The following is a 120,070-nucleotide window of genomic DNA, read 5'->3' on the forward strand; positions in this document are numbered from 1 at the left end:
AAAAACAAGAGAACAAGCCTGGGAATGTTTAGACATCAATTTAGACCAAGCAACTTGTGTCTATGCGGATTACATTTGTGAACAAGAAGCTCTTTACACACAGAAGCACAAAACGTTCACATACACACTTTGTCTCCAGACGATGTTACAGCACCCTCTTTTTTCAGCTGTGAGTAGAAAACCACATTGACAGCAGCCTTGTTCGCTCTTGTCCAGTCGTCACGGTGAAATGTTTACCTTAACATACAAATGGCCCAGGGACATGTTGTGTCACATAATGTTTCATGGGCAAATAATGTGTCCTATTTCTCAAGCCGCCCTGCAGCCCTTAAGCCCCTCGCAGCCTCCATGGGGGCAACAGCACCCAGGCAGCAACAGAAAGGGAAAAAAAGGACAACCTTGTGTTGCCACTGTGAAGTGCCTCTCTGAATCAAATCCTGTGGATATAGAAGTTAAGCCCAACTAGCTCTGAGTGTTTGCAGGAAGGCAAAAGCACAAGCGGAGACAAGTTTTTATCTAAGAGGTTGTTGAAGTTTCTCTAAGCATGAAGAAATCTGATGTGGAATAGGATGAGAGGTGAACTAAAGCCAGTGGAGTATTGTTGTACAATGACATGCTTCATGTTACATATATTAAAACCTTGAGCTAAATCTCAGGGGGAGTAGGTCAGAAATTTAGACTTTTTTTGTGTATCACTTTTTAAGATTGAAGAATTGCTTATTTTGAATGCTCTATAGTACAGAGAATGGGACAAAAAGGATTTCAAAAGTTTCCAATCAGGCATTAATTAAAGGATTTATAAATCCTTTATAAATAATCACTAAGCAGTTGCAGGAAACTTTTCATACAATGATGTAGAGTCACTATTCAAACAGAAACTACTTTTTTTAAACTTTAATGAATGTACTTTTGTCTGTTATTTGTTAGTAGTGTAACTTAATAAATTTCGAATTAATATTATTATTTATTGACTATTCATTAAACATTTGTGAGAACAAGCATGTGATGAGGTGGAGCCAAAATATTTATTTAGAGAATATGCAAGATCCCACATTTTATATAAACTATTTCCAAAATTGTTTCTGACAGAGGTTTTCTTTGAAGATGGAATTGCTGTAAAGCCAATCACTTGATGAAATTGTGAAAGTCATCATAAAACCACAATTGAAATTATATGATTGGGTGACATTAATTTAGGATTCAATTTTACATTGCATTTTATTCTAACTAGAAGAATTTTGACAGAATTTGGCTTCTATATAATTGCATAAGAAGAGGGTGTGTCTGTAATGTGTCTTCAGGTAATTTTTTTGTAACAAATAGATCAAATTTGAGATCTGAACTGAATTAAAGACAAAAAACTCAAGCATTGGAGAAAAGCTTTTCTGACTAAATATATCGCCCAGAATATTTGTAGAAATTGTGCTGAATGCAGACACAGGATAATAATTTACTATTAAGATTACTACAAAATGAACATATGAACATTTTTATAATTTTAGTAAAATTCTCAGCAGAAGAAACTGTAAAATAACTTTTCTTAAAGCTTTTTTTTTTATGATTTTTTTGATGCCTTATTCCTCTTTTCTGACACTTTCTGCAGGGTTACAGGGCTTTGCAGATCCATTATTTACTGTGAATGTGTTCAGCAAAAGTTGTACTGTTTACAGATAAAACTCTGCCTTGATTTAATTTGAGCCATAGAACTGAACATTAGCCAACAAAATAATTTGAAATACACAATACAAAAATATTATTCTGCAAACTGATTAGACACATTAATCTACTCAGCCCTGAGTTAAAGTAGTCTAGTTATGTGTCGTTCGTTATCCTTCCAAAGTTTAAAATGTAATTCTTCACAGACAAACTAAACCCCCAGTATCATTAAAACCCCTGCAGGCCTGTATTTTCTTTGTGGTTTACAGTGAACAGTAACGGTCTGAAAGCCAGAAGTCCCAGAGAGCAGGCAACCTTTCCTCCTGTGTTTACGTGTTTACTTATTGTTCTAATCGTCCCCTTCACTTCTTGTGTCTCGCGAGTTAATGCGATTCTTTCCGGTTCCGCTCGGTCAGAGCTCGGGTCACCGATCCAACCGCTCCTTTCTCATATTAATTAGCCTAATTAGCACGGGGAGGTGGAAAACAAACAAGTGGTGATTAATATCTAAACTATGGTGAGTCCTTTCGAGGGAATCTGCGGGCAGGCCGAAATGTGGAGAGGAACATGAGAGGAGAGAGGAAAGAAGAAAGTGTTCAACAAAGAAAAAAAATAAATAAAAAAATAAAAACAGGTCAGGTAAAAATGAAGGACACTTCAGTAGGCCTATTCGGTTTCTCAAAAAGACATGTTTCAGCTGGCCTACACCCGGATAAACAAAAAAATAAATATATGCTTTTAGCAATAATAATAATAATAATAATAATAATAATAATAATAATAATAATAATAATAATAATAATAATAATAATAATAATAATAATAATAATAATAATAATAAGTAGTGGTGATGAAGAAGACGGATGAAATGGTTAGTTATTATTATTACTATTATTATTATTATTATTATTATTAATAATAATAATAATAATAATAATAATAATAATAATAATAATAACAATAATAATAATAATAATAATAATAATAATAATAAATATTGAATTTTACCAAAAATAATAATAATGATTTAACCAGTAAATTACATGAATGTTTCTTAACTACAAGTTCATGATGTGACTATTGATTTCTTACTGAATAGGCCTTAGTCTCTTTACAATGAGAAATATGTCAAACTAAACATTTCAGTGTGACAACAGAAAAAATAAAAAAATTACACAAAAAATAATCTTTTTATTTTATTGAATGCCTAACTCCCTCACACAAAAATAAAAAAAAAACACGCAAAAATAAAAAACAAACAAAAAAAGAACAACATAAAAACACGATTATAACGGAACCTCTTCCCAGCATTTCACAACACCTTGATGAACTGCTGGAAATAATCCGGATCCTTAAGATGCAAATACCGCTCTGGGTTCCAAAAGGAGAAGGAGGTTGCAAATCTATAGAGAATTTGAAATCTTTTTACCTGCAGACCACAAGCTGGATCCTGTATTTGGGCCTAATTTTAACCAACCAGCTAAATTGCGATGTCAGGCTGGAAATGCAAACAAATATTTCACCTGCTCGCCTCATGCTAAAGCAGAGTCTGTTCTGTTTCTCTTCCTTTCTGTCTTTAGGTCGCGTCTTCTTTCGGAAACCTCGCGTGTTTATGTTTAGATGTTGTTGGCGCGAGCCGAAGGTCAGGGTCGGAGTGTAGCAGCGCGAGGCGACAAGGAGAGCAAAATGGGTCGCTGTCTCGCGCTTTGTTCTGCACTCAATTGTCTCGCGGCTAAGCGTGAACCCTGAGACCCACAGCTGTCTGGTGGACAGGGACGGATCTCAGCGGGGGAAGAAAAATGAAAACTGTTTTGTCAATTTAAAATATTTTTTCCACATTATAATTCCTGGTTCTGCTTTTAGAACCACTTTTACACTTAATGATTTAAATTATTTACTCTTTTTTTTGCTTTCCTTTCAAATACATTAAAGGCATTAGCTCATGTTAGGCTTAACCTATGAACTTTCACCTTTCTCATGTTCATATTCTGTTTTTATTTCCCTTTGCCTTTAATTTTTATAAATTAGATTCTCCACAACAGAAAAACAAGAGGTATTTGGTTATCTGGCAAATACACTCCACACTTCCGGCTCAGGCTTCAGGCCATTTGTTTGATATCTGACTTTTACACATTCATTGCAAACAATTAATATTTTTTCCCCTAAAGATAAACTAATCTTCAGCTTTGGTCTTCGAAGCATACGCAAAAACTAACATGGGGTGAGTTTTAATTATCTTGAAATTTGTAAATTAATGACTGGGCTTAAATTGAAAATATGGAGGGGTTTTATTATGTTTTGCTTCTTTTTTTTTTTTTTTTTGCTTTCAGATCTGTTGGTGCTCACACAAAAAGACTCGTGGGCTGAGGACTAAGCATAATGTTGCAATTCTGTCTCTAGGTCCAAACAAAACTTGACTCTCATGAAAGAATAACCTAAAAAAGAAAAGTTACACACGTTCTAGAAATTTTCTTCCTCCGATGGAGAAGGAAAACAAAATTCCGCGTACGAGCAGTAGTGGAGATTTTCAGTTGGCAAATGAATTTTTAAATGAAATGTGCGCTCACAGGTGCGTGTCGGCAAACAATCAGAGCTGAGGACCGGCACTATCCCTTTGGTAACTAATTCTTCACACATGCACCAAGAGAAGACTGCACGCATTTCTGTCTCTGTAGAGAGGTCGGTGAAGCTCAACATGGTACACCGCTCCGTGCGTTTCCACTCCAACGTAATGCGTAAAGCGCGCGGTGCGTAACAGGTGTGCGCAGGCACATGGGCCAGCAGGATAAATTTGTGTGAGTGCTCCGTCAGAGGAGGTTGAGTGCGCACAAAGCAAAATTTCACTCCAGGACTAACTTTCTTTAAATTATATGTGATGGAAAAAGACCGAGTACTGGTTTTACGCATGTTCCCCTCTATGCCTCCCTTGCTACAAACGGGATGTGCACCAGAGGAAATGAATCTAACATAAAAAGAGGGAATGGCGGAGAGAGAAGGAGAGCTGGTCGGGGGCGGGAAAGTTTAGTAAAGTGGAACTTGGTAACAGATGCGAAAGAGGGGGCGCGGCCCTGCTGGGAAGGGTGCGGGTTGCGCGATACTGAGCAAGTTTGCGTGGTCTGGGTGCGCGCGCTGGTTAACACATGCAAGCGCAATTTCATTCGTGTGTGCGTGCTCGGAAAGAAAAAAGGGGAAAGGACATGAGCGCACATTGAGAGTGGCTCTTTTTTTTTTTTTTTACTCGGCGTGATCATTTCACGCTTCCCCCCGAAGCCTTTTTTCCACCTAAAGCGTTTAGTTGCAGCTGACTGAGCACTTGCTGGAAGTGCAATAGGGAGCGGAAGGGTCGAATTATTTCAGCCTACAAGTCGCCCCCAAAAAAAGTACTGTAGGACGAAAGAAGAAAAAAAAGGAAAGAAGGGGAGAAAGGAGAATCAGAGAAAGAGAGAGAGAGAGAGAAAGAGACAGAGAGAGAGGGAGGGAGGACGGGAGAGGGAGAGGAAGAAAGGGAAACACTGGAAAAAAAGTTTTTGTTCTTTTCCTTTTTTTTCTTCCTCCATCCCCTTCCCCCTTTTCTAACTGGGTAACATGGACCAGGGGCCCAAGAGTCCTGCGCTACGGCTCGGGAGAGCAGGTAGGGTCACACCGACTCAATCTATTACTCTTTCATATTCTGAAACATGTTTTATTGTTGTTGATATGATTATTAATTGCTCGGTTTTGTCAATCTGACGCAGAGCATTGAATTGATGTATTTTTTGGTAACAAATGTTTTGCTTTAGTTTAAGTTTGTTCAACTTTGTGAGTTGGCGCTCACAAAGTTTGCAAAACTTTTTCCTGCATTTCATCAATATGAAAAACTACATTTGTTGCAAAACTTTTATACGCCATTGCAAGTTCTGTCTTTAGTTTTGTATAGTTTTGTTTGGATTGTCGTCACGTTTGTTTAGAACTAAAATGATCGTCCATGGAACTAATTTTCAATGTTATGATCTTTTTTTTTCTTTTTTTTTTAAAGAAAAACTAAACAAAAAAACTGCAAATATTTTCGACGTTTTCGGTTTAGCGGTACTACTTTAAAATACTTTATGATGCACAACTTTTCAATTTTTTTGAATGAGAGCAGAGAAGTTAAGCGGGTTGATGTTGAGAAGTTTGTGTTTCAGCTCCACGTGTTAATCATCTCACGGAAACCAAACTTGCTCTTTTTGGATAACAACTTTCATTTCATGCCACGAACATATCGACTATTTCTGTGCACTCCTGAGAAAGTGGGCTTTTATTTTAGCTTTTAAATGATGGTTTAATTCGCGGACCACATGTTTCTGAATGTGGGCTACAGCTCTTTTATTCAACAGGTTAATGCTCCATAAAACAGCGGGGTCTGAAACAGCGATGGATGAAGCCATCGACCTCGTTATGGCACCCAATGGATCTCACATCATTTCATATCGGTGCCCGCTGCGTCCACATTGATAAAACGTCGTTTGTCATTAAGAAACCGCGGGCAGGTGATTGGCCACTTTAAACGCGGGCTGAGCGTCATGCAGCTTTTTTTCCTCCTGCAAAGCAATGAAATCTGACTTAATGATGCGTTCATGTTTGCTTAATACTGGTTATAGTGAGCCATGCATGATACACGTTTAAGACAGAAACAGTTTATTATGTTACGTACATCTCTGACGTGCGAGTAAAATCCCTTGTCTTCTAGAAATAAATAATTTTCGGCCTTTTAATAGAAAAATGCCCCTAAATGTGCCCTAACCCGGCACTAGCCGCTGATAAACGCTGAAAGCGGAGGGATTTGTGGCAATTGGTTAATAACCTTTTTAACCACTGAGGAAATCAGAATTTAATAGAGGCCCTCCTCTGTTGATGTGTAGAGTATTGAGGGCCCAGGGCCTTTACCTAAAGCCTCTCGATTCACCTCTCACTTTGATACGTGCTTGGATTACAAAGGAGGATCAATAAGAGCGTATAGCCTGTCGGACCCCATCCCACCGTCCAGAAGGGTGGGGCCGCGCGTAAAAACGCTCAGATAGATTACATTTTCAACACTATCTGGATGCTGATTCAGTCACTGTGGGGTCCGTTATACTTAAGTTACATTCCTGACAGAAAAGAGAGTTCATTCGCGTCTCTGTTTTTGGTAAAAATGCTTGGTGACAGGAGCGTTTCCGGTTTAGTAAGGGGCGGCCAGATGGGCACCACAAACAATCTTTGAGAGGAAGCAAAAGTAAAAGCAACGACAGATTTTCAAGTTTTGTTATGTTTCTCTTCAGAATTTAAAATAAGATTCAGTGTTTTGTACAAATGGTTATGTCAGAAATGAAGCTTTCAAGATCCTGCAAAAGTTAATAACCGCCATTTCAAAATACAGCCACTCTCCCAAATTTTGATCCATTTTTTTGTCCTGCAATTATGTTAGGAGGAAAGGAGAGAGATAGAGGTACATTATATTGGTAGTGGTATATGAACTGGATTCTAATAGAGAGGAATTAGAGCTGTTTGTCTTGTAAAATTCCTTGAGGTGTGGTAGTGTGGCTCATACTTATGTACAACTGGTATAAATGTGGCCTGTGTGCATTTAATCCCTCTTGGGAAAGTTTGAACCCATGGGCAGTTGCAAGGTTTGCTCCTTCCTTGAGTCGGCTCTGACTGCGCGTAAATGGGCTGCGAGGATGATCTCATGTTGGAATTCTGGCTTCAGTTTTTACTTTACGCGCATCACAGGACGTCTCGTAGACACGTTTTCTGGCAGATGGAATGCCAAAACTTATAAATATTTGCAAACATGTAGGTATGATGGGGCACACTGCTGGAGCAGCGGGTGTTTTACCTGTATGGTGCCTCACTCTCCAGTCCATATACCGTGTTTTTTATTTATTAGTGAGGACTTTTATATATTTCATAAGCTAGTGAAAACCTAAGGAGAGATACGGAAGCTTTTCTCATTATGTTTACAGTCAGCAGGCGTGTAATAAACGAGCTGGCGGAGTTAACATGCGCTATTAATTTTTCATTGCTTTTTTTCCCTTTCGTGGCTGCGATGGAAGTAAAAAGCAAAACGCTTTCATGGTGGATGGAAGAAAAAGAAGGAGGGGATCGGCGCGGGAGGGTGAGGGGGGCATTTTAGCAACAACAACAATTGCCTTCAATTTGCATCCAACTGATTATCACAAGTCAACATTCTTACTAATGTCTAAAGAAAGTATCCAAAACAGCTGCAACCCCCCTCCATCCATCCGAACTCCCGTCTGTAGCTCTGCAGAGGTAATGAAATATGGTAATGGCTTTGGATTAAAACCGTCCTACCCTGATGGAAGTTTTTCCTCCAAATTTACAACCCTAAAGCAACAACAATTTGTATACATGATTGATTGTGTTTGGATGGTTTTTTTTTAATTGCTTGTATATTTAATTTGCAATTCGGAGAGACAGCAGCGATTGCTGCCGTTTATACACGTGTGGGGAACGGGTGCGTAAGTTTTGGCAAATAAAATAAACAGAGGGGGGGAAAAAAAAGAAAGACGGAAACGACACGTTGTGTTTTAGAATTTTCTGCTCCAACAGTGCAGTTGCCTCTGCTTTTGATCACTTATGAGAAAATAAAAAGGAATCAGTGCAAAAGAAAAAAAAGAAAGAAAGAAACAAAACTCTTGCCTATTGTGAGTAATAGAGGTTTTGTACATTTCTCATACCACTGCCATTTTTCTTCCTGCTTTGGTACACCGGAGGCCTGTCAGAAGGCATTCCATCTAAATAGTAAGGCTTAGGCATCTCGATTGATTTTGTCTTGTATATGTTAACCAAAATATGTATATAGAAGCTGGCTTGATGATGATTCAGGTTTGCAGGAAACCCAGTCCACTGATAGATCCTCAGAGAAATGATGTAAAATATGGAAAATATGAAGGAGGATCCGTTAAAAATGTTGCAAATATTTACTCAGCAGACACGTAAAAATCAACGAGGATTCAAAAATCATATATCAAGATCCCAATCAAAAAGTAGCGATGCTGCATGATGAAGTTTATTGTGATTGCTAATTATGTTTTCACTCCTCTGTCTTAGTCCAGCCTCCAACTGGACACACTGAAGGATTTTAAAGTAACGTTGAGTCTAACTCTTTTCATTTTAATTATCTGTAAATAAATGACTGTGTGCGCGCGCCTGTGTGCACGTAGGCCTGTTAGTCCAAGGCTGAACGCCCCCTCGTGGCTGACACTTACATTCTTCAAGAAATATTTTTAAGCTCACAAGAAATGCGAAGCTTCCAGCTTAGCGGGGAGGTTAGAAACAGAATAGAGAGAGGGTTTTTTTTCCATTTCTTCTGCATTTTCCAAGATGAACACATCTAAGTACGTGGTGATTTGTTCGAATTAGTTTTCTTAGTTCGGTTCTTAGAAGACTGGGAATTCAAAGAAACATTTTAATTATGTGCAACAGACTATATAAATATTAGATACTAAGAAAGTCTAGTGCCATCATAAATTACCCATATGTACATCAGATCAGTTGGAGAATAAACTCAATAAATAAATAAATAAATAAATAAATAAATAAATAAATAAATAAATAAATAAATAAATAAATAAATAAATAAATAAATAAATAAATAAATAAATAAGCTGCATTCTCTTATTTGGAGTCCTTAAAATGCCACATGTATAATTATGATAAAGTAAGTAAGATTCGTTTATTGATACCTTCATGAATAGTATGGGAAAGTGCGTAATTATGTGTCTTGGGCTCCTCTGAAATACACCCGACCTGCTCCGAAATGATTAAAGAGGAAAGGAATAAACTCTCCTGCTTTAGGCTATTTGAGTATTTTGACATCACAGATGCTTTGTGTAGGCCTCTGCGAATCTTCTGGGACGAACATCGAACCTGACAGTTTGGAGTGTGTGTTTGCTCTTCATTAAAAGCATACATACGTCTGGATCAATTAGGTAATGAGACGGGATGCATGTTTCATATGTTTTTCATTAGATCCCACCCCTTGAGATGGAGGAGGATGACGAAAGAAAATAAGAAAGAGGAATTATTCAGGAGTAAGTGTTTGCTCTTGGTCGTTCTCACCCCTGTAGGCCCAAATATGACAAAAAAAAGATTTTTGCATCCTACACTGTGCTAAATATACATATAACATTTTAAAATACAAGTCTCTCATTCGATTCACTTTGTTTTTATTCCTTCCTCCAACACGGCATGCCTTCATTAAAGCGCCTCTGCTTTAATACTCACTTAATTAGCAGTTACACAATACACCCAATAAACTGAAAAGCAAATAGCTATAAAGGCAATGCGTTTTTATATAATTCGTTAATTGAAATTAAAAATATCATTTACTGCGTTCCCTCACCGAGTGACTTGACGATTGGTCAAAGGAGAAAGCATGCGGGGTGCCATTGGCGCACGGGATTCGCTGTAGCCAATCACCGAGCCCCACCCCCCTCGCTGCCCACGGCGAGCTGAACCGGGGTTGGTGTTGACGTCAAGATAGCGCTCGAACAGTGATTGGCTGGTTTCGCGGTGAGTGACGGGCAGCGCGCAGGTTAGGGTTCCAGGGGGCTGGGAGCGCGGGCGCTGTCCGCAAGAGAGCAGGTCCTGAAACGCGCCGTGCGCCGCCGCCGGATGCTGCGCGCAGGCAGGCTGGTCATTTCGAGATCAACAACAAAGCTCGCTTATGTGCAGTTCGGTGTTGTTGGGGGTTTTTGTCTCCTAAACATGAGCGCGGAGTGAAACATTTTTTGAATTCCGATTTGACTTGAAGAGGTTCGCCTCTAAAACTCACTCAGTCACCGGGAGCCGGTTTGTGCAGCGCGTCCCGGTCCACTCAGGAGGTGACAGAACGAAGATACATCTGAAGTCTAAGGCTTTTTACTTGAACCACAAAGTGCTTTTTTTCCTTTTTGTTTTTGACTGAATTTGCATATTTATTTATTTTTACATTTTATTCTTAATTTTTTTTTGGCACGTGACATTTTTTGTTGGATATGACACCGCATGATGTGATCGCTTGTCCGCACTCAGACGCTGAACTGAAGGGGGATCTTCACGTGAGAACGGCTGCCGAGGACGATTTATAAAGAAAAGAAGAAATGTGCATATGACAACCTGGAAACACTGGATCTGTAAAGAATTGTTCTACCTTTTGCGCCTAATTGTTAAATTTTATTTATTGATTCATTATTTTCTAAAAGACTGACGGGAGAGTTGTGCCTCCATCAGTGAAAGTACGGGGGGTGGGGGGGCTGTTCACGGTCAGCAGACCGACAAGAAAAAAGAGCAAAATAGTCATACTTTCCTAGCTTTACGTATTTTGTTTATTTTTCGTGTTTTGGATTAATAATTATTAAAAACTTAGACATATTTTTGCCGACCTGGGACTGGCGCTACTTGACCCACAGCAGAAGAAAGGAAGACAGAAGCTCCTCTGGTTCAGGAGACACCACAACTAATCCGCTGCTGTGATTCCAATTGTTCCTTCCTTCTATTTTATTTATTTTTTATTTTTTTAGTTTTTTGATGTTTGAACGCCTCATTTTAACTTTTCGATCAAACGTGTTGCTTTTACCTTTAAACAGTCTTTTTTTTTAACAAGAAAAAAAAACAATCTTTTTGAAGGAAAGCCTTTTTAGTCATTGGAGGTCCCATCTGTCATCATAGCCCGCAAAGTGGAAGACCTAAGCGGGTGTTGTTTTTAAGATCCTCTCGTTGCTTAAAGGGCCCTGGAGCCCCCTCTCTGCACCGATGGAGATTCATTGTAAGCACGACCCGTTCGCGGCGATGCACAGTAAGTTCTTTTGGTTATAATTCCCTTCATCTGCATGATCCCAACTGGCCCTCAAAAGCCACTCACACCACCAGCTCTGCATGCGTCCACAGAAAAACCACACTGCTTTATTTGTGTCGTTTTAACTGAAGTTAAGAACATAACTGAGATGAAGTTGCTTCATGATTTATTGCATACTGAAGATGTTGATGTACCCGTCTGAAATCAGACAATTTACCGCTTAAGTCTAAATGTCCAAATTTCGCAGAACATCTTAATCACGAAACTACCTCTTTTATTTTGGAAGGTATCCAATGTTTTGCATATGGGCAACTCAAAATCATTTAAATAATAATAATAAAACATAACAGTTTATTGAATACTCTTCCCAGTGTTGTTTCTTGGTGTTGTATTAATCAGTCACACATTGTTGCATTGTTTAAAGTATGATGGGTTCTCAGTCCTGCGCTCTGCGAATACGATGCATGAGAATAATTTGGCATGAGTTTGGCGATGCTGTGAATAGAGAGATGAAGTGCGGTCTCTGCAGGCCCGCTTTGTGTTGTTTTCGTCGCCGTTTCTGCTTTGTAGGAGACGGTTTGTTGTGTTTCTACGGTTTGAAGAGAAGAGGAGGTGCGGAGGTCAAAAGGGGAGGGAGTGAAAGAGGGGTGATGGAGGAAAAGTGAAAGAGAATGAGAGAGACAGGAGGCGGAGAGAGAGAGAGAGAGAGAGAGAGAGAGAGAGAGAGAGAGAGAGAGAGAGAGAGAGAGAGAGAGAGAGAGAGAGAGAGAGAGAGAGAGAGAATCAAAGCTTGACTAAAAGCTGAACTTGATCCACAAACAGTACCAGAACAGTAGAGCTCTGGTTAGGTTCTGATTAAACGCTCTGTTTCAGTTTCACCAGGGGAAGCGGTGTAACAATTTGCATTTGTTTAATTTAGGCAGACTATAATCAGTATTTCTGAGTAAAAACGTATACAAGTTTAACAGTTAAAATTTGCTTAAAGAAATGTGTGAAACTCTCGACCTTTCTTTAAATTTACTACTCCAACTCAATGTGTTAATTTCTAACTGAGAAAGATGTCCAATATAACCAAAAAAATGTCTCATAATTATGACATATTAAATTACAGAAATAGTGAGAACCTTTGTAGGTCTGTTCTTAAAATGTTGGAATGTGAATATTTTAATTTTAGTACCTTAGTCTAGATGTGCCGTTTCGTGGCGATGACTCTCTTGGGGTTATTGAGAAGCTCCTCTTGTTACACTTCAGCAGGAATGTTGCCAAAGTTAACTTTGCTTAAATTTTATAGATTTTTTCAGTTCCAACCCAAATGCATTAACTTTTACTGAGTGAATACATACGTATCATATGCGACACAGAAGAGTCTAAGCCCTACTTTTTATGCTGGACTTTGAATACCAATATCTTTGACCCATAACGAAATAAAATAATTTATTGATAAATAATTTATTTACATTACATTCACAAACTAATGTGCTTGATTCAAATGTAAATATTCTTAATGGCTAACATTCAATTCTTTCCAAAAGTCCTTTTTGCAGTGCAGTCAGAGCCACAGGTTAAGGCACGTGCAGCTTCTGCTCACAGGTCACAGTCTGGCTCCAGAAGACTTGAGGGAAACAGCTGCTGCACGCAGGGGGAACCTCATGTAGTGGGGGGAGCAACTTGGGCATTCAGTGATGGCGGACACTGCTTTGTGTGTTAGGCTCACTTTGAATCAGTTAGCCTTAGCAATAGCACATCATTCATTTTTATTTGCAGAACTTTTATTTTTTTTTAAGGCAAACTTAGAGCTATTATTTTAAAAAATGTAAGAGATCACTTTTAGGTACAAATAGCTTTAAATGCATATTTTTCTTTTCTCCCCTTTTTGTTCCTTCCTCAAGATGTAATTTTCTATGCGGGGCTGCACTATAAAAACGAATTTTGGTGGTTGGTTATTATTAGCCTTAGAAGTTGTTGAATTTCTATTTAAGCATATTAATTTCTTAATATAATGTGCTGAATATTTGTAAAACAAAAATTGTACTTCAACATTTGATTAGAAAGAAACGAACGCTACATTAGTTCAGTTAGTCCGTTCTCATTGGTTATGTGCGTGACCAGCAGAGAACATTATGGCTAATATGTGTATTATTAATTAATAAAGTGAAAATTGAGTACTACCATTTCACTGGATAGAAAGGTTTAAAGTTTAAAATTGTATCTGCCACTAAATTGCTTAGCGACAATGCTAATGCTAATGTCAGACTTGCTAGCAAGTTAAGCATCTTATACCTGAGATGCTTGATTCAGGTATAAGATGACAAGTGGCCAATGAATGTTAGCTTCAGGAAAAGATTTACATACAACTTAGAGCAGATTTAAAAATAATTACCAATACTTTATGGCTCATTGACAAACCAATTGTGTGTTTGTTTGTTTTTTTTTACATAGATGACAAATCAAATGAAAGTCTTTGTAATTTGTCTGAATTAAACTATTTTATACTTTTACCTGTAAAATCTTTTCTACTGATAAATGTGGATGTAAACTTGCCAAAATAAAATATTTGCGTATTGTTAGGCCAGTTCATTAGTTCACCTTTAACACTGTTTTATCAGTGTTGCGCAGGAGAGAACATACTTTTTATTTCATACTTTTTGTTTGTGTTTATACTCAAAATAGTGGGCATTTTTATGATATTGTCTTATCGGATAACTGAATTATATATATATATATAAAAAAAAAACAATTGTAATATTTTATATATCTTCACTCATAATCAGGGAACAGAAATTGATCCTTTTTATTTTTTCACACCAATACGAATAAATGCACAGTTTCATTTTTGAGTTAATTTTTATTTTATTTTTTTTAATTTCAAATGTTTATCTTTTTTTATTTTATCATTGGATTTTCCTTTCTGTCTTTTGTTAGTTCTCTCAAAACTGCATGAGCGCATCCTTCACACCTTTCGCATTTTATGTTTGGTTGTTCCTCGGTTCTCTGCTGCTGCTGCAGGTTATTTTCGGATAGAATGTGTGACTGATATAGAGGGCTTCCCACGGTGTGTTATCCCGCCGGATTAAAAAGAAAAAAAGAAAAGAGATTTAAAAAAAAAAAAGAAAAGAAAAAAAATACACACACGCACCTCAGCGCTAGAACGAATCATGTTTCCTCTTCCGCGCCATTTCACCAGAAGCCAATGATCCGCAGGGCTGACGGCGAACCAGCGGAGCTAAAGTTATATATGTCAGAGCGCGGAGACGGTTTAAAACGATTACACCTTAAAAAATGTCAAAGGTAGGGAGAGAAAGAGGTCGTGGGGAATCGAGTGTGACGCGTGGAAATGTTGCGCGACTCTGGATGTGCGCCTGTCTCCCCTCTGTGTGTGTGCTGCTGCTGCTGCTTGTGCGTAAAAAGGCCCAAAGTTCAGCTCAGCAGGGAATATGCTGCACATTGTTTGTGTCTCTCCGTCAAATAACAGTTTCCCTTAAACATTCAACCATGTTAAGATATTTATTTATTCATTTTTACTAAAAAGGTTGCTCTTAATGTTTTGGAGTTTAAAAAATATATATTATGAGGTTTTATGTTGTTTTTTGTGTGTTTTTTTTCTTGCGTAGTTCAGGTGAATAAGCTCCCGATTCTAGAGTTGGGGGGGGGGGGGGGGGGGTATTGTCTGCAGCGAGTAACATATATGTAAAGAAAAAAATCTATTCCAGGTAATTGTGATGATAATGAGCTGAATTTCATAATCATGCATTGTAATGGTAATGAAGGTATGGTGAATATTAAACGCGCAAGGCTGTGGCCTTTACGTTGGTGAGCAGATGTATAAATCTACTTTGTACAAACTCGTAAAAAAAGGACAGATTTTAATCAGGCTGAGTCAAACTTTACAATCTGATGAAAAATAATTGTAATCACTTGACATTTTAAACTGGTAATTGCTGCTGCTTCTTTATCCCTGGCCCCATAGTCACATTTATTTATTTATTTATTTATTTATTTATTTATTTATTTATTTATTTATTTATTTATTTATTTATTTATTTATTTATTTATTTATCTATTTATTTATTCATGCCTGTTAATACATGTAAAGTTTCACAGTATCACAAAATAGTCTTAAATGGCTTTTGGAGCACCACTCTAATATTATGAGCAGTCCTTTTCTTGTTAATCTTTCTGGAGATGCTCTGTGCTTCTACACCATTATTATAGCAGTTTATTATCCTGTTTCTCTCCCAAACATAATTATTTTTCCAAAATCGGGTTGGAAAAAAAAAAGGAAATGCAGAATAACATCACAGGCCACCTTTAACATGGCAGCCACATCTATCTAGCCACTGTTTGTTCAAGTAAATTTGCTTCATCAGTATTCTTGGAGGCAACTATACCAAGCAGCTTTCAGTCAAAAGTAATTTACAGATCCACCCTTTTTATTTTCTTTCTGGCCTTTTTTTCTCTTTCACGATAGAAAATATTGAGAAAAGGCGAGAATCTGTGGTGTTTTGTTTGCCATTTCTCTGTGGCTGTATTTTTAAGTCGTCAGGCCGTGACGAGACAGATGAGAGATGAGAGAAGGACACTGAGGAATGTAGCAGGAAGAAAGAGACAGAGAGCCCTAATGGAGCTTATTTTCTGGATGGGGGAGTTCCAATATATTCTGCTTTATCTTAGTAATTTTTTTTTTCTTCTCCGTTTTCAGAAACAGTGAATCAATCAAACATTTAAGGAGGTGGTGGGTTCCTATAAGTCAGCGCCCATAAAGGGTAAATAAATAAAATACAACAGGGATGCATAATGACCCCCTGGGTCTCTCCTGGCTGGCTCTGCCTCTCTCTGATTCAGACGGATGAAAATGAAGCTGCTTCCTCTGCCAACACCTTCCTCTCTCCAGAGACAGCTTTGAGAGAAAGACTCCTAAAAACCCAAACCCCTAATTTGGCAAGATTTTGGTGTCTAATTTGCAACAATACCCACTGAGCAGGACACTGTTGATTGAATTCCTGCAAGACAGTACCGTAATGTATTTGTTGGACTTGGACATAAACTCACTCGAAAAAGTATAACAGGACATAGAGTAGAATAGAAATACTATAACAATTTACAAAGTGTTCTTAGGTGATGATTTATCTGTTGAGCGTTTAGCACCTTTATTTTCAGAAAGCCAATAACTGAACAGAGGATGTTACAAAATGTTTTTGGTTTGACGTCACAATACATATTGTGCACTGTTGATGACATAAGTAAATACAGCATCTTTCAGCATCTTTATTTTTTACTTTTAATCAAATTGCAGTCACAAACTTCGAAGGTTTTGTGGGAGGTTTTTAGTGATCGACCAACTCAAAGAAATTCATAATTACAAAGTGAAAGGAAACTTATGATTTGTAGTTTTTTTTAGAAATGCAAAATAACACTAGGCCTTGCAAAGAGTAAAGGGAATATTAAACTCCCTTTACTCTGATAAATAAGGTCTTACTAGGTATACAGCTAACAGTTTGTTTAAATCACAAATAAATTTAAATGTTAGAGTTTCTCATGAAAAAATGCTATTTAAGAGTCTTTGAAATGTGCTTCAAACAAGTTTGCAAACAAATTTGATGTTTTGAAGGTGGGGGATATTATTTGTATTATGTAACTATGTTACCGTCAGTTGGTATAAAAATGCCGAACATGTCAATCAAAATTTAAGAGAATTAATTTGACTTTGCAATTTGGGCCTCTGTCTCTGTAAGAAAAGAGATAGAGGCTCTTTCTGATACTGTGCCTCACAACAGTGCTTCTCATTATGCCGTTTCCAACCTTTCTTATATGGAAGTTGGATCGAGACGTAGTTTGTCTGATAATCTTAGTAGACACACAGTTCCACTAAGTATTTGCTAATTGCTGCTGCTAGTCTGGAGGAGCTGAGAGGGAGGTTGTTCTGTGAGGCAGAAGCTCGACTTGAGATTGCAGCTCTCCTTTGAGTAAATAGGCAGTGCTATGTGAGAACTAACGTTTAGGCATTCCCAATGGTTGCCATGGGAGACTCAAGGATTTCTCAAACATGCATGAAAAAAATGAAAGCAACACTCCAAGTATGTTTTTGATGAGGGAGTAACATTCTAATATGATATGAAGTAAAAAAAAAGTTTATTTTGCATAATGTCTCCCTTCCTTTAAGGTCTGTGTCTTGTATGAGAAGTCATGTGTTCTTGGGCTCCCCCTGTTGGCCTGAGAGCTATAAGCAGCTTATTAGTTTGCTTATTCCTTAGGCCGGCAGTGATCATACAGCTCCTGATAAACAAATGCCTTTATAGGACGCGAATGCCTCTGCGTTAGCCCCTATCAGTATTTATAGGTTTGGAAAATAAATTTTAAACATATAATCCCCAATACCTTAACCCTCTAAAAAATGTGAGAGTCTGAACGCCTAATACCAACAGTCAATACACAGATAAGTGAATAAATAGGTATCTAGAGGTTTTTTGTGGGTCACAAGTCATTCCTCTCCATCTCCTCACAAAGCAAGGCGTATTTTTCATGCCCTGGCCCAGATAGAAGGGGTGAAAGGAACCATTTCATTTACTCTTATCTGAGAAAGAAGGAGAATGGTTGGGTAAGGGGGGGGAGAGACTTCAGTGCAGATACCTGTGGTGAGGAGGACTTAGCACAGCAGGCTTCTATAAACGACCTGCAGAAAATCTGCTTTTATTCGCTGAGAGGTTTCGGGAAATAATAATGAGGGCAGGAGGGAAAAGGAATAATGTCCTTATACAGCCATAAAGGATTCACTCAGAGTGTTTGAGAGTGTAAAAAGATTTGTCCATGTAGGTCAGCAGACTCTTTACAGCACACTCTCTATGCTGAATGGGACTGGCAGAGATTTTGTGATCATTTCCTTTAAACTCCCAGAAATCAGTCACAGTAAATAAGTGGATTTCTCCTTTATAATGAAACAGTTGGTCCAGAGGCGCCCTGTTGGCTCAACGGTCAGAGCATTGGCTGGGGAGCTTTGTTGCATGATATTTTTACTCCCTCCTAATTATCACCTATTAAAGGCATAACATCAGTTGTGGTTTTTGCATGAATGTTCCCAAAACTAGATCTTATGCTTCATAAAAACGATGATGTTTTGTGAAAAAGACTCAAACTAAGTATGTCCACAAACAGCTCAATGAGGTGAGCCCTGTTGTCCGTATCACTGCCTCTGAACAAAATGCAGCTGTTTTGGAAGAGGTAAATGCTCATTTTCATAAAAACAGACTCATATGTTTGAATATTGTTTGTAAGTTTTTATATAAAAATTGATACTGATAAAACCCCAAAAGGCTTTGGAGAAATTTTAGTGGACAAAAGACAGAGCATTATTGGATGCTTACTGAAAACATTATTTATGTATGATGGTGACAATGCCTGCATCCTTTATTAAAATTAAACATCTGATAGTTAAACATTATAGTCTGCTCAGACTGTATGACAACAAGGATATTTAATTAATGCCATATGTCTACAGGCATTATTATCAATTGCAATGAATGTTTTGCAAGAATATTCTAAACAAAGATGTGAGAATTAAGATACATCTTGTTGTTTTTGATGCACAGAAATGCTTTTATACACTTTGCCTGATAATCTTGAACAGTTTCTGTCTGTCATCTGTATGTCAATATGAGAATATCTTAACAGAGCAAACTTGATCAAGGTTATTTTCTACAGCTGAAAAAAGGTCAAGTTCTGAGTCTAGTTCCCCTATATTTGAGTTTATGAAAGATTTTCACTACATGTCTTATCTTGGTTTAAAGGCTTGATTGTAAAACTGTCTCAAAGGATGCAGTTACATTTATTCAAAACAGAAAAGCTACAATTATCTTTACTGCTTCTAACATAGCATGTATACTGTTACAATTATTTTAATTGCTAGTTTAATTTTGATTCACTTTCTATTTCTCTGCTCTACATAGATTAAAACAGTCATAACGAGTTAATATCAGCTGATTAAATAGTCAGGCTGTCTGCTGTAGTCAGCTGCTTTTCAGGCATCTCACCCACACCGTAGTGCTGAAACAGAGTTATTAATAAATCCTTTTTATCCAGGTAACTAATGTCTCATTGGATTAAAATCTGTTTTCCAAAAGAGACATTGCCACAAAGGCAACACGTGAAACAAATAAAAGAAATAACCATTACAAAGTAAACGCAGCTAAGCAGTAAACAGTCAGACCATGATAATAAGAATAAGAGTGGTTGGCGAGTCCATGACTGTCCTTGTTTCTCATGATTGGAAAACATTTCCACATAACACAGTTTGTAAAGGAAAATATTAGGGCCTTATTTCAGCCATCTTACTGGCAGTGCATAGCAGTGGGTGCAGGAAGAGCAGCGATGCGTTACTCCATGCTTTGTACAAAGTGAGAAAACTCGGTTCCTTAAAGCATTTTGTCTGAAATCTCAAAGACGGAGTTTAACTGTAGAGGAAGTAGGAATGGAAACTTCAGCAGTTTTGCAACAAGAACTAGGTAAAACTGTGGTATATCTTAATTAACCATCTCATGCTCACTGTATTTAATTACTATGTTTACCAAACTATTTATTTTTGATGAGAAAAATGCCTTTCTTTTGCCACATCGTCTCATATTTTCTTGAAAAATAACATTTGTTGTAGATAATAACATTTCATCACTGAGCTTTGGTTGAGAGGAGCTCCGAGAGGACTGGCATAAACAGATACCTCTCACTTTCTGCAGATACATCACTGCCTTTTGTCGAGAGTGATTGCTTTTCAAATTGTGCTGGTGTCTGCTTAATGAGCCCTCTTACATCTAAAATGACGAAGCGGTAAGGTTAGAGCCAGACCGTCCTTATTAGAAGTGTTTGTAGAGTTCTGTTTCATATATTGACTCATTTATGTTAGAGCTGGAGAGAAACGATGTAGCTTTACTTTTGTTTTTCCTCGTACTGATGATGAGAAGACGAAGGCAAGGCGGCTGGTTCACGGGACAGCCTGCTGTTTCAGACGCTACCCCTGCTGGGGTTATGTGTTTAAAATCTATTACCCCCACAGCTAGGATTAGTGTCTGTATGTAAAGAAGAGAGTGCGTGTGTGTTTCCCCTAAAGACGTAATCACTATGGTAATACAAAAGCTAGTGGATTAAACGGTGGGGAAAGTTGATTTACACTTTGCCTTTGGTGGGATTCATGTATATGTACAGTACAAACACAAACTCAGTGGTTGTGGAGAGAGGGAATGTGTTCCCCCCACAGGACTGGCAGAACAAAGTTAAATCTCAGATCATTATTTTTAAATCTAGTTCTGAGTAAAGAGCCTTTATATGTTTGCTGTGAAGTTTGGAAATGTATTCATGGGCAACACGTGCTTCAGAGTTCACTCTGATTTTTTGCTGAACTGTTTAGAAAGTAAGCTTTTTAAAAACTTAATACAAAAATATTTATAAGTATGATAGAAATTTATCTAATAAGCACATGTGATTGTTTTTGATTGTTTTTGTTTTATTTAACCAATAGCTATAGTACATAAAATAAATCCTGCTTCCTGGAGCTTTTTCAATTACCTTAAGCTGCAGCTTGTCTTTTCTTCTACTCTAGTGTATTTCAGTCCTGCTCTTTGTTTTTTATCTATTTCCTGCTTTACTTTCATCCCTGCCTCCCTAGAGGGGAATATTACCAGCATCTTTTACTGTGGGGCCGAGCCGAGGCCTTGGTCAATAATTAATTGAAATCCCTTCGCCTAATTGCCATCTTTGCTTAGCTTGCCCCTTGGTGAAATTGGAAAAAGTTGCTTTTGTAGTGCAGAGCAACTAATATTATTTTGCTTCACAGGATAAATGAGAGACATAGTGCAGATCAGATGCACTAAAAAATGACTCCAGTTTGCAGGGCAATACTTGTGTTGTTCCCATCCAGAATTGATTAAGTTTTTCTTCTTGGATCAAATTTGAACTATTGCTTTGGGTCTTAATACACACATGCTAATAAAGTGAAGGTTACAAAAAATATTACATTTAATTTATACATTAGGATGATTTGCAATAAAAAGTTAGGAAAACAAAAAAGACAGTTTATCAAAGACAAACCCAAAGTGACCAGGCAGGTTTAAGTTGCTACAGGATCATTTATGACCCATAATCTCAATATCACAGTAACTGTTTTTTTTTTTTTCATTTTTAAAACATGTTAACAGAAATAATAATTTATCTGATGATGCTACAAATGTTACAGGGGTGGGTGTTAAAATAAATTCATACTTCTAGCCTCTCCTTTGAACGTGTAAAAATACTTTACTCTTCCTTTTTGTTCTGAGTGCTTTTGTTTAAAATTTATTTTGTTTGTACATAACTTTGTTTATGCTTCTATTACACTATTTTCTATTACACTATTCACATGTGAAAACATGTGATTTTTTGGTGGATTATGTGATCACATGTGGAAATGTGTGAATCACATGTGAATCACATGTGATTTTACCACGAAACGTTCCAAAATCACACGTATTCATGTGCTTTCACATGTGATTCACATGATTCACATGTAAAATTTGTGTGAACCACATGTGATCACATGTGAAAGTCACATGTGATTTTCATGGGATTTTTTGTAAGGGCAGATAATTAACGAAATTAACAAAACTTCAGTCAGTGCTTTACATTTTGTGTTTAAATTCTAATTACTTTAAATATAATTATATTCAAGTCATTTATTTAATCACTTACACATCTAGCGGTGAACTTTGGATGCAGTTTTTTGTCGTTCATAAGGTTCATAAACAACAAAACAAGAGAATATATTTAGATTTTCTCAAAAGTCATCGGCTCTTCCTTACAGTTGATTTGTCTTCCGTATTAAAAAGAACAAAAATCAAAATAATTGGTTGCTTATTAACACATGAAACTTTACTGAAACAGTAATAAATGTTTTAAAGCTATCCTCATCTTTCATTCAGCAACCACAACCATGGTGTGACGTTCATGTCCAAAGTTTATGATGCTCTGTATTGTAACAAGTTGGACTTCAACAATAGATAAAGAATAAAATGTTCCCAAAATCGCAACACGTTTTTCAAATCTGTTCTAGCAAGGTGCTTTTGTAGTCCAGTGGTTAAGTTTGGACATAAACCACTTTATTTTTGTAACTATCTAAACATTTTGACTATAACTGAACTGAAGCTACTGATTCAGTCAAGTCTCTGACTTTCCTCTGTCACTCGTCTTGCTGTTAACACTCTCAGACTCTTGCGGTCTCTTTTCCAGGACACGGCGGCGTGAACCAGCTCGGAGGCGTGTTTGTAAACGGCAGACCCCTTCCAGACGTGGTCCGACAGCGAATAGTGGAGCTCGCCCATCAAGGGGTTCGACCCTGCGACATCTCGAGGCAGCTACGGGTCAGCCATGGATGCGTCAGCAAGATACTGGGCAGGTAAAAGACAAACATGCCAGCACAATACTGACGACATTCACTGCTGCCCTTTTTGTGACTAGAAACTGGGAGAAAATGTTTGCTTTCATGGAAGAGGAACAAAAAGTGTCTGCATTTAAGAATTGTCTCTTTACAGTACAAAGTGAACATGAACATGGCTGGTTATTATTTGCGCTGTAGTTATATCCTTTGTTGGCATCGTAGAGTTTGAGAAATCAACTTACAGACACAAAACTTTAAATTGAATTCATTTTTTATTCCAGTACTGCAAAAGTTTAACAAAATCTGAAACTTGTTAGTGCTCTAAACAATTTTAAATAAATTAAAATGAAGCATTTCTACATTACAGTTTACTCTTGCAAGTAGTTGGCAGTGTTGTTAAGCTACCGATAAATAACAACCGACTCTGAAAAACACTCTGCAGGTCCGGGGCTTTTAAAGACTTTTAAAGACTTAAGCCACACCATAATTTTTGCAAAAGGGACCAGAAATTCTCCAACATCTAAAGGATCATCTTGGGTGAAACTGTTAGATCTTACACAAATGTAGTTTGTAACTACTGCTTTACATTTGGGTTGATGTGAGCTTGTTGGTGGAGAAACTGACTGGTCACTTTTCTAAAACTTCTTACTTCTTCAGCACACATAAGCTGCATTTTCAGCCATGTTGGCCTTCAGTTTCACTTTCCTCTGCCTTTTTACCTTCCCCCTCTCGCCTCTGTGTCCCGTAAGTCTTCCCTGACGCTTCTCACTTTTTGTGAATCTTCTCACCTCCCTTTTCTCTCCTTCTTCTGTGAGTCTGTCTGGCTTTTCAAAGCTAAATTCAAGAGCAGATCCCTGCTCGTTCCATCCCCCAGAAGAGAAAAAAAAGGCAGACAATGGCAAAAAGATTCATCACTTTTTTCCTTTTTTTTTTTTTGAATTAGCATCAAAATGAAAGTGGTACAATATTTCTGAACCTCCACTAACCAAAAAAGTGAGTAAGGTGAAGAATGGAATAAATGGAAGAACAATCAGAAAGGAAAAAGGCGTGTTAAGAGAGTGGAGTGCAGCAAGAGGAAAAATGAATGAGAGACATAGAGACCATTTGTGGGGACAGAGGGGAAGGATTAGCAACAGCGACCCTCAGCTATATCAAAAAATGTGTTGCTCATTGTTCTCTCATGCCTCCCTTTCCCTTTTTCTGTCTTTCCCTCTCTATCTTTTTCTTTCTTCCCCTCTCCTGGCCATTCAACTCACTGAAGCGTTACTGTGAGGGGGAGGAGAAGGGACCGAGGGATGGATGGAAGGAGGGAGGGCTGTTTTATCCTCTCCTCTCTGTCTCTCTGGTGCCAGCAGAACAAAAACACCAACTCTACCACCCTGTGCATGTCTCTGTGTGTGTGTGTGTGTGTAGGGGTGCGCGTGAGGGCGTGCGTGTGCACGCGTGTGTGAGCAAGTGAGTGAGTGCGTCGGCTCATCGTTGAGCAGGATATTAATAACCAAGCTCGTTTATTCACCGATGATTCAGCTGTGAATAATTTAAATCGTTTTCCATTTGAAAATAGATTGTTTTTTTCTCCTTTAGCTGTGTTTATGCTCCAGCTGTGAGGAGTCAAAAAGTGCAACACACACAGGGGGAGAAAGACAAGGAGGCACACATTTACAGCAACTCGCATCTTCGCGGAAAGGATTACTCCACCGTACAGTGGAGGGAGAGCAGCAGGTTTAAGACTGACTGACAGCTTGCAGCCACGCAAAGCACCCCTCACCCCTCCACACACACGTAAACACACACAAGCAGTTTTTTTTTTTTCTGCAAGCTGAGCGGCACACTAGCTGTGCTTCCATCTCCTGCCCTCCTGCCCTTTCTGCATGCAAATACATTCATGAAATAGCCATGGTGGACACTAAATGGTTCAATTTTTTTTCTATGAGGGAAAACAGCAGCCGTTCAGCAGATCGAGTCAGGCATCAGAAACATTGTGTCACGGCTGTTTGAGAGGGATGCAGTCGCATTAAACAATTTAGCTGACATAGATATCTCAATGTAAATCAGACAGATGCAGCATTATGTAACAAGCTGGAAGTGTTTGATGTAATTCACAGAATACAACTGAAGAAAGGCTAAATATTAGTTAAAACTTTACTCAATGTGCCAAATTAATTTCAAAACAATAAACATGATGATTTGATCATGATAGTGCTGCAGAGCCTCACAAAAGTGTTCATGCTTCTTCAACTTTTTCACTTTTCATCTACTAATTTCAATTTGGAACCCTTTTTACGAACTGGCTGACTCCTAGATGTAGTCGCTTGTTTTGCATAAAGGAGTTGAATACGAATGCATTCCACACTTTTCTGATTTTTGTCTTTACAAAATATCTATCCTTCCATTTCACTATTTCCACTTAAAGTATGTTGAAGCTTCCTGAAAAATAACTGGAGTCAATGAGTGCACATTTGAGAAATGACAACAGGCGTTTTTTAATAGATAAAAATATTTTTTATATAATTAAAGATAGCTGATTAAAATGCATTGTTTCTATCTTTATTTTCGATAAGGTCTTCATAATATCTGACGATGAAATATTTTTCGTCCATTTATCTAGTTCTGGTTGTTTTGTTTAAAAATGACCAGTTTTAATCACATAGACAGATTCCATGCATATTCAGATTATTTAGCCAGTTGGTAAAAAGTTTCTGTCTAATGAAATCCAATCAACTGAATTGAGTTACTGACTTTGCAAATTGAGCAAACATTTGGTGACAGTGGAAACAAATAATGTAGCAATGTGTCTGCTTTAATGGGGAAGGCAGCTAGTGGCAAGATGTAGCATCTCCAGCAGTCATGCCATATTCCATTTACAATCACAAGTCTGTATTTCCTAGTTCAAAATGGTAAAACATCATTTGGTAAAACCGTTGAAGTCTTTAATTTTGACTGGGGAAATCAGAAGGTTTTCCATAACCCTGACCGAAAGATTCAATATGGCTGCAGCACCTGCAAAAGGCAATAATAGCTCATTTAATAAATAAATACGGCCTGTTTGTGAAAGTTTAGCTGTACTGTTTAATCTTATAATATCCTAAATGATGTTGATGATGAAACAATTAGCCTCGACACTGACCACATCTGAAACAGGGTTAAATTAAATATGACTAATGACTATGTAACTCTACTATGTTTAGGATAAACCTCAAAATGAACTCTGTCTTTGCTAAAATGGGTGCTGATTCAGAGCAAGTCTGAAAATATAAGACAAAATTATAATTTTTTTTTTATTGTTTGGCAACCTGAATGTTGTATGCTCCCCTAATTGTTGTTCCATCATCAGCTGGTTGTTTGGTAAGTTTGTCTACTAACCAGCTATGACACAGAGTGAATATGTGTAAGACAGAAGACAGTTTTTAAAATCAACGATTTAAAAAAACTCCAACCATCCATCCATCCATCCATCCATCCATTGCGGAGGTAGCAGCTTCAGAGGGAAGTCTGGGCCTCCCTTCTGAAGCTGCTACCCCCACGATTTTAAAAAACTATTTCTTAAAATCTGGTATGTGCGGTGCCTTGTAGAAGTACCTTTACCTCTTGAACTTTTCCACATTTTTACCCTTTAGAAGCACAAAGTTCACTGTGCACCATCCTCAACATAGTCCACATCCTAAAACATGGTGATGGAGCCAAGCAAACTGGGGTGTCTGATAGGAAAGCTGATCAGCACTAAAGAGAAGATGAATAGAGTTAAACGAAGGGAAAACCTTGAAGAAAACCTATTAGAGGCTGCAAAGACTTTCAGTTGTACAACAAAAGGCGGTTCAACAAAGTAATGACTTGAGGGGCTGAATTATAATTTATGTGTAACATCTTCTTCTACTTCACAATCATGCAGCGTTTTCTGTCAATATATAAAATTAACTAAGGGGTTTTGCAAAGCAGTGGAGCTCTTCACATAAATTCTGCCAGCACGTTTTATGTTCCTGTCTGTGCTTCAGGCAAACCTGTGCTTTTCCTTACAGGTACTATGAAACAGGCAGCATCCGCCCTGGGGTAATCGGAGGATCCAAACCAAAGGTTGCTACACCCAAAGTGGTCGACAAGATCGCAGATTACAAACGCCAAAATCCCACCATGTTTGCCTGGGAGATCCGGGACAGGCTCCTGGCCGAGAGAGTTTGCGACAACGACAGCGTTCCCAGCGTCAGCTCCATCAACAGGTGCCACAGTCTGTGCGACGTGTCGGTTTGGGTATCAAACTGTAACAGCAGATTGTAGACGAAGCTCGGAACAACATAAATGTGTGTGTTTTATCTGTGTATCCTTTTCGGTGTGGGAGTGGAAGAGGGGAATTGCAAAGAGGCCCCCGGCTTCCATATGTATGAAGTGGCCGCAGCTCAGTGGTTCTACACGATGCTACAATGACAACCCCTTTCCCCTGAGTGCACAGAGGGAACGACAGAGGGAGGGATGGGGAAATAAGAGAAAGAACGAGTGAGCCAAAAAGGCAGACAAAGAGAAAAGGAAGGTGAAACAAATACAAAAGGAAAGAAAAAGGAAAATGGAGGAAAGGAAATGAGAGGAGAGGAAAAGGGGAGGAAAGGATGAAAAAGGAAAGAGGAAGAAAAGGCTTGCATGATCAACCAAGCAGGAAGTGTGAGGCCCCTCTGCCATGTCAGCCTGCCTAAGCCACTTCACACACATACACACACACACACACACCAACACACACACACAGCGTTGCTCCCACGATGGTCATGTTCTCTCTGTCACTCAGGATCTCTCAAACAAGCCACTTCATACACACTAATGTCTCCTCTCTTCTTCTGCAGGATCATACGGACCAAGGTTCAGCAGCAGCCGGGTCAAGCGGGCTCAGTGTCGGCTCACAGCTTAGGTACGTTCCTCCAGCAGATTCTGGTTCCTTTAGCAGTGAGATGTCGGCTGTAGACGCTCCAAATATATCAGTTTAGCAAAATGTCACTATTATTAGGGACATAAAAAAATGTTTTTTTTAATGACAGTAGGAATGGGTTTAAATTATTTTGGTGTTGTTAAGAGACATCTGAGCAGGTCAAGATATTTTCCTCAGCAAAAAAGTCAACTGAGTCTTACTGGAGGAGTAAAGACAAAAGTAAGTCATGCTGTTAACACCTTTGTCACCTTGTTTACGATACTACTATAATCATACTCTCAGCATGAAATAGAACAGAAATATCCTTTATTGTAAGGGAAGATGTCTCTAAAAAGAGTTTGTTGTGGTGTTAGTCATAAGAAATAAATGAAATTTCAGACACCTTTTCATGAACTGCAGTGAAATTTCCCAATTCTTGGATTTGCTTCCAACTTGCCTATTTTATTAAGATATTTTCTGATAAACATAAAGGATGATAATTAAGGAACACAAACCTGAAATTAGTGCATACCTTTGTATTCAGCTTCCCAGAGTTGATACCCTGTGGACTTCATCTTTGACAGAAAGCTCAGACTCACTCAGATTGGACGGATGCCATCCATGAATATCAATTTGGAAGAAGTGCTGCAGTAGATTCTCAATTGGATTTATTTGCTCTGGCTGCAAGTATGAAGTTGTTGCCCATCTCAGGCTCAAGTCTTCTGCAGCCTCTAATCGGTTTTCCTGGTTCTATCCACAGACAAAGCGTCCGTGCAACCACTATGTCTCACATTGCAGATGGTGTAATTATTGTGTTTATTTTCCCCCAGAGCATTTTGCATGTCGGCCAGTGAATTTAACTATAGGACCTACTTACACATGTTTGCATAGTGGATTAATATATCTTGGTAGCTTTGTGCTTGTGTATTTCTGGAGGATGAATTGAACAGATCTCCACGAGATGTTCAAAGTGTAGAAAGTTTTATAGACTAATATGAAAGATTTTGGTTATTATGTAAGAAAATGTGGGAAAAACTCAAGAGGCATTTACTTGTGCAAGGTTCTGCATGTTCGAGTGTGTCACAATAACAAGTAAGAAACAATTAGAATAACGTATATAAACAAGATGTTGAAGTTTACTGCTTCTACCCTGAGTCTGTCACTTAGAGTCTACAATAGAATAAAATAGACTAAAACAGAATTGACTTTATTGTGCCACAATGGGAAAATTTATGTGCAACTGCAATCAAACCATGTAGATTCACACACAAATTAAATACATAACAGAATAAGGAATAAAAATACTGTGCAGAGAAACTTTCAACATAAATAATGTGCATTTATTAAAAAATAGCTACTCTGGTCCAAAGAAATGAAGAAGTGGGTAGGTTAATTTAAAAAATGTAAAACCTGTGCAGATTTATTTGAGCATTAAAAGACAGATTTTTAAAATGTTTTTGAACGTGATTAAAGACAGTGCAGGTAGGAGCATTTCTAGGAACATTAATGAGTTTGTTTTGAGCAGTGATGGTTATAGAGTCTAACAGCTGCTGGGAGGAAGGATCTACAATAGCACTCCTTTGTGCACCGAGGATGCAGCAGTTTGCCAGTGGAGGAGTTCTCCATTCAGCAGCAGCTTCATGCATGGGGTGGGAGAGATTGTCCATCAGGGATGCTATTCTAACTAGAGTCTTTCTGTCTCCCACCACCTGCACTGGGTCGACCAGGGAGGGAAAAATATCATGAAAAAAAAACATTTATTCAGTAAGTTTCTTATTTGAGGATCCACATTACTTCTTATATTTAAATAATCGTTTATTTGTTAACCAAAGCCTTTTACTCCCACATAGGAAATATACTATAACTCCCTTTTACTCCATGAATATCTCAGAGGACAAATACTGTCCCTCACTTTTCCCTGCAGTGGATTGCACCTCGCTGTCTTTTTGTATCTTCATGATCACACATTGTCTAGTAATCTAAATTAATTTTCGCACACTGCTCCCTGACTCCCGCCTTATACTCGCATTTATCAGATCTGCCCTCATACACACACACACTCACACACACACACCTAGATACAACGCAGTGCGCGCTCTCTTTTGCACACACACGCTTACAGATTACACAGATAAATGGCTCCCAGTCCCAGGCGGAAAATTGAACATTTGGATTTGCAAAATAAGAGCGTTACGTTCTGATAAAAAAAAAGAAGAGTGAAAAGAAAGAGAAAGGAAAATCAGATAATTGAAGTGCTAAATCAAGTGATGGGAAAAGAGGGGATATGCATTCATTATACTCTCCTTGTCGTTAGCAAAAAGAGTAACGGCTTGAGAGGACTCTGATCCCGTGGTTCGTCTTGTTTTTTTTCCCTCTTACTCTCTTTTTGGTCTCGTCTGTCTGTGATTTGGGGGGTGAAGGAGTCTATTGGGAGAGAGGATTAGGATGTCTGTTGCCACACCTTCCTGTCCCTCCTGGGATACCATACTGTCACTCAGCCCGACATCCGCCCACAGATAAGGGACCTGAGAGTGACTAACTGCATGTTGCAGTTTGTGGATGTGTGTCAGGAGGTTACACAGTGAGTGTGTCACCAAAACGCCGACAACTGTGTCGCCCATCAAGAAACTTGTCTCCTCCAGGGAGAAGCTCAGAGGAGAAGACAACAAGGAGCAAGACTCCAGTGCAGACATTTTGTTGCACATTTTTCTTCTTGGTGAAGTTTAGTTAATTTGTTTAACTCCAGGAGAACCGAGGAGCATTTGACTGTCCAAAGAGAACAAATCTAACACGTGTACACAAAGTTTGGGCTCAGTGTAACATACAGTGTTAATATTGAGACTGTTGAATAAAATTTAAATCAGTGGAAGAAATTCAGTCCAACTTTAGTTTGAGAATTTTTCTTCTATGGAGAAAAATGTCCACAAAAAGACAATTTTTCTGATTTATGACGCATCCTTTAACCCGCCATGCTATCTGTCTGCAGCGACGTCTGTGGCCGCCACGCAGGTTTCAGCGGTCACCAGCGACTCTGCTGGCTCGTCATACTCAATCAGTGGCATCCTGGGAATCAGCTCTGCTGCTGATGTGGGCAAGAGGAAGAGGGATGAAGGTACGTAGTTATCCTGCATGTTTCTAAATCTTTGTATTTTTCCAATCGAATTGACATCAGAAATATCAGATAAAGTGCTGGTGGAGTATGAAAGATCTCCTCCACTGAAAACTGTAAATATCAATGACAAATATGTATGCGAGTGTGTGCATATATGAAGTCTGGGAGCTGTAAACCAAACATCTTGAATGAGAATCCCGTGTTTGTTTACCAACTGCGCTCCACTGGAGGCCCACCTGAGAAGTAATATTAATGCATGCTCTATTGATCATATGTGCTGTCATACTGGATCAATGTTGCATGCTAATGTGAGTGTAAACCTTTGTGTGTGTGTGTGTGTGTGTGTGTGTGTGTGTGTGTGGGCGTGTAGAGGATGTGTGTGTGACTATGAGTGTGTATGTGGTAGAATCTGTGGCATTAAAAAGCCATCACACAGACAGTCTCCTGCGGTAAATGAGACAGCACCAGATGTTGGAGTGAAGTAGGGTGACAGAATGCCACCAGGGGCTATTTCTCTCTCTCTCTCTTACTCGTTTGGTGTCTCTTTCTCCTTACAAGCACAAACACACACACACACATGCACACGCACACACACACTTCGCATGGGTGCATTTTCCCATCCCTGATGAATTTTGAAATCGTTTCAGCCGGATCCACGTGAATCCCAGATGAACCATGATGTGCTTGATATTGCCTGCTTACCCATCAGTGGATTACAAAGTCCTAAACTCCAACACACACAGACCCACCATGTGTGTTGGAGTATTTCCCCCAAATCTGAGCTTTTAATCCAAACACAAATCAGATTGAGAATTAAGCTACATTTTTGTTATCAAGTTTATCCACTTTCTACCAATTTAACATCCATCCATTTTCTGTTTACCCTTTGTCCCTAATGGGGTCAGGAGGGTTGCTGGTGCCTATCTCCAGCTGCGTTTCGGGCGAGAGGCGGGGTCACCCTGGACAGGTCGCCAGTCTGTCGCAGACCAACTTAACAGATACATGCAAACACCTCAACGTCTTACAAACTGAAACAGATAAGTCATGAGAGGATTCATGGTTCTAAATACTGGTTAGCTCAAACGTTTCTGATACATTTTTGGAAAAGATAAAACAACTAGAAATTCTAAGTTTGGCACTACGATACTCAAATTATTGTCCAACTTTGTGGATGTCTTTTCTCAGCTTTCATTAAACAATTTGGGGGCTTGTCCAGGATGTTCCAGTAAAAACAAAACCGTCAATTTTGCAGCTGCACTCACATCATTTTATGGAACCAACATCAGTTTGATATTTTTTTTATCCAAAACGTTTCCAAATAGCACAGCAAGCAACAAATCTAAACAAACTCAAGAACAGAATAGAACCTAAATAATGGGCATCCGTCAGCCTGGAAAGGCTACAAAACTGTTTGGTCTCACAAGAATCGTAGTGGGAGCCACTATCTACGGAAATTACTCCAGGACACATTGCCAGTTCTCCCAGTAAAAACCCAAACAGGACATCTAAAGCATTATTGCCTTAAGGTCAATATTCATGATCCAGGAACAAAAGAGAGACAGAGATAAAAATGGCAGAGGAGACAAAAGTGAAAGATTTGAAACATATTCATCCTGTTACATTTGACGTAAAATTAACAGCATTTTAGATGAAGAACAATCAAACATGGTGTTGGTGCTGTAATGACCTGGGACTGCTTTGCTGCTGTAGGACGTTGAAAACTTGCAGTAACGAATGAAATGTTTGACAGAAAAGAATGCCGTGTAGGACCACAAATTTTTTGAACAAAAAGTTTCCTTTTATAATAATTTTTTGGCTACTTTTGACTAAATAACTCATTAACTTTTAACCAACTTGCGCTGACCCAATTTTTTTTCAGCATCACCATATTTAATAAATTAAAACAAAACATTGCATTATTTTATATTTCATTGAGGTGGTCAGAAAGCCTCATGTAGGCCTGATTTTGGCTGCTGTCACGTTTTGGGGGAGCTTTTTATCTGCAGCGTTTCTATGGCAGAGGTCTGCGGGGTTGGCTCTGTGGTCTAATTAACAGCATTGCTAATCACAGCTTCCATTAGAGCAGCCCCCGCTGGATAATGACACACACACACAGCAAGGGGCGACAGCAGGAACAGCATGCGCTGACATGGACAGACAAACACGTACACACTGACAAACAATACAGCACGCTTCTCACATACACGCACGCCCATATGTTTGTCGGAGTTGACATTCGCGCACATATACTACAGGTCATGTAGACACGGAGCCAACAATCTCATTGTTCCTTTGTCGACTTTGTTAAAATGACTGTTTAATTAAAAAACGTGAATATTTTACACAGTGCCATAGGAGTTAAAGTGGAGAACAGTGACGTTTGTTGAAGTCAGAGAGAAAGGATGATAGAAATATATGAAGATGGGTGGCACAATTTTTGAGGAAATATAATTTGTGATGTGGAGCTATTAAAGTTATGAAAATACATTTAACTATAGTATTGCACATTTATCTGAAACTAATTTATAACTGTTTACACATATTTTTAGACATTGGTTTCTATGGTTTTGCTTAGCTCAATTTAAATGGCATGTCATAAATGTATACAATACAAATATGTCTAATTTATTTTCCAAGACACATTTTGTACAGGAGCTTTACCTAAAAAGTGTAAACCTTTTCTTGTTGCCAAAATGATTTCCAACTTTTATGTAAGAGAGTTTTATTCTTTAAGAGGGAATAAAACTTTGTAAAATTTTGTTCTCAAAATCTTGTCTTACTAAAACAATAGATTTGGGAAAACTGAAAAAAGAAGCATTAAATAGCATTCATTAACAAATGTTTTTGTCTATCATCCAACAGTTTGACAATCCAGTTAGACTTCAAATGTATGTGAAATTTGTCAGTTTTCTTCATCTCTCATTTTTTCAATAGCTTTTTTGGCCAATAATGTCACTTTGACAACTCAAAATACTGCTAAAGGTAGTGACAAACATCCCAACCACAGGATCGGATACATACTGTTTGGTTTGGTTTCACCCCTCAGTTCAGATGACATATTTTCATTAAAGAATAGCAAATATAGAAACCAATTTAGAGGTGAAGAGTCATATAAGCCTGCATTCATTACTATGACACTAATGGGAGGAACTGACATCATACCGCAGCATAAGGACTATTTTCATTTCCAGAACAGTAACATTAGCATTCAAACAGCAGCTGTGCAAGTGGTGGGAACACATGAAGGTGGAATCAGCAGCATGTATTTGTGTATGTGTGTGTGTGTGTGTGTGTGTGTGTGTGTTTGTGTTTTGGTGGGAGGAGTGTGTGGGGGTAAAACCCTGTGGTGACCTGTGCCCTCTAGCCAAAGCGAGGGGAAGTAGAGGGTGACTGAGAGCAGAATGGATTTGAATGGGAGTGAATGGAGGAACTTGACTTGCGGGGCCAAAAGGGGACCATTGTACCTTAACCTATTCTTGTTGCACGTTAAGGCTGCTGGCGTGCACACACGCGTGTGAATGTGTGTGAGTGTGTCTCTGTGGATTCAACATGGACATGAGCTCCAGAACAGGTGGATCGATTACTGCAGGGTGGATGTTTTATTTTTACTCCAACCTATTTTTGTCCTATTTGAAGGAAAGTCATACGACATACAGCAGTAGCTCCAAAGGTTGTCCTTTTTTTTTTCTTTTTTTTTTTTTTTGTGAAGCAGAACTTGATTCATTGGCACTTACCCAGAATGCCACATTGACCTCTTACCCCCTTGTGCATCCACTGTGACATGCAGCAGCTTACCGAATAAAAGAAACTTGGAGTGAGAAAAAGATATGGAGGATGGCGGAAAGCAGGGAGGCGGGAGATCCGTACCCTTCAACCGTGGCACTGCTCAGCGCCTCCCAAAACTTTGATCTTTTGACACACACACACACACACACACACGCACACAACCCTATATACACAACCACACACAAGTTTAGCTACAAGCTTCAGTTGTGAGGTCAGACACTTCTCCTGCCGAGATCATCTACAGTGTGACAACTTTAATAAGATTCACACAGGTAATATCCCACCCTCAGTAGGCACACACTGGCACACTGAATAGCTGACAACTTCAATTCTTCCATGTTTTAGGATTTAATCATCCAATCTGCTTGTGGGGTTGCTTTAAAAAACAAAGTCAAAGGCAGGCTGAGCCGTTGTCGGAGAGGAAGACAGAAGAGGCGGAGGGGAGAGGGAAAAGGCAGAAAGAAGGGAACAATGAAGGTTCATTGTTTGTTTTGTTCTGCTCTGAAAAAGAGGGAAGAGAAACGCTTCCCTTCTGAGACCGAATCACAGAGATAGAGGCAGCTGTGGGTGGGTGTGTGTGTGTGTGCGCGCGAGCATGTGTGTGTGTGTGTGTGTGTGTCTGACAGTGAATAGGATTTAACCCGTCACGGCAATGAGTTTCTTTACCCATCCATGGATACAATGAGGGCCGGATATCAAGCTACCCACCCACAAACACACCTACATCAACGCCAAGAAGCATCCATACACATTCACACACATGAATGGACAATATTGATTATGACAAGTGAAAGCTTTGTTCTTTCTGCTCAACTACAGTAACTCCTCTTCATTCTGTCGTTCTGCGGTCGTTTGAGGGTGTGCTACAGTGGCGAGCTTAGGTCCGCTCAGTCGGAGTTTACTTGTGTGTGTGTGTGTGTGTGTGTGTGTGTTAGAGAGAAAGCAGAAAGCAATAAGCTGGCTGAAATGGTGCCATCAGAGCTACATGATTGATCAATTGAATTCCATCACAGCGACTGGCCAGTGGGATTAAATGGGTTGCTGTGGGTTACCAGGCTAAAGCATCATACCGCCTTTATCTGTCTCCTGATTGGTCTGCCATCGGAGACCTGGACCATGCAGTCGCCGTGCTCCCAGCACCTGTGTATGAGTGCGAGTGTGACGAGACTACAAGAGTAAAAGAGAGATTAGGATCGAGGTGTTTGTTGGCATTGAAAGAGGGTTTGTGTGCTGAAAAAAGTGTTTGTCAACTCTGTGAGTGTGACATATAGATGCTGTCTGAAAATATGAGGTGTAGACGAAGTTTTTAAAATAAACCCAAAGCAGTGGTCGTGCCAGGACTACTACACAATTTTAACAAGGTTGAACGTTAGTCTACAAAGACAGATTGAACGTTTATTAATGTGGCTGTTGCCCTTATGCTGTGTTCTGTCTGTTTTTCCAAAGCTGGATTTTTTATGTTCTGAGTTAGGAATACAACAACAAGTCAGAACTCCAGTGTGGAAAGTTGTTGTTCTCCAAGTTACACCTGTAGAAAAATTACATTTTTCATAATTTTGATCGTAAACTAAACTGAATTGCGAGTATGAACGTTAGCAGGGTAAAAAAAAAAAATGGCTACAGGCTAAATGGCTCATGACAGCTTTACCACACAATATTAGTATGGAGAGAAAAGTTCTTGATGTAATTCTCATGGGTTCTATAGACCTTTCCTGTTTCGTAATTTTTAAGGTTTGTTTGTACAGAAATAATATGGCATGAATTATACGCAGTTTGACAAATGATGATTTTAACGCATTCATAATTTACTCATAGTTTATCATCAGGAAATGTGACTTGTTATTTCAATAAATAATATTCTCCTGAGTTACTTCAATCAAGTGGCAGATCTGAGGGGAAAGTTGTACTTTTCTCAACCTCAAAACTTGACATGGCTGCATTTCACATTAAAAGCAGTGATAGTGACAAAAATTAACCATTTATCTGCTCCTACTTTTCTGTCTCGGTAATGCTGCTGTATGAACAGTTCTGGCTCTGACATCCAAACAAGTGCAGAAAATATCATCTTGTGAAAGTCAAAAGGTCAGAAATCATCTGGATTTGAATTTTTTAGAACAAAACCTGAATAGATTATGTTCAGTTTATTAGAAAAATATATTTCCTTTTGATTTTGAGTCTGTTTAGCAATCAAACAGCATTTCAGCATGAGCTCTTTAGCTTTCTCTCTACTTTATTTGTCCATTTTTCTTTCTTTGGTTTTTTATCTCTACATCTCTCTCTTCTTCTTTAAAACCAAAGCCTTTCCCCAAATGAATCCGTATTTTCTGTCCAAATGAAAAAAGAAAAAAAATAGAAATTTGAAGTCCCGAACCTCTTTTCAACCTGTCTGTCATATCACTACCCAGGACACACATACACACTCTCTGATACACATCAAACACACTATGACCCCCAGGACTAAAATAGGCTCTCAGGAGCAGTTTGGAGCAATGAATTGGCTCTATAGCAGGGGATTTTCACCCTCATCCCCTTTTTCTCTTTATCTTTTTCTCTCGTTCTCTCTTTTCTAATCATTTGTGGGCTGCGACTCCTCAGAGTTCTTATAATTGTCTCGTCCAGTCCCTCAGCCGAGCAATAACTGCAGGATACAAGAGCTCACAGTCTAATACTGATACTGAAGCCATATATATTTGTGTGTACGTGTGTGTATGGGCGATACGACGAGCGGGAGGGAGGATTGTGTTTATACGAGAGGAGAGGGTGTACTTCTGAGAGATCAAGAAGGGGAGATAGCGTATGCCAAGTAATGGATTGCATTTGTATGCGATTTTCTCTGAGTCTCCACAATCTATGAAGTCTTTCAATCCTGAATCAGTTCATTGGACTTTCTTTTGAGACAGCTAACTTTTTTCCCCATATCCATTTTAGAAATATACCCAGTAAGCCATTCCTTCTAGTCTCCTTTTTCATTTTACCACCTTCTTTATCACACTTTTATTTCTGCATCCTCTTAACATTTTCCTGCTGCAACCTTTCTAATGTCACTCCTACCTGGTGTCCCCTCTGTGCAGTTTTACAGGAGTCACCGCTGGCTAACGGGCATGGCCACAGTGGGCGGGACTTCCTCAGGAAGCAGATGAGAGGGGAGCTGTTCTCGCCGCAGCAGATTGAGGTATTGGACCGCCTCTTTGACAGACAGCCATCTTGTCCAGTCCAAACCACCACTGAGCTCTATGTGAGCTCTGACTCTGGCAAGGTAAGGGCAAGGCATTGTGCAGGCTCTGGCTAAGGCCAAAAGGTGCAGGGGTTATATGTCATAGATTAACAGTCATCACTTATAATGCAGAAAGTTTGACACATTTATGTTTGGTTAATTATTTCTTTGTTGTAACAAATCTTATACTGTGGAAAAGGATGTTTATTTCTCCTTAAAAGGTGCCACAACTGTAAGGAAAAAAAACATCTGTGAGTTGAGCAGCAGAGTTAAAAGGGTGAATGACTGATTGCAGTCCTCTGGACTTGAGAAGGCAAAATACACACAATTACACAATTACAGCCCATTTACCATTTCACACATCACACCTTATAGAACTTTATTGTAAAAAATGAAATGTGCATAAAGTTCCTTCTACTTCACAATTATGCCCTATTTAATGTAAATTTAAATAGCCCAAAAATATATTGATGTTTGTGATAATAACATGACAAAATGGAACAAGGATATGATTCGTCTTGCAAGGAGTCGTTGATATTAGAGATGTCCATCTTGAATTTCTGATGCTGTCGCACTGAAACATGCTGACTAACATTTGAAGCTGCTGATGCAAACCTTGCAAGCTAACAGGGGGATCTCTGCTTACAGCTAGTAAAGCCTGCCTGCTCTGCCTTGCCATGCCATGCCAATGTTGACCAAATTGTCGCCTAGCAAAATTGCTCAATCTCCGCATATGCTTTTAATTTCTCAAAGCTCAGTCACTGGGTGTTTGTACAATGTGTAAATGAACTTTTGTTTTCTGTTTGTGTGTGGATTCCTGTGGTCTGATAGACACTGCCGAGACGCAGAGAGGGTAGTTTATCGACATTCAGTTAATCTAGACACACTGCAGGGGCTAATGAGCATATCGACCCAGCTCTCATTATGACCTCACTTCCTGCTGCTTCCAGGACGGTGATGGAAATGGGGCATCCGGCATGCTGATGCACGCGGGGGATGAACTGCATATCCGCGTGCATGGGAGAGACAAGAGACGAGAAAGGGTGTGTCTGTGTCTCTTAATGCTGCATCTAAATTGACCTCCCACCCTTTTCCGGCAGTGAATTAATGTAAATCTGAGGGGAATAGACAGGTGTAAGTAGTACTTTGCATAACAAAATGTGAGCACACTAGCATTTGTATTCCGTCTGCCTTTTTCAGATGTCTTCTAATGTGCAGCCCTGCTCTCAGCATTAGGGAAATGTTTTGGACCTTGTCTCGAAATGACAATTTTCCTCTACTGTTTTTATTTTTTCTTTTTTCAGGAAAACACTTTTCAAGTTTATTTGTGCAGCCAGTGTCAAGTACATGAACCCAGACAGACCCCAGGGAAGTTTTAGTAAAACAGGTTATAGCCTTAGACCTGCAGGGCAGAGTTGGACTTTTTAACCCATTCACTTCCATTTGACCAACATGAGGAGGGTGGCGGGTCGGGGCAAGAGGTCGACAGGTATTGGTTGGAGTAGCTCTATAGACTGAGATCTGACATCATAAATACCCATGATTCCTGGGTCAGTGTCCTCTCTGAGCCCAGCAGAGCCACTGAGGTCAGGGTTTGGAATGAGTCCCTTTAAAATCTGTGTCACACTGGGGTCAAACTGGCTTTAGGTTGCACATCACAAAGAAATTCAGGCATCTGCTCATGCCCATCCCCCATTTTTCCTGGAGAGGGTGATTGACAGTCACACCCACTGACACACTGACGGCTACAGCTTAGCCTCTCTGGTATGTGAGCTAAGGTGTGTGTGTATTAATAAATATGTGTGTGTGAATCAGTGGCGGTGGGGTTTCGGTCAAGTAGGGTCAGACTGCATTGAGGCTGACAGCTCTAAATGCACTTTCCCCTAACGGTGATGACGTGTGCAGGGGAGTCAGTGGATGTGAATGTGAGGAAGAAAGGAAACAGAAAAGAACCACTTTTACAACATGGACATTTTTATTTCAGTTAATTTTTCTTTCAATATTTCTGGCTCAAAAGAAGTAATTTGTCCACAGCTTAAGAGCCAAAAAGTATGTCAAATATAATTCGAACCATCAGCCTCAGGTACTCTTCTAACTTGTTTATTTTTTTTTACTTTTACTCCATTGTTTTATCTCATCTCCCTGTGCTGCTCTTGTTCCCCGCTGCCTGTAGTCTATTAAGCTGCGCTGATAATTTATGTGTGCATGTTTGTATGTGTGTCTGTCTGCGCCTGTCAGGGAGAGTTCATTTGAATTTCCCTTCAATCACTTCTTATTACTCAGCTGATAAATCAGGGGGGCTGACTGTGCTCTCACCCGTTTTGGCAACCCCGGGTCCAAATGCCCTCCTCTGCACTGACCAGCACAGTCTGATCATTTTACAGCCTGAAAATCAATGAAAGATAGAAAAGGTTTACACTTCTAATCTACATTTGGAAATAAACCAAAACCTGCTGCAATGTGAAAGAATAAACCAAGATAGTGTCACGTATAGTGATCATCTTTTGGTATGCATCTAGTTTATGAAGTGTATTGGTTGATTCTGGTGGAGTTAACTGAATGTTGAGAATGTGAGTTTTTTTTATGTTTTTGAAGCATCTTTAAAAATGTACATCCACTTGAAAACAGGATTCCTTGTTTGAAAGTTGCATTGTTCACTTGCTTCCAAATATGCTACGTTCTCCCTTCAAACTATGCTTGCGATGCTAACTTTGTTCTTCTGTAATTGTTTCCTCCAAAGGTTGAAAATTGCTCAAAATTGCTAAAGCCAGAGAATCGAGAATACATTTTCATAGAAGTTGAAACTATTTTAACAGGAAAGTGAATCTTTTTGTAAATCTTTTTTCAGTTTGAAAAAACCCATGAAAAAGGGAGTTAATTCATTTTTCCTTCCAATGTTGTTCTGACACCAAATGTGACAATAATACTTGACTAAACAGGCTGCAAATAGCAAATCATGTTGATAGGTAAGAAAAGTAAGCCAGATGTTGTATTTGAAGCATTATATCTGGACCGCCTCCCCCTGGAGTTCAGGTCTGTGTGGGTTATCTGTCTGAAAATGAATATCCTCCCCACTGCTGCCACGCTCAGTTTGAGTTCAGATAAATTCTTTCCACGACAATCCCTGTCTCTGTTTGTGGGCCACTCAGGGAATTGTGTTTGTTTATAGCCAAGCCTTTTCCATCAGGGGTGCACAAGACAATGTGGCGAGGGAAAAGGGCGTCAGGAGGGAGAGGGGCGCTGGGGGAGAGAAATCAGGATCTATTTGGAGAATGGAGAAAAAGAGAAATACTATTATGCAAATGGTTCAAGCCAGCACGGCTGGCGTCTGTGTGTGTTGTATGAGACTGTGTGTGTGTGTGTGTGTTTCAGAGGGGCGATTAGGGCTCATCTGTCACCTGATTTGGACTCTGAAACTCCACCTTACCACATCTGAGGCAATCTGGTGTATAAAAGGAAGATGGCAAGAAACTCCCTGAGAATTCAGCTGATTTTCTAAGAGCCTCAGAGTAAAAGTCACCCAGATTTTTTAATCAAAGATTTGTTTTTAATGCACATTTTATTTTACGTAATCTGTTTGTGCTGTAGAAGCAAGATCAGGGAAACTTTGAAAGAAAATTAAACTTTCGCACTTGCTCTTTATATTAGGAGATAATTACATTAAATGCAGCTTTATTTTCTGTCCTGTAATAAATTCAGTACCTCTACATACAGTACATAATAATTAGGCTGTCATCTTACAGAACTAAACTTACAAACAAAGACATGTAGTTTTAAACCTAATAGAATACTGTACTTCAAGGGGTAACAAATGTATGCATGGTTTTATTTCTAAATAAATGTAAATAAATCTTTTGTTGAGATTTAGAAGGACAGACTGTTTATAGTTCTGATCAACCTATCCCAGAATCAAAAAACTAATGAAGGACATTTTATTTCAAAACCCATCACACCATTTTGTCTGCTTTGCACTTGAATGTCATAGGAAGACATGCTGCGTTCATTAAAAAAATGCATCTGCATCACCTTCCCCTTCATTTTATATTTTGTGTATTAGTTTATAGAAGTACTTAGCTTACATTCAACTACAACAGATATCACCTGATGTCTCATATAAGATATTATTTATTCTCTATATTTCCATTTTTATTTGTTTCAGTTTCCAGGGAGAAAAATTTCCAATCTATAGAAAATAAAAGGAGCATCAGTCCAATTCAATGTCTATATGCATACTGCATAGCATTTAAAGACTCAAACTAAAGAATTTATTCAGAGAATGTGCTCTATTAAAAATTACTAAATTAATTAGTTAATCATAAATAATTTCAAAAGAGTATAAAGTTTTAAACTAGTTGCATAACCTCATTTAAATTTTAACAACGTGTTGGCAGCTTCAAACAAACAGCTTCAGTCTGATAGACTTTACAGTCGTAGGAAACTTATGTGGATGACAGAATATTATTCATTTAAAGTCATGATGACTCCTAATGTCTGTAAAAGGTCTGATTTCTGAGGCCCATCATAGTTACTACATGTGGCATGAACAGACTGATTGCCTTCTGAGCAACAGCAAATTTTTTGATCATGTCAAAAAATTTGGTACTGCTATAAAATGTACCAAAGTGGTACTTAAATGTAGCAGAAATTAGCTAACAATAGAGTTTCATCTCATTCTAAACTATGCAAAGGCTCTGTCTGGGCTGATGAAACTTACCTACGCATGCAGAACAGCTGAAGCAGCGCCAACAGCAGCTGATCGGATAAGGTCTTATATAATACAGCCAATAATAACTGATCAATTGGATCTGATGTTCCACAAAATGCACGTTATTTTTTCATGTTTAAAGCAATGTAAAACACTTTCTTAAATCACTGTTTTTAGTGCGTTTTACTTTTTCACATCATGATACCGTTCTGTCCAACATCCATTTCCAAACTCTGCAATTCTGACTATGAAGAATGAACAAGAATAAAGGGAGATTCTTACGAGTGGATTTCCCTACAAGACTTTATATGTAATCACCCATTAATGTTGAACCAAGTCCAAATTTTCCTGCCATCCTCCCCTTCATCCTGCCTAGTTGTCCAATTCCTCCCCATCAGCATTACCAAGTTCAGCCCCCTCCTCGGCCCCCGCAGCTGCGTCCCTTTTGCTTTGATGAGAGCTGATGGCGCTGTATGAGCGGTGGAATTGACAACATTTACGGGTGCGAATGAGAATGATCCATCTTGCTTAGCGGGCCTGTCACCCCACTGGCCAAACTTCATCATGACCAATTACCACAGCAGACCCTTTCTTCTCGGCTGGTGCTGCTGCTGGCTGGCTCTACACATGGCTACATGGACACATTAGATGCTATTATAATGAGACCTAGCAGCCAAGATTTGGTTGTGTTGGTGCGTGGGGGGTACGCAGGGATAGCATCTTTGATTGGTTTAGAAAAAAAACTACTGGACCTCTTTCTGAAAGGGAAAAAAATGGGGGGCTTAAAATGTGCCGGAAGTGTAAAAAGGACCAGAAAGAGAGAGGTGTGTAAGTGTACAGGGTAAGCTCTTATTTGGTAGGTCACAGTCCAGTGGTTGTGTTGTGTGTTGACGAGCACAGGGGTGTTTAAGAGGTCAGTGAGCACAAACAAGCGCCTACACTTACACACAGATGCAGACGTATTAAAAGGGTCAGTGTGACTCTCTCACCTTATCACCCACCGCACCCTCCTTCCCAATACCCCTCACACACACACACAAACACACACACACACACGGAAAAGAGGAATGGAAGACATTTGATGAGTCACAGCAAAATATTTGATAAATAATTGTTTAGTAGTGGCGAGTTTTGCTCCAAGCTTAACTCAGGGAACAACACAAGCGGTGGTAACTTTCTTATTGATGCGCTCTACATTCTGATGTTGACATCAGAGGCAAGTCATTTTGGACAAAATGTGTGTTAACTTGAGAGTTATTCAGCGTTATTTCTCAAAGCTGGACTAGATTTGGGTGCAGGAATGATCTAATGACAATTTTGATGTCTGATATCTGGAACTTTGTGTTTTCTAGCCAATTTCAACAATTAGTCAAATGGTGATACAACCATCATCTGGAAACATTTGAGCTGTATTACCAACATCCATATTTATTTATACTTTGGTGACCTCATGCATGGAATTTGCAAACAAAATATTGCTAAAAAGGATACCTTTCAATAATAACTTCATTTCATATTATATTTTTTGCAGTTCTGCTTTAGATCCTGTCTCCCTCTAAAAGTCCACATCATTTCATCACACTACAGAGCATCAAATAAAAGCAAGCATCAAACATAATATTTTGCATAAATGTCAAGGTTGCCTTAGACTTTCTCTGTCATAAACAGCAGAGTCATCTCTCCTTCAGTGCGCTTGAAAAGTAGGATTATACAGTGGACTAAATCCAAATGTTTCTATTGTCCCCCCCCCACTGAAAAAGCTCATTATTCAAAATGTAGTTCTAGACCACATGATGACCTCGCTTGGAAGACTAAATTAATTTAATAGCCACTGATAACACTGCATAAAAACACAGCAACACCATCTACTCTCCCAAAAATGTTGAAATTAGTCACTGCTGTCTAAAAATTACCTTCCCATTATTCTATTTTCTGTCATCTTAGTAGGTACGTTCATAATTTTATTTTTTCACCTGAAGTCTTTTAAAATGTAGTTGTTTGCAAAGACAAAACTTTACAATTTTCATCCTCATCTTGTTGTAGCGGTGGAAGATAAATCACTCTTTAAACAAAGTTAACCTTTCACCTTAAATCTGGAGCTGCAGCACATCAATGAATTCAAAAAACACCCATTCATCCATTTTTAAAAAAAAATTTAAGTTTGACAGATTTTATGATCGAAAGCTGAAAATGCATTTCATTGTTTGAGGGAAAGTCTCAACCTCCATGCATGCATGTCTTTTTTTCTAATGTATGTGCTGATTCAAGATGGCAGCACCCAAATTTATGAATCCATATTAAGTGAAGTTTTTTTCTCCTAAGAAAAGAGAAACCAGAGATGAGATGTACGTGAATAATTAATGACATAGTTGTTGAGCTATTGTTTAATACTGACGCTATTCTCCACCACATTTTGTGATTTAGAGACTCTAAACTTTCCCAAGTATCTAAGGTATAACTCTGAAACCATTCAAATACCTTGTGGAAAGGTTTCATGGATTTGGGCCCCTGTTTCACTCACTGATTCAATTCTGTGACGCAGCTTGAATTTCTTTGTGGTACCGCAGCGACATAAAGCTTCTCCTACTGCCTCACATTTCACAGCATCTCTCACATTCAGATCCACAGTGATGGATTCCAAAATCAGAAAAGATGGGAAAATGACCATAAACCCAATTTTGCACAGTTTGTACTGTTGATAAATGAAGACCACTGTCTTCTCCTTATTATGTGAAAATGGACGATTCTACAACAAAATATACTCAAGAGAGTCAAATGTTCATACACTCACACCTAAACCCAATAGGAGACAGGGTCATCGGCCCGCCAGGACTGTTCCTGTCCAGACAGTCTCTGGTGTTTAATCTATATATTCTCGGCCATCGGCGTCGCCATCATCTCTCTAAATTACCAGAACCACCCACATATACTCACACACAATGAGAGACCTCTCAGAGAGACGAGGATGAATGGGTCAGGGCTGAAAGCCGGGGTCAAACACAGGTGAGTGGACAGGCTGCAGTCTGGCCTTTGGGTGGAGCTGGAATGCTGGTTTCTCTGGAAAAATACAGTTTGTCGCCATCCTAACTATGTGGTTATAATGATCCATCATCAAAAATTTGACATAAGTTTGACATAAGTTTATGTTTGTTCCGGTTTGCTATAAAATTTACAGCTACATTAGTGGCTACAACCATAAAGGTCTTTGCACTTTAATAGAATTTTCTGTGATAGACCAAAACAATGTAGCGCTAAATCTGGGGTGCCCAATTCCAGCCCCGTCCTGCAACTTCTAGATGCACTCCTGCACCTGCACACCTGAATTAAATGAACCATTCATTACCAAGCCTCTGCAGAGCTGAATGACTTGGCGCTGATGAGAGAATTAAGCTAAACTTTCATTTGATAAATTGATAAACAGTTTCAAAATTGTATTTAAATAAAAAGTGCATAATATGTCATTTTGATCCTCTTAATAGACTTTAGTGAAATCTATTGCCTTTAGGAGTCATCTTAACAACAGATAAAAATCTACCTGTACCAAAAAGCCTGTAGTAACTCTATAGGAGTTGTAGAAAAGCAGATGTTACATGGTTGACAGAACAAATCACTGATTGTTAACTCTACAAATCTGGTTATTAAGGAAGAGTGGTCAGAAAACTGTCAACTTTCCACAAGCCAAGAAAAGGACACAGAGGAAAAAGGTGCTCTGGTGAAACGAGACCAAAATTGGACTTTTGACCTCAATGCATTATAGTAATATCCTGCAGATGTGATGAGGCAGCATCATATTTTCTTTATGCTTGTGTGTTGATTTGAAGAGTCTAAGAACATGAGGATTTTTTAGATTAGAAAACTAGAGGTTTTAAAGAATTTAAACTGTAGAAGAGCTTTATTTTCCAGCAGAATATCAACCCCAAACACACAGCTGGAATTATAGGGAATGGTTTAGATCAAAGGATATTAGAATGGCCCAGTCAAAGTCAAACTTAAATCCAACTGAGAACCTGTAATAAGAGTTAAAACTTGAATTCAAACACAGATTTATTAGTAAAAAATCTTGAAAACTGCTCTTCTTACTTTAACATTACAATCATTCCCCACTTTTTTGTGAACTATAACAGTAAAATACACTGAAGTTGATAATTATAATGTGACAAAACATGAAAAAAGCTCAAGAAGCATAAACACAGACTTATTAACTTAGCAATGTTATAATTCGAATTTAGAATTAAAAGATTTAAATCTTTTTCACCTATTTCTGAAAATAATTGAGAGTTTTGTGCTGGAAATATTTCCACTGCTACAACAAGCACATATTTTTTTGCCACTTAGATCTTTTCCTCCGTGTGTGGTTTTGGGTTTTGTATCTTCCTGTAATGTTCAGAGCATTGGGAGTGTGTGTGTGTGTGTGTGTGTATTGAGAAGATCACCATTCTTAGGTTGGTATCTGGGGAGACAAGAGGCTTTGTCTTATAGCCACAGTCTGTGTGTGTGTGGGTGTGTGTGTGCGTGTGTGTGTGTGTGTAAATATATGTTTGTTGTGTATGTACCGTGTGAGCGCTGGGATGAGAGGGATGAAGAGAAAGTGCGAGCTGATCCTGCGGTTACAGACTGTTGGACTTGGTTGTACAGTAAATCCCTGCCTTTGTAAACAGATCAATAAACTCTCAGCTGTAGGTGTGTTTCTGTACATCAGTGTGTGTGGGTGTGTGTGCTCATAGGAAAAGCTGCTTTGCTCATCGCTGAGAGGAAGGTGTAACATGCAGGATATACTGTGGACATAATCAACAGATTGCTCACAGCTGTACTCCTCACAGGCCACAATCGTGCCATGATATTATTTTCAACACAGAGTATCATGATTTGGATTTGCTGTCTAATAAATCTATTTTTCCTTTTCCTTTCTGCTTCCTTCCAGACATCGGACTACTCGGCCATGGCCTCTCTAGCAGGCGGACTGGACGAGATGAAGAACAGTTTGGCCAATCCGGGCACAGGGACGGAGTTAGGATCCAATGTGTCCGGCCCACAATCCTACTCGCTAGTTCCAGGTGAAAATAAACACAGAAAATTAATTCCTTCAGTGTTCATAAATCTGAATATCAATAATCAAATTAGTCTTATTGCGGATTTATTTTGATCAGAAACAGAAACCACACATTTCCATAGATTTAACAACTGCACACATGCAGAAGAAGGTAAAGTAAGTCTAACTCTGAAGTTTATTACAGAGCGCTGAGGAAAAATCCCATGAAACACTCAATCAACTCATTTACAAGACAGACAGTTCTTCTTTTAAACTACATGATGCTTACTGACAGAGTTAGACAGTGACAAGAGCTTTTTTATATTTACTAAATAAAGCTAGACGTTACCAAGTATCTACTTTATTAACATACATCAAAACGGAAAACTGTTTAAAGTTGAGGCTTTGATGAAATTCAAAGTTTCAGAAGCCAATGGACATCCAACGAATTGGGCCAGAACTTGAAGGATAAGAACAGAAAATAATGATTGTGTGGGATAAGCCTGCTAGTTTTCATGTATCAACCTGCTCTGTGATTTTGTTCCTCTCTAAGCTGAAAGGTTTGTCACTGAAATAGCCTCTCCTGGTAACGGTTTGTTGGGAAGCTCCTCACAGTGGATTCAGATCCAGCGTCATCCACTCTTTGCAGAAACCTTTCATAAAATTAGAAAAAACTGACTGTGCAGGGATACTTTAGTATAATGAGTAAACACAGCAACATGGTGCTTTAAGCAGTGCTATGAGTACTGAGTTTAAACTCAAGAAACTAAAAACTAATTTGTAAAAATAAAAATTTTCTTCTGAATCTACTGAAAATATTTTAAATATAAATCCTTTTAATGTGTTTTTTTTACAACAGCTTTTATTCTTGAGTTTCACAAGAACGTTCCTCTCATTCTCCAAACTAAGATCATTCTGACCCTTTCCTACTGCATGTGAAATACTGAATAAATAATTTCTTCTAAAGGAAGTAGTGCTTAACCAACCTCTGGCTGCACATTCATCCAATTCACAGGATAAACCAAAAACTTACCTTGAAACTTTGAAATAATGGAAAGTCATAATTATAAACAAAAACACACTGGAGCTAATGCTTTTCTTCTTAGCAGTAGTTTAAACTGCATAATCTAAGTGCTCAAAGCACTGCTTAAAGAGCTCAGTGCTTTGAATGTCAATTAAGTGGAGGGAAGGGATTTAAGGAAAGGTGGAGGAAAAGTGAACACCTCGCTCCCTGCTCTTTCTCCATTTAGGGGCACAGGGAGAGGCGCGATTAATTAAGAGCAGACCAGGGAGCACTTGGACAAGCCTTTAACACTCCCATCTGTAATGAAGGGAATCATTGATCTGGGAATTTGGGATATCTGGGAATAGGTTCTTTCTTTTACTCTCTATCTCTTTCACTCTCTCTCTCTCTCTCTCTCTAACCACAGAGGGATATTACCTGCACACACCAGAGCAGGGGAAAAAGACAGAGTGTGAGAAAAAGAGAGAGAGATGAAAAATTTCCATTTCTGCTTATGCATGCAAACACACACATTCATATTCACATGCGCACACACCTTCTGAATATTATGCATGCATTTTCTTGGCTGTCTTTTCCCTCAGAACAGAGCTCCCTCTAGGGGATCAGACGTCCGTGTGTTTGACGCAGTGTTTTTTGCATCCTTGAAGTGTTGATACTCTGGACATCTGCTGGAGAGCAGCATCTACATGCTCGACACTTCTTCGAAACCCCGCACCACACTTTCCTTTACTCCGAACGTCCGCCAGTACACCAGGGTTCGAAGATGCCAAGGGGGACACTTTGCATGTCGTTGATCCTCCTGGGCTTGACAGGGTTGCTCTGATGGCTCTTTGATGTGGTGAATGAGACAGGCAGACCAGTAGGACAGAAAACGCGTGCTCATCTGTAGCTGCAAGTGAGCGCGGAGGAGACTTGTACTTGTTTGTTGACCTCTAAAGAAAAGCTGTGGAGAACAGATACATCAATACAACTGCCATACATATGCACAAATACAGTGCATGAGAACGTACACACACACACACCAACACGCGAACACACATCTCTGAGGATCTGGCCCTGTCTGCCCCCTCTAACTTGGCTGTAGAGAGTCCATCTCTCCCCTCTTCCACCCTCTTCTCCCTCTCCTCCATGCCCTGTGCACTGACCCTGAGCGGATGAGCAGCCCGTCTGCGCTAATGCCTCGCTGTCGCGTCAAACACCAAGAAAAACTTTACTACACGAGACAGGAGAGAGGAGGCTTAGAGGGACAGAGGGATGCTGAAAAAGGGAGAAAATGAAAGAGGGAGGGAAAATTGCATTCAGAGAAGGAGCAGAGGAGGCTAACCTAAGTGGACAGAAATTTTGAAGCAAGAAAATTGGATTATTTATATCTCATGATAGTTGTTCTCATTGTGAGAAAATGATTATGCATGATAAACCACCACTGAGGACCAGAGGCAAGAGTAGGTGAGTGTCTCTTGTTTTGAGTGTCCAACAGGTATTGGGTAGCGTTACTTAGTTATTAGGAGAAAGAAAAAAAATTTTTTTTACTAAGAGCCCAAGTGTGATGTGAATTTGTGTGCAGCCATCCTGAGTCGACACTCAGGATGAGAGTAGCAGGTCTTTTCAATTTTGTGTGTACAGAGTTTGAAGGTTTAGATGCAGAAGTGTCTGTGAACATCACTTTTTAAAGTTCGCTGCAAATTTAGGTCTAGATTTGACTGAGCCATCCTAACACATGAACATGTGTTTCCTGTAAATGAAGCTTGAGACTGTGACCCAGTCTCAAGCTATTTGCAACTTCTCAGGTTTCTTCTGGTTGACCTGAGTTTAGCTCTGTCCATCCTAACATCAGCTCTGACCAGCTTCCCTGCGACTGCTGAGAAAAATCATCTGCTCAGCATGACGCTGCCACAACCAGGTTTCATCTTGAGGGTGGAGTGTTCTGGGTGATGTCCCATTAGTGTTTACTGCAATAAGAAGCACTTTGTACAGAGATCAAAGAGATATGTCTTGGGTTTTTTCTAGCGATGTCATTTTATTTCTTGCCACCCAAATGCTTTTGACAAGTGCTGCAGCTAAATTTTACCATCTGAGCTGTGGATCTCTGCAGCTCTTTCAGAGTTAATATGAGCCTCTTGGCTACTTTGATGATAAATGTTTTTTGATGGGACGTCCAAAGCTCATTACCTAAAATAGCCTGGATTATTTTTTACGCTTTTCTAAGTTAACCTTTTAAAAAAGTTAACTTATGTTAAACATGTAGCATTCTTCTTCCAGTTACATCTCAAGTCATCATCTTCTTTGTCTCTCACACAAAATCTCCCAAAATACACAATAAAGATTGAGGTTGGGATAATGTTTCCTTTAAACCCTTAATTGTAATATTTTTTTTTCATACCATTCTCTCTTTATAAAAGATTTTACAGCCGTTTTTGCTTATTTCTCTTTTCCCTCCTCCTGCTTCCTCTCAGTTAGTGCTGGTTAAGTGGAGGGAAAGTGAATGGGATTGATGGTGTTAGTATCTGAGCTGCTTGTGATGATGATAAATGTGTGTGTGCAGACAGCAGGAGGAGGGCTTCTGGTGTGTGTGCGTGTGTGTGTGCGTGTGTGTGTGTGTGTGTGTGCATGATGATGATGAATGGAGGGTGCCCTCTCCTCACACTCCCAATGTCTACGGCACGCAAACATAGAGAAATGATTTGGGGCGACAGACTGTCATGTAATCTAATGCAGTTATATATCCCATCCACCTACTGACAGAAGGGGGAGGCGATGGAGGAAACAATAGAATAGAGAGTCACTAAATTAATAGATGCCAGAGGATGGGAAACGAGGAAGGAAGAAGGAAGCAAACGGGAGAGACACATCTTGAATGAGCTGCTGAAAGAGCAACATCCCAATGAAACAGTTTTGGGTCCTGAGTTTTAAATTAATAGAAATTTGTAGATCTCTACACACAGTTAACTGATAGAGAGATAAGAATGTTGACGATGGCATTTTGGTGACTGAAATGACACAGAGAGGAGTCAAATACTGATAAGAGGACATTTTTCTGTCTTAACAGGTCGAGACCTGGCCAGCACAACTCTGCCAGGCTACCCTCCTCATGTGCCCCCAACTGGACAGGGCAGCTACTCCACTCCCTCTCTCACTGGCATGGTACCGGGTGGGTATGCACACAAACATGAAAAAAATATCACTTGTTTTACCTAGAATCCACAAATTCACCCCAAAAGTTACCACATGGCAAAAAAAAGGCCACAACAGTAATACCAGGAAATAAAATGTCCATTTATAAATGAGCATCTACAGGTTAGAGGTGATGACAGGGCAAGAGAATCAAACAGGATGACACTGAATAACAAACACAGCACAGTACTGGTTTGTTTTTTGGATTGGGCCGAAGATTACCAATGCACTGAAAAAACCCTAAACTTGGCAAAAGCCAAACCTTAAGTCAATGTTTTACCATAAACATCCATCTATCCTCAATACCCACTTACGTGGGATCAGGTACAGATCCTGTTGGGGTTGATGAGGCTCCCAAGAGGCACTTTACACCCTGAATGGGTCACCTGTCCAACCATGAGTGCACACACTGACAACAAGGACAATTTAAAGTGACGAGTCAGCTTAATGCATGGGACAGAAGAGGCTCTGACCAGGATTTAAATCTGCAGGATCATTTGCAGAGAAGTAAGTTAACTCAAGGCACAGCTACTGCTGTGGAAAAAAAATAATTATTATCTCAAAACTATTAAAACATCCCCAGATCAGTGATGGACTTATTCTGAAGAGCTCTGTCTATTAAACAAGAACTAACAACATTTGTTATGGTGGATTTTGTGGTGGGACCTCACAACAAAGAGTTGTAAAATGTGACTGGTGTTCAGTCTGGAGGCTGGGTGCATTTTTCAGACATTGCTTTTGAGCTGTAGCACACTTTCACACCACAGCTACACAGTCGTCTTGAAATGGACCTCATTTTATTTCTTTGGATGGTCCACAACATTTAAGGAGAAGGGACATCTGGTGCAGACCAAACAAATGCACTCTGGACCCTGAGAAATAATCAGTTTTCTTGAATCTTGCTGCCATTTGCTTCTTGTTATTAAGCAAACAGCCAATCCAGCAAGAGTGTGATCTGAATACTTCTCTTTTCAACTGTGTGGCTACATCAAGATGTCATATTCTCTCTTTCCCAGCAGTCTTTTTCTGTATAGTATATACTATATTGAGTACCATGCTGGATAGCTTGCTGCCTTTCATGCTGCTCATACTGGGAAGTTTCTTCTGATATTTTGCACTTGTTGTAATCATTTGATGCTTTAAAAAGTGCAAAAAAACTAAACAAATGTGCAATCCCGGTGTGAAAACATTTGGGTTTTGCAGGGTTTGCGGTTCTCCTTTTGCAGAACGAGTTTCTACTGTACAGGAAGTACTGGTGTCATGTTGGGGATGTGCTTAGTCCAAAAGCTTGATGCTATAACAAGTGATCCTTTACCTGGTTGTATTAAAGGCATGTTGTAAGTTCCCAACAAAAACAAACTCAAACATTGAATCTGACTTCCTTTAAAGTGATTATTTTATCTTGCAGCAGATCCATAAACATGAGTTGAGTTTCTACAGCACATATATTGTAAAAACTCTATATATGCATTGTGTAGGTTGTGTGTGTATGTGTGTGTGTGTTGGAAGAGCATACATGGCAGTACCATTCCTCTTCCTTTTCTGTCTGCTGTGGCTGACAGTGCTCCCGGAGGGTGGCATTTGTGTTCGTATACCTGTGTAAGCTGTGTGTTGGAGGCTCTATATGTGTGTGTTTTTCTCCGTGTATCATTAGAAAGCAGCCACAGTAGCACAGCTGTCCCTCCTCAACATTAGTAATTTGTTTTTAATGAGAATCACCAGTGACCCACACTGTTAGACTTTTTATTGTAATTTTACAGTAACTTACTGGCAACACTGTTGCCAGTAAGTTACTGTAGAATGGTAATTACAGTAACTTACTGGCAACAGTGTTGCCAGTAAGTTGCCAGCAAGGTACTGTAATTACCATTCTACAGTACCTTACTGGCAACAGTGTTGCCAGTAAGTTACTGTAATCACCATTCTACAGTAACTTACTGGCGACTTACTGGCAACAGTGTTGCCAGTAAGTTACTGTAATCACCATTCTACAGTAACTTACTGGCAACTTACTGGCAACAGTGTTGCCTGTAAGTTACTGTAATTGACATTCTACAGTACCTTACTGGCAACAGTGTTGCCAGTAGGTTACTGTAATTACCATTCCACAGTACCTTTACTGTCATGATATTTCACAGTTAATTTTTACTGTGAATGTGCTTTGCAGTTATAACTGCTTTACTGTAAATGTATTTTATAGTAAAGCTGGTCTACTGTAAACTTGTTTCACAACATAATGTCAGTTTTACTGTAAATTAAAGTTTACATTTTTTAATACAAGAATATTTTACCATAAACCGAAAAGTTTCACAAAAGAAATTTTAGTCCAAGTACTGTGAATAAAAACAGGTATTTATTTTCAGCAGATTTGTTGAAATAAAATCCATTTATATATTCGCAATGTCATAAAGAACAATGTCACAATACAATATAATGTGCTATAAAACAACAAAACCATAGAACACACTACAGGTCATGTCAATATTTTTATGGCACATGTATGTAGTAACATGAACGTGTGGATCAAGTACCAGCCATAAACTATTAAAGACTGACTTTTAAAAAATATATAGAATATACTTCATTTAAAAAACCAGCAGAGGCTGCATTGTCAGAAAACAGTAGCTTAAATGTGCTCTGTTACACAATACATCACAAAAACAGTGCAAGTGTGATAATGTACTATATAGTAGACATTCATATCAATAAATATTGTTATATCAGATGCATTTCCTACATCAGAAGAACTTTTATTCCATTCGTCAAACAAAATCAGAGGGATCCATCTTGTGGAAGCTGAACTGTAAAGAATAAGACAAACGATGTGGGAGGTCATGAGATGGTCAGGAAGTTATCTACATTTTCAAATCGACAGGAAGGCTGACAAATTAAGCTGACTGACAATGTCCAAATGCATAAAATCATTGGCATAAAGCAGCATTAAGTTGATAATTTCTTTAAAAAAAAATCTATTACACTGAAGTGATAATAGAAGCTGCATAAAGAATGAGCAGGACTGGCTTCACTTCAGGTTTTTGGATTGTTTATGGCAAAAGCAGTCAGTCAGTCTTCACTAATTCAAACGATTGCGTACTGTATTGAGACCCTGCAAATGTCCCCAAGGAGACGATGAAATACAACATGTCATAACAATCTTTTCAGTCATTTTGTTGGTGCTGACGGATTACTGCAAAGGTGTGCCTAATAAACTGAAAACTGCATAATATAAAAAAAACACCTCACTTAAACGACTACACACTTAAACATTTCTGTGATTTAGTAAGAGATGCAGCGACATCCACTTTTTACCACGGACACAGAAAAGATGCAGGCTACTCTAAAGGGCTATTGTGTAGGAATCACATGCCATTTATAAATAATCATTAAAATCATATTAAAAAGCCTAAAGTAAAGTCAGAACATGCAAGATAGGAGGAAAAGACAATAAAATAATAAACATTTGGTAAAATGCTTACCTAGTTGGAAGTCCTCCATTCAAATTCAGCGAGTCATTTGAGGAAGGTGTTGATCCGGGAGTTGACACTGACTACTTTCCTCTTGACAAGACTTCCCGTCTTGCAGCTTGTACTGACTTTGGCTGTGCATTTGGTACCAACATCTGGATTGATCCTCACAAAAAATCTTTTAACAGAAATAAAATATATTAATTGTATTTTTTTAAATGAAGACATACAATACAGCAATCAGCTATGGTTCTTCATCATCAGTCAAACTGTCATTAAATTTAATTCATAAATGGCTTGGTGTAGAGTACTTACAGTTGTATCATCTCCAGCGTGGTGGATGCTGACTCCTGATACTCCAGATTGAAGTCATAATATGACCCAAAAAAGACAGCAAGGACGCTGGCAAAGTCATGTAGTTGCTCAGGTTCGAAAAATACCTTCTCCTCCATACTGACCATCCACCGGGTTGCAGACATCAAGCTATTTCCTAAAATAGACAAACCCTTGTCAGGCTAACGCTAGTGAGTAAAAGTACAGACTACCATAACTATTACATACATTGCTACAAAAAATTATAGTGATAGAAAATATTCCTCTTACCAAGCATGATTACCCTTGGTGTTGTAGGTGAGGTCATTTCCATCTCAACAGACATCTTGGTGGAAGATACCTTTGAAACATAAAAGGAAAACTCTTAAATATGAATTACTGGTAGTAATTTATATTTAAAGGGCCAGTTCACCCAGATTACAACAGGTTTTTGAGAACCTCACCCCGGAGACTAGACTAGACTTTACCCCTACATCCTGCTACCACTCTGAAACAGCGGATGTGAATGACAGTTTGTGAGGCTAAACAGATTTTTTAAAGCATTACATTCCACAAATACAATATCTGAATGGCTAAGTACAATATGGGTTAACAAAATGTTTGTGATTTGGGTGAATTGATCCCTTTAACAAATTAATTGAACAATTCTGATTTAAGATGTGTGTTTTAAGTTAAGAGTCGATATAAAATTACATCAACCAAGATGAAGATTGAGTCTTTTTCTTCTAAATGTTTTATTTTTCTCTGACGGAAGTAGGACATTGCTCTATTCCACAACGAAACCGATAATTAGCTGTGTGTTGATGTTTCTTCACATGAGTACAAAATTCTCTAAATTCTGAAGTACAAATGCTGCAGAATTTACACCTGTACATAGTTGCACCTGTTAGTACTGACTTAACTTTAAATTTGCAAGAGCATGGTTTAAACAGGTGAACAGTCCTTATATGGAACCAGGCTTGGAAATTAACTTTTTTGTCCACCTGCCACTGTGGCTGAACCAACTCAAAAAATAACAGAAACCACTTGAATGTTTTCCACCTTTGTCCTCATTTACAGACTCTTATACACTATGTTGGAGATGTAATGGTACTTTAGCAGGCTAACTAGCTGTAGCAAGCTCAAAGTTATAGATTAGGTTAGCTGCTCCTCTACATTTCCAGATTATTTTGTGGCTTCAAATATGTTTGAAGAGCTGTCTTTTTACCTGTTGTCTTGTCTTTTCAAGAGTTGAAACTATGTTAGCACTCAGCAGGACAAAACTGCACAGCCACTTGGAGGGAAAAAGCTTGGGAGTTAAAAAAAGTCATCTGACAAAAAGAAAAAAAAGAACAACGTTAGAATTCATCCTTGTTGACCTAGCTAATCTGCACTCTTAACATTTGCAAGGTCATGGTTTAAACAAATGAACAGTTATTAGATGTATTTTTTTAAAAAAGGGGGAGGGGGGACCAATTATCAGTTAACGTTATATTGTTCGACAAATGATGTAACAACAATGCTAACAGACACTCAGCACTGAGCTTATCTCAACCCAAAGCTAGTCGCTCGAGGAAGATTTAGCGGCAAAAGCCAAGCTAAAACCTTCGGTAAAATTAGCACCTTAGCTAACGTTAATTCCGAACCAGCTCAAAAAATAACACCATCATATTTTTCTATCTTTCACCTCATGCTAAGTGATAGCATTATAGCATGATGCTATAAGTTACGTTAGCTCCATCTAAAATATACATTGGCTTCAAACAGTTTTCTAAGTGTTTTTTACCTGTCTGAAGAGCTGAAGCAGTGTGAGCCCACAGCGACAGAGCTGCACTTGCACTTGGACGGAAAAAGCGAGTTTAAAACAAACGTCATCAGAAAAACGTTGGAAGCGAAGCCACCCTTGATGACGTAGCTAGATAAACTGCATATTAATGTTAGCTAGGATGTGAAAAAAACAAAAGTACATGCTCTCTTTCTGCCTTAAAATATGTTAACCACTAAAGGAGTAAAAATACAGAAACAGGGAACCACGATGAAACATCTATGATGACCGTTGGAAATCAAATAGAATTCTTACATGGCCAGCGCAAAGACATTATAAGTGCAGTACCACTACTGCAATGTGTAAACAGTAAATTACGGCAACTTCAAAACATACAGTAAGTTACTGTAATGCTATGTACTATACCCATAATGCAATGCAAATTACAGTAACTAATTGTAAAGATGTTTTATGTTAGTTTACTGGGCATTTTGCGGTATTTAGCTGTAAAAAATACAGTAAAGGCTAACAGTGCAAGATATTATAAATACAGTACCACTACTGCAATGTGTAAACAGTAAATTACTGCAACTTCAAAACATACAGTAAGTTACTGTAATACTATGTCCTTTACCCATAATGCAATGCAAATTACAGTAACTAATTGTAAAGATGTTTTATGTTAGTTTTACTGGGCATTTTGCGGTATTTAGCTGTAGAAAATACAGCAAAGGCTAACAGTGCACGACTAATTCATTCATTCCCTTCCACTCCGCCTTCCACTGCACTTTTGTGTTTCAATCCTGGAACGCTGTTCTTCTTCTCTCTTTTCTTGACACACTAGCAGAGGTGGTCGTGTTAAAAATACTGCTGTGGAAAAATAGAAACACAAGGTCCAAAACAATGTTGTTTGCACGCTGGTGTTTCTGTGTATTCCCAGTCATTCACCCACACCCACACACACCCACACACACACACCCATGTCCATGAATTGATGTACACACTGAGTCTCAGTGGACATGTAGGAACAGCACGTCTAAAGATGGGTAACCCTGTCGCCCTGTCCCACTGTGCTGTCCTCGGCTTTGACAGGATATTTGAGTGTGTGTTTGGGCTGGCGTGTGCCGTTGTTTGTGTGTTTGTTTTTGACAGTGTCTGCGTGTGCGACCTTGACACCGAGCTACACCAGGGAGACCCCTGAGCTTTCTTCCCTACTCCTCTCTACCCTCCGTCTCGCGTCTGCTAAACAACCTGACACATCGCCGTCACCGCGGTGATGACAAGGGAGAGGATGTTCGCGCCCGGGGGTGCCATGGAGACCACATCCTGAGACCCCCACCTGACAGACGCAACTAAATGTACACTCGCAAAAAGGAAAACTTGCGCGCACAAAAACACGCAGCTAACGTCGCCGCTGAAGTTTTTCTTCTGCGAATTTTTAAAGCCGACTCCATGAGCTGGCTAGAAGTATTGAAAGAGATAATCTAGAAACTTTGACTTGCCAACTTTGCTTTATCTCAGCACTCGGCTGCCAAATTATCCTCCTTTTTGTTCACTCTGTCTAATATCATACCTTCATTAAGCAAGCAACTCTCTTCTGCTGTTCCCCTTCCCACTCCGTCTCTCTGTCTCCTTCTCTCTGCAGCAGGGGTGCTGACACTCGAAGGGGGTGTAGGAAAGCACTGAGGCAGAACCGACAGAACGAGAGGCAGGGAAGAGGAATGGGTTGGAGGGGGTGAGAGGGAGGCAGAATGGAGGGAGGGGGCATCAGGGTCTGTGACTGTCAGCTATGGGAGAGGGATCCCCTGGGAGGAGGGATGGTTCAGGAGAAAAAAAAATGAAAGAAAGAGCAAAAGACTGAGAAAAGGAGAGTAAGTCAGCAGAGAAATGGGGGGAAGAAGCAGAGGAGAATGTTGTTTTGATGTGAGGGGTGACGGGTGGTCTGTACTGAGGCGGACCAGAGGAGAAAGGAGAAAAATAAAGATAAAAGATTGGAGGGAGTTGAGGGAGGAGGAGACATGAGGAAGAGTAGACCCCAGACAGTGAGTAGTAAATGAGGGAGAAAAGCTAACCTATCATCCACTGGGTGGAAGGACCACTATAGTCTGACTGAGCTCTCCAACTCAGACACATTCGACTAGTCTCTGTGTGTTAGAAACACGGGACGGAGGTTAATGTTCAGTATGAGTGAAAAATGACTAAACTAAGCAAAAATTAATATAAAAAAGTCAGGATGAGCTATTAACCATAATAAAACAAGCTAAACTTAAGATAAGAATGATCTAAACATGACAAATGTGAAATTAAATAATCTAAGCTTAACTAAAATAGTTTAAACTAAATTGGTTAAACTGACTGAAACTAATAAAACTAAGCTAAATTAAATATCTTAAACTACACGCTGTGTTAAACTAAACTAAAACAAGCTAAAACCAGTACCAAACTAGTATAATATAAGATAAAATAATTAAACCAAACTAAGTTAAAGATGTTGAATAGTATAGTTATTGTGTTCAGTTCCTTATTGTTTCTCAACACACTTCGTTTTCTGTTTTGTGCTTTCTTTCAGGGGGAGATTTTTCTGGAAGTCCATATTCCCACCCACAGTATTCCACGTACAATGAATCATGGAGATTTCCAAACCCTAGTCTATTAGGTTGGTACATACCAAATATTTATATGCAAATATGAATAAACGTGCTACTGTATGTCATATAATTTAGCCAACGCCCTTGTTCCGATGGCCATATGTCTTCCCTTTACTGTCTCTTATACTAAAGTGGATTGTAAAAATCTTTTGCAATATTTTTTATATAAAAGGATGAGGAGAAGAGAAGTGAGGAATTGAGGACAGCAGGTTGTAGAAAGTGGATTTTATGATAGAATCGTAAAGTGAATTCATAATCAAAAAAGCTGCCAAGAGGCCGTTGGTGATTCAAGACTATCTGTAGAAATCTGGTCTCAGGTGTTTAAATCTATAAACAATTGTCAAAAGAAATCCAGAAGAAGTCCCCTTTGCAGTTTGCAACAAGTCATGTAGGTGACACAGCAAATGTATGGAAGAAGTTGAAATGTCTGGATGAGACCAAACTAGAGCAGTGTATTTTAAGAAACTTAAAATACACATCAAGCTGAGCAAACCATTTACACGGTTAGGACTATGATGACATGCAGAATCCTTCCCACCTTCTCCTTTTCTCTCATCAACTCTCAATTTTCCTGCTTCCCTCCTTCCCCTCTGTCTGCAGTGTTTCAGCAGGATTATGGGTCTCTCCTGGGGACGGAGATCGGCTGCTCGTCCAGTCTCTTCACCAGTCAGGCAGGACAAATGCAAGGTAGGTGGACAGAGAGAGAGGAAGAGAGGGAGAAAAAGAGAAAAGTTACCTCATAAGGAGACAGGTGATAAGAGGCAAATTCAGTGGAGCAAACCAATGGAAGAATGTGTGGAGAATGTGAGGACGAGATTCAGATTTGGAGACACCAAAGCTGGAGAGAAGAACAAAATGCCAAATGAGTAAACCTCCTGCTTTAAAATCAGGGAGAGGGTTTCTAAAATCTAGAGCGGGACTAAAGAGTTTGTCAGTTCGACTTAATGCCTCACTTCCCCAAAGAGGCTCCCGAGATTACCTGGACTGCGGACAGACACAACCTGTCGGCGTTCAGCTGCTCTGATTGATGGAAGGGACAGAGACGGGTGTGTGTGTTACGGTGAGAGGGAGAGGGTTTCTGTGTGTGCACTTGGGGTTATGGTATTGAATTGACCTCCTCCCTGGAGAGAGAAAAGACTCAAGGGATCAGTGGTGGTAGAGCTGTACTTGGCGTGTCAACTTGGACTGTCACTTGGACGGTGCGAGGAGTATCTCTGTGAGGGGGCGGGGGGGCGATCCGCCGAGAGAGAAAAAAAGTCAAGCCCAATCTATTGGTTGTACGTGAAAGAGAGACTATTTTTTCTGCCATTAGCCTCATCAGCTCATGTCATCTCATGCCTGCCTTTCACTGCTCCGCTCCGCGCTGAAATATAATCTTAGCAGAAAATTGAAGCCGCTCATTTCACATTTACACTGCATTTAAAAAGAGAATTCAGATTTATTACAGACCGAGTCATATTTTTGTCATTTTAACCATCATTCCTATCTGTAATAGAAATGACTCTGTCCAACGTAATTACTGAGATTCATGAGCATGATGACATTGTGACCGAAGTCCGTGGGGGGGGGGGAGAAATGAGCTGGAGACGGTGAAAAAAGGTTTAAGGTATTATAATATTTATGTTTTCTTGTAAAAATCTTGAGTTATGACCGTAATCACCACTTTAAATCAGAATTATTGTAACAAACATCATGAAAGTATAAAACAATCCCATTATCTGCATTTAGTTTGGAGACATGTAGCACGCCTTCATTTTCTGTTTTGTTGCAGTGGATGTTAATAAAGCTCCTTTGCTTTTCTGCAGTCACTGTCATTTATGGTAAAAGGAGGTAATGGTTCAGCATCGGCCACAATTAAAATGAAGATGAGTTCAACAACTAAAAGTATATTAATCTTTCTGGAGAATTAGTAGAATTATGCCTTTATTCTAAATATATTTATTCAGTTGGGGGAAAATCCCACTTGAAGAGAAATTATTTTTTTAAATTAAATGAAACAGGACAACATTTCTTCCAAAGCCCCTGAAAAACTTAGCTAAGTTTACAGCATTGTGAATTCTTTGAAATACAAGGATCTATTAATAATAATAATATACTATACCTTTGCACTGAACAAGAGATCTTTCAGCAAGACAAGTTATTTAAAACACAGGGGCAAATTAAAAAATATTGGGGTTTTTTACATAGTTACATTTTAAGTTGCATGCAGTTTGAGGATTTTGTCAGTAGATGTCACTGTATCACACAAACCGATTACTAAAAGATGAGAAAAAAAGATAAATTATGAGAACAAATTACTCTTCTGCTTTTCGATAAGTATATATTAATAGTAAAAAAAAAAAGTGAGTACACCCCATTTAAATTATATTATTTTGCTTAATAAATAATGTCTTTGTAGAATCTGTTGTGAAAACCAGATCAATTATTCAAGAAAAATCTTAGAATTGACATATAATTGAGGCTGTATTTTTTATTTTTTTACTATGATTAACGTCTTACACTGCCAAAGAAGGAGCTTTTTCCCTCTTTATTGATATTTATGAATTGCTGTTGAGTCAAAAAGGAAATTTGTGCTTTATTTTAAACTCACACTTTGTCGCTTCATCACAGCCTCCATTCCTTTCACACCCAGAAACAACCATTTTGTACCAGTTAATTTCTATCGGTAGTCAAATGTTCTGATGTCTTGAGGAGACACACAATGGCAAAAATTCTGAAATTTCACACTCATTCTTATTTTATTGTACATATCTTATATTTTAGTTTCTGAAAATGTATAGTGGCTCTCATTCCTTTTTATGCAAGACAGATCGTGTGCAAAGTGCACGAAAAATGATAAAATCTGCATGATAAAATGAAAATGGCTCAGAAGCAAATTGAGCAGCATTTGTTGTGAATATATGCAAATTTAACAAGAGAAAACTTGTTCATCTAAGTTGCAAAACAACACACTGTATCCTGAAGAAGCATTTGATGTTAAGAAATTACAAACATATCTGTGTATTATATCAAACTTTGAATGAAATGTTATGTAGTTTCTTCTTATAATTTGAGTTACTCATGTTCCAGACAGTTGAAAGAAATGTAACTGTCCGTGTTTGTGTGCAGGATCGCCGTATTATTACAGTGCAACGTCACGGGGAGCCGGCCCTGCTGCCACTGCAACAGCCTCTGCCTACGATCGCCACTGACCCCTCCAGAAATCAGAGAAGGATGGAGAGCAGGAAGACCAGGGAGGAATAAATGGATAGCACCAGCACCGTTCAGTAAAAACCTGCCTGTACGAGCAAGGACTGAGGCAAGAAGGAGTTTTTCCAGATCTTTTGACATCAGTGATGTTTGCTTTTCATTTGATTCCAAACCAACAAATACTGTCTAGTTGTACATTACTGTACAAATACAGAAAACATTTTATTAAAAGTACCATTACAAATTTGGACCCTCCCACATTATGTTCAGACTTTTTTTTTATTCCATTCATGAAACCCAAGAAGTCAAGCTAGTTGTTTTCCTTAGAGACTGCTATATATTTGAACAAATCAGAGCAAATCCCTTCGTAGACAGTACTTTTTATGACTTGACATCAATCAATTTTCTATGCCATGCTGCAGTGGAGTGAAGACAATCCAATCCTCATAAATCTGAAAGACCAAAATCCTCCATGAATTTATTCTACTTTGTTTTCTGTGGCTTCAACACAACTAATCTAGAAACACAATGTTGAATGAGGAACAACTTTTTATGGCAGAAGTTTACCATCCCTCTATCTTTACTTTTTGTTACTTTGTTTGAGCCTTTTATACCAGCTGAGCACAAGGAAGAAAGTGTGTGGCAGTGGTATTTATACCCTTTTCTGTTACGTCACAACAAACCGTGAAGGAAAAGAAAATGACACGTTCTTTTAACTGAGAAGCCTCCTCATGGCTGCCACTAGTTTTCAGGATGATGTGCAGTGTTTCTCATTTCAGCTGCATACTACTTTGTGTTGGTATATCGAATAAAAAAACATAAATTGCATTGAAATTTGTGGTTATAATGTAAAGGAAAAAAATCTGAAAAGTTTAAGGGGCATGAATACTTTGCCCTGTAAAGTATTCTGGAGGCTGGAGTTAGTGTCCCAAAGTGGCATTTTTTAGCTTTCTGGTTGTAAGATTCAGTAAAAACGTATCAGATGTGCGGCCTGATTTGCTCATCATCACTTATAATCAACTGTTTAATGGTGGGGTTCGGCAAACATCAGCACTATTACCTAATAAAACCTGCATCCTCACAACATGGTTATATTTAGAGAACTGGCTGACCGATGCCAAAGACGGCAACCACTCACTTGCTTGGAAATTGTTTGACTGGTAAACCAGAAGCATTTCTTAGCTTTCCCACATCATGTGCAAAATAGCATTTTCATCATACACTGTATATGCAGACAGGTTAGAATCAAACTTGCTTGTGAAGGCACTGCAGAGATCTTATTAGATATACAATCTAAAGTTTTAATAACATCTGACTTCTTTGTTTTCCTTACATAAATGTCAATGTTTTAACCAGTTTTGATCAGACCTAAAGGAGAATTTTGAGAGATATTTTAGTTGCAATATTTCAGATAACCAGGTGAAAAACAAATCTGTTTTAGAAGTTTCCTGTTGTCTCAATCTATCCACGCCTTCAGATCCATGCTTGCATTTAAGTGGCGCAAATGACATCAGACAACTAGAGTATTTACCCTTTGCAGATGTCTTCTGCTTCTTTCTTTATGAATGACAAATTTATTTATTGAGGAGAAGAAAGTCATCAAAACCAGTTTCACAATTTAATTGTACCCCTGTTTAATTTTACATTTACTGTGATTTAACTCATTGTTTTTGGTTCAATTTAATCAGCCAAATCTCTGGACCTATAAAATCAGGAAATCAGGGATTCTCCAGTCACACTTCAATGTAAAGCAAAACTAACAAATAAGAGACGAAGCTATTGACAACTGTCAGTCTGACCAGAGTCACGAAATAAATTTCTAAGTCTTTGGGACAGTTGACAATTTCAGACAACATCCAACACTTATGAACTTTTGCAGGAGCGGACAGCCTTCTAAAATTATTCACGAATTCATCCATAACCATAAGGAAAAATCGAAAAATCCAGAACAATTTCTGCCGGCCTGGCTTGCCTCAGTTAGAGTCAGTGGCAAAATTGTAATCAAAAAGAACCCAGAGGCCTGTGAGGCATCTTGATTTTTCCTGGGAATTTAGGGAAAGGTATTCTGGACTTGTTTGAAGAAAAGTGGAAACTGTGGACTGTGTCTGAGGATGTCAGTGTCTGTACTTAAATCAGATGAGAGAATGTTTGATGATATGAAACATTAAAGTGTGACACCATAGCAGAAGTACAAGACATCTGCAAAGAGGCAAAGACTTTCTCATAGCACTATACATGCCTCTCAGTAAAGCACAACCGAAAATCTGAGCCCTCCACTATATGAACTGTTCAAATAAACCAAAAATCCTTCCCACCTATTGTTGTCACTGTACATTAAGGTGCTATCCTACCTCCCCAGCAAAGATTTTGTAGTCCTGTTCAAGAGCTATTTATCATGGAGGAGACACAGAGTAATATATTCAGAGGTTTTTCTGCGCTGCACTCCTGGGTGAGAGTAAACGCTTGTTGTGATTTATGATAGTGTCATGTGCTAGAATAGTGATATTATGATGTGGACGACGATGCAGTTAATAATGAAATCTGAAAAACTTTCAGTACAATAAGAAGTCTTTGTTTATAAATGTGATCAAATTGAGATTTTCCTGTTTATATTTTGTTGCCTGGTACCAATCGACAGAGGCGTCTCCTGCAAATGTTCAGATCAAGAACCAGGAATCAACCCTTGTTTTCTCGTTCTCTGGTTCTCCTGTGCTGTTGATTACTTTTTTGAAACTCCCCAAAGATGGCTCCCCCTAGTGGATTGGCTGACAAAAGCACAAAGAGACTAAAATCACTGTTTTTATCGAGTTCTTCTCCCCCCCTTTCTGACTGCTTGTGTTGTTTGAGATACTGAAAGAATTCCTATAAAGCTTTGTTTTTATAAAGAAATCTGTGAAAAGTTTCTCCTTTTCTTTCAAGTTGACTTTGCTTTATTCCCTACATCACTTCTGCGCTGCGACAATTGCTTGACACCAGGGTTGAGGCCTTACCCATCATGTTTAGAATAGGATGGACTTGCCTTCTGGCATTGATCTGAAATCAGTGTGTTGTTCTTCACACACACACATCAGAGTGTGACGGCAACGTCTTCCTTGTTCGCAAGATTTAAAGAAATCAGTGAAACAGAAAACAATTTTATTTATTCCCGTTCAAATTTCAGAGTATAAGTTTTATCCATGAAAACAGTTAAAAAGCCACTCGCTGTGGTTTTAGCAGATATCTGCAAGTGTTTATAAAGTCTTTGGTTTCCTTTCTTTATCATGGTTGACTCATTATTGTTCATCATTGCTGCTGTGCAGTTTTAGCAAACACCAAATCTGCAGTGGGGAACAAAACAGAGGTTTACAAACCTCTGCTAAGCAAGATCATTTTAAAACTTTACTCTTTCTTTGATCTTTTTATTTTAAATAATATTTTGTAAAAGTTCTGCATCGGCATCGCTAAAGAAGAGTTGTGTGACAGCAGACCAGCTGACCTGCTGGTCCTCATCTCAGCTGTAGGTTTTCCTTTTTTCTGTCTTTTCCTCTCAGTTCTTCTGAGGCATTATCGAACCTGAACCACACCAGCTGAAAACAAGGACAGTGCCTTTGGTTTTATATATGTCGACATCCCCCTTACTGAACGTGAGACGCTAAAACTAAAATTGGCCTCACTGTCTCTTAAGTCTATTAAAATACTCTGGACATCTGCATTTGTGAATTCAAACAAACCTCTTAACAGTGACATAAAGCTTCACCTTCCACACCTAAAACTGATCTGCCACAGAATGAGTCCTGGATGAGGGAAATGAATGTGTTTTCAATCACAGACCTGCTAAACTTCATTCTCTTTTTTCAGCTCTGTACATGGCAACGTATTGCTCAGAATAATTAGACGATAAATTTGATTGCTTATTTAGGTGTCAGTATTTTAACGGCTTCTGATTTAAAGCTTAGTTAATGTTTCTTTCTCTGTCATGATAAAGTTGCCAAAATGTGCACTTTAGTGAACATCAGTCAGCTTTCTTGATGTCGACCTGAGAGCAGATCAATCAGTGAATCAATAGCTGAATCAGCTGCTCTCCATTTACTTTTATACTAGAACATTCAGAAGCTGTCAATGCAGCCCATAAAGATAAAGTTATCTCAAACTAAATGTCTTTTTTTATATATCTACATAGCTTAAAGAGATATTTAAGTCAGCCAAAATCAGTAATAGCAAAACTCTAATTGGTGTATCTCTAATTAATTTTATTTGAATGTCAATGACCTTCGTTGGACTCCTGACAGAAAACATACAGGCCAGTATGGATGCTTCCAAAAGCCAAGAGAATATGTTTAACTAAGGTTTAACTTCAAAGTACTGCAGTATGCTAGCTAGTTAAAATGTTGGAGTGTAGCAAGTCAGCGTCAAATCACTTTACAAAAAAGTCTAAGATCTTAATGATCTTAATGAAAACAAACAATCAGAAACTACGACTAAGCTTTTAATATTCAACTCAGACTGTTTCAAATGAAATATTTATGTATTGTATGTAAATTGAGGGCAGGTCACCCCAAATACTGTAGGATGCTGTTTTACAAGAGGAGAACAAACACTAATATTGTGCAGATTTGTACATTGGCGCAGGAACACAATGTAAACGTATCAAGAGTTATAATATTTCTATGAACATTTCCTGATAGACAGCAGAGGGTTTGGCCTGGATCTGTGATTGAAAGGTTCACATTCAAGAAATGCTGATTAAAACTGTAATAAGGGATGCCACACAGGCAAAAATACCCACTTCTTTTCAGACACAAATCTAACCAACACAAAAGATACAACCCAGCCAGCTAATGATCGAAAATATTTACATTCGCACGTTTTTGGGGCAGCAGCCTCAAACAGGCTAAACTTAGCGCCTGCTACCTTTTGCAGCTCCGAATCAGCTGGCGGTGCATTAACAGGATTATTTGTTAACTCTGCGTCTCATAGAGAAACAGCCTCTCCTGCCACTGCTTTGACCCAACGGGTTCACATGCGGAGAGAAAGGATTGTCTCTGACCACCAGTGGTTTCAATTTGCAGCTGTGACATTGACTGGACGACTTGTCATTGCAGGTGGTAGTGACTGTAGAAAGGGTGCCGGGCAGAGACCACACACATACAGACACGCATACACACGCATCCTTATAGAAATATTAGTATAGACGCACTCTCTCCCTCCCTTTGTCCTCTGTAAAGTGGTGATCGCTCCTCCTCTTGTTCCCCTGTGTTCCCCAGGGGAGCCCAAACCTGCTGTGCCATCACAAGCTCGTCCCGTTTCTCCTCTCCCCCCCAATTCCTCGGCCCTAATCTCATCATATCTCATGCACTCATCATCTTCCTCACTTCACTTCTCTGCCGTCCTCCTGTAGGACTGCCACACCACCAAGATAAGGTATAGCAGAACTGTGGGTTGATTTCAAGCATGTGACCTTTCTTAAAAAGTTCTCCTTGTTTCATCAGACAGCTCTGTTAAAAATCAAAAATCTTTCAGATCAGATCTTCCCCCTTGCAGTGCTATAAAAATAATTTCCTCCTTTACAGATTTCCTGTTTCTGCTTTCTTTTTCTTTTTCTTTTTTTTTTGTACTTATATTTCCAATCAGAAAAAGATAACATTAGTTAAAAAAAATAGTAGTTTCAAATGTTAATTTTAATTATTACTGGAAAAAAGCAATCCAAAATGGCAGAACCTCAGAACTGGTTTTGCCTTACCTTCAAGCGTTTGGGATATCTGCCACTGAGTTTTTTACATCTCTGTGGAGGAAGTATGGTCTACTTATGTTTGTTCAAACTCAGCCCCATTGGTGGGTTTTCCAACATAAACACATTGTTAAAGTACGCACCACTTCATACTAACTGGATACTAGCTAGACTCTTTGACAAGTAAAATTCGTTTGGATGGAAGTTTACTTTTGGGATTCTTTTAGCCTACTTCCAGTTGGCTTTCAGGTTCTATTTAAGCATCTGAGCTTGGCTATTGAAAGGACTAAAACTGTGGCTAAAACAATTAAATTGTGATTTAACAAAAACCTTTCTTTGTTTTTATTCAAGTTATCTTTGTATGAAATAAAAAGCTTTTGCTTGACGAAAAAGCAAAAACAGTCTAAATCTGAAAGGGATCTAATACTTTTTACATCTCTGTAAGAAGGTAAAGCAAAATAACATTTAAAACCTGCTTCACATCAAACAAACAAAAATACTTCTCCACCCCTGAATTCAATCTTCTCTGAAATAGATAACATCCATTAGTTTTGAATCCAGCTCCAAGTCAAATCAGAGGCAGAAATAAATGCAAATCAGTTTGTTTTTTTAAATTATGATTTTCCACCAAGTGTGCGCTGCTCGACTGTATCTCAATATGAATCCCAAACCAGAGGGGAATTCAGCATCACATCTTGACAGCAATTAGTGGCACAATCTGTTCCATGCTTGCCGATATAACTAGGCTTCAGACAGATCTCACGCTGAAGCGTTACAGTGTTCCCTACATCTTTATATTATTCAACTGTGGAAGAGAACTAATGCGCACGAATCAGCCGACAAAAACCTGACTTAAGCAGCTGTTTCAATCAAAAAAAGAAATAGATACATGAGTTCTCACCTTACTGTGGCCTTTTGTGTAACAATCTGGAGTTGTTTTAATATTATGTTGATTTTGTGTGTATGCTTGCGTGCGTATGTGTGTGTGTCCATGGCTTCCTATTTAGCCTGTTGAGGAGATATTTCTATCTGTGTTTTGGCTGAAAATAATACAAAAAATATGAACAGAAAACACAGGAATACAGAAATACATTGTGATGCAAAGACACACAAGGAATAAATTTGGTTCTGATATTTTCCTTTCTTCAAAATACAAACACAACTAAAAGAAAACATATCCGTTAACATTCACCAAAGCCTGTGATGCCTGTTTTAAATATTTGATTCTTGTACAAAAACATATAAAAGGGCAGAAAAGACTTACAGATACATAAAATGAAGTATTGCCTTTGAATATTCTGGAGGGGATGGTTTGAAAAAAAAGTGAAATGCTTCTTTATGAAAATGTGTATGTTTTTTATTCAATTTTCTAGTAGTTGCAAACAAATCTTGGTGTTTTTTCTCTGTGTCGTGTGTTGTCTTAATATTTGAATGTATTTTACTGCAGTGCGACTTTGCCAAAGATATCATATCACTTGATTTCTCTTCAACAACCCTCGTTTTATTTTTTGCTCCTGGCTGGAAATTGGTTTTATCCCGAAAGCCGGAAATAAGTGGTGAATTTGTTATAAGGGTTATGTTTTCTATTTTTATGGTTATATTATGGTTATTTAATTTCCTGGCTTTGATTTTTAGTGTAAAATTTTGAATTACAGTTTGCTTGATGCATCTCTTCATACTCAGTCTGTGTACCTGTCCATCTGTCCACCAGAGTGACTGTTTGTTGGTGAATTATTCCATTTATGTATCAGTAATGTGAAACTGAGAAGTAACTATTTGTAAATATTTGCCATAATTTTATTGGTCCTTCAGAATAAAAATAATTTTTTGGAAGTTAAATGCTCTGATTGAGTTCTTTGATCAACATTTAGGCATTTACTTAAATGTTGGTTCTTTTCTTTGCAACACACAACAGTGAACAGTTTATCTCTTTCCCTGCTTTTTGTCACCTGACAAATCAGAACGAGTTTAGCCTCCCGGTGCTGCAGTCTTGGCTGTTGGCCGAAGCGGTGTGTGTGTTTTTGTGTGTGTCTGTGCTTAGGAGAGAAGGAAGCGGGAGAGGGGTGATAATAGGACACAAGCCACGACATGGCAACAACACGCCGCACACACAGAAAACAGCACATCCCCAGCTTGAGACACAGGCTCTGCTGTCCGCAGATTGGGTGTCTGCCCAGATCACTGAAACAGAAACAACTCCTGTGTGTGTATGTGACTCTGTTTTGGTTCTTTGCCAACAAACGGATGCCCTGTAAGAGCGCGGAAGAATGCATCACAGGGTGGAGGATTAACACTGAACACGACCTTTTAACTTTATCCCTATACCAACCTTCAAGGTTGGAAACAGGAAAAAGAACAAAAAAAAACTTAGGACGCGTTGTTGTGTCTGGTATATCTGTGGTCCGTTTTTGTCACCTTTTACAACAGCAAACAGGACTTGGGAAGCTCCAAACAAATAAAATGTTCTTAAGATCATCTTAAGTTGTTAAGTAATGATATCATTTTGAATTTGTTGTTATAGTTTTTTTTTCGTCACGAGAAAAAAAAGCAACAACGTTGGAGGTTGTTTGTTTTGTTTTAATCATATTTGGACAGACAGAAATATTATAGCAATGCTGACAATATTACAGAATTCAACTATTGCAATTGAGCAATACAAACTGAAGAAACTATCTTCTTGACTTTTACATGAAACTACTTAAATAAATGCAATCTTTAAATCTTCATGCTGAAGATTAAAATAACTACAAGTTATTGCTAGCTAAAACAGATAATCTTAGACACAGGCATATCAGATCAGGAGCACAGGAGTCTAACATCTTCGTTTCAAAGAAAGTTTAGTCTGTTTGACACACATTTGGTTCAGTGAAGCGGTGAAAAGTGTCAGCTTCTCTTATCCTCACACTGATGACCAGAACAGGTACAACTTCAGGCTCTGCCCTCTGAAGCATCAGTTGCAGCTCCAGATCTCCGGCTTGCCCTCCAGTGGAGACCAGCAGCTCCTAAACAGAGAGAAGGATGACCACACCTCAACAATGCAGATTCCTGACAAAGGAAAGACAGAGGCTTCAGAGACAGGGAGATGGCTACAAGATTCTCAGGGAAATTATTTAATTCTAGCTACCAGTGGACAAGGTTTTGTAATTTTATTCTATGAATATGCTTTGAGTAGAATAAAGTTTCGAAATGTAAAACTAAGATTCAAATAAAAAAAGGATGCTTTCTCTTTGTCAGTTGCTTGTTTAGCAGCAACAATCTAAAGTTGTCATTGTCTGGAGGACTTGACCGTTTATATCATAGAATGTGAAAATGTGATCCTATTCTTATTGATTCCACTGCTTCAGTTCATGAAGGTTTTCTGACATTTGTTTATGTACAGCTCTCTTTAGTTTCCACAGAAACATTACAGTCAAACTGCAATCTGAGCCATGACATTATTTTCTTTTTCAACCTTTCTGTTGCAGATGTGCCCATGTTTTTAGAGAGACGATCGTCCTCAATGGTTTGTCCAAATATTCACAAACAGTGTCAGTGTGAGCTGGTGTACCATTTGTCATATAAATCTTCCCACAAATTTGGGTCTTGTTTAAAGCAGTAGGACACCCTCTGCTCTCTGTGCGTTCCTGCCGTACGTTCAAATTACGTAACCTCTAACACCTTTTACCTCTCCTCCTCCTTTCATCTCCCCCCTCATATGGCTTCCTATGAAACAGCCAAAGACAGACAACAGCGGTACTTATGGAGGCCAAGAAGTCATGCAAATTAATGTCAGTCAGCGTCTGTATATTTTGGCCCTCTTGAGCCCCTGTAGGGAGGAGGAGCGGGTCCAACTCAGTATAATTGGGCTTCAGATGATTAGAGAAGAGGACTTCATGCAGAAGAGAAAACGGGAAGAGATGCTGAAGATGTATTAGGAGCAAGAGAAAAAGAGATATAAATTAAGCAGGAGGCAAAGCAGAGAGAATCCGACAAATAACTGAGAGGAGAAGGAAGAAAGAGTGAAATGAGACGACATATTCATGACTTATTTTGCATTTGCAGCTCTGCAAAATCTTTCCTTTCTTTTTCTTCTTAACACTTTGGATGTTCACCCAAACTAAATAAATTAAAGAATTTTGGTAATTAGTTTTATGATGGGTGTAATTTTTATGTCATTCTATAATCATGGTGTTCATGATGTTTTTTTGATTTTATTTATTTGCAGATCTGTGAAATACAACAGAAACTCATAGAAACTGTGTTGAAATACACAGGAAAACCTACATCCTGAGCAGACAAACCAAATTGAACTCCAATATAAATAAGTTTGTCTTTAAAATAAATAATTGCACATAAATATGCACGATGGGTAATATAGACTGCATTTATGACTGTATTGAAGTCATACTTGCAATGAATTGTATGTAAAATTCATGAACAAAAAAAAATTAAATCAGATATAGCTGATTCAAATATTATATACAGTTGTTTTCAAAAGTATTCACACACCTTGAAACTCTTGAGGAGATTTTAAGACGTGTTAGGTAAAACTATATATTCATCAATAGACCTTCATTGTTATCTGCAACTTGCATAAATCAAAAATATATGCAAATTTGTGGTTGCAAAATGTATCAAAATCTGACAAAAGTAAGATGTATCCAAACATTTCACATTTTATTTAATTGATAGCTTCCTTCCCTCTACCCTGAACTGTCAACTTAACATCATGTGGCACAATCTAATCTCCCTTGACAAATGTAACCTGCTTTAATTAGTTAATAAGGCCATAAATAAAAAATGTGAACACTAGTAATTTGTACTGTAAAACAAGGAGGATTATCCAACTATGTAGCCACTTTGCAATATTCTGATTCTGTTCAAAATAAGCCCAGGAGCCAATCTCAGTGTACAGCATAAATTATAAAAACGTAGTATGCCAATGCAACAACAGGCTGATTTCTATTAACTCACAGAGATGCGCAAATAAGAGATAACAACAAATAAATCCCACAAACATTTGCAACCTGAGCAACTGGCCTAAGCAAGTTAACAACTTTGCAAATGGTTGAATAGAGCTGGTTGAAATGGATCAGGCGTACGCTCAGGATGCTTTTGGGTGCCTCCCTGTGGAAGATCTCTGGGCTTAACCCACCGGAATGAAACCCCAGGGCAGACATATAAAACACTGGAGGGACTGTAAACCGCTTCTGGAAAAATTATTATTTTAATAGATGAGAGCGATAAAGGAACCTTTAATCTGTGAAAGTATCTCTTTTTTTTTTTTTTACTATTTTGTCTTCCAATAGTGTTTTATGACTCTGCAAGTGATGCAGGTATTTTGAAAATTCATTCACATGGCAAGCACACACACAGTCCAGTTGCCAGCAAATCAAATAAAGTGAAAATCTCTGACACACAATCTCTGACACACAAATGAATCTGGTTTGACCTTTTCACAGAAGGCCTTTGAACCTCCCACAATTAACCTCTACATGCTTCTCATTGTCCTCTCCATCACAATTCATGTTCATGATCACTCCGTCTTACACAATTCACAGAGATGCAAAACAGTTGTACTAATGAGCAGGACATGATCAAAGTGCTGGTGTGGAGGTTCTCTGAGCAGTCTGAAGCGACAACACGGGTCTCCATGTTTTTGCTGCTCGGCCCATCACTCAAAGCCTTGCCCTCTCACAGATATTGCATGTTACATATGTCAGATCTTGGTTTGTGTGTGTGTGAATGGATGTTGGACCATTGACAGGCATGGAAGCAGCTTGTTGAACTAATAGCCTAACTAATGTGTCGACATTCCCCCTCCTCCTCCACCCTCAACAAAAAACTGACATCTCTGCTGTACACTGAAAGACGAGGAAGGGAGGAGAGGGATGAAACGGGAGAAAAAAGAGGATGGAAGTGGCTTGACAAGCGGCAGACCCCATCGCCCTCTGGTCTGACTCTGTCTATCTCCCCTTTGCTCCCAAAGGGTTTGTCTCTAAGGATAGTGCTATGATGAATAGGCCTGTCTAGGCTAACACAGAGGAGACCAATTAGAGAAAGAAAGAAGAAAAAGAGGAAGAACAAAAAAAACAAGGAGAAAAACTGAAGCAAGGCTAGGATACTGAACAGAAAAAAAGAGGAAGTGGAGAACAGGAGCAGACACATGGAGGAGATAGGATTCAGGAAAGCTTAACATACTGTATGCTGGGAGAATTGCTGTCCATGTGTCCATGGGCCTCGGTGTGAGAGCTGTCAGAGCTGAGGGAGTAGATGGGTGAGAGAGTCTGGTCTCCAAAGTCTTAACCTTCTTTGTCTCTGCATGACAGTCTCTGACAGCACAGATGCACAAGAAAGACCGTTAACCGATGTTCTGAGTTTCACCTCCCTCCCTCCTTCATTCTACCTATTACTTAAACACTTAGAGAAAAACTTCAATATCTCACAATTAACTAAGACTCCTAGTTCAACAAATAACTTTGTTTTCTTACATTCATTGTGAAAAGGAAAAGAAGAAATGGAAAGAAACCTTCTGAAAAATTAGACAAAATATATGCTGAAAACTCATTATTCGTTTGGGAAGACAGAGTTTGAATCGTTCTTGGTTGACCCCATCCCTGAAGCCATCTTTGCCATTAGAGACCATTAGGTCTCCAATAGCAAAAGTTCAAATTAAACAAAAATAGACAGCCATCAGGATCACTGGAGTACTTAAACCCCTCCACCACGTTAAGGTGACGATTCCCCGGAGGGGTCCTCGGCGAACCCCATCAAACTGATCATAAACCAATTTGATGACATCCCCCATCCTGAGCAAGCACATGGCGACAGGGGAGAGGAAACCTCAGTTTGATCTGAGAGAAACCTCCAGCAGAACCAGACTCAGGACGGGCAGCCGTCTGCCTCGACTGGCCGAAGAAAAAGATGATAGAAAAGAGACACAAACACAATGCTGGGACCTGTGGAAACACAAAACACAAAGTTAGCAACAACATTGATACATGATACCTGTGTAAGTGACAAGATACAAAATTAAACAGAAACTCAACTGTGCATGACAAGGATGTAGAGCAGCAAACCGTGGAGGCAAGGAGGCGTAGAGAGAGGGATGGCGAAGCTCCAGAACCACAGCACTGTAACCTGTAGATAGAGAATGGAAAAAACACAAACACAGGACAACAAACAACAAACATAATCCAGGCAATATCCTGGATTGTTGTAAGAGGTACAATAAATGTACCTCTTACAACCATTGTTCTCTAAAGCTAACCCTTGTTTTGGTGGAAAACTAGATCACTTGGAGAAAACTTTGAATCCAAAACATTCCAATTATATGAAAATATTAACATTCTGTTACGAATGTTCAATTTAGTTGTATCCATCCATCCATCAATCCATTTTCTTTTGCCTATCCGGGTTTGTTCGCAGGGGTAGCAGCCTAAGTAAGGAGGTGCAGACTTCTCTCTCCCCAGCCACTTGGGCTAGCTCATCCAGGGAACCCCAATGTATTCCCAGGCCAGCCAAGCAATACAGTCTCTCCAACGTGTCCTGAGTCTTCCTCCGGGACTCCTCCCGGTGAGATATGTTCAGAACAGTTCACTGGGGAGGCTTGTAGGAAGCCTGACCAAATGCCCACACCTCCTCAATTGGCTCCTCTAGACATGGAGAAGTACAGCTCTACTCTGAGTCCCTCCCGGATGACCGACCTTCTTGCCCAAAGTATAAGGCACAGCCCAGAGAACCTGCAGAGAAAACTCATTTCGGCCGCTTGACCCAAACCTCATGAATACAGCTGAGAGTAGGAACACAGATCAACCAGTAAATCTAGAGCTTTACCTTTTGACTCAGCTCTATCTTCACGATGACAGACCGGTACAGTGCCTTCTTTACAGCAGACACTGCACCAATCTGCCTATCGATCACCTGCTCCAAATTTCCCTCAGTTTTGAACAAAATCCCACAAAACTTAAACTTCTCTGACACCGGTCACCTACAGGTCACTGATCATCATCCTAGCTGCTTCACATTCGGCTGCAAACTGCTTCAGCGAAAGCTGTAGGTCACGCCCTGATGAAGACAATAGGACCACATCATCTGCAAAAAGCAGAGACACTATCCTATGGCCACCAAAAGGGACACCCTCAACTCCACAGAAGGACCAGGGGATTCTGTCCATAAAAGTTATAAACAGAATCAGGTCAACCTTTGCGGAGGCCAGCTCTCACCAGAAGCAAGCCCGACTTACTGCCAACAATGAAGAACAAGCTCAGACACAGGTCATACAGTGATCTAACAGGTCACTGATCCTCATCCTAGCTGCTTCACACATGGCTGCGAACTGCTCCAGTGAAGGCCGTAGGTCACGCCCTGATGAAGACAATAGGACCACATCATCTGCAAAAAGCAGAGACACAATCCTAAGGCCACCAAAACGGACACTCTCAACTCCACAGAAGGACCAGGGGATTCTGTCCATAAAAGTTATAGACAGAATCAGGTCAACCTTTGTGGAGGCCAGCTCTCACCAGAAGCAAGCCCGACTTACTGCCGGCAATGAAGACCACGCACAGACAGCGATCATACAGTGATCTAACAGGTGACCGATCCTCATCCTAGTTACTTCATACTCGGCTGCGAACTGCTCCAGTGAAGGCCGTAGGTCATCCTGATGAAGACAATAGAACCACATCATCTGCGAAAAGCAGAGACACAATCCTAAGGCCACCAAAACGGACTCTCTCAACTCCACAGAAGGACCAGGGGATTCTGTCTATAAATGTTATAAACAGAATCAGGTCAACCTTTGTGGAGGCCAGCTCTCACCAGAAGCAAGCCCGACTTACTGCCGGCAATGCAGACCAAGCTCTGACACCCACCGGGAGGGCCTAGCGTACCTCCCACAGGGTTCCCAGTGGGACACAGTCGGCCGCCTCTTCCAAGTCCACAAAGCAGATGTAGACTGGCTGAGCGAACTTCCATGCACCCTCCAAGAGCCTGCTGTGGGTGTAGAGCTGGTCCAGTATTCCATGACCAGGATGAAGATCTCAATCCGAAGTTCCCTCCTCCTGAGATGCCAGAATCGTCTTGAAGCCATAGGGAAGTTGTTCTCCATGAAATCTTCAAACTCCTCCATGCCAGAGTTTCTGCCCCAGCGACCACCTAAGCCGCATGCCTACATAACTACAATTTAGTTGCAGTTATAATAAAATGCAGGCACAAGTAGTCCAGATAGGCAAAATATGCATAAATGAAATGGATGTTTACACGTTTGAAATGTCAAAGCCCTGTTTTGTACCCTAATGTTTTCTTCTGCTCCTAATTTTTACCCATTAACAAATGTTTGTTAATGGATTGTTTTCTACCCACAAAGGTGTTTGTGGGTAGAAACAAACACGTGATCAAGAAATTAGCTTAAGAGAAATCAAAGAAGCTTTAGAAAAACTAAAATTCAGAAATCTTACCTGAGTCCATACTTACCTTAAATCCATTCTGATTAAGCGATCTCTCCATAGATTCGGACGTTGTAGAGGCAGGTGTACTCTGGATGGCCCCAGTTATTGTTTATCTGAAGCTTTATAGAGCTGAAGGCCACTTTTTCGTGGCTCTGCAATGATAAAATTATGTATTAGTTTAATATAATACAGTAGAACTTAAAGGGAGTTTATTAGAGGCAAAATATTTTGAGATCGCAAAGCCTTGCAAGAGCACCACCAACATTGCTTCAATGTTTTCCCATTTTGTCATACAACCACAAATGTTCATGTTTTAATTTGTATTTTATGTAATAGACCAACACAAAGAAGCACATAATTGTGAAGTGGAAGGTGATGAGGGTTGTTGGTCTTAATTAGTAGATGGAAATAGCTATGAATACAGATCGGTCCTGAAGAAAACCTGCAGAAGACTTAAAGTGAAACTCACCCTCAAATCAATTTTATTTTGCTGACAAACTGTCTAAATATGTTATTTGGCATTCTATCTAAATAGATAGAATGTTCAGTGCAAAAGGACATTTTTGTGCAAATCTTTCAGCTAGGCATTAATTTTACTAAAATCATCTCACTACTGGTGCCATGGTCATCGGTCAATCGGTTCTTAGGGAATTTAATTTTTTCTGTTGGTTGCAGCAGTTGGTCTTGGTACAATTTTCTCATTAAGGTAACCAAAACACAGCGCCAACTAAAACTGGTGGCACTCAGAAACTGTTGCGAGCGTTGCCATGGGAATTGGTAAGCATTAATCGATAGCATTATTCAGTTTTATAAATGTGTGATTTGTTTGTAATGTAAACACAGAATGGGATGGGTCTCCTCTGCTGTGAGTGTTGGTGAGGGGAGAATCTTATGGCAGCTAATGGAATTAGCCATTAGCCTAATGCTAATTAGCATTAGCATTAGCGGCTAATGCCATCCGAGCAGACAAGCTGCATCTGAGCAAGAGAGAGTTATCGCCATTAAAGTCTCCAACAACAGACAAAAAGACTCTCTAGATTTACCACTAATTGTTTTGAAAAAACATCTCTAGACCAGCCTGAAGAATCTATAAATATAGTGACAATGTGGATACGTTTTCCACAGCGCTTCTTTCATCAGATTACAGTCCCACTCCCTCCCTCCACTCAGCACTCATCCCCACACTCAAAGTGTCTCTTGGCCCCGCCCACTTTTATGCTATTTTTCAAAATTTTCCATAGGTGAAAGGGTATGTTACACTTTAAAAACTGGATCACAGGTTCACCTTCCACCCTAAACACAGAGCCAACAATATAATGGGAAGGTTTAGATCAAGCACCTCATAATCAAAGTCCAAACCTAAATACAAAAAGGAATCTAGCAAAGTTTTAAAAATGACATTTTAGATGCTCCATATTCAAACTGGCTGAGCGTGAGCTTTTTTTTTCTTCATGTATAATTTTCTTTTGTGTTCACAAATATGAGCTTCTTTCTGTTAACATATTTTTCCTATGAAGTCCCAATAAAATTCGATGATGTTTATAGTTTTAACATGAAAACAATTAAGGAAAGTAGCTTAAAAAAGCAACTGGATAAACATACCGGTAGCTCAAAGGTCTGAAGAGGATCTCCATCCTCCTCGTAGATAAAGGTTCCCAGGTGAGTCCATTCCTGTTCAGGCTCCCTCATTCCCTGCAAAATAAAATTAAACAAATATTCTTAGAAATATGTCTGACAGTTAGACTGTGTGTTTCTGTTTAATATTCAGATACTTGTGGCTTACATAAACAGAAAACTCCTTGGGAGCACTCCAGATGTTACCAGTCGGGGACAACATTTTAGGAATGTGTCCCAAGGTGACGTGACTGATTACGACTCTGTGGGACAGGGCGATGACTAAATGTCCCTGGGAACCTTCAAATCCCCAGCACTCTCCTGGGTGTAGGCGAGTCCTCCCCTGAAGAGAAAGAGTTCAAAGTTTGTTAAAATAATAAACAGAAGTCTTCTAAATATTACATCATATAGAAATGCCATTCTGCTTCATATTCATGTTACATTATGATTGCAGTTCAGTTCATACCTGAATAACAATATCTGGGTGGATCGATGGCCGTTCTGGGGCAAACCCAAACCCACTGCATCTCTGTATTTGGCCAGGATGTACGGCCGATGGCATCCATTGTAAAACCTTTGCGCCTGTTTTCAAACACACACAGAAAGTGAATTAAAACCATCTAAGCTTAAAACATTCAGTCAGATTTATGATAGTAATGACTTACCTTGTGATTTCAGCGCAAAGTTCGGTAATAAATCTGCAGATGGAAGAAGGTAGTCCATCTTATTCTGCAGGTCAGCCAGAATATCCTTCACTTCCTGTTTCTGTCTTTCCTGATCTTCAGTTCCTCGGACAGAAAACTAAACACAATTGCAGTTAGATGTTTGGTCATACCACTAAAGAGGACATTAATATATGGGTGTTGATTAACAGAAAGCTTACTGTGTTTATGGTGGGGCGTGAAGAAACCAGAGGCTCCATCATCAAAGGAGCAAGAATGCTGGTAAATCCTGACAAATGAGGAGAAATGAGATTAGTGACACTGCTTTCACACTAAAAACTTTCTACAAAACTTAGAAATATTGGTGCTTGGCTGTTTGTAGAAGAAAGTCATTTACCATAAAACAGGGCGAGAAATATGATGCTGAGGAAACAATGTTTCAGCGTGTGCATCAATAGGTCCCTATTGATGCAGCTGCTGCTGCTGCAGTTGATGTTGTTTCCTAAAGAGGTCTCTTCTTTTGCTGTGTGGTAATACCGACGGTATGTCCACTTCCTGTTCAGCCAAGGTAGAAAAAATACAAATATGTAAACAGATAAATAGATCCTAAGATTATTGGGCTAAATATGCAAAGACTTTTTTGCAAAAGTATTCATTTCCCTTGAACTTTTTCACATCTTGTTTTTAATTACCCAGGAAGTCACCATTGAGAATAAGAATCTATTATTCAAGGGAGATGTGGGTCATTATTCAACGTTATCACATTACGAACACAAACTTTGCAAAGTTTTTTGAACAGCCATTTGGCATAAGTTAGTTTGACTTTATATTCATACTAAGGTCCATCAGGTCCTTTTACCTGTAATTTACTGCTGTAAAGTGCATATAAAAAATACTCACTCCCCCTGTATGCTTTATCATTTTACAACTTTTTCATCAAAATATAAAAATAATGGCAACAAACAAAAAATATTTTTCCCAAAATAAGTGGTTGCATAAATATTCACACATTTTAAAAGTGACCAACTTAATTCAACAAAGGTCCAGCCAACATTGAAGGGGTTTTTTTGTAATTTTTTTTTTTTTTGTCATACAAGCCAAATTTTGTTGTACAATTTATTTTAAAAGTAACAAAACAGTAAAACATTCAAGGGGATAAATACTTTTTATAGACACTGAACACTTGAGTTTCTCTACTGTTTCTATTTCTAACTGATTCCTAGTTAAGTGACATCAGAAGGCATTGTGATGTATGTATGGAACATACATCACAATCACAATTTAGAGGCCGTAGAATTCGAATGCTGAAAAATATACTGCTACAGAAACTAGTCAAAAAAATAAAAAAAACATTTTTTAATTTCTAAATAGTACACATAAGTTTGTGTTTTTTACATGAAAAAAACTCAAAAGTTCAAAGGGGAAGAAATATTTTTGGCATGTCTTGAATTTAATACTTCTTTTGATTCGGCTTACCTGATCCTGGTCTCTTTATAAGAGACCGTTGGTTTTCCATCAGCTCCATAGTATCCATTTATCATGAGTCGAACACTTCTTCTCACAATTTCTAATCCAAAACAGAGGCATGGAAAGTTGGTCAGTGACTTTAACACAAAGCATATCAAATACAAGACAAAATCGCATAACTTTTTATCAGTTTCAGTGTCCTAAAACCATTCATGAAATTTAAAACTGTCATTTATTTTAACTTTATTCCCATGCAAGTCAAACCATTATTTCTGAAAATTATCACAGTCATTGATCTTCAAATAAAATAACTTTAAATAGCTTTTAAATTTTTCCAGATTTGATTCTTGTCACCATTATCAAACGTCCAAAGAAAAAAAAAAAATTATATACATATATATTTCCTATCTTTGCATACGACTGAAAACAAACAGTTCCGTCTTAAATTTAAATTGAACTTTAAACAACTTTTAAATCTACAGTTGGAGAAAAATTTTCAAGATTTGAACCATCTAACTCTGTTTTTCAATTTAAAATTATATAAACTTATTTTCATTTATTTAATGTTTAGAGCCAAACCAGTCACGGTGTTATTTCTGACAATTGTCAGAGTCAGTGATCTTCACATTTTCACATGAAATCACTTTGAAGAAAAACGCTTTAAGTCAACAATTGAGGCCAATTTTTCCAGATTTCTTCCGTCTCATTATTATCAAACATGAAAAAAAACAAAAAACAACAGTCCTGATATCTTCAATCTTTACATAAAACAAGAAGCAAAACTATTCCATCTTAAACTGAAAAAACTTTTTTCTAGCCAACAATTTTCATTAACAAATCACAAATAATTCTGTCAAACCAATTTTTATATCCTTTCAAAATTGTGATTTAGTTATTCTTGATAAATATTCAAAGAAAAACTTACGTTTCATCCTTGTATTTTTACTGTATTTCAGTTGAAATGAAGTAAAACTCTCTTGAACTCTTGAACGTCTCTCTTCTCCGAAGTCCGCAAGCACAAATGAGAAAATTCAGTAAAACATTTCTCCTTTAATGACAAAATTCCAAGACGCTTGTGATGTAAGTTTCAAACATTCACAAGTTCCATAGGTGTGATGTCAGCTTCAGCAAACACAATGGAATTTTAGTGTTGATTTAACATAATGCAGCTTTAAATACATAAAATGACTAAAATCCTGTTTAGTTAATGAGTTTATTAATTTGTATGTGCAAACATATGTGGCAACTAGTAAATACTGTAACAGTTAATTTGTACTTCAACAATGGGCCTCTAAATAAAAACTAATGAACGTGATAAGTATAACACAATAAAGACCTGTTATTAAAATGTACTTCAAAGTGAAGTACAGTTGCTATGGGACAAATAATCTGCGAAAAGATCAATCTCCTCAATCTCTTCCCTAAACTGCTATAGCTGGCTAAAGTAATGCACCGTTCTGACCAAAAACAATCAATCAGAACTATGAGGAGGGTCTTAGTGCTGTCAATCAATATCATTCACTCACTGCTAAATGCCCTCTCCTAAATGTCTCCATATTCGTAACTGACTTCATGGACAGTAATGGTGTTTTGTTAAATTAGAGATTTTACCAACAAATTTAATCTGAACTGTACTTGTAATGGATATCTAGAGTATGCAAAGCTATTCCTGTAGATCTTATTCATCTTATCCAAAACACATTAAAATATTCAAATGTTACTTCACGCATTGCATCATGGGAACAAGAACATTCACGAAGCGCGAAATCTAGTTGTCCAGACATTCAAAGGTCTATCTGCTCCGACTCTGGAATGTACATCGTCGACTTGACTTAGATTTTGAAGTTGGAGTAATCACTTTTGGCACCTCTTGGGTAACGTAAAATAAACCAATAAACCATTTTAAAAAATAAATATGGTTTATAGCAGTATTAGTAGTTAATAGTTACTTAACGACTTTTTGAAAATTGGCGCCCACCTAGTATGTTCTTGTAAACTACGGTATTATTTTGATGTAGCATTCGTTTTACTAAAAAACGTCTTTACTTATGATTTGTAAGTGCTGTGCTTGCTTGTGTAATGTACAAGTAAGACGACGTTATTTGCTAGACAACGGTGACCGCTTTCCTTTTTTTTCCACTCCAAGTGCAGCGCCCATTTATGCGTTCATCTCTAGGAACTTGCTAGCTGGATTTATTCCACCATCTAAATAAGACTAAATCTCACGTAGCTTCCAAAAATATTTGTATGTATAAAAGTCATCAGCGGCTGTGAGTTTACTTGATCTGGCTTTCGGCAGTATAATATGTGATGCGTCTTTTTTTTTTTTAAATCTAATTGCTGATGAAGGGCGCATAAAGTTAGCAGTTCATGACGTCACGCTGCTAGTTTCAATTGTGCTGATTCGTGAATGTCAGGCTGTAATTTTCTTAATTGTTAAACACGGTTTGATGTCCCGGATGTTAGATGCAGGTGGGTTTTTTTAAACTTCGACAGGCTAGTTTTCATATCCAGACTCCGGCTCTGCTCTCCTCGTTCTGTTCGTTTTTTGCTTGAACAGGGCTGCATCTTTTTCAGCCAGTGGTAAATATGTGGTGAGGTCAGACAGAATTGTGCACAGAAATATGGTGATTTATAGACTGTTACAGTAGATAAGAAGCTTCTTTGTCATTTATAAACTGATGACAAACAGATATAGGGACAATTAAGTTACATTTTTGTGAATTAAAACAAGCGAATGAAACTGACATGTATAAAGCATTTTGTTTGGCACTTAATTTGAAGTTTTCACAGATATGCCTTTTTGCATCCTCATGCTTTTTTTGTTACCTGTAGCCCAGTTTATAAACTGTCATAATTTACCGCAACAAAGCCGAGTTTTCATTATGTATGTGTGTAATATTTGCACCCACTTTATACCCACTTTATGTGGGTTACACAGGAACCTGCACATTCGTTTTCATGATTAGATTTAACAACCCCAGTCAACATTTCTAAGTTTTGTAGAAAGTTTTAAGTCTGAAAACAGTGTCACTAATCCTGTCATCTTCTTCTCATTTCTCCTTATTTGTCTGGATTTACCAGCATCCTTGCTCCTCTGATGATGGAACCTCCGGTCTCTTCACCCATCACCATAAACGCAGTAAGCCTTCTGTTAATCAAAACCCTTATTTGAATGTCCTCTTTAGTGATATGACCAAACATCTAACTTCAATTGTGTTTAGGTTTAAGTCCCAGGATGGGAAAACAATAGCTACGTAGAGGAACTGAAGAAAGAGCTACTCCAGGAGGAGTAGCAGCAATGGGGACATAATGAAATACAGGCTGAAACATTGTTTTGTCAGTGTCTTATTTCTCGCCTTGATTTACGGTAAATTATTTTCTTCTACAAACATCCAAGCACCAATATTTCTAAGTTTTGTAGAAAGTTTTGTCTGGAAGCAGTGTTACTGACCCTGTCACCTTCCCCCTTCTCTTTTAGGATTTGCCAGCATTATTGCTCCTCTGACGATGGAACCTCTTGTTTCTTCACCCCCCACTATAAACACAGTAAGCTTTTTATTAATAATAACCCATATTTGAATGTCCTCTTTAGTGATATGACCAAGCTACTAACTTCAATTGTGTTTAGGTTTCTGTCCCAGGATGGGAAGATGAGGGAAGACAAAAACAGGAAGTGAAGGATGTGCTGGTTGGCCTTCAGAATAAGATGAACTACCTTCTTCCATCAGCAGATTTATTACCCAACTTTTCTCTGAAATCACAAGGTAGGTCATTGCTGTCATAAATCTGACTGAATGTTTTAAGCTTAGATAGTTTTAATTCACTTTCTGTGTGCTTGAAATCTCTTGGGAATCTCTGTCATCACCCCCAAGTCCCATCCTTCCCTCACTAGATGTCATCAGGGAGCAGGATGGGAGGAGAGCCTACCTGAGGTTCTCCCACACACCTGCAATTCATTTTCTTTCGTTAGGTGGATCATAAGAAGAGCCGGCTGCCGATCCTCCGAAGCCAGAGTGTTTGCCTATGCGGTAACTCCAGCCCCTCAGAGCCTCAGTTCCTTGTCTGAAGTCTTTTGAGTTTTTAGCTTACCTACGTTTGTGTTCTGCCCTACTTGGTACGCAGCAACTCAGGATTCCATCCAGATCCTGGATTCCTTCCTCTGGTTCGGAGCGATCCCCCACAGCGGTCTTGCTACCCCGGCTGGTCCCAGCCAATCCCCTACCTAGCGGATCACCCTTCCAGCACCAGTAAGTGTCTCCGGCACTATACTGCCCCAGCATCTCATTTGGACTCGCGTATCTCTTTTGTCCCCAGAATTCTGAGTCAGCTGCCCGGTGTGGGTTGTGTTTCAGTCCTGGGCACCTGCATTTATACTCTGTTGCAAATTGTTGTAAATAAAACAAAAGTGCTATTCTGATCTCCAGATTGTATTTCTGCATGTGGGTTAAACAGATTTCCAAAACCATGACAAACAGGAGCAAAGGTTTTACAGTGGATGCCATCGGCCGTACATCCTGGCCAAATACAAAGGTGCAATGGGTTTGGGCTTGCCCCAGAAAGGCCATTGATCCACCCAGACATTGGCATTCAGGTATGAACTGAACTACGATCATAATGTAACATGAATATGAAGCAGAATGGTATTTCTAGATCAGGGGTGTCAAACTCCAGTCCTCGAGGGCCGCTGTCCTGCAACTTTTAGATGTGCCTCTGCTGCACCTCACCTGAATAGAATAATTAGGTCATTAGCAAGGCTCTGGAGAAGTGATCTGCACAAGGAGGAGGCAATTACATTTCATTCTAGTGTTTTGTACATGTCACATCTAAAAACTGCCGGACACCGGCCCTTGAGGACTGGAGTTTGACACCTGTGTTCTAGATGATGTAATAGTTAGAAGACTTTTGTTTATTGTTTTAACATCCCTCTCAAACTTTGAACTCTTTTTCTTCAGAAGGACTCACCTAAATCCAGGAGAATGCTGGGCCTTTGAAGGTTCTCAGGGACATTTAGACATCTCCCGGTTCCACAGAGTCGTGGGACAGGTTGGCGTCCCACCCTGTGATTGTGATGATTGCGACTCACATTCACAGCGGTGAATGTGTGCCTGACACATTCACCACTGGAATCCATGACCTGCAGCACATCAGTGTATCAGGGGGAGAAGTTAAATAGGAGCTGGGTTCCAGTGGCAGACGCCAGATGCTTCCATCGTACCTAGTGGTAACCTGAACTACCTAGTAGTAGATATTAGCGAGCTTCAGTCATCGTTCTAACTTCGTACATGTCCATTCTTTCCCCCAGAGTCCTCGTTCCTGGTGCGATTCGTGCCTTCACTGGTTTTTCCCCCCCCGGAGGAATTCCATCAGCTGCATGCTGATAGCAGCTTCCCGTTTCTGCCTGGCTCCTTCTGATCTGCTCACTTTGGATTCCTGATCGCCCCCTGATCCATCTGCCCTGGACCTCCACTTATCTGCTCACCTGCCTGTCCACCCTCCAACGGTCCCTCGCTCTCTAAGCCTGAAAACAGACAGCATTCAGAGAGTCCTCGCTGCTACTCGCCCACTTGTAGCTGATCTGTGCCTCAGTGGATCTACCCCCCGTCCCCCGATCACCTCATCTCCACCAACAGTAAGATCTGCCTCCTTTCTGTTGCACACTAATCTCCTATCCAGTCAACCTGTCAGTCCCCTCAAATATATCTACCGCCAGCCAGCATTTTCACTGCTGCGTGCAACAACACGCTTCCCTTGCGGTGGTCCACTTCCTACCGGATTTTTACTCTGCATCCGGCTGGCTTGGCTGAGCGGTGTCACGTTGACCGTTGGTTTCAAACCGAGGGGGACATATTGTTTCACTCGCCGGAGGCCATGATCTTCATCCTAATAGCCATCCGCTCTATTGGCGGAAGGATGTGTGTACAATGATTTCTAACAATTTCCTCGTTACTCAGACGGTTTTACCAGCCAGACTCACAAGATGGAGCTGTGCTTCACTTCCGAGGCTGCGACCTCACCACGGGGTAGTGCTGCACCTTCACAGTTTTACCACAAAGTGTCGCTGATGTCATGCATTTTTCCCAAGGTGGAATAGTAACACAATAAATTCAAACGATAATGAATTAAGTTTGAATTTATTTAGCATTTTCTAATTTCCCAATTGAATCAGAAGGTTTTTATTTTATTTTAGTTTGAACACCATAAATTTAGTTTATTGACGTAAAAATTGTGTTAATAAAAATAAACACTTGTCACTCACATAGTGAAACACATATAATACATATATTTATTATAGGAGAGTTGACTATATGAAGACATTATATTATACACTTTTGATGATTATGGCTGACAGATTAAACAAACTAATCAAAAATTAGAATATAAAAAAGTATAGATTGTAGAATTTTCTCAACAAAAGAGGATTTTTTGTCAAAATTCTCTCATTTGTTGTTGCAGATCTCAGAGAAGTGACAAAAAATATTGAAGAGAGATTTACTTATTTTCAGCTAAACTCAGTGATTATGTCAGGTTCAAACACCTATCAAAGACAAAATTAATTAAAGACAAGAGAGATGAATTCTGAATACTCGCGAGGAGAACAGACAGAGATGTGCTTTCAGTTACAATCTCCTACCGCTCTAAAATCACATATGCCTGCTCCTCTCTTTTTATTGCATTTAGGATCCCTATCACATTGGACGCTGCAACTCTCAAAGGGCGGGGAAAACAAATCATCACATAGTTGCAGCGCTAATGACAATCATTATATAGACACATGTTATCTACACACTAGATTCTTCTGTTCCAGGCACGGCGTCGAGCAGAACAAGTTGTAAGGCTTCACGGCGACGGCTTTGTTGCTATCTAACAGGTCAAGGAGAGCAGAGTTTCCGGCCGGGCCGCAAACTCTGCTGGAAGCGGTTGTCACTGCTTTCTCTCAGGAAGGCCTCAGGATGGAATCAAAGTTATTCAGCACAACACTCTTTATACTAAGATTAAAATGAAGTAAAGGCATATAAGTAAGACATTATAAAGATATAACTATAAGACTACATGAACAACAAATAATTGATAATACCAATAATACAATTTACCCAACAGATTATATTTAACATACAGTCAGTGTAAGTATTTTTCTTTTAATATTTATCAAGTAGGAATAACTAACTACACTTTTGAAAAGATATACTACAATTATTTGGAAGAATTGCTAGTGATAAGTTAAGAAAGAGCCAGTTAGAAATAAGTTTTTTTAGTTTAAGATGAAATAGTATTTTTCTTGTTTTATGAAAAGATGTAAACTATTTTTTTTAAGTTTTTTTTTTTTTTTTTTGCATATTTGACAATGGTGAGAAAGAGCAAATCTGAAAAAATTGGCTCCAGCAGTTGATTTAAAGTTCTGTGTTTAAAGTTAGTGTTGGAGCTATTTATTCTTTATTTCTTTATCCATTTGAATCTTGTTAGTTAATTCTTAAATGTATATTTTTTGTATTATTTACAGCATTTATTTGCAGGTTAATCATTGTTGATTCTATTTATCTTTTGTTTTATTATTTTTCTTATTTATTCTTTCAGTCAGATAGGAAGTCATGTGGGTCAGTCCATTTTCTATAAGTATAGGGGCCTGGTAAAGGACCAGCAGGCATTTGGGTTTGGAGCCTATGGTTTTTACCAGAGCAAGAGAGCAGAGCAGGAGAACAAAGGAAAGTTTGAACTCTGTAATTGTTGCTGAAAAGAAAAAATAAATCATCCTGAATAATCAACAAGTTTGGACATTAAACTTCTTTTGCCTGCGTTAGGAAACTGGACCCCAGTGCCTTAAAGTGGTTTGAAGGAACATTTTATTGGATGTTTGGTTTGACAAACAATCGCCACTACAGTTAGTTCATATGAAAATGTAAAGATCAGTGACTGCTATTTATCGTCAGAAATAATACTATGACTGGAATGGCTTTAAATATTAAATAAATCAGTTTATATTTCACAAATGATTTGCAGGTGTTGAAACAGACCAAAAACTATGCAGTTATGTTACATATTTGACATGTGTTGTTTTAGAGTCACTGACCAACTTTTCATGTCTCTGTTTCAGTTTAGAGATGTCAAGACGAAGTGTTCGTTTGCAATCATCTGGATATTACAACCCTGATGGAACACCGAATGTGTGTTATAAAGAGACCAGAGTCAGGTGAGATCAGTCAACAAATACATTCAATGGAAAACGTGGCGAAAGTATTCCTACTCTTGAGTGAAAACTTTTGCAAAATAAACTTTGCATATTTAACTCAAAAGTCTTCTAATCCATGCATCTGTTTACATATTTGTATTTGTTCTACCTTGGCTGAACAGGAAGTGGACATACCGCCGCCGTTATGGCCGCAAACATGGCTGATTTTTATAAACACAAAGTGTTCACTCAAAGGAAGAAACACCGTTTCAGGACGGGACATCAGCTGCTGCAGGAGCAGTAGCAGCAATGGGGACATAATGAAATACAAGCTGAAACATCGTTTTGTCAGTGTCTTATTTCTCGCCTTGATTTATGGTAAATGATTTTCTTCTACAAACATCCAAGCACCAACATTTCTAAGTTTTGTAGAAAGTCTTTTGTCTGGAAGCAGTGTTACTGACCCTGTCACCTTCCCCCTTCTCTTTTAGGATTTGCCAGCATTATTGCTCCTCTGACGATGGAACCTCCGGTTTCTTCACCCCCCACCATAAACACAGTATACTTTTTATTCATAATAACCCATATTTGAATGTCCTCTCTAGTGATATGACCAAACTGCTAACTTCAATTGTGTTTAGGGTTCGGTCCCAGAATGTGAAGATGAAGGAAGACAAAAACAGGAAGTGAAGGATGTGCTGGTTGGCCTTCAGAATAAGATGGACTACCTTCTTCCATCAGCAGATTTATTGTCCAACTTTGCACTGAAATCAAAAGGTAAGTCATTACTATCATAAATCTCACTGAATGTTTTAAGCTTAGATGGTTTTAATTCACTTTTTGTGTGTGTTTGAAAACAAGAGCAAAGGTTTTACAGTAGATGCCATCGGCCGTACATCCTGGCCAAATACAGAGGTGCAGTGGGTTTGGGTTTGCCCCAGAACGGCCATCGATCCACCCAGATATTGTTATTCAGGTATGAACTGAACTGCAATCATAATGTAACACGAATATGAAGCAGAATGGTATTTCTATATGATGTAATAGTTAGAAGACTTTTGTTTGTTATTTTAACATCCCACTCAAACTTTGAACTCTTTTTCTTCAGAGGAGGACTCGCCTACACCCAGGAGAGTGCTGGGGATTTGAAAGTTCTCAGGGACATTTAGTCATCTCCCGGTTCCACAGAGGTGTTATCAGTCACGTCACCTTGGGACACATTCCTAAAATGTTGTCCCCGACTGGTAACACCTGGAGTGCTCCCAAGGAGTTTTCTGTTGATGTAGGTATGCATAAAAGTTACTGACTATCTGAAATACACATTTCAGGTATCTACAATGAAATTATGACTAGTTATAAGTAAATTCAAGATATCTCAATGTTAGTTTTGACTAGTGAAAATTAAACTAGATATCTTAAAAGGAAATAATAATTAGACAAAACTAAATTAAAGATATCTTAAATTGGCATTGTGACTAATCAGAATGACATTACTGATATCTTGAATATGTATTCTGTAAAGTCTAAACGTCCCTGACTTGTGTAGCACTTTGAAAGTTTAATAAAACAAAGAAAAATAGAGAAAATGAAAAAGGATTTTTAAAAATGCATCACTTTCATGTTGAAAATGGATTGACAATAGCAATTTTAGCTTTTCAAAGCTGATTTTAAGTGCATTCAGTTTGTCGGAAATGATTAAACAGGACATTTTTTTGTGGATATCAGAAGCAGTCTTATATTTTATGTTTTGCTATCTCTGCATTTCCAACATTGCCGAGCTCTTTCTACGTTGTGGCATTTACTGACAATTTTGTGCAGGAAACATAAAAGTCTGCAGGCAACTGTTTAGACAGCACAAAGGGGCTTCCACATCATTCTTATTTCAGATATCTAAAATTGTAATTTTGGGCTGCAAAGTGGCGCAGTTGGTAGAACTGTTGCCTTGCAGCAAGAAGGTCCTGGGTTCGATTCCCGGCCCGGGGACTTTCTGCATGGAGTTTGCATATTCTCCCTGTGCATGCGTGGTTTCTCTCTGGGCACTCCGGCTTCCTCCCACAGTCCAAAAACATGACTGTCAGGTTCATTGGTCTCTCTAAATTCTCCCTAGGTGTGAGTGTGTGTGTGAATGGTTGTTTGTCCTGTATGTCTCTGTGTTGTACTGCAACAGACTGGCGACCTGTCCAGGTGAACCCGCCTCTCGCCCGGAATTTAGCTGGAGATGGGAACCAGCAACCCTCCCGACCCCATTAGGGACGAAGAGTGAACAGAAAATGGATGGATGAAAATTGTAATTTTGACTAGTGATAAATACGTTCAAGATATCTTAAATCATAATTACACATATGTGTCCTGTTTAAAGAGAGACCCAGTGACATTATTTGAGATATCTTGAAAGAAATCTTGACTGTCAAAATGTAATTGAAACTATCTTGTATTATTTATTATTCTTACTAGTCAGAATGTAAATGCAGATATCTTAAATTACCATCCGGGATTGTAAAAATGTAGTTTTTTCTAGTCAAAATGCATTTTTAGACATCTAGAATGTAAATACGGAAAGTCAGACAAAACCGAATTTATGTTAAAATGGCTTTCCAAAGAGCAGTCTGCTGTCTACAGGAAGTTCCGCCCACCGGAGGTGACGTCGCAGGTCCCGTGAAGGACTTGTGCATTGCGTCCCAAGAAGTCCCACGTACCGGATGTGACGTCACACGTTGTTAACGGAATCGCTTTTGTTGTCACTAGAAGTCCCGCCGACCGGATGTGACGTCACACATATGCTAACGGATAGCTTTTGTTGTCTCCAGAAGTCCCGCCTACCTGATGGGGGTGACTTAAAACATACATAGAGGTTACCGAGTAGAAGGGTCATGAATTTCAAACTTGTCAAAAATATTCTTATAAACAGATTTCTTGTTGGGGATTTTGGATTCCACGACTGATAACAGGTATGTGTTATATTTCTGGGAGATTATCATTTATGAGGGAAATAACACAGACTTGCTAAAATTCATTTTCAAACCTGATGAAAATTCTTGCATACAAGAAACTATATCTTTTTCATTTTCATTGGAAAGAGATATTGCTGTGTCATGAGCCAATTGTGATCATTTAAATTATCTTCCCTATGGTCTGATTTACTGGTATTGACATTTTTAGATATGACCTAACACGTATCAGTGAAATACGTCTTGAATTCGCTTGTTAAACCATCATTCCCAAGAAATGTATTTTGCTTCATACCACAAATAGCTTCTTTGATTTCTTTTAGGCTAATTTCTTGATCACAAAATGTCTTAAAGGAATGGTCAAACCCATGGGGATCCTCATTTTGGTCCTTAAGAAATAAGGTCAAGCTTGCATTATTTTCTGCTGAAAACTCCTTATTTATTTGGGAGGACAGAGTTTGAATCGTTCTTGGTTGACCCCATCCCTGAAGCCATCTTTGACATTACAGACCATTAGCTCTCTAATGTCTAGATAAAATAAAAATAATAATAGACAGCCATCAGGATCACTGGAGTACTTAAACCCCTCCACCACGTTAAGGTGACGATTCCCCGGAGGGGTCCTCGGCGAACCCCATCAAATTGATCATAAACCAATTTGATGACATCCCCCATCCTGAGCAAGCACATGGCGACAGTGGAGAGGAAACCTCAGTTTGATCTGAGAGAAACCTCCAGCAGAACCAGACTCAGGACGGGCAGCCGTCTGCCTCGACTGGCTGAAGAAAAAGATGATAGAAAAGAGACACAAACACAATGCTGGGACCTGCGGAAACACAAAACACAAAGTTAGCAACAACATTGATACATGATACCTGTGTAAGTGACAAGATACAAAATTAAACAGAAACTCAACTGTGCATGACAAGGATGTAGAGCAGCACTCCGTGGAGGCAAGGAGGCGTAGAGAGAGGGATGGCGAAGCTCCAGAACCACAGCACTGTAACCTGTAGATAGAGAATGGAAAAAACACAAACACAGGACAACAAACAACAAACATAATCCAGGCAATATCCTGGATTGTTGTAAGAGGTACAATGAATGTATCTCTTACAACCATTGTTCTCTAAAGCCCGGAGTGTTTTGGTGGAAAACTAGATCACCTGGAGAAAACATTGAATCCAAAACATTCCAATTATATGAAAATATTAACATTCTATAACGAATGTTCAATTTAGTTGTATCCATCCATCCATCAATCCATTTTCTTTTGCCTATCCGGGTTTGTTCGCAGGGGTAGCAGCCTAAGTAAGGAGGTGCAGACTTCTCTCTCCCCAGCCACTTGGGCTAGCTCATCCAGGGAACCCCAATGTATTCCCAGACCAGCCAAGCAATACAGTCTCTCCAACGTGTCCTGAGTCTTTCTCCGGGACTCCTCCCGGTAAGATATGTTCAGAACAGTTCACTGGGGAGGCTTGTAAGAAGCCTGACCAAATGCCCACACCTCCTCAATTGGCTCCTCTAGACATGGAGAAGTACAGCTCTACTCTGAGTCCCTCCCGGATGACTGACCTTCTTGCCCTAAATATAAGGCACAGCCCAGACAACCTGCGGAGAAAACTCATTTCGGCCGCTTGACCCAAACCTCATGAATACAGCTGAGAGTAGGAACACAGATCAACCAGTAAATCTAGAGCTTTACCTTTTGACTCAGCTCTATCTTCACGATGACAGACCGGTACAGTGCCTTCTTTACAGCAGACACTGCACCAATCTGCCTATCGATCACCTGCTCCAAAATTCCCTCAGTTTTGAACAAAATCCCACAAAATTTAAACTTCTCTGACACTGGTCACCTACAGGTCACTGATCATCATCCTAGCTGCCTCACATTCGGCTGCAAACTGCTTCAGCGAAAGCTGTAGGTCACGTCCTGATGAAGACAATAGGACCACATCATCTGCAGAAAACAGAGACACAATCCTATGGCCACCAAAAGGGACACCCTCAACTCCACAGAAGGACCAGGGGATTCTGTCCATAAAGGTTATAAACAGAATCAGGTCAACCTTTGTGGAGGCCAGCTCTCACCAGAAGCAAGCCCGACTTACTGCCGGCAATGAAGACCACGCTCAGACAGCGATCATACAGTGATCTAACAGGTGACCGATCCTCCTCCTGGTTACTTCATACTCTGCTGCGAACTGCTCCAGTGAAGGCCGTAGGTCATCCTGATGAAGACAATAGGACCACATCATCTGCGAAAAGCAGAGACACAATCCTAAGGCCACCAAAACAGACACTCTCAACTCCACAGAAGGACCAGGGGATTCTGTCCATAAATTTATAAACAGAATCAGGTCAACCTTTGCGGAGGCCAGCTCTCACCAGAAGCAAGCCCGACTTACTGCCGGCATTGCAGACCAAGCTCAGACACCCACTGGGAGGGCCTAGCGTACCTCCCACAGGGTTCCCAGTGGGACACAGTCGGCCGCCTCTTCCAAGTCCACAAAGCAGATGTAGACTGGCTGAGTGAACTTCCATGCACCCTCCAAGAGCCTGCTGTGGGTGTAGAGCTGGTCCAGTATTCCATGACCAGGATGAGGATCTCAATCCGAAGTTCCCTCCTCCTGAGATGCCAGAATCGTCTTGAAGCCATAGGGAAGTTGTTCTCCATGAAATCTTCAAACTCCTCCATGCCAGAGTTTCTGTCCCAGCGACCACCTGAGCCGCATGCCTACATAACTACAATTCAGTTGTAGTTACAATAAAATGCAGGCACAAGTAGTCCAGATAGGCAAAATATGCATAAATGAAATGGATGTTTACACGTTTGAAATTTGAAAGCTCTGTTTTGTACACTAATGTTTTAATCAGCTCCTAATTTTTACCCATTAACAAATGTTTGTTTGTTAATGGCTTGTTTTCTACCCAGAAAGTTGTTTGTGGGTAGAAACAAACAAATAATCAAGAAATTAGCCTAAAAGAAATCAAAGAAGCTTTAGAAAAACTTAAAGTCAGAAATCTTACCTGAGTCCATACTTACCTTAAATCCATTCTGATTAAGCGATCTCTCCATGGATTCGGACGTTGTAGAGGCAGGTGTACTCTGGATGGCCCCAGTTGTTGTTAATCTGAAGCTTTATGGAGCTAAAGGCCACTTTTTCGTGGCTCTGCAATGATAAAATGATGTATTAGTTTAATATAATACAGTAGAACTTAAAGGGAGTTTATTAGAGGCAAAATATTTTGAGATTGCAAACCCTTGCAAGAGCACCACCAACATTGCTTCAATGTTTTCCCATTTTGTCATACAACCACAAATGTTCATGTTTTAATTTGTATTTTATGTAATAGACCAACACAAAGAAGCACATAATTGTGAAGTGGAAGGTGATGAGGGTGGTTGGTCTTCATTAGTAGACGGAAATAGCTATGAATACAGATCGGTCCTGAAGAAAACCTGCAGAAGACTTAAAGTGAAACTCACCCCCAAATCAATTTTATTTTGCTGACAAACTGTCTAAATATGTTATTTGGCATTCTATCTAAATACATAAAATGTTCTGTGCAAAAGGACATCTTTGTGCAAATCTTTCGGCTAGGTATTAATTTTACTAAAATCATCTCACTACTGGTGCCATGGTCATTGGTCAATCGGTTCTTAGGGTATTAAATTTTTCTGTTGGTTGCAGCAGTTGGTCTTGGTACAATTTTCTCATTAAGGTAACCAAAACACAGCGCCCCCTAAAACCGGTGGCACTCAGGAACTGTTGCGAGCGTTGCCATGGCGATTGGTAAACATTGATCGATAGCATTATTCAGTTTTTTAAATGTGTGATTTGTTTGCAATGTGGACACAGAATGGGATGGGTCTCCTCTGCTGAGTGTTGGTGAGGGTTTGGTGTTGAGGATGACTGTGTGTGACCAGCTGAGGAAGCGGGAGAATCTGATGGCAGCTAATGGCGTTAGCCGTTAGCCGCTAATGGCTTTAGCCATTAGACTAATGCTAATTAGCATTAGCCATTAGCTGATAATGCTAATTAGCATTAGCCATAAGCGGCTAATGCCATCCAAGCAGACAAGCTGCATCAAAGCAGAGTTATCGCCATTAAAGTCTCCAACAACAGACAAAAACACTCTCTAGATTTACCACTAATTGTTTTGAGCTTTTTTTTTCTTCATGTATAATTTTCTTTTGTGTTCACAAATATGAGCTTCTTTCTGTTAACACGTTTTTCCGATCAAGTCCCAATAGAATTCGATGATGTTTATAGTTTTAACATGAAAACACTGAAAGGTTCAATGGCTATAAATATGTTGTAAAGCACTTAAGGAAAGTAGCTTAAAAAAGCAACTGGATAAACATACCGGTAGCTCAAAGGTCTGAAGAGGATCTCCATCCTCCTCATAGATAAAGGTTCCCAGGTGAGTCCATTCCTGTTCAGGCTCCCTCATTCCCTGCAAAATAAAATTAGACAAATATTCTTAGAAATATGTCTGACAGTTAGACTGTGTGTTTCTGTTTAATATTCAGATACTTGTGGCTTACATAAACAGAAAACTCCTTGGGAGCACTCCAGATGTTACCAGTCGGGGACAACATTTTAGGAATGTGTCCCAAGGTGACTTGACTGATTACGACTCTGTGGGACAGGGCGATGACTGTCCCTGGGAACCTTCAAATCCCCAGCACTCTCCTGGGTGTAGGCGAGTCCTCCCCTGAAGAAAAAGAGTTCAAAGTTTGTTAAAATAATAAATAGAAGTCTTCTAAATATTACATCATATAGAAATACCATTTTGCTTCATATTCATGTTACATTATGATTGCAGTTCAGTTCATACCTGAATAACAATATCTGGGTGGATCGATGGCCGTTCTGGGGCAAACCGAAACCCACTGCATCTCTGTATTTGGCCAGGATGTACGGCCGATGGCATCCATTGTAAAACCTTTGCGCCTGTTTTCAAACACACACAGAAAGTGAATTAAAACCATCTAAGCTTAAAACATTCAGTCAGATTTATGATAGTAATGACTTACCTTGTGATTTCAGCGCAAAGTTGGGTAATAAATCTGCAGATGGAAGAAGGTAGTCCATCTTATTCTGCAGGTCAACCAGAATATCCTTCACTTCCTGTTTCAGTCTTCCCTCATCTTCAGATCCTGGGACCGAAAACTAAACACAATTGCAGTTAGATGTTTGGTCATATCAGTAAAGAGGACATTAATATATGGGTGTTGATTAACAGAAAGCTTACTGTGTTTATGGTAGGACGTGAAGAAACCAGAGGCTCCATCATCAAAGGAGCAAGAATGCTGGTAAATCCTGACAAATGAGGAGAAATGAGATTAGTGACACTGCTTTCACACTAAAAACTTTCTACAAAACTTAGAAATATTGGTGCTTGGCTGTTTGTAGAAGAAAGTCATTTACCGTAAAACAGGGCGAGAAATATGACGCTGAGAAAACAATGTTTCAGCGTGTGCATCAATAGGTCCCTATTGATGCTGCTGCAGTTGATGTTTTTTCCTGAAGAGGTCTCTTCTTTTGATATGTGGTAATACCGACGGTATGTCCACTTCCTGTTCAGCCAAGGTAGAAAAAATACAATTATGTAAACAGATAAATAGATCCTAAGATTATTGGGTTAAATATGCAAAGACATTTTTGCAAAAGTATTTATTTCCCTTGAACTTTTTCACATCTTGTTTTTAATTACCCAGGAAGTCACCATTGAGAATAAGAATCTATTATTCAAGGGAGATGTGGGTCATTATTCAACGTTATCACATTACGAACACAAACTTTGCAAAATTTTTTGAACAGCCATTTGGCATAAGTTAGTTTGACTTTATATTCTTACTAAGGTCCTTCAGGTCCTTTTACCTGTAATTTACTGCTGTAAAGAGCATATAAAAAAATACTCCCTCCCCCTGTATGCTTTATCATTTTACAACTTTTTCATCAAAATATAAACTAACCTATATAAAAATAATGGCAACAAACAAAAAATATTTTACCTAAAATAAGTGGCTGCTTTGGAGCCACGAGATGGGAGTTAAAGCTCCGTCTCACAGGGGATTCCCCCAGACGTTCCCAGCAGACCCTCACAACACGTTTGGGCCTGCCAGGTCTGACCGGCATCCTCGCCCACCAGCGGAGCCAACTCACCACTAGGTAGTGGTCAGTGGACAGCTCCGCACCTCTCTTCACCCGAGTGTCCAAGACATACGGCCGCAAATCCGATGAAACGATGACAAAATCGATCATCGAACTGCGGCCTAGGGTGTCCTGGTGCCAAGTGCACATATGGACACCCTTATGTTTGAACATGGTGTTCGTTATGGACAATCCATGACGAGCACAGAAGTCCAACAACAGAAGACCACTTGAGTTCAGATCAGGTGGGCCGTTCCTCTCAACCACATCCCTCCAAGCCTCACTGTCATTCCCCACGTGAGCATTGAAGTCCCCAAGCAGAACAAGGGAGTCCCCAGGTCGTACCATGTCTCTCCAGACATGAAAAAAATTTTTTCCCATGTCTTGAATTTAATATTTCTTTTGATTTGGATTACCTGATCCTGGTCTCTTTATAGGAGATCGTTGGTTTTCCGTCCGCTCCATAATATCCATTTAACATGAGTCGAACACTTCTTCTCACGATTTCTAATCCAAAACAGAGGCATGGAAAGTTGGTCAGTGACTTTGTCACAAAGCATATCAATACAAGACAAAATCGCATAACTTTTTATCAGTTTCAGTGTCTTAAAACCATTCATGAAATTTAAAACTGTCATTTATTTTAACTTTATTCCCATGCAAGTCAAACCATTATTTCTGAAAATTATCAGTCATTGATCTTCAAATAAAATAACTTTAAACAGCTTTTAAATTTTTCCAGATTTGATTCTTGTCACCATTATAAAACGTGCAAAGAAAAAAAAAATTATATACATATATATTTCCTATCTTTGCATACGACTGAAAACAAACTGTTCCGTCTTAAATTTAAATTGAACTTTAAACAACTTTTAAATCTACAGTTAGGGAAAAATTTTCAAGATTTGAACCATCTAACTCTGTTTTTTAATTTAAAATTATACAAACTTATTTCTCATTTATTTAATGTTTAGAGCCAAACCAGTCAGATTTCTTTCTTCTCATCATTATAAAACATGCAAAAAAACTAAAAAACAACAGTCCTGATATTTTCAATCTTTACATAAAACAAGAAGCAAAACTATTTCATCTTAAACTGAAAAAACTTTTTTCTCACCAACAATCTTCATTAACAAATCACAAATAATTCTGTCAAACCAATTTTTATATCCTTCCAAAATTGTGATCTAGTTATTCTTGATAAATATTCAAAGAAAAACTTACGTTTCATCCTTGTATTTTTACTGTATTTCAGTTGAAATGAAGTAAAACTCTCTTGAACTCTTGAACGTCTCTCTTCTCCGAAGTCCGCAAGCACAAATGACAAAATTCAGTAAAACATTTCTCCTTTAATGACAAAATTCCAAGACGCTTGGGATGTAAGTTTCAAACATTCACAAGTTCCATGGGTGTGATGTCAGCTTCAGCAAACACAATGGAATTTCAGTGTTGATTTAACATAATGCAGCTTTAAATACATAAAATGACTAAAATCCTGTTTAGTTAATAAGTTTATTAATTTGTATGTGCAAACATATGTGGCAACTAGTAAATATTTAAATTACAGTAGTACTTTATATTTAGTGCAGTTCAAGTAGTACCCTGAACTTCTAATTATTAAAACGTAGGTCCAAAGATACTGTAACAGTTAATTTGTACTTCAACAATGGGCCTCTAAATAAAAACTACTGAACATGATAAGTATAACACAATAAAGACCTGTTATTAAAATGTACTTCAAAGTGAACAAGCATACTGCAAAAGTTCCAGAAAACTGTTGCAGCAACTGTTTGCTGCAAAAGCAAACCCCAACCAATCAGGCTCACTTCTATCTAATGACTTAAGCGAGAATGAGCTACCGGTAATAGTAATTAATAGCTAATTTCGTTGTCAGTTAATTGAACGGATGGACGGACGGAAGGACGTAACATCCCACATTGCAAATCTCGGGCAACAATACAAGAAATGTTTCCTAAAGAGAAAAGGATTCACGATTTCAAAAGTAAATAAAAACTGTCTGCTCAGTCCAGTGAAGGAGAAAAAACCAAGTGGAGGAAAAACATTGTCATCCCTTCTGTGGCTGGAGAATATTTTCCTTGTGCAATATTCCTATACTTTTAAACCCAACGCTCAAACTAAAACTGGTTCATACCAAGAATAAAACACCCAAACACAGGCTCAGTGGTATTTGTAGTAAAGTTCAGCCAGAAACGTTTAAACGTGGACACTGTAGAACATAAACAGTAGCTACACCAATGGATGGTGGAACACAAAAGAGCAAGCTCATTGAGTTTGATCCATTCAATATTAAATCAAAAGGTTTATCGTGTTCATCTATGGTGATTTTAAAAATCATAATGTTACAGCAGTATACCTAACGCAATCCAGACTTCGCAAAAGTCCTATGTAGTTGCATTTTGTTCAAGCTGCTTTATATAACTTTAATTAAATAAAAATATATGTTCTTTCCCTATTTGTTAAAGCTGTCACCATGTCATGACGGTTGCTATGAGACAGATAATCTGCGAAAAGATAAATCTCCTCAATCTCTTCCCTGAACTGCTATGGCTGGCTAAAATAATGCGCCGTTCTGACCAAAAACAATCAATCAGAACTATGAGGAGGGTCTTAGTGTTGTGAATCAACATCATTCACTCACTGCTATATGCCCTCTCCTAAATGTCTCCATATTCGTAACTGACTTCATGGACAATAATGGTGTTTTGTTAAATCAGAGATTTTACCAACAAATTTAATCTGAAATGTACTTGTAATGGATATCTATAAGTATGCAAAGCTATTCCTGTTTTGGATAAGGTCATCTTATCCTAAAGACCTTAAGATATTCAAATGTTACTTCATCTTTACCCAAATTGAAAATTGGTGAATATAATGTGAAGGTGAAAATCCCTTAATCATCTCTTTTTTTTCCTTGTCCCTTTTCTTTTAAACTAAGAAGAGACATAAACAATTGGTTATTCCTTAAAATTGAAGACATCCCAAAGATAACCATCACCCACAAATTATACTATCTTGAAGACCTTGATAGTCAAATATCTGATGTGGTAAATATTTTTATAATTTGCCTTAATGTTACATGTCTGTCAGTAAAAATTCGAAGGAATTTTCCGTTATTATTTTAACGGACATTTCTACTGTATTTTCAATTTCACGCATTGCATCATGGGAACAAGAACCTTTACGAAGCGCGAAATCTAGTTGTCCAGACATTCAAAGGTCTATCTGCTCCGACTCTGTAATGTACATCGTCGACTTGGCTTGGATTTAGAAGTTGGAGTAATCACTTTTGGCACCTCTTGGGTAACGTAAAATAAACCAATAAACCATTTTTAAAAAATAAATATCGTTTATAGCAGTATTAATAGTTAATAGTTAGTTAACGACTTTTTGAAAACTGGCGTCCACCTACTATATTTTTGTAAACTACGGTATTATTTTGATGTAGTATTCGTTTTACTAAAAAACGTCTTTACTTATGATTTGTAAGTGCTGTGCTTGCTTGTGAAATATAAAGGTAAGACGATGTTATTTGCTAGATAACGGTGACCGCTTTCCTTTTTTTTTCCCCCCACTCCAAGTGCAGCGCCCATTTATGCGTTTATCTCGAGGAACTTGCTAGCTGGATTTATTCCACCATCTAAATAAGACTAAATCTCACGTAGCTTCCAAAAATATTTGTATGTATAAAAGTCATCAGCGGCTGTGAGTTTACTTGATCTGGCTTTCGGCAGTATAATATGTGATGCGTCTTTTTTTTTTAAATCTAATTGCTGATGAAGGGCACATTAAAGTTAGCAGTTCATGACGTCACGCTGCTAGTTTCAATTGTGCTGATTCGTGAATGTCAGGCTGTAATTTTCTAAATTGTTAAACACGGTTTGATGTCCCGGATGTTAGATGCAGGTGGTTTTTTTTAAACTTCGACAGGCTAGTTTTCATATCCAGACTCCAGCTCTGCTCTCCTCGTTCTGTTTGTTTTTTGCTTGAACCAGGGCTGCATCTTTTTCAGCCAGTGGTAAATATGTGGTGAGGTCAGACAGAATTGTGCACAGAAATATGGTGATTTATAAACTGTTACAGTAGATAAGAAGCTTCTTTGTCATTTATAAACTGATGACAAACAGATATAGGGACAATTAAATTACATTTTTGTGAACTAAAACAAGCGAATGAACATTAATGAGACCCAAAAACTGACATGTATAAAGCATTATGTTTGGCACTTAATTTGACGTTTTCACAGATATGCCTTTTTGCATCCTCATGCTTTTTTGTTACCTGTAGCCCAGTTTATAAACTGTCATAATTTACTGCAACAAAGCCGAGTTGTCATTATGTATGTGTGTAATATTTGCAAATTTACATGCATCTCATCGTCTAAATATTTGAAGCACTGCAGATGTCACAGACATGTCAATGTTTTTCTCCTGTGGCCATAAAAAATGTGGAAGAAGGTTTTCCTCATGCTGTTGCTTTGCTGTTCACATGTCAAGAACACATTTAGACATAAAGACCAGACAAACCCAAAATCAAAGTATATCTGTACAGTTAAAATGCTCATTCAATTTTTGTACTACAGAATATGCAGATGTCAAATGGCTCATTTCTCACATAAGTGGTCACATACAAGAAGGTTTAGCAATAACTTGCCCTTTTATTGGATGTTCAGAAATGTTTAATGTGAAACCATCCTTTTCGTCTCATACCTCCAGGTATGATAGGGGATGGAACAGTTGCAGAACACTCAAGCTCAGGTGAGGCATCAATATATATATATATATATACATATATATATACACACACATATATACATATACATGCAAAAGATCTAAAATAAATATTTATTTATTTTATGTTCAATTCCCGGCGTGGTGACCTTTATTGTATGTCTTACCATTTCTTACTTTCCTGTCAGTTCACTATCAAATAAAGGCCACTAATGTCAATAAAACCAGCAGCAGCAGCAACAATGGGGACCAGAACAAACAAAGACCGAGAGTAAAATTCCAGACACTACAGCTGTCAAAAGAAAGGGGTGGTTGGGCTCTACCACATCTAGAGGACTATTATAGAGTGGCGCAGATGAGAGTGTTAGTTGGTTGGTGTGACCCGACATGTGAGGCTAAATGGAAAGAGATAGACCTGTCTTACAGTGATACACCTCTACAATACATCGGAGATCCATGTCTTATTAACAAACATATAGATTCTGACCTACTACCCTTATGGATAAAAGTACCATTGGACATATGGCATAAAATATTAAAGCAAGTAAAGACTGAAAGAAGTGCTCAAATTTTAAGATGGCCTGCTTATGATAGAGATTTAAACAGTGGTCACTAAAAGGTATAACAAGTTACTGGAAGATTACAAAGAATAATGAATTAAAAAGTTTTAAACAACTTCAAGATAACTATAACCTGGAAAAATGTGACTTTTTTAGATACCTCCAGCTAAGACACCATTACAATAAAAGTATTAAATTTTTGGAGGACGAAACAGGTATACTTAAAACCTTATTAGATCCGAGCAACGGAAGACCTCCCAAAAAAACAATATCCAAACTATACTCATGTCTACAAATGGAGAGGAAATGTAATACAACATATATTAAGGTTAAATGGGAAAAAGAAGCCAAAATAACAATAACTGATGAGGTTTGGTTAAATATATGCAATTCTGTGATTCACACGTCAAGCTCTGGCCTGTGGAAGGAATTTTCCTGGAAATGCATGGTGCGTTTTTTCAACCTGAGGATCCATCTACCACAGCCACTTCCCCAGCTAGGGCAAGAAAGAGGAAGAGATGTCAGTTCTGCCCTCAAAATAAGGACCGTAAAACACATACTGTGTGCTGCAGGTGTAAGAAATATATCTGCAAAGGCTGTGCACTTGTTACAAATAATTAATTTTATCATTACAAAGCCACGAAAAAGTGGCCTTTAGCTCCATAAAGCCACAGATAAACAGCAACCGGGGCCATTCACAGTACACCTGCCTTTGTATTACTGCCCCACATGTGCTAATTAGTTGAATGGGTTATGTTATTTTTCATATTTTTGTATTGTACATTCTCTTAAATTGTTCACTGGAGAAAAGTAAAGGAAAATGAGTCATTGAGATGAATAAAAATGCATTCGAAACTCCTTTCTGCACATTTTTTTCTTTTCTTAAGCTATAGGAATTCAAGTGGAGAGGGAAAACTCAAGTATTCACACATTTTGTGGTGAATTACAATATACAAGGTGAAATTTGGTGTTTAAAATTCAATTAAGCTGCTTACATTGGGGGTTTAGTTAAGACGGACCCGGAGGACAAAGGGTGTTTACAGAAAATTAGGAAAACAGGAGGGTTAATGAGGATGGATTTAAGGTAAGTATGGACTGAGTTAAGTTTTCTGACTTAAATTATTACAATTATTTTGGAAAATTTTTATTTTGAAAAATTTTTGCCAATTAAATTAATTGACAGACAAGTTAAGGTAAGTTTTCTGACTTAATTACATTTAATAAACACCGGAGTGCCACAAGGCTGTGTGATGAGTTCTTTCCTGTACTCCCTCTTCACCTATGACTGCAGACCTGTCCACGTGTCTAACGGCATCAGAAAGTTTGCAGATGACACCATGGTGATCTGCCCCAGTGGAGATAACAAAGAGGCCGCTTACATGGAGGAGGTAGACCATCTGGCTGAGTGGTGCGACAAAAACAACATGCAGCTGAACACCGAGAAGACCAAGGAGCTTATCGTGGACTTCAGGAGGAACGCTGCCCTACATCCTCCGATCCACATTAAGGGGACAGTGGTGGAGCGTGTGGACACCTTTAAGTTCCTGGGAGTCCACATCTCCGAGGACCTGACTTGGACGACCAGCTGCTCCAAATTCATTAAGAAGGCGCATCAGCGCGTCTTCTTCATGAGGACCCTGAGGAAGAACCACCTGTCCTCAGAGATCCTCATGAACTTCTACCGCTGCACCATTGAGAGCATCCTCACCAACTGTATTACAGCTTGGCACGGGAATTGCTCTGTCTCCGACTGGAAGGCACTGCAGAGGGTGATGAAAACTGCTCAGTATATCGTCGGGGCACCGCTCCCTGCCATCAAGGACATCTACAGGAAGCGGTGTTTGGAAAGGGCTGGGAAAATCACAAAGCACTTCACTCACCCAGCACACACACTCTTTTGCCTCCTGCCCTCTGGGAGGCGTTAAAGAAGCCTACGTACCAGAACCACCAGGCACCGGAACATCTTCTTTAGCTCTATTGTATTAAACTAATACATACTTTTATCATTACAGAGCCACGAAAAAGTGGCCTTTAGCTCCATAAAGCTCCAGATAAACAACAACTGGGGCCATCCAGAGTACACCTGCCTCTACAACGTCCGAATCCATGGAGAGATCGCTTAATCAGGATGGATTTAAGGTAAGTATGGACTCGGGTAAGACTTCTGACTTTAAGTTTTTCTAAAGCTTCTTTGATTTCTTTTAGGCTAATTTCTTGATCACGTGTTTGTTTCTACCCACAAACAACACGGTGATCGGCCCCATTGGAGATAATGATGAGGCCGCTTACAGGGAGGAGGTAGACCATCTGGCTGAGTGGTGCGACAAAAACAACATGCAGCTGAACACCGAGAAGACCAAGGAGCTTATCGTGGACTTCAGGAGGAACACTGCCCTGCATCCTCCGATCCACATTAAGGGGACAGTGCCTCTTCATGAGGACCCTGAGGAAGAACCACCTGTCCTCAGAGATCCTCATGAACTTCTACCGCTGCACCATTGAGAGTATCCTCACCAACTGTATTACAGCTTGGCACAGGAATTGCTCTGTCTCCGACTGGAAGGCGCTGCAGAGGGTGGTGAAAACTGCTCAGTATATCGTCGGGGCACCGCTCCCTGCCATCAAGGACATCTACAGGAAGCGGTGTTTGGAAAGGGCTGGGAAAATCACAAAGCACTTCACTCACCCAGCGCACACACTCTTTTGCCTCCTGCCCTCTGGGAGGTGTTAAAGAAGCCTACGTACCACAAAAATGGGAATGGTATAGTTGAAGGCACATTGTTAATCTAGAAGGAAGTGGTTGATAGATACAGATTGGCGGATGTCACAGGACTCCTGATGTGGCCCTCCTGTAACTCAAACTTTCGGCCAGGAGAATTAGATTCTTTTTTTTTAGGCTGGAAAGATAGAGGACTTGTGGCTTTGTGCCAGTTTGTAGAAGGTAACACCTTTAAAACATTTGAGCAACTGAAAAGGGATTATAATCTTGAGAACAGAGATTTATTTAAATATTTCCAGGTAAGACATTTTTACAATACGAAAATAAAAAAAGGTGTTCCTCCAGAAGGTTTGTGAACATTTTTACGAAAGCTTATACTCACCTCCCTTGTAAAACTGTTTCCAAACTATATAAAGGATTGCAGAAATATAATGGAAATAACACCTTGAATATTAAGTCTAAATGGGAAAGAGAATTGGGAGTAATAATTACAGAGGATGATTGGCTTTCAATGTGTGTGACACAACAGACATCTACTAGCTCCAAAAGATGGAAGGAATTCAGATGGAAGTGCTTAATCAGATACTTTATTACACCCCAAATTACTAGTAGACATAGAGGAGAAGAACAGTAATGTTGGAGACAGTGTGGCCATCAGAACGCCAATCTCATGTATTTTGGTCCTGCCCAAAGTTGGCAACTTATTGGGATGGGATCTGTCAGACTACTGGGATAATTTTGGGGTGTCATCCCCAAGGACCCTAGAATTTTTCTGCTGGGGTTGATGTCTGGAAAAGTGTTTCTAAAAGAAGATCAGTACCTTTTTAAAGTTCTGTCAATTGCAAGCAAAAAAGCAATTACACTGTCTTGGCTAAAGAAACTCCCTCCCCAGCTGGACCACTGGCGAGACGTCGTGGAGGAGATTCACTCTATGGAAAAACTGACATATCTTTTACGTATGAAAGGACATTCTTACAACAAACGCTGGTCTAAATGGCTGACCTACAAAAGCAAGGAAGCATAACCAGGTGTAACATCTTGTAATGTATTTTATTTTTTTTTCTGTCTTTCTACTTATCTATGTATCAGTGCCCCAAGTTCTGTGTGTGTTGTATGTTTTATTGTAATGAAAAACGTTAAATAAAGAGTATTAAAAAAAAAGAAGCCTACGTACCAGAACCACCAGGCACCGGAACATCTTCTTTAGCTCTATTGTATTAAACTAATACATACTTTTATCATTACAGAGCCACGAAAAAGTGGCCTTTAGCTCCATAAAGCTCCATAAAGCTCCAGATAAACAACAACTGGGGCCATCCAGAGTACACCTGCCTCTACAATGTCCGAATCCATGGAGAGATCGCTTAATCAGGATGGATTTAAGGTAAGTATGGACTCGGGTAAGACTTCTGACTTTAAGGTTTTCTAAAGCTTCTTTGATTTCTTTTAGGCTAATTTCTTGATCACGTGTTTGTTTCTACCCACAAACAACTTTCTGGGTAGAAAACAATCCATTAACAAACAATCATTTGTTAATGGGTAAAAATTAGAAGTAGACAAAAAAAAAATAGGGTACAAAACAGGGGGTTAAAATTTCAAAGGTGTAAACATCCATTTCGTTTATACATATTTTGCCTATCTGGACTACATGTGCCTGCATTTTATTATAACTACAACTAAATTGTGGTTATGTAGGTATGCAGCTCATCTGGTCGCCGAGGCAGAAACTCAGGCATGGAGGAGTTTGAATATTTTGTGGGGAACAAATTCCCTATGGCTCAAAGACAATTCTTGTCCACCACCTGGCATCTCAAGAGGAGGAAGTGGTACAGCACCAACACTACTTACAATGGGGATGCTGTGCTGCTGACCTCAGCTTGGGACAGTGTGGGTCAGAGGGCAGAATACTTTGAAGGTCTCATCAATCCCCCTAATGCATGTCTTCAAAGTCTGAGGACTTTGGTCCGCCTCTCCAATCTGTGGTGCTTAGGTCACTAAATTGGTTAAAAAGCTACCAGAGGTGCATAAGATTCGCCTCGATTTCCTTAAGGCTCTGGATATTGTGGAGTTGTATTAGTAGACATGACTGCAATATTGCATGGACAACAGGGGCAGTTTTCCTGGATTGGCAGTCCAGGATGGTGGTTCCCCTGTTCAAAAAGACTGCAGAGTGTATTCCAAATACAGTCGGATCACACTCTTATGCCTCCCTGGTATGGTCTATCCAGTGGTTCTGGAGAGGAGGGTTCTTAGGATAGTTGAACTTCGGATTTAGGTCTTCATCCTGGTCATGGAATACTGGACCGGCTCTACACCCACAGCAGGCTCTTTGAGGGGAAGTTCACCTCCAACTGCATTGCCGGCAGCAAGTCGGCAAGATCCCCAACACCATTCCAAGGGTTGTGCTTTGTTCCCATTAAAAGAAAACACACCAGACTAACTTCTGGTTCAAAGGTAAAAGCAGGCTGTCGTCCAATCAGCGATTTCTTAGGTCCTCTTCTGTTTCGTTAATGCTGTAGTGTTTATGTAATTTGTAATAGTCCTTTGTTGTAGTGTTTATGTAATTTGTAATAGTTCTTTGTTAACATTGTAGTGTTTTGTCATTTGGAATTGTCCTTCGTTAACATTGGAGTGTTTTTGTAATTTGAAATATTGCTTCGTTAATGTTGTAGTGCTTTCAATTTGCTGAAGTGGTTTGCACCTCAGGGCCACTGTAGAATAGTGTTGGAGGTTATGTTCAAAGGGTAACTTGGATCTTTGTTACATTACACAGAGTTATAGGTGCACCAGTAGGGAGGCTCACTGTGCCATTTGTGTTTTGTTAACCACTCATTTCAGGTAATTATGTTACATTAAATGTCAGTAATTTATGTTGTCAGTTATGTTTGTCAGTTGTTTGCCAGTCTGTCAGTTTGTGTGTTAGTTGTTTCTATGACAACACAATGCTTTTAAAACAAAATTGGACAAATATCTTTATAAATATCTCTGAAAGTTAGACTGTGTGTTTCTGTTTAATATTTAGATACTTGTGGCTTACATAGACAGAAAACTCCTTGGGAGCACAACAGGTGTTACCAGTCAGGGACAACATTTTAGGAACGTGACCCAAGGTGACGTGACTGATAACTCCAGCACGCCCCTGGAATTGTGCTTTGTTAATGTTGTAGTGTTTTTGTCATTTGGAATTGTCCTTTGTTAATGTTGTAGTGCTTTTGTAATTTGTTATAGTCCTTCGTTAACATTGTAGTGTTTTTGTCATTTGTAATAGTACTTTGTTAATGTTGTAGTGTTTTTGTCATTTGAAATAGTCCATCATTAATGTTATAGTGTTTTTGTCATTTGTATTATTTTTGTAATTTGGAATTGTGCTTCGTCGATGTAGTGTTTTTGTAATTTGTAATAATCTTTCATTAACATGGTAGTGCTTTTGTCATTTGAAATAGTTCTTCCTTAATGTAGTGTTTTTGTCATTTGGAATTATCCTTCGTTAATGTTGTAGTGTTTTTGTCATTTGTAATAGTCATTCTTTAATATTACACTGTTTTTGTAATTTAGAATTGTGCTTTGCTTTTGTCTTTTTCCCCCACCAGGGGGTCTTTTGTGGGCTCTAGTGTCCCTTATTCAAAAGTAGGCTGACAGGAGAGGGGGAAGACATGCAGCAAACGTTGGCCGGGTCCGGGAATCGAACACGTGACAGCCGTGTCGAGGACTGAAGGCCTCCAAATGTGGGTTGCACTATCCCCTACGCCACCACAGCACGCCCCTGGAATTGTCCTTCGTTAATGTTGTAGTGTTTTTGTAATTTGTAATAGTGCTTCGTCAATGTAGTGTTTTTGTAAGTTGTAATGGTCCTTCGTTAATATTGCAGTGTTTTTGTAATTTGGAATTGTGCTTCGTTAATGTTGTAGTGTTTTTGTTATGTGAAATATCGCTTCGTTAATGTTGTAGTGCTTTCAATTTGCTGAAGTGGTTTGCACCTCAGGGCCACTGTAGAATAGTGTTGGAGGTTATGTTCAAAGGGTAACTTGGATCTTTGTTACATTACACAGAGTGATAGGTGCACCAGTAGGGAGGCTCACTGTGCCATTTGTGTTTTGTTAACCACTCATTTCAGGTAATTATGTTACATTAAATGTCAGTAATTTATGTTGTCAGTTATGTTTGTCAGTTGTTTGCCAGTCTGTCAGTTTGTGTGTTAGTTGTTTCTATGACGACATAATGCTTTTAAAACAAAATTAGACAAATATCTTTATAAATATCTCTGAAAGTTAGACTGTGTGTTTCTGTTTAATATTTAGATACTTGTGGCTTACATAGACAGAAAACTCCTTGGGAGCACTACAGGTGTTACCAGTCGGGGACAACATTGTAGGAACGTGACCCAAGGTGACGTGACTGATGACAACTCTGTGGGACAGGGCGATGACTAAATGTCCCTGGGAACCTTCAAAGGCCCAGCACTCTCCTGGATGTAGGCAAGTCCTCCCCCGAAGAGAAAAAGAGTTCAAAGTTTGAGTGGGATGTTGAAATAATAAACAAAAGTCTTCTAAATATTACATCATATAGAAATACCATTCTGCTTTATATTCATGTTACATTATGATCGTAGTTCAGTTCATACCTGAATGACAATGTCTGGGTGGATAGATGGCTGTTGCATTCCAAACCCGTTGCATCTTTGTATTTGGCCAGGATGTACGGCTGATGGCATCCACTGTAAAACCTTTGCGCCTGTTGCACACAGAAAGTGAATTAAAACCATCTAAGCTTAAAACATTCAGTCAGATTTATGATAGTAACGATTGTGATTTCAGCGCAAAGTTGGGCAACAAATCTGCCCATGGAAGAAGGTAGTCCATCTTGTTCTGCAGGACAACCAGAATATCCTTCTGTTATGGGCTGAGTTGCAGGTGCCTTGTTGTCTGTCTTTGTGCTCCTCCACTTTACAGGTGCTGCTGATTAGTTCATTTGGAGCACAGAGCATTTAAACCTGACCGTCTCCACCTTCTGGGTCGTCTTCAGTGTCCACTCTCCCACATGACTTTTGTTGTGTTTTGGTGCCAGGCCTCTGCTCCCTTCCTTCTGGACATTTGAGTTTGTCTTTGTTTTTGCACTTCCATATGCACTCAAACACCACATTCAAGCATTTGCATTACACCACTGATACCGACATTCACAATCCATTGTTGTTTTTGTTAATAAATATTACTTGTTAAGCACTTTAACCACTGCATGGTCTCCCGTTTTTGTTATGACCTTGAGTCAGTCGTAACAATGGGAGAGAGGTGCAGGAATCAGACTGGAAACATCAGAATGAAATTTCAAATTAATTTGATTAAACTATATTTACTATAAATAATTCATATAGTAAAAATTTGATGCAATTTAAACAGTATAAACGCTTTTATAGCTGCTCCCCAGTTATTGAATTAGTTAGCCAGTCTCGACGGGTGAATTTCCTCTTTTTTATTTTCCTTTTGCAGGTGATTCAGATCCAAGTGATCACCTGGTCACCACAATCACCTTGTCGCAACAGTCACCGTGAAAACTAAAAGATACAAACATTAGAATACAAACACAAACGTACAATACAATAAACAAACAAAACGTACCTCACTGCTTTCACCGGGGAACACCAAATGTAGATTCCATTATACCAAACAATTTGGCCATTCAAGTCCTTCATTGTCAGAATGATTAGACCAGCCTTATAAGGCCTGCCCTCATTGACTACGGCAGCCCGTGAGGTACACACACACAAAAAAACCCCCAAACATTACAAAGTGTAAACACCATCAGAACAGACAAACATCCATAAACAATCTGCAATAAATTTTAATATAAAAATTCACTCTAAATAATTTACCTTAAATAGTTTATCTGGACAATTTATTTTAAATAGTTCACTATCTGTTGCAGCATTTAATTAAATAAATAGGGTTCAATATTTCAATTATTTTAGCAGTGCATGGAGGCATGCAGTTTGTGTAGGTTCAGACAAAGATAAAAGCACTAAAAATATATTAAAAGGAAAATTAAAAATACGGCTGCATAGTGGCACTGTTGGTAGCACTGTTGCCTTGTAGTTCGATTCCCGGCCTGGAGTCTTTCTACATGGAGTTTGCATGTACTCCCTGTGTGTGTGTGTATGAATGATTGTCTGTCTTGTTTGTCTCTGTGTTGCCCTGCGACAGACAGGCGACTTGTCCAGGGTGAACCCCGCCTTTCTCTTCATTGGAGATGGGCACCAGCACCATGGTATGATCACCAGTATTCCTACTCTTTGAGAGAACACTTTTGCAAAAAAACTTTGCATATTTAACTCAAAAATCTTCTAATCCATGCATCTGTTTACATATTTGTATTTGTTCTACCTTGGCTGAGCAGGAAGTGGATATACCGCCGTTATGGCCGCAAAGGAAGAGACACTGTTTCAGGAAAGGACATCAGCTGCTGCAGGAGCAGTAGCAGCAATGGGGACATAGTGAAGTACAAACTGAAACATCGTTTTGTCGGCGTCTTATTTCTCGCCTTGATTTATGGTAAATGATTTTCTTCTACAAACATCCAAGCACCAACATTTCCAAGTTTTGTAGAAAGTTTTGTCTGGAAGCAGTGTTACTGACCCTGTCACCTTCCCCCTTCTCTTTTAGGATTTGCCAGCATTATTGCTCCTCTGATGATGGAACCTCCGGTTTCTTCACCCCCCACCATAAACACAGTAAGCTTTTTATTAATAATAACCCATATTTGAATGTCTTCTTTAGTGATATGACCAAACTGCTAACTTCAATTGTGTTTAGGTTTCGGTCCCAGGATCTGAAAATGAGGGAAGACAAAAACAGGAAGTGAAGGATGTGCTGGTTGGCCTGCAGAACAAGATGGACTACCTTCTTCCATTGGTAGATTTGTTGCCCAACTTTGTGCTGAAATCACATGGTAAGTCATTACCATCATAAATCTGAATATTTTAAGCTTAGATGGTTTTAATTCACTTTCTGTGTGTGTTTGAAAACAGGCGCAAAGGTTATACACTGGATGCCATCGGCCCTACATCCTGGCCAAATACAGAGATGCAACGGGTTTGGGTTTGCCCCAGAACGGCCATCAATCCACCCAGACATTGTCATTCACGTATGAACTGAACTGCAACCATAATGTAACATGAATATGAAGCAGAATGGTGTTTCTATATGATGCAATAAATAGTTAGAAGACTTTTGTCTATTATTTTAACATCTCACTCAAACTTTGAACTCTTTCTCTTCAGGGGAGGACTCGCCTACACCCAGGAGAGTGCTGGGGATTTGAAAGTTCCCAGGGACATTTAGTCATCGCCCTGTCCCACAGAGTCGTCATCAGTCAAGTCACCTTGGGACACATTCCTAAAATGTTGTCCCCGACTGGTAACACCTGGAGTGCTCCCAAGGAGTTTTCTGTTTATGTAAGCCACAAGTATCTGAATATTAAACAGAAACACACAGTCTACGTCAGACATATCTCTAAGAATATTTGTCTAATTTTGGTTTACAGGGAATGAGGGAGCCTGAACAGGAATGGACTCACCTGGGAACCTTTCTGTATGAAAAGGACCAAAATCCGCTTCAGACCTTTGCGCTACAGGTACATTTATCTAAAGTACTTTCTTAACTACTTTGCTTATTAATCAGTTTGCAAGATATTTATAGCCATTGAACCTTTCAGTGTTTTAATGTTTAAAATACAAACATTATTGTATCCTATTAGGACTTGATAACAGAAACATGCCAACAGAAAGTAGCTCATCTTTGTGAATCAGATAGAAAATTATACATGAAAACAAAATAGGCTAAGCTCAGTCAATTTGGATGCAGCATCTAAAATTGAATTTTTTCAGTCTTCCCAGATTCTGTTTTGGATTTATGTCTGGACTTTGACTATACCTGTCATATGTGGTGCTGAATCTATACCTTCCTATTGTATTGCTGGCTGTTTGGGGGACAGGGCATACTGTCATACTGTCCACCCAGTTTTTAAGTCTTCTGCAGGTTACCTTCAAGGACTGAACTGTATTTATAGCTCTGTCCATCTGTTAATGAAAACCACCCTCACATCATCACCGCCAGCGTCACAATTACGTGTTATGTTCTGTTGGTGTGTCACATAAAATATCAAATACGTTGAAATTTGTGGTTGTTAAATGACAAAACGGAAAATATTCAAGCATTATTAGAAATCTTGCTGGCTTTGCAATATCAAAACAATGAGTGAATGTAATTAAGCTTCCTATTTAGGTTTACTGATTTGATATTCAGCTAATATATCATTTTGTCATTACAGAGCCACAGAGGAGCGGCTTTTAGGTCCATAAAGTTACAGATCAGCAGCAAATGGGGCCATCGGCAGTATACCTGTCTCTATAATTTCAGAGTTCACGGAAAGATTGCCCAAGAAGATAACAAATAAAGGGTAGTAAGTATAGACAGGTGCTTTCAACATCCCACTCAAACTTCGAACTATTTTTCTCTCCAGGGGAGGACTTGCCTACACCCAGGAGAGTGCCTGGCCTTTGAAGGTTCCCAGGGACATTTAGACATCGCCCTGTCCCACAGAGTTGTCATCAGTCACGTCACCAATTCAGGCCATAAGGCCCAGAGCCGCAATACCCCCACCCTTAAGAAAAGGGCCCCAAAGGGGAACCTTTTAAAAAAAACTCAAAACAAATATGAATTTAAAAATGTTTGGGCTGGTAATACATTACCAAAATTTTGTGTTCAGGATGACTGCTGTCACATTATCAGCCTCCATGTCCCACAGCCATAAGTTGCTGTGCCCATCATGTTGGTCACTGGTTATGAAGACTGGCAAAGAATAGTACAGCAGCTCAAACAGGACATGTACTTACACCCTGAAGGTACCTTAAGAGGAAAAAAAACACTTACGAACACAGACCTGACACACAAGTGACCTACCAAAGGTTCACAGCCAAATCAAAATGGATTCATCCAGTTACCACTTGCCAAAGCAATAACCAGCAATCCAACCAGATCTGAACTGGTATTAACCAACAAAAAAGATCACAGCAACAAGTGGTCCACTACCACAAAACATTGCTACACAAGTCAGGTAAGCAAACATGTGACCGACAATATAGAGATCGATATCCACAACATGATCACCCTTAGCATGGTCCAGCACCATACTCAAAGTTACTGCTGTCTCACAACCAGGAACACCAAAAAGTGTGAAACCAAAAGTGAGCCAACATCTAGCAGGGGGCGCCAGAGGTAAGTGTGGTGAAGAGAGGTGGGCAGGTTCCTCCAGAGCCGCTTCTGTGCCCACAGCCTGAACCTGCTGCTCTGAGTGGTTTGATGGGGGGGTGGGAGGGGAGATGTATGGAGTATAAGGTGACAGGCACCAGTGTTCCTCCTCCGGTGTAATGAGGAACACCTGTACCTCATCAACAGTGTCCATATAGAACCTCCTTCTCACGTTGCGTCTGGCCCATTTGACGGCAATAGGGCGTCACGGCGCTGCTGACGCGGATTTCTGCCGCGTGGTGCGCCCTGAAGAGGATTGCGGTCGAAGGGAGCACTTTGGTGCGGAAAGTATAATATGATTGGATTTCAGAGCACAGTTGGGCAACAAATCTGCCGATGGAAGACCAGCTCTTCCTTTAGTTCCTCTACGTAGCTATTGTTTTCCCATCCTGGGACTTAAACCTAAACACAATTGAAGTTAGATGTTTGGTCATATCACTAAAGAGGACATTCAAATAAGGGTTTTGATTAACAGAAAGCTTACTGTGTTTATGGTGATGGGTGAAGAGACCGGAGGTTCCATCATCAGAGGAGCAAGAATGCTGGTAAATCCAGACAGATAAGGAGAAATGAGAAGAAGATGACAGGATTAGTGACACTGTTTTCAGACTTAAAATTTTCTACAAAACTTAGAAATGTTGACTGGGGTCGTTAAATCTAATTATGAAAACGAGTGTGCAGGTGCCTGTGTAACCCACATAAAGTGGGTATGCCTCTTAAAGAGACAGAGGTTATGGGTGGTCTACCTGGCCAATAGGAAGTTTAGTTTCCAGAGTGTCTGAACCAATCAGAATGCAGACTGCCGTTGTGGGTCCGGTCTGCAGCACTGTTGGATTGTGGGAGAAAACAGACATAATGAGATGCTGAGCTGTGTCTCAAAATTGAATGAGCATTTTAACTGTATAGATATACTTTGATTTTGGGTTTGTCTTGTCTTTATGTCTAAATGTCTTCTTGACATGTGAACAGCAAAGCAACAGCATGAGGAAAACCTTCTTCCACATTTTTTATGGCCACAGGAGAAAAACATTGACATGTCTGTGACATCTGCAGTGCTTCAAATATTTAGATGATGAGATAAGATACATAATGACAACTCGGCATTGTTGCGGAAAATTATGACAGTTTATAAACTGGGCTACAGGTGACAAAAAAAGCATGACGATGCAGAAAGGCATATCTGTGAAAACTTCAAATTAAGTGCCAAACAAAATGCTTTATACATGTCAGTTTTTGGGTCTCATTAATGTTCATTCGCTTGTTTTAGTTCACAAAAATGTAACTTAATTGTCCCTATATCTGTTTGTCATCAGTTTATAAATGACTAAAGAAGCTTCTTATCTACTGTAACAGTTTATAAATCACCATATTTCTGTGCACAATGACCTCACCACATGTTTACCACTGGCTGAAAAAGATGCAGCCCGGTTCAAGTAAAAAACAAACAGAAGGAGGAGAGCAGAGCTGGAGTCTGGATATGAAAACTAGCCTGTCGAGGTTTAAAAAACCCCCACCTGCATCTAACATCCGGGACATCAAACCGTGTTTAACAATTAAGAAAATTACAGCCTGACATTCACGAATCAGCACAATTGAATCTAGCAGCGTGACGTCATGAACTGCTAACTTTAATGCGCCCTTCATCAGCAATTAGATTAAAATAAAAAGACGCATCACATATTATACTGCCGAAAGCCAGATCAAGTAAACTCACAGCCGCTGATGACTTTTATACATACAAATATTTTTGGAAGCTACGTGAGATTTAGTCTTATTTAGATGGTGGAATAAATCCAGCTAGCAAGTTCCTCGAGATGAACGCATAAATGGGCGCTGCATTTGGAGTGGGGGGGGGGAAGGAAAGTGGTCACCGTTGTCTAGCAAATAACGTCGTCTTACTTTTATATTGCACAAGCAAGCACAGCACTTACAAATCATAAGTAAAGACGTTTTTTAGTAAAACGAATGCTACATCAAAATAATACCGTAGTTTACAAAAATATAGTAGGTGGGCGCCACCTACTATATTAACTAACTATTAATACTGCTATAAACGATATTTATTTTTTTAAAATGGTTTATTGGTTTATTTTACGTTACCCAAGAGGTGCCAAAAGTGATTACTCTAACTTCTAAATCCAAGCCACGTCGACGATGTACATTACAGAGTCGGAGCAGATAGACCTTTGAATGTCTGGACAACTAGATTTCGCGCTTCGTGAATGTTCTTGTTCCCATGATGCAATGCGTGAAATTGAAAATACAGTAGAAATGTCCGTTAAAATAATAACGGAAAATTCCTTCGAATTTTTACTGACAGAGATGTAACATTAAGGCAAATGATAAAAATAGAGCTAGATTTTAAACAAAAGTAAAGTAGAGATACTGGCAGTTTTGGCATAAACAGATTTCAAATGTTTCAATGAGGTGTAATACAGTTTAAATTGGTTAAGAAAAAAAAATCAAAACAAGGAGTAAAACCTCTCCATTTATAGCAGTGTGTATTATATTAAACAAGTAAGAAGACAATATTTACCACATCAGATATTTGATTATCAAGGTCTTCAACATAGTATAATTTGTGGGTGATGGTTATCTTTGGGATGTCTTCAATTTTAAGGAACAACCAATTTTTAATGTCTCTTCTTAGTTTAAAAGAAAAGGGACAGGAAAATAAAGAGATGATTAAGGGATTTTCCTGGACATTCACAAAAGGTACAACATGTTGAATCAAATGTAAATATTTTGTGCAAAAGTTCTGCCACTGGGTAATTATTGTGAGAGATTTTGAAGTGACTCACCTTAACCTTAGGTGAAACCGGCCGTTTTACATACTTGGAAAATGCCTTCTCAATTATAGACAAATTCATTGTTGCCGATGTACCGTTATTGTAATCCTTAAACAATTTAGATGTAAAGGCAGTGTCAAATATAACATTATTGCACTTTCTATCAGTCACACTATATTCACCAATTTTCAATTTGGGTAAAGATGAAGTAACATTTGAATATCTTAAGGTGTTGCGGATAAGATGACTTTATCCAAAACAGGAATAGCTTTGCATACTTATAGATATCCATTACAAGTACAGTTCAGATTAAATTTGTTGGTAAAATCTCTGATTTAACAAAACACCATTACTGTCCATGAAGTCAGTTACGAATATGGAGACATTTAGGAGAGGGCATTTAGCAGTGAGTGAATGATGTTGATTGACAGCACTAAGACCCTCCTCATAGTTCTGATTGATTGTTTTTGGTCAGAACGGCGCGTTATTTTAGCCAGCCATAGCAGTTCAGGGAAGAGATTGATCTTTTCGCAGATTATTTGTCCCATAGCAACTGTACTTCACTTTGAAGTACATTTTAATGACAGGTCTTTATTGTCTTATACTTATCACGTTCAGTAGTTTTTATTTAGAGGCCCATT

The 120,070-nt window shown here is 39.0% G+C and overlaps 3 protein-coding genes and 3 long non-coding RNA genes across 8 annotated transcripts; 3 read left to right on the forward strand and 3 right to left on the reverse strand.

Moving 5' to 3' along the window:
* The first annotated feature begins 4,950 nt into the window (after nt 1-4,950).
* On the forward strand, nt 4,951-70,659 carry pax5 (paired box 5). 3 transcript variants are annotated; one of them, XM_044115168.1, is made up of 12 exons: nt 4,951-5,287; nt 22,700-22,865; nt 26,864-27,061; nt 27,674-27,738; nt 30,722-30,847; nt 37,705-37,805; nt 38,798-38,890; nt 47,474-47,606; nt 51,652-51,753; nt 59,887-59,973; nt 60,566-60,652; nt 63,074-70,659. In XM_044115168.1, exons 1-12 carry the CDS (start codon nt 5,242-5,244, stop codon nt 63,154-63,156), a joined length of 1,287 nt encoding a protein of 428 aa, XP_043971103.1. In that variant the 5' UTR covers nt 4,951-5,241; the 3' UTR covers nt 63,157-70,659. The 3 variants fall into 3 exon arrangements, with proteins under 3 accessions (XP_043971103.1, XP_043971104.1, XP_043971105.1); XM_044115169.1 differs by lacking the exon at nt 38,798-38,890 and having other exon boundaries at nt 37,705-37,889; XM_044115170.1 differs by lacking the exon at nt 38,798-38,890.
* Nucleotides 70,660-77,147: 6,488 nt separating this feature from the next.
* Nucleotides 77,148-82,093, reverse strand: LOC122829277 (SUN domain-containing protein 3-like). Its single transcript, XM_044113712.1, has 10 exons — nt 82,045-82,093; nt 80,790-80,857; nt 80,572-80,707; nt 80,373-80,488; nt 80,076-80,249; nt 79,895-79,984; nt 78,361-78,444; nt 77,735-77,851; nt 77,386-77,505; nt 77,148-77,234 (listed from the first exon to the last, which is right to left on the reverse strand). The coding sequence occupies exons 1-10, from the start codon at nt 82,091-82,093 to the stop codon at nt 77,148-77,150; spliced, it is 1,041 nt and encodes a 346-aa protein (XP_043969647.1).
* Nucleotides 82,094-83,820: 1,727 nt separating this feature from the next.
* On the forward strand, nt 83,821-85,396 carry LOC122829480. Its single transcript, XR_006370371.1, has 3 exons — nt 83,821-83,909; nt 85,120-85,177; nt 85,260-85,396. It is a non-coding gene; the product is annotated as an uncharacterized LOC122829480 (long non-coding RNA).
* A 10,816-nt stretch (nt 85,397-96,212) lies between these two features.
* On the reverse strand, nt 96,213-97,774 carry LOC122829279 (SUN domain-containing protein 3-like). The gene is made up of 3 exons (XM_044113713.1): nt 97,703-97,774; nt 97,522-97,611; nt 96,213-96,323 (listed from the first exon to the last, which is right to left on the reverse strand). Exons 1-3 carry the CDS (start codon nt 97,754-97,756, stop codon nt 96,213-96,215), a joined length of 255 nt encoding a protein of 84 aa, XP_043969648.1. The 5' UTR covers nt 97,757-97,774.
* A 16,938-nt stretch (nt 97,775-114,712) lies between these two features.
* LOC122830163 lies at nt 114,713-115,766 on the forward strand. Its single transcript, XR_006370490.1, has 3 exons — nt 114,713-114,785; nt 114,875-114,964; nt 115,661-115,766. It is a non-coding gene; the product is annotated as an uncharacterized LOC122830163 (long non-coding RNA).
* A 985-nt stretch (nt 115,767-116,751) lies between these two features.
* Nucleotides 116,752-117,467, reverse strand: LOC122830165. Its single transcript, XR_006370491.1, has 3 exons — nt 117,387-117,467; nt 117,125-117,182; nt 116,752-117,042 (listed from the first exon to the last, which is right to left on the reverse strand). It is a non-coding gene; the product is annotated as an uncharacterized LOC122830165 (long non-coding RNA).
* Nucleotides 117,468-120,070: the final 2,603 nt, after the last annotated feature.

The sequence above is a fragment of the Gambusia affinis genome, linkage group LG04 (assembly GCF_019740435.1).
Source record: "Gambusia affinis linkage group LG04, SWU_Gaff_1.0, whole genome shotgun sequence".
NCBI classification, from domain to species: Eukaryota; Metazoa; Chordata; class Actinopteri; order Cyprinodontiformes; family Poeciliidae; genus Gambusia; species Gambusia affinis.

Coding starts and splice junctions, on each gene's coding strand:
- pax5 (XM_044115168.1), top strand. CDS start 5,242: ATGGACCAGGGGCCCAAGAGTCCTGCGCTACGGCTCGGGAGAGCAG. Junction 30,848..37,704: donor CAAGAGGAAGAGGGATGAAG/GTACGTAGTTAT, acceptor CCCTCTGTGCAG/TTTTACAGGAGTCACCGCTG. Junction 38,891..47,473: donor GAGACAAGAGACGAGAAAGG/GTGTGTCTGTGT, acceptor GCTTCCTTCCAG/ACATCGGACTACTCGGCCAT.
- LOC122829277 (XM_044113712.1), bottom strand. CDS start 82,093: ATGGAGCTGATGGAAAACCAACGGTCTCTTATAAAGAGACCAGGATCA. Junction 80,489..80,571: donor CTTTGCGCTGAAATCACAAG/GTAAGTCATTAC, acceptor GTTTGAAAACAG/GCGCAAAGGTTTTACAATGG. Junction 78,445..79,894: donor TTCAGACCTTTGAGCTACCG/GTATGTTTATCC, acceptor TTATCATTGCAG/AGCCACGAAAAAGTGGCCTT.
- LOC122829279 (XM_044113713.1), bottom strand. CDS start 97,756: ATGTTGTCCCCGACTGGTAACATCTGGAGTGCTCCCAAGGAGTTTTCT. Junction 97,612..97,702: donor CCAAGGAGTTTTCTGTTTAT/GTAAGCCACAAG, acceptor TTTATTTTGCAG/GGAATGAGGGAGCCTGAACA. Junction 96,324..97,521: donor TTCAGACCTTTGAGCTACCG/GTATGTTTATCC, acceptor TTATCATTGCAG/AGCCACGAAAAAGTGGCCTT.